Source organism: Myotis myotis, unplaced genomic scaffold, assembly GCF_014108235.1.
Source record: "Myotis myotis isolate mMyoMyo1 unplaced genomic scaffold, mMyoMyo1.p scaffold_m19_p_22, whole genome shotgun sequence".
In the NCBI taxonomy this organism is placed as follows: Eukaryota; Metazoa; Chordata; class Mammalia; order Chiroptera; family Vespertilionidae; genus Myotis; species Myotis myotis.
Genome location: NW_023416327.1, coordinates 1406379 through 1510925, shown reverse-complemented (window position 1 = coordinate 1510925; position 104547 = coordinate 1406379). Strand labels below are relative to the sequence as shown.

Genomic DNA, 104547 nt, shown 5'->3' with positions numbered 1-104547 from the left:
TCAGATTGTTTCCCGTTTCGTGTAAGGTTTTGTCAGCTTGTAGGACTTTGTGTCTGGAGAGGAGAGGGGAGGGGAGAAGGAGGGGCTGCTTTTTGATGCTGCTATAAACTAACGGCCCAGTGAGCGCACAGAACCATGCTCAGGGTGAGGGGGAGTGTCCCTCAGCCCGGCCTGCGCCCTTTCGCAATCCGGGACCCCTCGGGTAGGGTCCCTTGGCTGGGCCAGCGATCAGGGTCTATCACGGCTTTCCTTCCCCCGGCTGCTGGCAGCTGGCCCCACCCTGCCACTGCTGCTGCCACTGCCACTGCTTGACATCTGTGTGGCGCTGCCCCCCCCTCCCCCGCCACCGGTCACCTCCCTCTGCAGGCGACAGGCATGAGTGCGATCGCTTGACTGGCCTGGGCCTCCCTCTTTGGGGCAATCGATCACCGGGCTTCACCGGGCTTCACCAGGCTCCACGATCGCAATCGGGCTCCAAGATTGATTGCCCAGCAGAGGGAGGCCCCGCCCACCTGGCCAGGGCTTCACGATCAATGGTGGCCTGGGCCTCCCTCTGCATGGCAATCAGGGGGCGATGGTGGGCCCCCCGACCCATCGCATCACACCCGCCTTGGCTGGCCTGGCGCCAGTGTGTGTCAGCGTGGTCGTCCAGTCCAGACGGTCATTCGGTCGATTTGCGAATTATGCTTGTTATTATGGAATACGTTTAAAATCACATGCAGAGAATGCTCTGTTTATCCCCGTGGCCTCCTGTGAGCTCTCAGAAAGCAGCGGCGGGTGAACAGATGTGGTTCGCACGCGGCTGCCCCAGGCGTGGCTGAGGTCGAGTGTCACAAAGAGCCGGACGCTGTGCGAGTGCAGCCCCCGAACAGGCCGTCCACTGCAGGACGGTGTGGACAGGTGTCTAGGGCCGTAGGCGGTGGAGTTGTGACAGAGCTGCCACCTTGACGCAGGTGTGCAGCAGTTAGGGGTTAACAGGACACGGGGAAGAGCACGGAAGTGACCGGCGATACGTGTGTGTGTGTGTGTGTGTGTGTGTGTGTGTGTGTGTGTGCGCACACGCGCGCGCGGGGCAGGGGGGGGGCGGGGGGAGGTGAAGGGGCCCGCCTAGAGCTGTGAGTTGAACCTTTTCGATTTGTGTCATGATCACTCGCTGCGAGACACTTTAGACGGTAAATGTCTCTGGTATTTCAGCCTTCTGTTAATGAGGCAGAGGAGTGAGTGAGTGAGTGCTCCGCGAAGAGCTGTGTGCCTCCCTCCTGCAGCCGAGAGCCCTGAGGAAGGCTGTGAGGAAGGCCCGCGACCTGACCCAGGAGGAACCGAACCGGGGGAGTGTGCAGGGTCAGAGGGAGGAGGGGAAGTGGCTGGGAGGCTGTGGCAGGAACCCTGTGGCTTGTGCCTGGATGGGTTTGGCTGAAAGCTCTTTGGCTACAGAATGGGTCCCGCGAGGCCAGAAACGGTCCAGAGCTGTGGGCGAGGCTGGCAGAGGGGGGCCCTTCCCCCGAGGCTCGGAGCGTGTGCTGGGGCGGAACCCCAGCTGTAAGTGCCCTTTCTCTTCCTGGGAGGGAGGGCCGGCTGCTTCAGTGCACTCCCTCCGGAAGGGCTGTTTGATCTGCACACAAGTGTGCTGAGAGGCTGGGAACCCAGAGGACCAGATTGTAACAGATGGATCTGGCTCGCTCAAGGTGACTTGCCTGAGAATCTTCTAGAAAGCCGCTCGGGTGAAATACTGCCACAACTTGGTATATGCCAAGGTTTTAAAAAGATACTTTGTGGGAAACCCAAATGAAGAAGAGTTGCTGATAGTCCTTGGCTTATAAGGTCATTTTGTTTAAAGTACGTCGGAGGTGGAAAGGGTAGAACCCGTGAGAAACCAGCCTTTCGGGAGAGTTGATTTGCCTCCGTCCCAAAGCAAGTGGTAGAACTAGAACACAAACCACAACTTCTGGCCAGTGTTCCTGATGGAGACCTACTGGGTGCGTCCCATCCTCTGCTGCAGCGGTCCCCAAAGCGTGTGTCATCGCCCCGACTTTCCGGATGAAGGGACTGGCTGAGCGGTGACCGACCAGGATGCAGCCAGGGAGCAGGTGTGGAACCTGCCTGGACTCCAGGTCTGGGGAGCAGGGCCTTTCCCCTGCACCAGGCTGCCCCCCGCCCTCCACCCCCACCCCGTCTTCCAGCTTCTGCAGGACTCCATCCTCTGGTTGTCATGAGAGCACGGGGCAGTGATCAAGGAGGGGCTTATTGGGAGGGAAGCTGGCGCTGCCTTTCTGTGGGGCTTGGATTGGGGTGCAGTCAGGCCCTGGTGAGCCTCACTTGTCCACACTTCACCGGCTTTGCCTCCTCCCCTGGTGCCGCGGTGACAGGCAGGTGCTGGGCTGGGCCTGGATCCAAGAGGGCTGAGCGCGGAGCAGGCTGGTCACCAGGACACGTGGGCTCTGGTCCTGGTGCTCTTACTGCTGCAGATGCAGCCCGTTGTCCTGTTGGTCTCCTTTCACACACGTTGTCATCACGTGTAAACGGCTATTGCACTGGGTTATCTTTCAGGGTGTCTCCTAGCTTCTGCCTGTGGACAGTGCTGGCAGGTCGATGTGATGGTGATCCTTTCTGAGAGCTTCTATGCCCAGGGTCTGTGCTGGGCCTTTACATACACTGTCCCGTTTCCCCACGTCCAGCCGTGCTGCCCGTAGGCCAGTCTGCTCTCACCCACCCTCCAGGCCCCAAGTCCCTCTTGGGGAGAACAGGGGAGGCACCTCGTCTGGCCTGGCTGGGCCCGGCGAGTGGAGGGAGCGAGAGGAGAAGCTGAGCTGACTCAGGAGGGGCAGCAGAGCCAGCCGGGAGGACGTGTGTCCCGGGCAGCAGGCAGGTGGACAAGGTCCAGAGGCACCAGGACCATGGGGGTGGGGGTCTCCCCAGTCCTGGCCTGGCCTCCCTGTTCTGGGCCACGCTGCCCAGGGAAGACACTGGTCTGGTCTGCACACCGGCTGTCCCTGGTGGCCCCGCACCCACCCCTTCTCTATACAGTGGAGGGGGAGGGGCCCTACCTCGTCCTGAGGCTCCCGAGCACCTGTGGAAGGTGCGTCATCACAGGCACTGGGGCGTCTGCCACCTTCATCCCGGGGTCAGCATCCTGCCTGATCCTGGGGGCGGGGGGGGGGGCGGCCATAGAGCCAGCCAGGAGCAGGGCTGGCCCAGCGTCAGGTGCCTGGGCACCGACACCCTCTAGGCACAGCAGCAGCTGAGGCGGAGGCCCCACCCCTTTCGAGACCCGGGCTCGTCTGTGCCACCCGAGCTGCTGTCAGTGCCCGTGTAAAGGCGAGGCCCTTCCTTCCCCTTGTGCAGTGAGCGCCCACAGCCCTGCTCTCGGCCTTCTCGTCAGATGAAGAGGCACCACGTGGCCCGGGAGCAGCACCGGGCCTCCCTGAGCGGCACGGCCCGTGGAAGCCCCGCCCGTGGGACTTGGTCTGAAGGCCAGGGTTCGGGTTAGAGGCCTGGGCCTGGCGTCGTTAGGGGAGGCAGACAGGGCCAGGCCCAGCTCCCTTGGGGGCTGGCCACCAGCACTGCTGGCTCTGAGCCTGGCCCCTGCTGCCCGGGTCGGCCTGTCAGGGGGCACCCTGGCCACAGGAGTGGCTCCCGTCCAGTTTGGGGCTGCGGCTGGGCAGGGAGGGGCCCTGCTGGAGGGTCCACAGGGAGGGCAGCTGCCTGGGCTGGAGGCCGACTTCTGTCTGGGCTGTGCCACTGGCTCCATCCCAGCTGCCCACTCCTCCACGTGCCGTGTGACGTCTAGCAGCCTGACAGACCTGGGTTTGATGCCCCCGCCCCCTCCCCGCCAGGTCAGTAATTAACCATCTGCACTGTTTCCCTCTAGAGCAGGGAAAGCAGCACCCCCTCTGCAGAGCCCATCACCCAGGAAGTGAAGGACTGGGAGCTGTTGCTGTCCTCTCCCTCCTGCTGGCTGCCGGGAGACAGCTGTGTTCCCAGGCCCTCCCCCTCTGGGGGCACCGGAGGGGCCCTGAAAGGCGGGCCCCAGGGGCACCATGAAAGCCACACGCTTTTACTCTCACCTCCAGGCTCCACACCACACCTGTGCCCTGGCATGTACGTGCGCACCCGCTAAGCTGCGACCGTGGACTGTTGGGGGCGGGCGGGGGCGGGGGGGGCACCTCTCGTTATCCTTCTCCCGTCCTGGTCTGGCCCTGCCGTTCTCACCAGGGGCTGCTCGGCAGAATGCACCGCACGGCCATGTGTCACCCTGAGAAACCAGCTTCCAAACGAAGCTCTTCTGCCGTCCCCATGTCTAGGTGGGGAAACTGAGGCAGGGAGCAGGAGACACTTGCCTAGCAGCGTCCCCAGGGCTGTCCTTCGAGGCCTCTGGTTTCTCCGGAGAAGACGCCCACAGCAGGGGCGAGTACTGGCTGGCGGCTGGGTCTCACCTCTGGCTCAGGACAGGCCCCTCGACCACGGGCAGCGGCACTAGGCAGCCGGGCTCTTGCCCGAGAGACTCAGTCATGCCGTGCCCTCCGCCCTTCATGTGGCAAAAGCTGTGACTTTTGCTTCCAAAGCTCTGCAGCCTGGCGCACGCGGCGGGGGTGGGGCTGGGACCCAGGGTGGGCGCCTCACTGGGGTGTGTGTGTCCTTAGGAGTTTCGGAGGCGCTGAGCCTGGGGCTCGCTCTCTAAAACGGAGGTCGTGACACCATCTCACAGGGCGCCGGGGACTAAAGCCCATGTGTAGCGGCCTTAGGGCGCTTAGTGGGAGCTGTAATTTTGCTGTCGAGGACCCAGAATGCCTCACGTGACACCCCAAAACTGGCGGACATGTGCCCCCCCTCCAGTTCAGCCGTCTGGTCTGCCCCAGTGCTGGCCCCGCCTGTGGCCTGTGCAGGGTTCGGGGCTCAGGGCGCCGGGAGGCAGGTGCCACAGCCTGGGATCGGGATTTCCTGGGGCCACAGGAGCCTGTGGACACCCTGACTGCCTAGGGGGGGGGGGGGGGGTAAGGGGGGTGCGTGAGAGTCACTGAGAACAACCTGGACAGGGACGGAGGGAGAAAGGGCGGCCACAGGGACAGGTAAGCCAGTTCACAAAGGGGCTGGAGGGCGATGGGGTCTGGAGGGCAGAATGGCCAGGGCTGGCGGCTGCTTGTGGAGGAAGAGGAGGGAGCCCCGATGGGGGCGTCAGGGTGGAGCTCAGCTTTTCACCTGCTGAGTTCGAGATCCCAGGGAGGGAGCTGGGTCAGGCAGTTGTCGGTGAAAAGGGGGGATTCTGGCCTCCTGGGGGGCGATGAGGGAAGGGACTCGTCCAATCACAGGCCGGCAGGGTGAGCGTCCTGCCTGGCCCAGGTGCCCTCCTCTGGAGATGCCTCGGGGGCTGCCGGAGAGGGTGGGGTCCCTGGGTGGGGTCCCAGCAGCCAACCCCAACCCCAACCCCAGAGAGGACTGCAGGCTTCACCGAGGCCAGCGACCCAAGAACGCCTGCCAACCTGGGCTCAGTGCAGCTGCTTTTATTACAAAGCTGAGTGTGCAAAATGGCGTCCCTCCCCAGGACACGCCCACCCACCTCCAAACTCATCCCTTACGTCCTGTGAGGGTGGAAACTAGGGTTCGTCTTAAAAATACTCAGAAAGGCTCATGCGGAAATGAGAGAATGAGGAGCCACGTGGGCTCAGGGGTCGTCTGAGACGGCTCCACCCAGGTGCCTGGACGAGAGGGCGTGGGTGGGGCTGGGCCCCTGCTCACAGTGCTGCTCCCGAGGGGCCGGGAGCGAAGGCGACGGCAGAGGCTGGGCCACAGGCTGGTTCCGGTAAAAATGGTTTAAAACCCCAGCCGAGCACCCCCGTCCCCTGATCGGCCAGAGGAGGCACCAGCTCTGGGCGGTGAGGTCTGAGGCCTGTGTCCTCCTGGCCTGGCGTCCCCTCCCTGGAGGCAGGCGGCACCCGAGCGGCCAGGTGGGCTCCTGGGTCCCTCGTGTGGCCCTGGGTGGCCTCTGGGCCCCGGGCTGTCTGCCCGTCACCCCCAGCCCGGCGGGGCGCTAGGCTTCCGGGACCCTGTGCAGCGTCTGCTCTTTGGATTCCAACGAGGAGAACCTGTGCAGCGTCGGGGCCTGGAAGTGGAGGGTGGGCTTGAGCTGCAGGACGGGGAAGCCCTCCTGGTTCTTGCGGTTGAGCAGACTGACCCTGTGCGCCAGCTCGGGGCTGGTCTGGGGGGAGCCCGCGGGGCTGGGCTGGGCAAAGGGGGCTGGGTCCCAGGCCCCCTGGGACGGGCAGGGGTCGTCTGACAGGGAGGACAGCAGGTCCTGGACGGTGGTCTCCGCCACGGGCGGCTGGGGTGGCGGTGACAGGGGCAGGGGCGCGGGGCGGGCCGTGCTGCAGGCGCGGGAGGAGCACAGGGTCTGGCTGCTGTCGCTCTGGGCCCCGGTGACGGAGCTGCCAGTGGAGCAGGACGCGCTCTCGGAGGCGGAGGCGGAGCTCACCCAGCCGCCCTTGCTGCTGAGCTTCAGGGGCGCGTCCACCGAGAAGAGGTCCGAGGAGACGTCCGGCCGGTGGATGTCTATGGCAGCCGTGGTGACCACACACACGGCCGGATCCGGGACGCCGCTGTCTGCGAAACAGGAGGATGCTGTGACGTCGCCTCTATAGACTGTGGGTCCACACGCGGCAGGGCTGAGCCCCACCAGCCCTGGGAGTGGACGGTGGTGTGACCGTCAGAGAGCTCCAGACCCAATGCACACGTACGTCACATGCACAGCAACACTGACAACACAGGATCGCCAAGCACAAGTCATGGGAGCGGTGGGGCAAAGGGGAGGACGGGGACACTGCCCTCTAGATGCCGCCCTGGTCCCCCCTCAGCTTCCCTCACTCACAGCTCGCCCCCAGCACCCTACTGCAACTCGCCAAGAGCTGCCACCCTGTCTCCATCCAGCTCCCCACTCTAGCTCGTCCCCCTAGATTGGCCCCTAACACCCCTGGTACCTACCTAGTCCCCTATAGCTCCCCACGCTCCATCCCCACTCCGGTTCCCCATTCTAGGCCCCCCCCCCCCCCCAGCACACATCACCCTGGGTCACCCTCTAAGGCCCACCCTGGGTCACCACCTTCAACTCCTCTACTTTGAGCCCACAACCCGGGCCTGTGCCCTGACCGGGACTCGAACTGTGATCTGGTTCATAGGTCGATGCTCAACCACTGAGCCACGTTTTAACGCACGTGAGAGAGGGGAGGGGAGCAGGGAGCAAGAGACGGAGATGAGAGGTAGCAGAGAAACAGGAAGAGAGGAGGGGAGAGGAGTAAATGAGGCCCCTAGCGCCGGACACGAGCTCACCCCACGAAATAGCTCAACCCGTACTCCCCCTCCAGCTCACTAACCTAGGTCCCCACTGGCTTGAACCCTAGCATCCCACTCATGCTGGCCCCCCTAGCTCGCCCGACTAGCTCACCCCTAGATCCACGCTAATGCTCCCCCTCTATTTCTCCCCCCCACCCCACTCTACCTCACCCCTTAATTCACTCCTCCAGCCAGCCCCCATAGCGGCCCAGCATAGCTCACCCCATACATGCCCTCGCGCTCCCCACACCAGCTGCCCACCCGGCACCCAGCTCACTCTACTAGCTCCCCCTGTGGGGTGCCCCTCTGACATCCCAGTCAAGCTGGGACCATAACTCCCCACTTTAGCGCCCTCTTTAGTTCCTCCCTCTCGTTCAAACCCCAGCTCCCCACACGCGCTCCCCACTCGCTAAAAACCCCTAACTCACCTCACTAGCTCCCCACTTTAGCTCCATGTAGCCCAGCTCCCAGGAGCCCCATATTTGTTCCCCACTCTGCCACCTGCCAGCTGCCTAGACCAGCTCCCGCCTAGCTTGTAACTCGGTTCCCCACTCAAGTTCACCCCTAGCCTGACCCCTAGGTCCCCACTCTCTCCCTGCTCTCAATCACCCCCTAGAGCCCAGTCAAGCGCACACCCTAACTGCCCACTCTAGCCCCTTGCACCCCTGCAGTCTCCATTTACCCACTGGCTTAGTCCTCGCCCACCCCCCTCAATGCCCACTCTGGATCACCCCACCCTCTAGCTCCCCACTGCACCTCCTCACTGTAGCTCCTCTAGTTCACACCACTAGCTCCCCAGTCTCGCTCCCCACTCTGGATCACAGCCCCAGATCCAACTACAGCAAACTGCTCCAGCTCACCCCTCCAGCCCTAGCCCACAGCACGAACCCTCACTGCCCCCTCTAAGTTACCTCACCCCACTTGCTCCCCATGTGCCGCACCACCCTCGTACGCTCCCCTTGGGCACCCTCTTGCTGCCCACTCTAGGTCAGCCACCCACCTCCCCTCTGAGCTCCCCACAGGGACTTACTAGCTCCACAATCTCGATCACCCCTCCAGCTCACTGCCTAGCTGTGACCCCGACTGCACACACTAGCTCACTCCTGAGGCTCACTCCCTAGTCCCCCCACTAGAGCTCACCAATCTAGTTCACCCCCTAGACAGCCACTCCAGCTATCCCCGCAGCTCAACCAGCTCCCCACCCCCCCAGCTCAAACACCTGGCTGCCCCTCTAGCTCCACCTGTAATTTGCCATCCTAGCTGCCCACTCTAGCTCACCCCCCTTGATCTCCCTAGCACCCCACTCTGTCCCCGCCCCTAGCTAGTCCTGCTAGCTCCCCCTGAAAGCTCACCCCTCTAGTTCACCCCTGTGAGTCCCCACACTAGAACCCCACTCTAGCTTGACCCCTAGCTGGACCATCTGGCTACCTCTCCAGATCTCCCCCCTCGTTCCTTATTCCAGCTCACCCCTCTAGCTCCCCACCCTCCTCCCTAGTTCCCGCCTTCAGCTCCCTGCTTCAGCTCACCCCCACTCTAGCTTGACCCCCAGTTCCTCACTCTATACTGGCCCCTCTAACTCCCCACTAGCTCACCCCTCACCTCTCGCTTTTAGCTGCCTCCTACAGCTTGCTCCCCATCCTAGCTCAACCCCCTAGCCTGCCCCATACCTCCCTGTCCCCCCACTCTGGCTGCCCCTCTGCTCGCCACCAGCTTGCACCCCTCTCTTGGCCCCCTAGCTCCTTCCCTGTCTCCCTGCTCTGCCTCCTCATGGAGCCCCTCACTCTAGCTCACCCCACTCCAGCTCTCATCCCTCCAGACCATCTGCCTAGTTCTGCCCCTAGCTCCCCCTCCAGCTGGCCGCCCAGCACACCCCGTTTTCCTACCTAGCTGCCTACTCAGGCTGCCACACTCGCTCACCCCGCGTTTGCCCCCTAGCTCCCCACTCTGGCCCCACCCATAACCCATCTCCCTTGCTCCTACTTTATCTCAACTGTAGCTCCCACTCTAGCTCGCACCCCCACTTGCCCCTCTAGCTTACCCTTATAACTCGTTGTGGACTGACCCCCTAACTTGCTCTCTAGCACCTCACTCTAGCTTGACCCCTAGATCCAGACTCTAGCTCCCACCCTTTACTGACACCTTATTCTGCCCCCATAGCACCCCTCTAGCTGGACCCTCTAGCTCACCCCCTCGTCTGTCCATCACCCCACTCTCTCTTCTGACTTGGTCCCCCCTTTACTTCTAGCTCCCACGCCAGCCCACCCTTCCAGATCAACCTCCCAGTCCCACACTCGAACTGCCCACTCTAGTTCAGCCCCCATAACTCAACCCGAGTTCCACTGACTCCCCCACCTCACCCCTTGCTCCCCACCCAGCTCCCAGCCTTAAAGAGCCCCCAGCTCGCCTTCCTCGCTCCCCAGTTACGCATGCCCCTAGCTGCTGCTCTAGCTGCTGCCCCAGCTCACCCCACTCCCCACCCTGGCACCCCACTTCCCACCCTAGCACCCCACTCCCCACCCTGGCACCCCACTCCCCACCCTAGCACCCCACTGCCCACCCTGGCACTCCACTCCCCACCCTAGCACCCCACTCCCCACCCTAGCTCCCCACTCCCCACCCTGGCACCCCACTGCCTACCCTGGCACCCCACTGCCCACCCTGGCACCCCACTGCCCACCCTAGCTCCCCACTTAGCTGAACTCACTAGCTCAGTTTCCCATTTCCCCATCTACCTCGCTCCTTAGCTCCCGTTTAGCCTGCCCCCCAAGATCACCTCTCTGGGTCACCCTTCAGCTCCCCCTCCAGCTTGCACCCCTAACTGCCCACTCCAGCTCCCTCCCCACTGTAGCTCCCCCTTCTTGCCCCTCTAGCTCACCCACCAGCTACTCTGGTTTAGCTCCTACCAGAGGCCATCCCTTCAGCTCCCCACTCTAACTCACCTCTCTAGCTCTGCCCATAGATCCCCTCACTAGCACCCCACTCTAGCTTGCCCCCTCACCCCGAGACCCCCTTTCCTTACCCCTCTAGCTCACCCCTCAGTTTGCCCTCATTGCTCCCCCTTCTACATCACCGCTTAGCTCACCCCCCTGGCTGCCCTCAGAACTCCCCACTCTGCCTTCCCCCTTTGGTTCCCCCTCGTCTCCGTCTCCCTGCTCTAGAGTCTCAGTGTTTCCAAACACCCGGCTCTCCGTTCTAGCTCCCCACTCCGGTCAGCCACCAGGTGGCTCCCTATTTCCCCAAATTGGCCCCCCGCCCCCCGCCCCTGCTCAATGCTCTTGGTTGCTCCCAGATCCCCCTCGAGCTCACCCTCCAAACCTCCCTCTGAACTGCCCGGCTGACTCCCCACTCTGACTCGACCACTGATCTCACCCCCCCCCCCCAGCTGGGCCCATGCTCCCCACACTTGCTCCACAATCTCACTCCACACCCTGGTTTGCCCCAGTACCTTGCCCCCTGGGTCCCCCTCTAACGCGGCAACATAGCTCCCCACTCAGCTCGCCTCCAGAACTCTCCCCTGTAGCCCCCCCGTCTCCCAGCCCCCCTCCAGCCAGACCATCCTCCCTTCCCAGCAGCTCTGGTGGCACAGGGCAGGCCAGTCCTGCGGGCTGGGCAGGGGTGGGGGGCTGAGGGCGCTGTGATGTGTGGTGAGGACGCGGCAGGCCCACCAGGGGCTGGAAGGTGAGTGACGGGGAAGCTTCGAGACCAAGACATTCGGAGGAGAGTTTCACTGACTCCACAGGCTCTCAGATGATTTGTGCCAGAGACGCTCAGCACAGCTGGCGGGCGTGGGTGTGGCCGTGACCACAGCTGCTGAGAGGCCGGCACCCCACCTCGGGCACCCTCCCCCTGCTCCTGTGACGCCCTCGAGTCTGCAGGTGAACCCCTAGGGGGGGGGTGCACCCTCGCTGGCCTCTGGGTCACCGTCAGCAGCACGCGCTGCCCTGTCCCATCTCCAGAGGGGCCCGGGCCCCCAGCGTGTCCAGCCATCATTTCTCACGTCACGTCGATCTCTGCCGCGACACAGCTCCTGGGCAGAGAGGGGCAGCTGGGCACCCTTCTCCCTCGAGGATGGGAGCCCTGCATCCGTGCAGCCTCCTGCTCCTGCCTAGGGAGTGCGAGGAAGTGGTGGAAGGGGAGCTGAGGGAAGCAGGGGTGAGGCTCCAGGGCTGGCCGGGAGGGGCATTTCCAGCTGCCTCCAGGGGTGCGTGTTTGGCGCATCTGTGGGAGCCCCACGCCTCAGGCACCCCTCGTCTCCAGGACAGCAGCACAGACCCATCGCCCCCAGCTGGTGACAGCCGAGTAAGCTTCACGCCTGACCCAGCTTCGTCCCTTCCCGTTCCGCCTCCTTCCTTGTCCTGGAAGTGCCCACCATGGGGCTGAGGGAGGCGCAGGACAGACGGCCAGGACGCACAGCGTCTCCGGGCTCCTAGGAACACGGGGTTAAAGCCGTGGCTGCTTCGCAGGCTCTCCACCCCAGACCTTGGCCCCGGGCCCAATCGGGCATCAGGGGCCAAGGGCCTAGAGGCGACCGGCTGAGGGACAATAATGGCCAAGCTGTTGCCTCCAGAGCTCCGATCCGGGGAGGCAGAGCGTGCCTGTGCCGGGAATGCTCGCCTGCGTCCAGGCGGCTAACCGTGGCTCCCGGGGCTCCCGGTCAAGGTGCCCGCGTAGGCCAAGGCTGTAGCTCCCCCCCCCAGGCCCCCGCCAGCACCTCCGGCCTCCGGCCACCACATCAGGATGACAGCCCAGCGACAGAACGACCGTCGTTGAGCACCGCCTGAAGCCCTGGCCCGTCTGCTCCACGCCCAGAGCACCGCGACTGAAGGACCGGGTTCGATTCCAGTCAACAGCACGTACCTGCAACGAAGGTCCAGGTGCGTGTGGGAGGCACCAATGGCTGTGTCTCACTTTCTCTCCCAGTTCCTTCCACTGTTGCTTTGCCGAGCCCTCCCCGTGCAGGGCATTCCGAGACCCTGTCCCCCCCAACGGCTTCCTGGCTTTTCCCTACGAACGGCCTGTCGTGCTCACGCTGCAGACCCTCCTACAGCCTCTCAGCCCCAAACAGCTCTGGCCTCGGCGTGTCCCAGACGTCTGAACAGCCCGAGCTCGGCAGAGGAGCCGCAGCCTCAGTTTGCAGCTCAGGCTCCCCAGGCCCCTCCCAGCCCAGCACGAGGAGCCGCCGTCTGCAGACCACAGACCCCTCCGCAGCTCACACCCCGGGGCCAGGCAGGGCCCAGGCAGCAGCTGACCTTGGCCTCTACCTGCCAAGAGACCTCAGAACAGACACGCCTGGTGCCCAGCTTCCGACCAGAGCACAACCCAACCACGAACACACGCACGACCAACGCGTCAGGCACCAGCCCGCTCGCCATCCTGCTCCGTGGGCTCAGCCCCTGCACCACAGCTCCTCACGGCCGTCACGCCAGCCTCACCAGCAGTCGCCGAGGGTCGCCCTCCCACGGATGTGCCAGAGCCACAGGAGGGCACCTACGCCCACACGAGGGACACCTGGCTGCCCGCTCGGGTGCCACCGGGCACCTACGACATGAGGCCACTCGACCAAGACCCGCAGACACGGCAGCTCTACCTCACGCACAGACACACAGAAAGGCAGCCAAGAGGAGACAAGCATGTCCCAGAGGAAGGAACAAAACTCCAGACCCCGGGGAGGCGGAGGCGAGGGGCTCCCCACGCGGGCAGCCTACCTGGCGAGGGCTGCAGCGGCTCCGCGTCGCCCTCAGTCGCCGTGTCCTCCACCACGTGGTAGCGGCTGCGCGGCCGCAGCACCTGTGGCGCCCTCAGCGCCTCCTCCCGCTCCGCGGCCAGGTCCAGGTCCTGCTGGGCCAGGTGCGCCCGCAGCTGCCGGATCTCAAACTGCAAGAGGAGAGGGTTGTGGGTCTGGGGGGCGAAGGTGGGGTTTGTGGAGAGGCAGGCGGGTACAGACCAGCGGTCTGGGGCCCTGTGCTCACGGGGGTTCTGAGCACCCAAAGGCTGGACTGCACCACAGAGCCGCCTCCAGGTAGTAAGTGTGTCCGGCCTCACCCGCGGGCCCTGCTGAGGCGGAACCGGAAACAGCTGTGCTTTGTGGGAAGCACCTGGAGGCCGCGGGGAGCCTGGGTTTGAAGCCCCGTCCGGTGTCTGTGCTGATGATCTGCAGCGGGGACCACCCAGGGCACTGACTAGCTGGCGTCCTCCCCCCAGCGCTGCACCCCGACCCCACTCACAGGCTGCACCCCAACCCCACGCTGTTCCCCACCCCGCTCACAGGCTGCACCCCGCTCCCATGCTGTTCCCCACCCCGCTCACAGGCTGCACCCCGCTCCCATGCTGTTCCCCACCCCGCTCACAGGCTGCCCCGACCCTGGTCTCAGGTGAGGCTGACTCTGGGCCTCAACAGCCCAGCACTAAAATGGGGCCGTTGGCCTCAAAGGGTGAGAAATCGGCTGACATGTGCCAGGGTGGCCTCGGCCCGGGAAAGGGTTCCAGCGGCCCCTCAGGCAGAGACTCTGAGGTCACAGAGGCCCAGAGGCAGCCCCCTGACCTCTGGGGGGAGGGGAGCCTCCTGCCAGGCCGATGGGAACTCCCGTGGGCACACCCAGCCCTTCTCCAAGGCTGCTCCTCGGGCGGCAGGCCCAGCTAATGGCCTCCGGGCCGTTTGGAACAGATGCATTATTGATAACTTGTAATCGACAGCACGCTGCCCGCGAGTGTCCCACTGGACTTCAGGCCAGACAGCCGGAGGCCGGGGCCTGCCCAGCCCAAGGCCACGTGGTAGACAGAGATCGTGGCATCTGAGGCAGAGCCTGGCAGTGAGGGGGCCGGGAGGTGGGCCTGAGAACACCCACTGCAGGGCCCCTGGGCAGGCCTCTGGGAGGGACGGGGCCTGCGGTGGAGACAACATGAAGCGAGTTTTCGTGCAAACTGGCCCAATGGGGGACAGCCTGTCCTGGACTCAGGGAAAAAGGAGGTGCAGGCACCGCCCTCCTTAATGCACGTCGTTAGCTGAGCATCGCTGACCAGAGAACCAGGTCCCCGGGGAAGCCGCACGCATTACTGGAGTGAGGGGGCCCCGCAGGGCTGGGCTGTAATGTGCTGGGGGGGGGGGGGTGGCCCCTGTGCGATGGGACTCCCAGCGCATCTCTGCCTTCGATGGTCTGGGCTGAGTGCAGTGGACACGCCTTGGCCGATCGATGCGCACTCTGGCCGGAGCGTGAGGGCATCTAATGCAGCAGCAGCCATGTCCTCCCGTCCTGTTAGTGCTGCCGGCACAGACCGCCGGCCTGCACGCCCGTCTGCTCCTGGGACGCAGCCAGTGTTGATTCCCGTTAGGGCTGCCGTTGTTGGGGACAATAAACACCAGGAGACAGCGGCAAACTTATGATTTAGGAGCAGGGGAGCCGAGTGCAAACTTGGCCCCTTGCCATCCACTGTGAAATGACGGGTAGTTGGCCATAAATTTAAATTATGGCAAAAGGATAACATCAGTTATTCTTCTGATGGCTAATTTTATCAGCTAAATAGGTTTGTCATTAAAGCTATCGGCTGTTTTACAAATCACTTCCCATGTTTTTTTAAAACACACTTGACATCCCGCAGCGGAGACCTTGAACAATCCAGGTAGCGAAGGCTATTGTGCTGAGGGGGGGCTCCCTGGAAGGAGCCAGCGCCAGGCGCCCCCAGAGTCCGGACAGAGCCCTTTCCTGCTGCTTCTGGCCACGGAGGGCACTGCGGCCTCAGGGCCGAGGCCCAGCGAGCGATCGGCCATCAGCATTGTCTCGGGGCCCCGGGCATCCACAACCAGGCGCAAGGCTGGCGCAGGCGCCCCGGCTCCCTGACGGGGGGCATGACCTGCCCGTGAGGGGCCAGAGTGGGTGGAGGGAGGGGAGCAGGACAGCTGACAGGTCTTGGCCTGATGGATGCGCCCCCACCTGCCTCCCCGAGATGCCTGTGCGTGGGGTCAAGATGATCACCTGCTTCTTAAGGGAAAAGGCGGGGGCGGGCACTGGGGCAGGGGGCGTCACCAAGCGAGATGACGCCTTTGGCTCCATGGAAAGGGAGAGAGGGGGCCCGTCATGAGGACGGGACTGGTGACTGTGCAGGGGCCGGCTTCCTCCTCAGCTCCTTAGGTGTGACTGCAACTGAGCTCCGCCCACGGGTGGTGGCAGAAGCGACGTCGCCACCTTCAGGCCCAGCCAGTAAGAACCTGTGCACATCCCTCTGTCCCCTGGGCTAAGGGAGAAATGCCAGGACCTGGAATTGGGAGGCGCCTGGAGGCAGTGAGGGACACAGGGCCCTTGGCTCCCAGCCTCAGCCTGCCCCGTCCAGGTGGCCATTCCTGCAGGAGGAAGGCGGCCCACAGCCCCGAGGCCACTCCCGCTTCCCTGATGAGCGCGAGGCACTGGACTCGATACCACGGAGCTACCAGCTCTGACCAACTCGACATGAGCAACAATCCCTGACCGTGCACTTGTCGGTGGTTACCCAGTGATTCAGCATCTCTCTCTCTCGGTTTACATTTTCTGAGGCTCCAATGAGCCAGACTGTATAGAGAGATAGAGAGAGAGAGAGAGAGAGACAGAGATAGAGAGAGAGACAGAGAGAGAGACAGAGAGAGAGAGATAAGGTACAGGTACAGATAGGTATGGATATGGATACAGATACAGATATAGATAATGTCCTGTGGGACATTCCACAGGCTTCCCACCCTCCGGCGCCTCCTCCAGCCGGGAGAGCCGCCCAGGGAGCAGGGACCCAGGTTCCCCTCCTGGCCGGCCGGCCCTCTGTGCGCTCCCAGCCTGCTCGCTGGTGCCAGGTGTCCTGCAGAGCACGCAGCCTTGCTGCCCGCCCGCCCCCAGCCCCGCCTGCGGACACTGCCATCCCCACCCCTGAACTCCCACAGACAAGGACATGAGGGCAAAGGGGGGCACGACCTGGCTACAGTCCTGGGGACGGAGGGTCCCCGAGTCTTCACCACAGTCCCCAGAGAGCAAAGCACGGCTGGCACTCAGGACTGTCTGGGCCCAGCAGACAGGCTTCCCCTGCGACAGAGACGCTGTGCCCAGAAGACGAGGGCTGAGCTGCCGGCTCGGCTGGTGCAGTCTGGAGAGCGGAGTGGGTGCCAAGGGCCAGTGCAAAGAACCTGGGCCTGGCTGGGCCTTCCAGACGCACCCCGCCCCCCCATCTCTGATCTCAGCCCTGCACAGACCAAACAGAACCCCTGTGCCCACAGTTACCCCCTGCTCCTGGCAGATCTGCGTCAGCCTCTCCAGCTGCTCGTCCTGGACGACCTTGGCCTTCTCGTACTGCTGGATGACCAGCTCCAGCTCCACCTTCACGGGCAGGACGTAAGCTGTGGCAGAGACGGCCGTGAGGACCAAGGCCAGCCAGCAGGTCGGGCCGAGGCGCATCCCTGAGGGCCCGGGGCCGCGGGATGCCAGGGCCCAACAGCAACCAGAGGGGGGGGGGGGGGGGGCGGCCCTGCCCTGTGGGCTGAGATCTGTCCTCCTAGTGGCAGCACCTCCACTGGGCCAAGGGCTCCACCCTCCTGGTCAGGACAGGGGAGCCAGCGTGTGTGTGTGTGTGTGTGTGTGTGTGTGTGTGCGCGCGCCCCCTCCCACCCAGGCCCCTCCTCTGGGGGCACATGCTGGTCTATCACCACCTTCTGGAAACAGGGGAGCCACCGGGTCAGGACCCAGCATCTGGGGGACAGGCTCAGAGCAGGGCAGCCAGGCCCCGGGAGGGGGAGGCAGAGGAGGGCAGCCAGGCCCCAGGAAGGGGGAGGCAGAGGAGGGCAGCCAGGCCCCGGGAAGGGGGAGGCAGAGGAGGGCAGCCAGGCCCCGGGAAGGGGGAGGCAGAGGAGGGCAGCCAGGCCCCGCGAAGGGGGAGGCAGAGGAGGGCAGCCAGGCCCCGGGAGGGGGAGGCAGAGGAGGGCAGCCAGGCCCCGGGAGGGGGAGGCAGAGGAGGGCAGCCAGGCCCTGGGAGGGGGAGGCAGAGGAGGGCAGGGAGGGGGCCCAGAGACGGAGCGTGAGTCACGAGGGCTGAGGGAGCTGGGGCTGAACCCACCAGCCAGCAGCTCCCAGACACACTGGCTGTTGGCGAGCAGACAGGCCTGGGGGCACCCGGCTGGGCCTTGATGGACACAGAGCAGCACCTCAACCAGGGACCCGAACAGCCGGTGGCAGCTGCAGGGGCACTGGCTTGTGAGGAGCTAGTCTTTCCAGGGCAGGCCCGGCTGTCGGCTCTCAGGTGAGGGGCGACCACCCAAGCCAACGAGAAAGCCATGTCGAGTGCATGAGTGACCTCTGACCTCTGAACTCAGTGTCTGTGTGGGACAGCGGGCAGCATGTGAGCAGTTCCTGAACTGACCCTGAGGGAGCAGCGACAGGCTGGGCTCTCCCGCGAGTCCCCGCCCACCACCCTGAGCCGGGGACCCCAGCCCGCCCCGTGGAGCCCTCCGGACACTCACCATCGATGACCCTCTTCACCCGCCAGATGCGGAGCAGGATGATGAGGCTGATGGCGTCCCAGGGGCTCCGGGGCCCGTTGGCCACAGTGGACGCCACCATCGGGGCCAAGGACAGGACGATCACGGCCCCGTCAAACACCTGGGGAGGGGGTTCCAGTGCTGGGCATCCTCGCTGCCCCAACCAGAGCGCCGGCCAGCCCGCCCCTGCCCCGGCCCCGCTCCTGTCCCCACAGTGAAAGGCCCCACCCCGGGCAGTCTCCCCTGACGCGCTCAGCATTTCGGGACTCCCCCTGCCCCCCCTCCCCCGTCCGGTGCTCCTGCGCACGCTCCACGCTCCGTCCAGTGACCCCCGCCGCCCCCCAGCTGGTCCTCCGCTCAGAGGGGCTGGGCTGCTCCAGCCTCCCCCCCCTCTGGGCTGGGCCTGCAGCCCCACGGCCCGTCCCTTCCCCTGGGCAGCTGGAGCCCAGAGTCTGCCCCGCGTCTCTGTTCTCGAATCTCTGCTCTCTGTTCTCAGGAGGCAGGGCCAGGACAGGCAGGTCCCAGCCTTGTGACCCTGCAGCTCCAGCCTTCCTGAGACCTCAAGGCAAGTCCGTCTGCTCAGAGAAAGAAGCTAAAAATGGGTGGGAGGCAAGGCAGGTGGGCAGTAGGCAGCCAGGCCTCCCGCCTCCCGACCCAGCACATCCCAGTCTCGGCTCGGGGGGCAGGCCCAACCCAGAGCCCGGCCCGCTCAGCTCCCCACCTCAGGGCCATCAGACGGCACCCACTGGTTTTAAAATACATTTCAAAACGATTCAAGAATAAGTTAAAGTTCTGCAGGACTGTGTGGGGACTGTTTAGACCCCTTTCCTGGGAACTCTCTCCTGTTCCCTCGCGGGGACCCGCGTCCAGGGTGGGGGAGCAGCGTGTGACCGGCCCTGGCCCCGGGGGCGGCTTCGGGGACCCTGGCCTCACCTCGATCTTGTTCTCGATGTAGTCCCAGATCCCCAGCACCACAATGCGGAGGACGGTCTGAGGGAGACACAGGAGGGGTGGGTGACGGCCCGGCCCCACGGAGGCTCCGGACCTGGAGTCCTGTCCAGCACGGGAAGCTGTCCCCTCCACCCAGTGCCCTCTCCACCCGACCCGAGTGCCCATGAGGGTGCCAGCCCCTCGCTCATGTCCTCAGGGCTCCCCGGCCCACAGCACAGGCTCCGAAGCCCCCTCTCCAGGGGCAGCTCGGGCACCGTGATGCCACCTGCCAAGGGACAAATGTGCAAGCTCCTCCCCCTTCGGCCCGTGGCTCCCTCCCCGTCTCCCTCTCCTTCGTGCACAGTCACTGCAGCTTCTGCTGGAGACACTGCCCAGTCAGCCGTGCCCACGCGACCACGTTCTGTGTACAAGTTCCGGGCTGTGCCCGTCAGGGGTCGGGGTCAGGCTCTTCCCCCTTTCCCTCTCCCCCAACACTAGGCTGTGGTGCTGGGGCGTCTCCCGTGGGGCGGGGCAGCCGGGGGTGTGGGTCCCCCCAGCTCCCAGCCGTCCTCCCCGGGGAGGCAGAGGCCCTCCGCCGCCTGGTGACGGGCTGTCCGCCCCTCGGGCCTTGGCTCCAGGTCACCTCTGTGAGGCCGCTCCACACCCAGGCTCCGTGCTCCCCTCAGCATCTGGGAGCCCTGGGAACATCACCCCTCCCCCAGCACCTGCCCAGGCCCGTCTCACCAGAGGGGCCCCGTCCCTGTGAGCAGGACAACACCCTCGGGGGAGCACGTGGTCCTCGTGCACCAGCCCCTCTGCTCATGCAGGACGGGGTGCATGGGGGAGGTGGGGCTCCCGTTATTCTCTGTTATCCTGTTACCCCGTTACTGCTGCACCCCACCCTGTCTTCTACCAGGTCCAAGGTCAGGGGGCCCCCCATCCTCCTCACTTTGCCCCTGGAAGCCGGGGCCTGGCCCAGCCGGGTGTGGGGGGAGGGGTGGGCTTGTCTGAGGCAGGGACGGAGGCAATAAACGCTGCAGACAATAAACCACAGCAGGGGGACTGCAGGGAACCTCAGAAACTGATCACACGTTTCTGTTGGCAGCACAGACACATGGCACAGTCTCCAAGGTTTGCATGGAGCTGGTGGGCAGGACGCCGTGGGGGAGGGGAGGGCCAGGAAGGGCAGGGCACTCGGGGGCAGCAGCTGGGAGCCGCACTCCTTTGAGGCTGAGGCACCTCCAGGACAATGACCTCGGAGGGCTGCCGGGACCCCGGGGATCTGCCCCCAAGTCTGACCCTTAGCCCTGGGTTCACCTGTCGATTCCACAGGCTGCAGGAGAGTGATCTGTGATTCACTGATGCTGCCCACATACCCCACACCCAACCCACACCCAGGATTCTGGACGCCAGAGAGACAGGGAGAGAGAGAGAGAGAGGGAGAGAGACAGGAAGAGACAGGGAGAGAGAGACAGAGAGGTGAGCAGACTTGCTAGCTAGGAGAACTGCATTTCCATGTGTAACGCCCCAGGCCTTCAGACCGCCACGCCCCCAGCAGGAAGCCAGTCTTGTCACTTTCCTGGGAGACCCTGCCTGCAGCCCCTCCTCAAACACAGGCAGGATGCCCTGTGACAGCCTGGGAGCTGCCGGAATGTGTGCAGGCAGAGGGAGGGCTGGGGTCCTGCTCCCACAGGTCAGCGCCCTGGGCCGTCCGCTCCCACAGCCCCCTCCCGGGAGGAAGAGGAGCCACAGGGCCTACCTCGGAGAAGAACACGGACAGGATGGCCAGGCTGATCCAGTGAATGACGCCGGCGAACTGGAAGGCGCTGGAAACTGCAACAAACAGAGGAACAGGCAGTGTCGGGAGCGAGGACGTGGATGCATCAGGAGTCCAGCCGCCGGGAGGCTCAGGTCTGGACGGAGTCAGGTGGTGTCCAAGGTGGTGGAGGGGTGGGCCGGCAGGCCATGCTTTCCTCTACATGCCCCCCCCCCCCCAGCCCGCCTCTTGGGGTTCCAGCTGAGCCCTGCCGTCTCCAGGGGCTTCGGGAAACATGGGGCTTTCGGACCCGGGGCGGCTTGTCAGTCTAGATGAGCTGCCGGGACGGCCCACAATCAGCCCCAGAGCCACACGTGAGTGGGGACTGAGGCCCCTCACTGTGACTTTTCTCTCTGCAGGCGGAGGTGGTGGTGTCGGCCAGGCTGTTTCAGGGAACAGCTGGAAGGAGAACTGGAGGAGGGAGCCGGGGGCCGGGGGAGGCCAGACCCCCAAAGTGGCAGAGCATGTGGCTGGGTCTGCCACGTTGCCCAGTGGCTCCAGCAGCCAGGGTGCCAGCGAGGAACAGCCGCCATGCCAGCTCCCACCCCTGCCACCGGCACCAGCTCCAGAGGCACCAGCTCCAGAGGCCCTTTATATACAGGAGCCAGGTCAGCCTCCGACCGTGCAGGCACATTCACCAGGTGGCGGACCCGAAGCAGGTGCCAGGGCCCAGGGCAGGGCCAGGGGGGCTCTGATGGAGACTGGGCTGCGGGGTGCTCCCTGGGGCCCAGGGCAGGGCCAGGGGGCTCCGATGGAGACTGGGGTGCAGGGTGCTCCCTGGGGGACAGGGCAGGGCCAGGGGGGCTCCGATGGAGACTGGGCTGCGGGGTGCTCCCTGGGGCCCAGGGCAGGGCCAGGGGGCTCCGATGGAGACTGGGGTGCGGGGTGCTCCCTGGGGGACAAGGCAGGGCCAGGGGGGCTCTGATGGAGACTGGGCTGCGGGGTGCTCCCTGGGGGACAGGGCAGGGCCAGGGGGGCTCTGATGGAGACTGGGGTGCGGGGTGCTCCCTGGGGGACAGGGCAGGGCCAGGGGGGCTCTGATGGAGACTGGGGTGCGGGGTGCTCCCTGGGGGGCATGGCAGGGCCAGGGGGGCTCCGATGGAGACTGGGGTGCGGGGTGCTCCCAGGGGCCAGGCGTAGGAGGTGCTGGCAGGACACCCTGGCAGTGGGGCCTAAGGGGGCACAGGATGCCGCTGGAACAGGTGCTGCTTCCCGACTGGGCCACAGCGGGGCCCGCACTCAGCTCAGGGTCCCCTGGGCTGAAGGACGATGCCAGGGTCACCACAGGGGCAGGTGGACCCCACACCCTCCCCCAGAGCTCTGAGGCTGGGGAACCCTGGGGTGGCAGACCCCGGGTCTGGAGTGGGGGTGGGGTGGGGGACTCGGGCTCCCCGGGCGTTGGGCCAACATGACCCTTAAAAAGGAGCCCGGAGACGCCAGTCTTCCGTCTCGGCCACCGGAAGACTCGTGGGAAGAGGCGAGGCCTGGGCTCCGATGACTCCGAAAACAGAAACCCTCTCCCTGTTGTCTCTCCAATGAATTCCTGGGCCTTTTTACGGCTGCTTCAGAAGAGCTCTAAGTCTCTGTGTTTTATGGGATTTAAGATGCCTTTTATGAGCCGCTTTGGATCTCCCACCAAAGCCGATCTCCGGGAGATTTCATTTTAAGCCACGTTCCAGGGTGGGCCAGGCCCTCAGCCCCTCGGTGCCTGTCAGCCCACCCCAGGGAGAGAGACTCGCTGTGGACAGGCCTCGTAAAAAGCAGGTGGGGGGGGGGGAGGTGGGGGGGGGGCCCCCCACCACGTGGTGTAACTGAAGACAGGGCGAGGGTACCGTGCTGGCCACCTTGCGCCTGAAGATTCTCTGACGGGAACCCAGGGAGCTGACGGGGCCCCTCCCTGTCGGGGCGGCTGTGGGCCTGGGAAGGAGCCTGAACCCGAGGCGCTAGGGCAGGGCCTGGAGGCGCCTGAGAAACAAGTCCCGGCTCTGGGGTGACTGGTCCACGGTCCTGGGTGTGGCCAAGGGCAGGAAAGGAAACCCTGGGGGGAATGATCTCATCTTTTGTCTGTGGCCTTGAACGACCCACCTTCTGAACTGGGGCCTGTGGGCACCAGGAGTCCCAGCCCCTCCCCAGGGCGCCTACTGGGGGCCCCTGCTCTAGCAGCCCTGCAGCAGGACGTCCAGCAGACGCGCTGTGGGCCCCCACGCACCCGGAACCGGGACCAACAGCTGGGACGACGGTGGGAGGCCCCTGGCTCTGCCCGTAACCGGCCTGGGGCCTGAAGTCCCAGCTGGAGGACTTCTCGCCTGGGGCTGATTTTCCGGGTCTTCGCTCCCTGTCTGTGAACGGGGTGCCTTCAGGCTCGCCCCCTCACGGGGTCACTGACGTGGGCTACACAAGGAAGTGCACTGCCCGTGGCGGCTGCTGTCAGGTACAAGGGGCGATGCCTCCACACGTGGGAGCTCTCTTCAGGCTACAGAAGCTCCCACCCAGGAAACTCCCCATGGGAATAGAAGAAAGTGCATGCAGGGTCCCACCATGTCCTGATCGGTCTCGGGCGGTGGAATGCTGGGAGGACACCGGTGAGGGGGCCACACTCCCTGGCGGTGGCGGGGTCGCTGCTGGTGGGGACCCCGGTGGACGCACAGGGAATGACAGCGTATGTATGGGGGGCACACTCCCTGGCGATGGCGGGGACCCCGGTGGATGCACAGGGAATGACAATGTACGTATGGGGGGCACACTCCCTGGCGGTGGCGGGGTCGCTGCTGGCGGGGACCCCGGTGGACGCACAGGGAATGACAGCGTACGTATGTGCGCGGGCCCTCTGGCTACTCACACTGGAGGAGCTTTATGTCTATTAGCAGCTCCAGAGTCAGGAGAGTCACCACCAACACTACACAGGCTACCAGGACACAGTTGAGACGGGCACTGAGCAAAAATACCTGCCACACGGCCGCCCTCTTCCCGCAGCACGGCCTCAGCCAGGTGGACCTGCGGGGACAAGAGTGGGAGGAGGCGCTGAGGGGGGACCCCAAAGGCCCTGCCCGCAACCCCCCGTGTCCCTCTTCCCGCAGAAACACAATCTGTCAGGAGGCTGCGGAGCAGAATGACGAAGAGGGGTCTTCGGGCATCTGATCCACTCCCGTCAGAAACCCAGGATGCGGGGCAAAGGGGGTGCCTGTGAGGGCCTGGAACGCGGAGGTCAGAGGCCGGAAGGAGGCAGGGAGCCCTGCCTGCAGCTCCTCAGCCCGTCACGGAGGCTCAATGAGGGCGTCGCTGGTCTAAGCACCGCGCAGCCAGCACGAGCTGAGGACGACAACAGTGATGTTGATAGAAGGTCTCGGCCACACACTGGGCCACCCCCTCCTTCCTGTCCAAAGGGAGCAGACAGCCCGTGCCCAGCCCCCGAGGCCCCGAGGGCATCCCCGGACGGGGCTCCTGGAGGAGGTTTCCTCCTCAGTCGGCCCAGCGGAGCCTGCGGAGCCCCCAGCAGTGGCACAAAGCTCACGGCTCAAGAAGCCCGGCGGGAAATGGGCTCAGCCACATCTTTCTGGATCTTTCTACATCTCTGGGAATGAAAGGCACAGTCCCGGGCTCTGGGGAACGCAGACTGGGGTTCAGTCCCCAGCGCGGGACGCTGGCCCCAGGAAGGCAGCACTAACCTGGGAACAGAGGGGGAGAGGCCACCAGGGGACGGGTCAGGCGTGTCTGTCCAGGGGCAGGAAGGACGAGGCATGAAGCCTCCGCCTCCAGCTCAGAGGGGCAGAGGCGCAGGGAAGCCAGGCGCGCCCGCCCACGGGTGCCGTCAGCTGAGTTGCTTTTGTGCACGGAAGACCCTGAACTGTGAGAAGTTGGCTGTCACTGCTCAGCTGACCTGCTCTGCTGACCCATCCGTGTCTCACCTACCCCCCTTCCTCATCCCACAAAGTGACATTCCTGCCCCTTCCTGGGCCTATGTTAATCCTTCACACCTCTCTCACCCAGGCCCCGGCTCAGCACTTCCCTGGCTTCCTGTCAACTCCTCCCCCGGCCACAGGCACTGCAGGTCTCCAAGGCGACCCAGCTCCAACTCCACACCCTCTCACCCCAGGCTGATGGTCCGTGGCCCCTAAAACTGATGCAGATTCGCTGCCACCTGAAGGGTGAGCCCAGCACCGCTGCAGGGACCAGTAAAAGGGCCCTGTGAGGTCGCGTTCCAGGGCGGCAGCGCATGGAGCAGCCAGGCTGAGTTGGGTGCTGAGGCCTCCCTGGCCGCAGCGGCTTGGAGCGCAGGACCGACCGCGGGCACTGAGGCTCCAGCAGAGCCGAGCGGAAGGAGCAGACGTCTGCTGGCCGGGTGTTTGCAAACTGCAAACTGCTAACGAAGTGTCCTCTGAGACGCAGAAGAGTCCGACACTCCGAGGAGACGGGGTTTTAGCAGAAAAACAGGATGTGTCTCGTTCCCCAACATCCAAGTGGTTAAACAGCGACCCAAGGAGCTTAGTGGCCCAAAGGGAAGGCGGCACTGACTGCAGTTTGTTCTTAATCCTCACGCGAGGATTTGTTCTTATTTTTGCTTTTTCCTTTTTAGAGGGAGAGGAAGGGAGGAAGAGAAACATCAGTGTACATTGGTGTGCGGGACGATGCTCCAACCAAATGCACACCATCACACACTGCCCAACGCTCCAGCCACGGGCAGGCTGACTTCCCTTTTGCTGCTGTTGTTGTTGATTTCCGAGAGGAAGGGAGAGGGAGAGGGAAACATCCACGATGAGAGAACGACGGGTCGCGGCCTCCCGCACGCCCCACACGGACGGACGGACGGACGGAGCCCACAGCCTGGGCCTGTGCCGGCTTCATTCCTGAAGACATGCTCTTCCACCGCGTCAGCACCAGCCCAGCCAACCCCGAGCTCGGTGCTCAGGTGGCGCGGCCCTGAGCGGCCACCAGAGGGCAGCGTGTCCCCGTCTCTATCTCCTGTAGCAGGAGGGCAGCGCCAGGAGGGCAGCGCCAGGAGGCCACTGGGACTGCCAAGGCCGAAACACCAGGAGCAGATGGCATGTCCGGCAGGTGGGCCGTGGTCCATGTGCGGTTCCCCCGGTCGCTCCTGCGGCCGCAGAGAGATCCTGGGGGGAGGGGCCGCGGGCCGTGACCGCCTCAGCTTTAAATACTTAGGAGTCTTGGTAAACGCTTGAAAGAATGGCTCTAGAATATTACAGTGAACGCTGGCAAACGTCTGATGGCTCCTTCGTGTGAGGCAAGGCCACGGGAGTGGCTCTGAAGGGGTGGCTCCAGGTCACTGCTCTGTCAGGCAGCGTCCCACACCCGGTGCTGAACGAGCCCTTTCTGAGGGGGCAGGGCTGGTGCCTGGACGGCAGGGCTGCGGGATCCGGCTCTTACACGGCAGGGCTGCGGGATCCGGCTCTTACACGGCAGGGCTGCGGGATCCGGCTCTCACACGGCAGGGCTGCGGGATCCGGCTCTTACACGGCAGGGCTGCGGGATCCGGCTCTTACACTGCAGGGCTGCGGGATCCGGCTCTCACACTGCAGGGCTGCGGGATCCGGCTCTTACACGCAGAGCTGCGGGATCCGGCTCTTACACGCAGAGCTGCGGGATCTGGCTCTTACACTGCAGGGCTGCGGGATCCGGCTCTTACACGGCAGGGCTGCGGGATCCGGCTCTTACACTGCAGGGCTGCGGGATCCGGCTCTCACACGGCAGGGCTGCGGGATCCGGCTCTCACACGGCAGGGCTGCGGGATCCGGCTCTTACACGGCAGGGCTGCGGGATCCGGCTCTTACACTGCAGGGCTGCGGGATCCGGCTCTTACACGCAGAGCTGCGGGATCCGGCTCTTACACGGCAGGGCTGCGGGATCCGGCTCTTACACTGCAGGGCTGCGGGATCCGGCTCTTACACGGCAGGGCTGCGGGATCCGGCTCTTACACGCAGAGCTGCGGGATCCGGCTCTTACACGGCAGGGCTGCCTGATCCGGTTCGGTGGCTGCCAGGCCATCCAAGGGGAAGGGGGAGCGGTGGGGGGAGCAGGAGCTGGGGGGACTGTGGAGACCCTCAAGTCGTCCCAGCAAGTGCCCACAGGCAGTGCAGCCATGGGTCCCCAGGGGCCACAGCAAAGCCCACTGCCCTGTAGGCAGCCAGGCCAGGCAGCCCTGTCAGCCCTGCACTGAGATGCTCGCCCCTCAAGTCCCCAAAGGAACGAGGGAGGGTCCCAGGGAGTCGGAGCCGTCTGGCCGCAGGCATGGAATGAGGTCCAGAGCACCGCTGGCCTCGTGCCTGGCGCTGACCGTGGCGGCACTGCCGGGCCAGAGGCTAGGACCCTTATGGTTGCAAAGCTCTCCCACAGGGACGGAAACTACAGCCCTGCACCCGCCCCCCAAAATGCACACCATCACAGCACTGTGCCCAACGCCCCGAGGAGTGTGTGGGCGCCTGGCCTCACTGATGGGTCAGCTGAGCACACCGGGACCCAAGTGCAAACCTGGGACGGAGTCGAGACCCCACGTCCCCAAATGCTCCGCTTCTGTGATGCTGACGGGGCCGGACACACAGGCTCGGTGGTCTCCCCTGTGAGCAGAACACCCCGAGGGCCCCTGACTGCCCGTTGCTGTGTTTATGCCACAGGATTAGAGCTGCCCGAGGAGGCCATGGCGCTGACTGGAAACCAGCGTCTGCCCTGACCTGGGCCTCACTTCTGCTGGTGACCGACGCTGTCCAGCACTTGGGATGGGCCCCGAGCTGCCCCGAGCACTTCACAAACGTCACCGCATCGAGCTGCTAGAAAAGCAACTCCTTCCTGTTGACAAACACCCTGGGGAACAGCTTGCCTTTCCCATCTGCTCCCCATCTTTCCCATCTGGTGGCAACTGGTGTCTCCAAACAGCAGCCCCGTGGCTGAGCCCTCCAAGCGCAGCCCCCGAGCCTGTTTCCTGACCCCCCACTGGGAGCAGCATCACCCACCCTTGGGCTGCTGTTCCAGAATATTACCAACGGCTGCGAACCAGAGCACGGTGCTTACTGAGCACCTACCACAGACACCTCCGTGAGGATGGGGGTGGGGTACAGGGCCTCAGAAAAGGGCGAATGAGCTACATAGGGGAGGTGTCGGTAGTCCCTCCATCCGCATACGGTCAGTTACGGCTAAGTGCCCACTAGACGCCCCGCTGTGCTGGGTGCTGAGCGCCTTCCCTCACGGAGCCTGCGGCCTTGCGAGTGGGTTCTGGCTGTGCAATGAGCCCCGGGCCCAGCCCACTCGTGAAAAGCACAGAAATAAAGGGGAAGCAGGAGAGGGAATGAGCTCGCACGTAGGACTTCTCCAAACAGACAAGTATCCACCTGTGAGGACCATCGGCCCAGCGCCCACAGGGCCCCTGCGCTGAGTGTCTGCATGGGGGCGGGCTTCTTTCGCGTTCTCCTGGGGAGCCATCACCACAGCAGAAGTCCTGTCCGGCATCCTCTGTCCCTGTACCCACGTCCAGGAGGGAGGCCCAGCAGCACATCCAGGCCCAGGAATCCGGCACACGCGCCTAACAGGAACCCACCAGCTGGAGGTGAGAGGTGACTGTCACAGCCCTGGGGGGAACTGGAGAAACCAAGTTTCCACAGGAGCAGCTTCTTCGGTTCTGCAATCAGAGCTATAGGTCAGCCCTGCCCCAGGGGAGGAGGGAGGGAGGGGGGAGGAGAGAGGGGGGGGGGAAGCAAAGCCGGTGCTGCTGGGTCACGGAGTCTGACATTCGCTTGTCCCAGAATCAGGCTTCTTGCACCCTCAGAAATGACGAGCTCCGGCCAGGAGGTAGGAGCTGCCACCCCACTCAGGGGGTGAGCCCCCAAACCCCTTCTGGGGGCGCAATGGCCGACACGCACCGTGTGGGGGTTCAGGGCATTGCCCACACAGCTCTGTAAAGCTGCCTCGGGTTCAAGCCTGACCCAGGAGGTAATGGTGCTGCTGGACCAAGTTGGCCATGAGGCCAACTCCCACCTCTCGAGTCCTGTGTTGGGAACTGGTCCCGTCTGAGGCTCCCTGTGCCTGGCAGGGCTGCCTGGAGGAAGTGGGTGGGTGGCTGGGGAGGGAGCCAGTGGCTAGGTTCCAGGCACATGCGCTTCTCTGCCCAGCTCTCTCTGTTCTCAGCTGTAGTTCCGCAAATCCGGGGTTGGCCACGCTCCCCCTTCCTGTTTAGCCAAAGTCCAGATCCAAGGTGCCTCCGAAGATGACTGGGGCTCTAGAACCCCGTAAATTCAGCTCACTTTCCTTGGGGACCTGACCCTAAGTTTAAATTGCTCTCCCTCCCTCCGCCAGGCAGCGCTCAGAGGGGCTCTGCTGCCACCCAGTGGTGGCCCGGGTGTACACCCCGTCCTGGGAGAAGTGGGGCCATGGAGTTTATTGTGCTGAAAAATAATGTATCTGCAAATTTACTGCCTTCTTAGTCAGTGAAAAGTCTTTGCAGTTCTTGGACTCCGAGAAAGAGGCTAACCTGTGCTTATCAGAAAGGAACTTGTGATCTGAATTGAATCTTTATTTCCTCTGTGAGGCGTCAAGAACCCCCTGGAAGCCTGCATCTCCTGAAAATACACAGGGTGGAGGTCCCAGGGTCAGCCCAGAGCCCAGGGCACCGGATGCCAGAGGAAGGGCTGTGCTTTTACAGATGGGTCCTGATGACATCGAGAGAATGGGCTAATAAAGCTCATTTTTAACTTTTTCTCCTTTGAGGGAAAACGACGCAAAGATTTCACGAGGCAGGAAGGTCCAGGCTTAACACTGCAAAAGGTCATGGCAGGGACGAACCTGCCTTTTAACCCTGACCCACAAAAGGCTTTTCCTTCTCCTAAAAAGATGCTAAAGCTGTACCGAGTCCCGAGGCAAAGTGACTCCTCCCTTTAGGATGACTGCGGAGGGTGTGGCGTTAGCTCAGCGACGGGTCAGCCAGGACCAAGGCCTTGAGTTCTGCCCAGAGCTGGGTCCCCCGTGGCTCTCCCTGGACTCCACGCAGGTCTGGGGCCAGCCCCCGCCTTCCCCAAAGGAACTGGCTTCCCCTCTTCTAATCCTCATCGTAGCATGGCTCCCCCACCCACTCACTCCTGCAAGTCCTTCCTTCCCTCACAAACACCCGTCCCGGGCTCGCAGGCGCTGACCCCTGCCCTCGGGAGCCCCTGATGTCCCAGCAGAGCGCCCCCTGCCTCACCCCCAGGGACAGCTGCCCTTGTCCACGCGGCCTCCTCCCAGCTTCCCCGCGTGGGGCCTCGCGGTCAGACCTCTCAGAACCCTAAACTGTAACTGATGTCAAAGGCCGATCATCTTTCACTCCTGGCTTTCCTTATGCATTTGGCACAGACCGCCCCCCACCCCCCTGACTCGCATGAACCCCTGGAGCTCGCCACCCCGGCCTGGCCGTCCTCTCTCCCGCTGTGCGGCTCCCCGGCAGACTCGGCGTCTCTGGCCTTCCCCTCGGGTGGCCACCCGCCCAGCCCAGACCCGCACGCCGACCAGGCGGAGAGAAGGTGCAGCTTCCAGTCTGCACCAGGAGGCGGCTCCCGCAACCCGTGTCCCTCTTCCCAGGTGGTGGCGGGTCTCTGAGGAGAGCCCTGTGCCTCAGTTTCCCCGGTGAATGGGGTGATGTCCAACGCCAAAGAACGAGGACGAGAGCCCGGTTACGTGAAAGCACAAAGCCAGGTCAAGACGGGACACAAGTCAAACTGCATTGAGTGCACGAATCAGGTCAACTGAGCTCCTGGCCTTTCCCGATTAGAACGAGGCTCCAAAGGCAGACGGATCTGCTTCTGGATGGAGACTGGCTCTCTCAGAGGGCAACCCGGGGCCCTACACCACCAGGCTGATGGCGGCAGGAGAGGCCTCCCACGGGTGGACGAGGCTGAAGCTAGACGGCAGGGACTGAGGGCGAAGGGGAGGGGCCGGGGGACATGGCCCGTGTCCGAGAGGCTGTGGGGTTTAGCTGCAGAGGAAGAGCGAGGTGGTGGCAGCTACCTGGACCAGGGCGGGGACAGGGAGAATGTGGGAGGCCGGCCATGAAGGAGGCGGTGCGGCTGCACTGGTGAGAGCTCGTGGAGGTGGGAGGGGACTCACCCTCAGGCGGTGAGGAGCGCCCTGAAAGGGGCCTGGTGGTGGGGCGCAGCCCACCCATGACTGTGTCTGCCTCAGAGGAGAGGAGGTCGTCTGTGGGGGAACGGGGGCTCAGGACAGTGGAGCGGGCCTGAAACAGACCCCTTGGACCAGGAGGGAACGTGAACCAGGACCGCCGAGGACTGAGAAGCAGACCTGAGTGTGGGAGGTGCTGTTCTGGACTGAATGTTTGTGCCTCTGCCCCCCCCCCCCCCGAATATTCACAGGCTGAAGCCCCGACACCTGGATGGGATGGCTTTGGAGGCGGGGCCCTGGGAGGTAACAGGTTCAGATGAGCTCAGAGCGGCCGTGCTGGGACGAGTGCCCTGGTAAGAAGGGGAAGACACGCGGCTGGGCCTCACTCCGTCCCACGCGTGCAGCCACGGACAGAGCCCTCACCACCCCCGTCAGCACCTGCTCTCACTCCCCATCTCCAGACTTGGGAGAAACAAGCTTCTGTTGTTTAAGCCACTGGGTCTGTGCTCTTTGTTATGGCAGCTGGAGCCCCATGGCTGTCTCTCTTTTCCTCCCCGAGCCCCGCAGCCTGACCCAGGTGGTGCCCCGCCCCCCCGCCCCCGCCAGTGCCTGCCTGTCACGGGTTTGGGTGGACACAAGGGGGCAGGCACTGGACGGTGTGGCCAGCAGTGGCATTCCACACTCGGTGCATGTTAACCACGGTCTCAACGTGAGGCGCTGGAAAGGGACTGGTGACAAGGGAGCCCGTGGCGTGGCCTGCACCAGGGGCCAGCGGGTGGGGCTCTGCCTGTCTCTGTCACGGTGTGACCTTGGGCAAGTTCCTCCCACACCGGACTCTGCTGTCCTAGCAGAATATTGAGACCAGACACTTCGGAGCTGTGTTCCAGCTCCAACGTCCTGAGGTTCTAGGAAACTTTAAAACACTGAAGGGAAGTGAATGGTGGGGCGCCGGGTCCCCGAAGTCCTTCGTTTCCTGCGGGAAAGATCCAGCAGGAAGAGGGGTGTCTGACAAGACTTCACTGAAGCTTTTCAGAGACGAGCAGAACTGCGCGCCCTGTGCTCTGCATCAGGAAGGCAGGTGGGGATGTGGGGAAGCCCGGGAGATGCAGCCGAGCCCAGAGCCTGGTGCGTGCGGAGAGGCACTCCCCACCCCGCGCAGCGAGCTTCTGCTCACTTCCTCCTCCCTGGCTCCCTCCTGCGCCTGCTCCTCCTTCCTCTGGGAAGCTCTCAGGCTGCCAGGTGAGCCCCACAGAGCCCGCAGCAAGACAAGTCCCTTCACCACTGACTCCCGCTGTGGTGGCAGCCATGAGCAGAACAAGGATGATGTGAGAAGCTAAAAAAGGGCTAATTCCAATGTAACCCCGATATTTGGGGGTTAGCAATTGGAATCCATGCCAGCAAGCTCAGTGTACATTCTTGATAATTTATAATGAAGTCACCACCTCCTTCCCAGATACTGGTCTTGCCGAACCTGTTACAGAGGCCATAACAGTGTGCGCTGCCCCGGAGGGAGGGATGTTAACGCTGGGGCCAGGCCAGACCATCAGATATGGCCTGGAGAACCCCAACACCTGGAGGCCTTCTTGCAAGGCCTGCAAAAAGGACCGGAAGCATAATCCATGTTTGCAGGACAAAGGCCACAGGGAGATATAAAGAGAAGCCCTGCCTGTGCCTTTACTCAGATTTGGAAAGTTATTCCCTGAGTCCGCCGGCGTATTAAACAGTGGCCTTCCTTTTCTCTAAAGTGTCGCTTGGTTTTTCTTTGGTCTCTGCAACAGATGGGCCAGGTACAGAGTCACAGGGGAAAGCCAGGTGCCCAGCCATGGACAATCCATTGTAGGGACTCTTCCCCCCAGCACAGCCTGGCGGGTGGTGTGGGCCCCCTGACCTCCCTCCGAGAGGGAACATCTGTGCCTCCAGTTGTATTTCAGCTCCTGGCCGACAGAGAAGCCCAAGACCAGCCACCACTACGGTCAGGGCCCGCTGTACCGAACACTGACCCCGCCCTGGTGCCAGCCAGCCAGTGGAGACCACCACCCCGAGAGGACACACCTGGGAAACTGCAGACCATTCTACTGAGATCTTTCCCTGGGGCCCCCACCATCTCCACCCTTAGAGCCCTCAGGACGGGACCCAGAGCACTCTCCCGCCTGCCCATGCCGTTCCCTTCCCCCCTCCCTCCCACCCCAGGCAGTGACCATGAGCGCCCTCGCTCCCAAGCTCCAAGGGCCCTTCCTTTACCTCTACAACTGGTTCCTAAGCCCATCTCTCCCAGGAATTGCTTCTAGAACTGGGAGATCTACCAAGTAAATGTTCTCTCACAGGTGGGGCCTGCTCTGAATGCTCTCCGAGCCAGAACCCAGAACCAAGGGTGCTGAACCCAGGTTTGGTCTGACCACCGGTGAGGTCAGACACCTGGTGCCGTTCCGCTGCCTACAGCACTGCCACCGCCAGAAGCAGCTTTCCTGGCACACCTGGACACGCTGCCACCGCCAGGAGCAGCTTTCCTGACACACCTGGACGCGCCGCCACCGCCAGGAGCAGCTTTCCTGGCACACCTGGACGCGCTGCCACCGCCAGGAGCAGCTTTCCTGGCACACCTGGACGCGCTGCCACCGCCAGGAGCAGCTTTCCTGACACACCTGGACGCTCAGGTCAAACCAAGAGCCGCTGCCCTGTGGCCCCTCATCTGTACTCTCCTGATGGAAGAGCCAATCCAGAAGCAAAAGCAGTGATGCTAAGGCTGGGCCTCTGCCTCCTCCCGACCCCACGCCCACAGGCTGCAGGGTGGGCCTTGCCCAACCAGCACCCTTCAAGGCCTTCCTGTTGGGAGGTACTTGGACCCTGAAGGCTTGAGGCTGCACTACCGCTTGTGACCACCAGAGGGCAGCACCCCTCGCTCTCGCACCTGCCTGGCCCTTTTCCTGCGGAATCTGCCCAGCACTCGAGCAAATCGTATCTTCAGAGACAGCCACTGGGTGGCGTTTTTATGAGGTTTCACAACTGCTGGGCAATTTCTCTCGGGAAAACATTTTTTTTTGTTTGGAAAACAAACAGAGGGGACCCAAGCTGTAAAAATGTGACTCTAACCAATACTTTTCACCAGCTCCTAAGACAGCCCAGAACCTTCATTTTAGATCAAAGCAGAGCTGGCTGGCCAAGGGCAGTGCAGCCCAAGTCCACTCCTCAGGGGCTCGGTGACCCCCAGAGCGCGGTTGGGTGGGGCTCAGGGAGAATGTCAATCCTTAAACTTCACCCAGGGGCTTTCTCCGACTTCCGAGCCAAAGCAACCTGAGACACTGGTCTAGCGACGGCAGGTATTTCTAAGCCCAGAGCCTTTTTCCAGGGGAAAGGGCCTGCGTGGTCCCCCCACCCCACCCCACTCGGCAGCTCGGCCCTCTGCGTGCCCAGGGAGGTAGCCAGAGGCGGCCCCAGCACCTACCCTTCTCTTTGGTAATCTTCGTCCAGATTTGACAGGAGCTGCGAGCCCGCCGCGGAGAGGTCGACGGGGGCCAGGGGCAAGTCCCGATACGCAAAGCTCGCCAGCTGCCCCGCAGTGATGCTCTTGGTCTCCTCGTCCCCTTGCTGGGAGATGATCTCCACCTCCGACAGTCCTCCTCGGGCGGCCGGCCTGGGGGCGACAGGCAGTCCCCTCCGTGCAGGCCCTGCCCACCCGCGAAGGGGGGCCGCGGAGGATGACAGGGCCGACACTGGGGAGCTCTGCCGCTCAGGTCTCTTCCCAACACTGAACTCACCAGCCACGCTCAGCGGCAGGTACCCAGGAGCTGAGAGCCGAACCCGCCTGCTTCTCTTCTGCTGAATTGTCCGGGTAACCGAGGGAACAGTGGGGTTTCCATCTGAACACCACAGGGGAGCTGCCCGAACCGCCGGGTTCACCAGGCCCGACTCTGGTTGTGGGTCTGTTTCAAGCCCTGCTTTTGCTCCCCGTCAGGCACAGACAGCCGCGCTCCTCACCGCGGGGCATTTACAAACAATCCCAGGCCCTCAGACGGCACAGCCACGGGCGGCCAGTAGATGTTTATGGGGGACCCAGCTCTTCCAGATGTTTTCAAATAAGGAGTTCTGGGTTGAACCTGATCTTCTCTGCGGGTCTCAAGAAAACTAAGGATAATGAACTAAACACACAGCGCTTTCTGACCAGTGGGGTATTCCTGGGGGACTGAGTTTCTGAGACTAATAATATTTAGCTCTGCTTGGCTGGCGTGGCTCAATGGTTGAGCGCTGACCTAGGAACCAGGAGGTCAAGGTTCAATTCCCAGTCAGGGCACATGCCCAGGTTGGGGGCTCGATCCCTGGTGCGGGGTGTGCAGGAGGCAGCCAATCAATGATTCTCTCTCATCGTAATGTTTCTATCTCTCTCTTCCTCTCTGAAAGCAATAAAAATAAGCAATAATGTCGGGTAATGCAGCTGGCCACCTGGAGTCCTCCGTCCCCAAAGGGCCGGAAGGAGCCGCGGTTGCCCCGCAGCTGACTGAGTGCCAGGAAGGGAGCAGTTCCGTGCGACTTACTGTGGGCTGCTCATGTTGAGGCGCAGCCAGAGCCACGGTTTCCGTGGGGTCTAGTGGGGCTCGGCTGCCTGGAAGCCTGTGGTCAGCATGTCCCAGCGTGAGTTCTCCCAGGCCCACACGCACGGCACCCTGAAAACAGACAATTGGAGAGGAATTATTACGCTCGGGCCATTTAAAAATGGAAGTCCCTCACCATAATGCCGAACAGATTCCCAGATTATCTCCTGGGGGACAACAGGCAGGAGTGACAGCAATTTCCTGTCACACACAGAGGGCAGACGAGCCAGGATGGGCCCAGGCTCTCCGATGTTTAATCCGCAGCTCTTCCCACCACCCGCGCCTCAGGAAACCGGGTAATTTTATGTTTCGTTCTCCATTCGTTTCCACCTAGTGACGCTGCCTCCCCTCTCTTCCGGCCCCCTCTCCTCCTCTGGGGGTCTCAGTGAGGAAGGCCGGAGCCCCTCCCTCCGTTCCCAGGGGTCAGCTCTGCCTGCTCCCAAACTGTGTGTAAGCGGAATCACACATGTGGCTTATGTGTGTCTGGATTCTGCAGCTCGCACGTGGCCTGTGAGCTTCATCAGGCGTCTGCACTGATCAGTGCTTGCTCCTCCCTAGCATGTGGCTGCGCAGCACCCGATTCTATGGAAATTCCACAACGTACATGCTCATTCACCTGTTCATGGGAACTTGAGTTGCTTCCAGCTTTGGCTCTTATGGAAAAGTTGTCAGAACATTTTTGTGTAAGTCTTCTATATACATACTAGGGCCCGGTGCACGAAATTCGTGCAGGGGGCGGGGAAGTCCCCTCAGCCTGACGTGCACCCTCTCACGTTCCGGGACCCCAGCAGCTCCGGGCTTAGGCGCCGGCCTACAGGCTCAGGGTGGCCTGGCTCCCGAGGACGCCTGTCCCGGGGACACAGGCCTTTTGGTGCTGGTGCGCGCACAAGCGGCCACAGGACGAGGACCTTCACCGGCACCCGCGCCATGGCGATGTGGGGGGAAGCTCTAGGCCCCGACCCCAGCTCCCCAGCGCCAGTGCGTGTGCAAGCGGCCACGGGGCCAGAACTTCCCCAGCATCACCAGGGCGACGCGGGGGAAGTACCTGCCCCGCCCCAGCTGCCCGGTGCCTGTGTATGCAAATTAACCTGCCATCTTTGTCAGGTTAATTTGCATGTCCACTCTGATTGGCTGGTGAGCGTAGCAGAGGGATGGTTAATTTACATGTTTCTCTTTTATCATATAGGAATATATATATATATATATTTTTTTTTCCTCCCAATTTCAGGTAAGTAACTGGGAGTAGAATTGCCAGTTCACGGGACAGGTGTATGTTTAACTTTGTAAGAAACTGCCAACAGTTTTTCAGAGGGAGCTCCAGTTGTTAAGTCTTTTTAAAAATGCAAGCCCACCTCTGGCTCCTTCCAGACACGCTCGATTCCACAGGAAGCGGAAGCCTCAGGACCAGTGTGCCCGCTGTCAGCCCGTCCACATGCCCCCCCACCCGTCACACCCGCCTCCCTCACGGCACTGGTTCTTTCACAGCTTCGCAGAAGCCCTTCCCCCCACTCGGCCTGAATCCCACTTCCTTCCTCATCTGCATAGCGAGTGCCAGCTCCTCCTTCCGGAGGTGCTGGCTGATGACTTCACACCTGCACCCACCCCTGTGAGCTAACTGCTGGACTGCGCCCTCTTCGACACGGGTATAACTCCACTATCCTGCTCCGCTCCACGCAGGAGACACACACAGTTTACTTCATCTGAGCGGCTCCTGCAGACACTCCCTCCCTCTCAGACGGGCCTGAGAAGCGGGGGCTGAGGGAAGGCAGCCAACAGAGATGCGGAGATGGAGCGTGTCAGTAAGTTCTGGCACAGGCGGGAAGGGACAGAGCAGAGACGATCAACTTTGAAAAGGATAATTCTCCCTCCAAGGCGGAGAAAGAGCAGGAAAGCGAGGAACGCTCTAGAAAAGCACTCCGCCTGGTGGGAGAGGCATTGTTATGGCCGCGTGGCTTAGGGCCCATTTCCCCGAATCTTCACGGTGCATGACCGCCACGTGTTGTCCACGTGCCGTGGATTCTGCCCACGATCACAGCGAACCGGCCTGGCGCTGGAATTCCCACTAAGTTTCTACAATAACTTCAAAGTATATGGTTTTAGGTCCAATTACAGACACTTTACAATTCACAGAGCAAGGGCTCAGGAAATGAGAACACGGAACCCCAGTCCATCTGACGCCCCCGCCAGGCACCCAGGCAACGTGGCTCCCTTCTGCTCCCGATGCTCTGCTCCTGTGCAGCCCGAGCACCCAGGGCCTGGCCCCGTGGAGGGGGGACAGGCAGTGTCTGCCCAGGGGGTGGGCTTACTCTGCACAATGTGCCGCCGGGGCTGGTATGAGTGAACGGGGACCAGGAAGGGACATGACTGTCCTCCGACTGAGAAGGGAGGACAGAAAGAAACCGACACAGGCTGCGTCACAGGTTAACTCAACTGAAGACGGTTCAGTGGCCTGTCCAGTCAGGGGTGCCAGGAGAGTGCTGTGTCCCCACTGGGGAGGCCTGCTCTCCTGGCACCTTCTGAGCTCGGTGTACAAACGCCAAGATGGCGGTGACTTGGGGGCTGACTGGAATGATGGTGGAGCAGCCCACAGGATAGAACCGGAGAAAAGCAGCCTTTGGAATCATCACCGGTGTCCATGGGAAGCTCCTAAGCTGTGAGGGCCCTGGGCCAGGGGACAGGTGGCCACACAGCAGGGACAGCAGGGACAGCAGGGGCTGGGGGACCAGGCCCATCTGCAAGCAGTGCTGTGGGGTGATCTCAGCTAGGAGGCAGGCGATCCGCGGGCGGGCGGGGCGGGCAGGGCGGGGCGCTGCTCCGGTTTGGAACCGTGCCTTCGGGATCGGACCAGCAGACAGCGCTGTGAGCCCTGCTGCCACCAGGTGGCCCCTGACGATAACCAAGCTCCTCTAAGCTCTCAGCTCGCGCACTTGCACCAGGGCCTCCGTGGTCTGTGCTGCAGGTGACTCCTTTTATCAGGGCTCTGCCACCCGAGCTTTCTCCAATTTCAGGGGGCACCGTGGCTGAGGAGTGTTTACCCAAAGTCACAGAACCTCAGAGCGTGGCTTTACTTGGAAGCAGGTCTGTAGTTAGATAAGGTCATCCTGGATCGGGGTGGACCCTAAGCCCCAGGACAGTGTCCTCCTGAGGCAGAAGGACTGCTGAGAGCCACCAGGAGGGCTCCCCTAGGCTCTAGAGGGCGTGTGGCCGGCTGCCACCCTGATCGTGCCCCTCTGGCCTCCAAAACTGCAAGGCAATAAACGTCTACTTTTTAAAGGGCCCAGTTGGGGGTTCTCTGCCACAGGAGCCCCAGGGTCCCACACAGGCGCTGAGGTCCTTCCCCTAATCAGCACGTCAGGAGCCCTCCAGCCCGAGTCCACCCCCACGTCTAAGGGCCGAGAAAAGAATGCCTGTTGAACAAGTGCATTCCCAGACTTTAAACGGAGGGAGAAGCATGATGCCCCTGAGGCTGTTTACAGGAAGGCTCACCAGGGCTTGAGCTGGCAAACGTACCACGTGCCAGGAAGCGGCCTCGAGTTCTCACTCCCGACGGTGAGTCAACCTTAGCATGATCAGCTACGTCACGCTCATCAAGCTCACAGGAAATAAAAATCAGGCCGGAAACGTATTCACCAGCGCACGTGTGAGACGGAGAGAAAGCTTCTCCTCCACCATCCCAAACGCCAGGGTCGAGAATTAGCAGCGGTCAGTTATACGGGGTCCCAGCAGGGAGTCGGGGTGCCTCCCAGCCAGCAAAGGGGAGGGCCCGTCCCAGCCCCAGAGAAGCCCCGTGACCGTCCCTGCACCACCACCGCTGTCTCCAGCTCCACGAGGTCAGGCCAGGCAGCCTGAGCAAAATGGAGTGTTTGTTTTAAGTCACTGTGTTTTGGGATAATTTGTTAGGCAGCAATAGTAACCATGACATGCCCAGCAAGTGTGGCTCAGTGGTTGAGCATCAACCTATGAACCAGGAAGTCACAGTTCGATTCCTGGTCAGGGCACATGCCCGGGTTGCAGACTCGAACCCCAGCAGGGCAAGTGCAGGAGGCAGCCGACCCATGATTCTCTTTCATCATTGATGTTTCTATCTCTCTTTCCCACTTCCTTCCTCTGAAATCAATGAAAATATATTTTAAAAAAATAGTAACCATAACATCCCAACTGAGAAATGTTAGCCTGAGATATTAAAATGAGGAATGAAAAAACAAAACAAAACCTAGTATATGGTGCCAGTGTGTCTACATAAAATTGGGGGGGTGGGGGGGGTGGCCACCGTATGTGTCCCTAGTCAAGGCCCGACTTCCCCCGGAGCGTCCTCCATCTCAGTGACCTCATACCCACAGGAGCTGGACACCAGCCTTTCTCCGATATCGGCCCAGGAGCTGAGGGTCCAACGCAGACACCTGGCTGGCCCAGGCCAGTCGTGCCACAGATGAACAGCTGTCGCAAACACTGCATACGTCTACGGTGTGGCACCCGATAACGCTGCGTCTTCGGATGCAGGCCCAGCTAGAGCTGCCGGCAGCGCCTAATTAAGGGTTTCGGCTGCACGAAGCTTTTGCCCTGCCAAGTGCCATTCACCTACGCGTGACTTTTCCAGCAAACACCACCGAGGTACAATGTGTGCAGCAAGCCTGCGTGTGAGTTATCTGCCCTGCTGGTTTAAGGCGTCGCCTGGTTTGCAGAAGAGAAGTGATTCTGAGACCCCCAAACCACAAAGCCCAGTCCGGTCCTGAACACGAGAGGATGTCAGGGTCCAGGAGAGAGAAGGGCCTTGTCCAGGGCAGGACTCCCACTTTGTGCAACAGCTGGGGCCGGACTCCAGGAATCGGATCCTTAGTGCGAGGCTTCTTTTCAGAAGCCGGGATGTGAGCTTTGAAAAAGGAGAGTAACGAGAAACAGCCTCCATGTTTCTCAGCAAGTGTTCAATGACATGGTGGCTTTCAGTCTACTGGAATGCTCCTGCCTTTACAAAGAACAAAGGCTGTCCACTGGAGGTGGGGTTTCTGTTTGTCTGTTTTAATCCTCACCCGAGGATATTTTTCCATTGATTTTTAGAGAGTGAAAGAGAGAGGGAAAGAGAGACAGAGAGAAATTTTGATGTGAGAGAAACGCATCGATCGGTTGCCTCCTGCACATGCCCGGACCAGGGTGTGGGCCGGGGAGGAGCCTGCAAGCAAGGTACATGCCCTTGACCAGAATCGAACCCGTGACCCTTCAGTCCGCAGGCTGATGCTCTATCCACTGAGCCACACCAGCTAGGGCTGGAGGTGGGTTTTAAATCACAAGCCCACAGACAAACGTCCTAACAGCCACAAAGACCCTGAGCAATGGCGGCCCCTTACAAAGCGCGGAGCACCTGCGTTCCTGCTTCACACCTGAAGCGCCTGCCAGTCATGTCCTAGAGCAGCTGGGTCGGGAGCAGCCTTGGGGGGCACAGCCGGCCCACCTCCAACGGTAACCAGCTAAGCTTTCTCCAGAAACGTCATTTGTGGAATAACCCACGTATCGGCGAAGCCACTGTGAGAGTACCTGGGCACTTAACCACAACCCCAGCAAAAATACCCCAAGGGGGACTGTACAGCCCCAGCGCGAGCTGCTGCGTTCAGACTGAGAACTTCGGGGGTAACATGGTCTAGCTTCTGTAACTCTTTTATCTGTGTCCATCTCCTGATTTCTGATGTCACCTTCAACTGATCAGAGACACTGAATTTTAGAAAAGCAGGCAGTCCCTCCTTCGATCTTCATTCAACGTCAGGGTCCTCTACGCAGGTGGAGGAAAGAAGGCAGGCCTAGAACCTAGCGGCTCGGGGCCAGGCCTGTGACAGGCCTGAAGAGTTTAACATTTCCCGCGTACATCCTCAGAGCTCATTTTACTGGAGAAACGTCATGAGAACAAGGGGAAAGCTCCGAACACTATAAAATCCTACCAGCTTCACAGGTTGGTAGGCTCTCAAACTCCTTCCTAAAGCCTTCAGTTACTCCCTGTGCTCCTGTTTTTACATGATTTCTATAGATCCCTCCTCGTTCCAAAATTTGTTCTGAGGCGGTCGGCTCTCCCTGGGGCCGACTCAGTTTTCCCACATAAGCTCACGGGGCCTGCGGACTGGCCAATACTGAGGAGGCAGTAGGTTATGAAAGGGCCAAGAAACACAGCGTTTGGCAGCTAAAAGATGCGAGCTACATTCCTACTGCGTGTAGATACAGTGTTAAGCTTGGCTCAGTAGATGGAGCATCAGCCTGCGGACTGAAGGGTCCCAGGTTCGATTCCGGCCGAGGACACAGGCCCGGGTTGCGGGCTCATTCCCCGGTGGGGGGTGTGCAGGAGGCAGCCAATCCATGATTCTCTCTCATCATCGATGTTTCTATCTCTCTCTCCTTCTCCCTTCCTCTCTGAAATCAATAAAGAAAAATGTTTTTTTTTTAAAAAGTACAGTGTTAAATGCTGAGGAGGCTGCTCTTAAACGTGGGAATCACAGCTGGCGTCCTGAGGTCACTTACTGACAATCTTTCCACAGACAGGCTCATTGCACGTCCTCACTGGGTGTCTCCTGCGGGAAGGGGGCAGGGCAGGACGGGGTGGAGGTGGTCCGAGAGGGGGCTGCACGGACACAGGCTCAGAGGGGGCACACACTGGGAAGGGCCAGGGAAGGAAGATAACTGAGAGCGGACATAGGGCTTCAGCCGCGGACGGACGGTATCTGAGGAGGACGCTGACAGGTGACACTTCCGAGGGCCTCCTCTGCACTGGGCACCCCAGTCCCCTGCCGACAGCCACCCTTCTGTCCACTGCGCTGATGAGGGCACTGAGGCACGGGGGGTGGTGAGTCACTCAGAGTCACACCCTCAGCCAGCGCTCCAGTCAGGATTCCAACCCTGGGGAGGGCCCGGCCATGATGGCTCCGGGTGGAGTGTCAGCCCATGAACTAAGAGGTTCTGGTTTGATTCCCTTCCCGCTCAGGGCACAGGCCTGGGTTGCTGACTGGATCCCCAGTGGGGGGTGTGCAGCAGACAGCTGATCCACGATTCTCTCATCACTGATGTTTCTCTCTCTCTCCCCGTCTCCCTTCCTTCTGAAATCAATAAGATATATAGATATACATGCATGTACACATACACAAACGTATACACATATATACATACATATACACATATACACAGCTACACACATACACCAGCCACCCTGGGGACCGCCGCGCACAGCCTCTTCTGCAGACGCCTCCCCACAGCGCAGGGAGGAAGCCAACAGACCAGGCGCCTCGGGAAGGAGCTGCGACAGGCGCATTTCAAGGAGCAGGAGTCAACGGGGTCAGGCTTGGAGCTGTCAGCAGCGAAATCTGAGAAACAGCCATGGACGGGTTAGGCAGCCCCAGGGGACCTCCAGGAGTGCGTTTCAGCAGTCGGGTGGGACAGGGGCTCCTTGTAGGACATCAAGGAGGCGGTGACAGCAGAGAGAGCCCAGGGCAGAGACAGTGAAAGGACAGAGAGACCGGAGAGCAATTTCCAAGCCTTTCCCCTGAGGCCAGGCCCCGAAGCAACGGAACGTGTTCCTACTGGAGAGATTACACGGTTCTCTCTTGTTTCGAAGGACAAGGCCAGCACATTGCAGTAGTCATGTTTAAGTGAGAATTAGCAAGTGTCATGGAACTTATCTGTAAAGCTGCGTCTAATTCGGTAAAATACGAGCCCTAACTATTGTAAGGGAAGCCACAGCAGGGAAGGCTGCTACTTCGCCTTATGTGGCACTGGCTGGACGAAATGGCAATTCGGGAATTAGGTGGGAGGCTGAGGGAACAGGATGGGAGAACTTGTTTTTTTGAGCCTGAGAGCAGCCCCAAGTCTGTGTTATTACTTGAGACTGAACCCCAGAGAACAGCTGCCCAGTCGCAGCCCAGACTCCCAGGTACCTGGTCTGCAGAGGGCAGAAATACGGGTTAAATTCTCTGTTCTAATGAGCTGTGGACACTCAGCTGCAAGCCCGTCCTAGCTACTGAGTGATTTCTGTAACAAATCCAAAGCGGTGTTGGGAGGCTGTGTGCTTTGAAGGGGAGCTCTCTCCGGCTGGGTAACTCAGGTCGTCCAGAGCAGCATGAACGCGGCAGGAAGAGAGGAGGGGGAGAAGGAGGCCTCCCCGTGGCTGAACAGCAGTTTCGGGGAGACTTCATCCCAGAACCGTTCCTCCCTCCAGCATCCAGGTGACGAATCTGGCAGTGCCGCACGAGCCCACAGATGCCATCGTGTGCTGCATTCTCTCTCATCACTGATGTTTCTCTCAAGGACCACGGCAAAGAGCAGGTGCACGGGGACCCGAGTCCAGGCCCTCAGCTGGGACACCTGGGCACCGGATCTCACACCCAGGCTGACGCAGGGGACACCACGTGTCTCACCCCTGAAGCAGCCGTGGCTGACCCGCCTGAGCGAGTGTCCACGCACGCCTCTTCCTCCCCAGGACGCGGCCACGAGGGAAAGGGGTGGGATCTTTGGAAGTCCTCAAGCATCCTGCTCTCCCACAGAGGGACCCGCAGGTCTCCGCTCCCCACAGACCTGGCTGGGGCTGCCACCGAGGGGGAAAAAGACACGGATGAAAACCACGTCTTTCACTTACGCTGACCGTGAACTTCCTCTGTGACTCAAGATTGCTGATACTGAAAAAAAACAAAACCCCACTTAAAGAACACTACATTAAGAAGGAGGAAAAACTACTTCACAACTGAGTGTCTCACAGGCCAGACAAGGAAAGACAGCTGTGGCGGTTCCCGTGTCTCTCTCGGCAACGAATTAAAGCGTGCATTACAGCAGGCACCGCAACGCGTGCTGGTCATCGAGCCGGGAAAACCATTAGTTTCTCCCCTACCGCCACAAAAAACAAAAAGACACTGGTGAGGGGGATTAGAAAGTAATGCTGAAGCATCTACAGTTTCCCTACGGCTTCTCCTGTTTAAATATGTTCCAAGAAAAAAAGAATAAGGTAGTTCAGAAACATTTTACTTTCCTCGAATTGACCACCGCACCAAAAGGGTGCTCAGCTCTGCATTAAATAAAATTCTGCTTGAATGGGAGAGAGTAGGCTGGTCCACTTCTTGGGTGCGTTTTTTATACACACACACACACACACACACACACACACACACACGCACACACACATATCCTATATAATAAAAGGGTAATATGCAAATTGACCAAACAGTGGAACAACCGGTCACTATGACATGCACTGACCACCAGGGGCAGATGCTCAACGTGAGAGCTGCCCCCTGGTGGTCAGTGTGCTCCCACAGGGAGAGTACCACTCAGCCACAAGTGGGGCTCGCTGCTCCCCAAGGAGAGCGGGCCTAAGCCAGCAGGCAGACATCCCCCGAGGGGTCCCGGACTGCGAGAGGGCACAGGCCTGGCTGAGGGAACCCCTACCTCTAGTGTGTGTGTGTGTGAGTGTGTGTGTGTGTGTGTGTGTGTGTACATTTCAGAGAGGAAGAGAGAAAGATAGAAGCATCAATGACGAGAGAGAATCACTGATTGGCTGCCTCCTGCACGCCCCACACTGGGGATCGAGCCCGCAACCAGGGCATGTGCCCTTGACCAGAGTCGAACCCAGAACCTTCCGTCTGCAGGCCGACACTATGCACTGAGCCAAACCAGGTAGGGCCTTGGGTGCTTTTTAATTATGAGATTTCTGACCGGAGACAGTGATGCTCCCATGGGAAACCCCATTTCCTCCCCACAAATCAAGCAGCACCTCTCTTGGCTTCTGCTTCTTCCCAGCGACATCAGGGCTCAACGTGAGTTATTCGGACCGCAGGCTGGCGATCCCCAGGGCAGAGGACTCCAGCACTTCCATCAGCACTAGGGGATGTGCTTTTCCAAAACCAAGTGTTCTCCGGGGCAAAGCCAGCCGTGCACACTGCTCTCCTGTCAACGGAACAGTGTAAGGAGCAGGCACGTCGGGACGGTCTAAAACCAGTCACACTGCCCAAGTTAGGGCAGAGCTTACGGAACTTACCAGAGTCTCATATTCCCTACCTGAGAGGTCTCACCAGTTTAGCACTGAGAGCTGTAACTTCCGTGGAAAATAATTTTCAAATACACAATCCATGCACCTGTCTCACTACCATCTCAAACATGTAACCTGAGATTGACGCTGGTTAGATCTGCCATTGCCATAACTACACCAAACCTGCTAGGGCTGCTGTTTTAACTTAAACTGCGTTTGGGAGAGTCAAATGGAAGCATTCTTGGACCCCCCCCTTTTTTTTAGAGACTCAGTGCCCCCTCAAAAAACTCCACACGGACCCACTGTACACCAACAGTTTCTCTCAGCGGAAGCCACAAGGCCGGTGTGGAACCTACGAACGGAAACTCGGAGACGGTGGGCTCATGCACGAGCCCGATCTCAATGAGGGTGTGGATGGAGCAGCAGCACCGGGTAACGGCGTCTCCGGGGGCCGCGCCCAACACCCCCAGCCACCCCGTGCACCCGAGTCTGCAGCCTCCTCCCGCCCTGACCGTGACCTTGGGCAAGTTCCCTGACCTTCCTAAGTCTCAGCTCCCTCCTGCAGATCACAGGCGGGTCGCGGGGATGACATGAGAGCGTGCAGCACGGCACCCACGCGAGTTTACTAGTGAGAAACGTGTCCTAGGCATGAGGACCTGGGGGGCACCGTGCTGAGTGACACAAGCCAGGCAGAGAAAGACACGCATCCCACGACCGCACTCATGTGTGGGACCTAAGGGACACAACAGACAGATGGACGGAGTGGATCCAGAGACATGGAAGCGGGGAGCAGAGTGCGGAACCTCAGAGGGAAGGCAGGGCCTTGTGTGCCTATATGCAAGCCCACGGCACAGACCATAGGGGGTGATGGGGGGAGGGGGCGCCTTGTGTGCCTATATGCAAGCCCACGGCACAGACCATAGGGGGTGACGGGGGGGGGGGGGCCTTGTGTGCATATATGCAAGCCCGCAGCACAGACCATAGGGGGTGATGGGGGGAGGGGGGCGCCTTGTGTGCCTATATGCAAGCCCACGGCACAGACCATAGGGGATGAGGGGAGCGCCTTGTGTGCCTATATGCAAGCCCGCAGGCACAGACCATAGGGGGTGGGGGGGGGGGGCTCGTGTGCCTATATGCAAGCCCGCAGGCACAGACCATAGGGGGTGACGGCAGGGGGTGGCAGGGGATTAATGGGGGGAAGGAAAAGGACGTAGGTAATATTTCAAAAATAAATAACTATAAAAAAGAAGGAAAAAAAGGGAAACGAAATGTGCCCTTGACCCAGTGGTTGAGCGTGACCTCTGACCTGGAGGTCAGGGCACAGGCCGGGGTTGCGGGCTCGATGCCCAGCAGGGGGCGCGCAGGAGGCGGCCGGTCCATGATCCTCTCTCACCACGGACGTCTCCCTCTCCCTCTCCCTTCTTCTCTGAAATCAATTTAAAAAAGAAATGTATCCTTGGGGGAAATAAAATTTAAAAAATGAAAATAAAACGGAAAGGAAGGCGTCCCCTCCGTGTTCCGGGGCCCTGGCCGCCCTGCTCCCTCGGTGGCCACGTCCCCGCGGCGCCCCGGCTTCTCCGACGCCAGAGGATTTGGGGGGAAACGACGCCAACCCCCGCGTCTCGGGGGACACGGCCCCTCCTCCCGAGGGCACACCCGTCCCGGGGCCGCGGCGCTGACCAGCCGCTTCCACCCGCCTCGGCGCCCAGAAACCCGCGGGCTCAGGGAGGCGAAGACACGGACGGACGGGCGGACGGACGCGGCGGCTCCCGGCTCCCGGCTCCCGGGCTCCGGCTGCCAACAGGTGGCGACACCGCGCCGAGCGGAGCGGCCGAGCCCGGGACGCCGCGCCAGGCCCCGCAGCCGGTCCCTCGGCCTCGCGCTGCAGCGACACGCGAGGTGCCGGGAGGCGGGGCCGCGCCACGCTCCGCGGCCGGACAGACCCGGCGGCTGCAGAGACGGACGGGGACGCGGGGCGACCGGCGGGTCCCCGCTGCCTCCAGGCCGGGCGGCGCACGCACCCGCCGCGGGGTGAAGGTCAGCGGTCAGCCCGGCCCCCGGCCCCGCGTGAGGAGGCCTCCCAGCCCCCGCCGGCCCCCGGCCCCGGCCCCCCGGCCCCGCGTGAGGAGGCCTCCCGGCCCGCCAGCTGCGGGGACACGTACCTGCCGGGCTCCGCGTCGCGCGCCTCTGCAGCGGCGGCCGCCACCGCTCGCGCACCGGGCTCTCCTCACGCCTCGCGCCGCCCGCTCTCCGGGGCCCGCGCCTGCGCCGTGGCGCCTGCGCGCTGGCCGCGCGGCCCCCGCACTCCCTCCCCCCCCGTGTGCCCCCCCATCCCGACGCGCACGCAGGCGCCCACCCATCCCCGGCCGCGGCGCCCCCCGCGCACGCGCACGCGCACAACCCCCGCGCACGCGCACGACCCCGCCCCCTCCCGCGCACGCGCACGCCCCCCTCCCGTCGCTTGGCCGAGGCGCCGTCCAGAACCTCGCGCGGACACCCGGGGCGTCGGCTGCGTTCGCGGACGCAGGAGGGTCGTGAGCCGCGGTCCGAGGGGAGCGGGCGGGCCGGGCGGCAGCAGGTGCGAGGCCCTCGGGGACTCTGTGGCCCCCGCGCGGCGTCCTGAGGTCCGAGGCGCAAGCGCCCCCGTGGCCCGGGTGCGGGGTACCTGTCAGTCCCGGGGGCGCACTGTCTCCGCGCTTCCTCTCGGGCCGCCCGCAAGGAGCCCGTTAGACATTGTGTCTACTGGTTGCCCCGCACCCCCGCCGCCGCTACGACCTCCATGCAGCGCGGGTGCCGCTGCGTGATGCGCAGGAGGGTGTCCCGGCGGCGGGGGGCGGCCGGGCGGGGACTCCGTGCGCCGATGCCCGATGCCCGATGCCCGCCGGCGGCAGGTGGCGGCCTCGGATCCGTGGCAGCTTTGGGGGGATGATGTGTAGCCTCCATGAAGTCACCCTAAAATCATTCGCTCCTGGCCTTTTCCCTTGGGCTCCGCGGACAGACAGCGACCATGGCCCGTTCTCACGCCTCCTCTAAAGCCGGGTTTTGTTTGTTGGGGGGGGGGGGGGGTTATTCGGGGGTCTGTCTGGTCCACTTGGCCTCCCAGGAATATCTGCCATCCTGGCCTCCTCCAGCATCTTTAAAATATATATATATATATATATATATATATATATATATATATATATATATATATAATCTCCCAGTGCATGAATTCATGCACCAGGTCCCCCCCCCCTCTCTATATATATACATACTAGAGGCCTGGTGTGTGTGTGTGTGTGTGTATATATATATATATATATATATATATATATATATATAATGTATATACTAGAGGCCTGGTGCATGAAATTCTTGCACTGGGCAGCGGGAGTGGGGGGTGGCCCCTCAGCCTGGCCTGCGCCCTCTCACAGTCTGGGACCCCTCACTCCTTACCGCCTGCCTGCTCACTGCTCCTTAGCGCTCCCACAGAGGTGGGAGAGGCTCCCACCACCACCACTGCGCTTGCCAGTTGTGAGCCCAGCTTCTGGCTGAGCAGCGCTCCCCCTGCGGGTGCAGACTGACCACCAGGGGGCAGCTCCTGCATTGAGTGTCTGCCCCCTGGTGATCAGTGCCCATCATAGCAACCGGTTGTTCTGATCGTTCTGCCATAACAGTTGCTGGGCTTTTATTATATATATATATATATATATATATATATATATATATATATATATATATATTGATTTCAGAGAGGAAGGGAGAGATAGAAACATCAATGATCGGCTGCTTCCTGCACGCCCCCTACTGGGGATCGAGCCCGCAACCTGGGCATGTGCCCTTGGCTGGAATCGAACCCAGAACCCTTGAGTCCGCAGACCGACGCTCTGTCCACTGAGCCACACCAGCCAGGGCTCCTTCAGCCTTTCCAGCTAAAGGAAACTAGAGTTGGAAGCTTTCCAAACTCAGGCTTGGGTCACACCTTCCTTAGACACAGGAATACCTGTCTCCACATCTCATCGTGGGGCATCTAACTGTGCAGAGCTGAGAAATAAGCCCCCCCCTCCCCATCTTCCAATGTTTCGTACGCAAATCTAATGGTGGAATTTCAAAGGGGGGTAAAAAGGCCTTGGTGGTGATATTTGTAGAAGCTACTTGGGTTGCCAGAGGGATATTTTTCTAGTTTTCTACAAGAAATGTGGACTGGCCCGGCTGGCGTGGCTCAGTGGTTGAGCATCGACCTATGAACCAGGAGGTCAGGGTTCGATTCCCGGTCAGGGCACATGCCCGGGTTGCAGGCTCGATCCCCAGTGTGGGGCATGCAGGAGGCAGCCGATCCATGGTTCTCTCTCTTCATTGTGGTTTCTATCTCTCTCTCCCTCTCCCTTCCTCTCTGAAATCAATAAAAATATTTTTTAAAAAGAAAAAGAAATGTGGACTGGAAAAAGTGGCGGTGGGCCAAGACAACTTGGGAAGACAGATGGTGCTGGGGAAGGAGGTATCATTTTCTGACAGGTGGTGACAACATTTCAACCACCCTTGAAAAATTGTAAAAAAAAAAAAAAGGCTTTGGCATCACTTGCCCAAATTGTCCAACTAGAACACTGAGGATTTGATCAAAACCACTGAAAACCACCCAGGTACAATGCTGGTTAAGAGAGTGGGACAAGCCCTGGCCAGTGTGGCTCAGTGGATAGAGCACCGGCCTGCAGACTGAAGGGTCCCAGGTTCAATTCCGGTCAAGGGCACGTGCCTGGGTTTCCGACTCGGTCCAACATGCAGGAGGCAGCCAATCAATGATTCCCTCTCATCGTTGATGTTTCTACCTCTCTCTTCCTCTCTGAAATTAATAAAAATATATATCCTATATAATAAAAGGGTTATATGCAAATTGACCCTAACAGCAGAACGACTGGGAATGACTGGTCACTATGACACACACTGACCACCAGGGTGCAGATGCTCAATGCAGGAGCTGCCCTCTGGTGGTCAGTGCGCTCCCACATGGGGGAGCCCCACTCAGCCACAAGCCAGGCAGATGGCCTCCAGCACAGTGGTGGTGGTGGGAGCCTCTCCACCTCCTCAGCAGCGCTAAGGATGTCCGACTGCAGCTTAGGCCTGCTCCCCGCTGGCAAGTGGACATCCCCCGAGGTCTGCCGGGCTGCTAGAGGGATGTCTTACTGCCAGCTTAGGCCTGATCCCTGGGGAGTGGGCCTAAGCCAGCAGGTGGACATCCCCCGAGGGGTCCCAGACTGCCAGAGGGATGTCTTACTGCCAGCTTAGGCCTGATCCCTGGGGAGTGGGCCTAAGCCAGCAGGTGGACATCCCCCGAGGGGTCCCAGACTGCGAGAGGGCACAGGTTGGGACCCCCCCGAGTGCACAAATTTTTGTGCACCGGGCCTGTAGTTTTTTTTTAAAGAGTGGGACAAGCATTTTGAAAGTTGCAGACAGAGAATTTGGAACACTTCTGTTTCCCTGGAATCTTTGTCGTCTAATACAATTTTTTGATTCAGTGCAATGCTACTGTAAGGGAACTTCTTTTTCTTTCTTTATTAAGGTATTACATGTGTCCTTATCTCCCTATTGTCCCCCCCACCCCACCCCCGCTCATGCCCTCACCCCCCTGGTGACTGTGTCCATTGGTTAGGCTTATGTGCATGCATACAAGTCCTTTGGTTGATCTCTCCCCCTTACCCCACCCTCCCCTACCTTCCCGCTGAGGTTTGAGCATCTGATCGATGTTTCTCTGTCTCTGGATCTGTTTTTGTTCATCAGCTTATGTTGTTCATTAGGGAACTTTTTTCTACGATCGCTGTCTATAAGAACCCTAAGACTGGGAAGCATATGCTAACATCGTTAACACGTGCCTTTCAAGTGCTTTTTTTTTTTTAATCTGAGTTTGTAAAAAATGTAGGTGCCACCGTTGTATGCGTCACGAGAAATCAAAAATATCCCCAAACATGTTTGTCAGCTCTGTGCTGCCCCCTGGTGGCGTCCCACTTCACAGCAGGTATCCAAACTCAAATCTTCCCCTCTCTTGGCCAGTCTGCTTTCCCCAAACTGGTCCTGCTCTTCTTTTCAAACCCCCAGGGGAGGATTAGCCCTCGAGGCTGATCGGTTGCAGGGGTGGGGACCTCTTTTCTGCCTGGGGCCAGTAGGGAATTTAGAACATTATTCGAGGCCCATACAGAATCATCAGCTGGAAAATTAGCCTGCTCTGTTTGGTCCAACGTTTAATTAGCTCAGCCCTAACGCCTTGGCAGGCCAGACCGAATGAATGATGTCTCGGGCCTTACTTGGCCCACGGGTCCGACGTTCCCCGATGTACAGGAGCTGTGAAGATCTGTGGCTGGCCTCTTCTGCTTGTTCTTAAACTTGTCTTGTCAGAATTACTTGGGGCCCTAGCAGGTTTGGCTCGGTGGATAGAGCGTCAGCCTGTGGACTGAGGGTCCCAGGTTCCATTCTGGTCAAGGGCACACGCCTAGGTTGCGGGCTCGATCCCCAGTAGGGGGCGTGCAGGAGGCAGCCAATCAATGATTCTCTCTGATCATGGATGTTTCTCTCTCTCTTTCCCTCTCCCTTCCTTTCTGAAATCAATAAAGATATATTTAAAAAAAAAAAAAAGAATTACTTGGGGACACGTGTTTAAAATCTGATTCCGGCCCTAGCCGGTTTGGCTCAGTGGATAGAGCGTTGGCCTGCGGACTGAAGGGTCCCAGGTTCAATTGTGGTCAAGGTTGTGGGCACATGCCCAGTAGGGGACGTGCAGGAGACAGCTGATCGCTGTTTCTCTCTCATCGATGTTTCTAATTCTCTATCCTTCTCCCTTCCTCTCTGTAAAAAAATCAATAAAATTAATTAAGTTGTGTGTGTGTGTATCATACCACTGGAGGCTTCCCACAGAGGTTCTCTGGCTTAATTGGGAAAAGAGTTTGGAACTCAAATATTAAGTTGCAACTTTTAAAAAAATGTAGGGTAAAAAAGATGTCACAACAAAGGTCAGAAATCCTTCACTTTCCACTGTTGCCTTATGAGTTACTGGTCTCCGCTGCTCATATTAATTACCTGCTTATTTGTCTCTCCCAAGGACGAGGTATTTTAGCTCATGTGTAACTTAGGAAAATCACAGCATCATGGTATGTGCTGCACCAGGACACGCCCTTGGCCACACCAGAAAGCCTGCCGCTCCCTCCCCTCTGAGAGGTCTGCTCACGTCTCGTGTGCTCTGAATATAGACCCACAGCCCACAGTCCTGGATTACATCTATACTAATAATAGAGGAATATGCAAATTGTCTGGGATGCCATCACAGTAACAACTGAACAGCAGGCTGTGTGGGGCGACCAGGCCGGCAGGGGTGGCAGTTGGGGGTTACTAGGCCAGCAGGGGGGGCAGTTAGGGGTGATCAGGCAGGCAGGTGATCAGTTAGGAGCCAGCAGTCCCAGATTGTGAGAGGGATGTCTGAATGCTGGTTTAGGCCCGATCCCTGCGATTGGGCCTAAACCGGCAGTTGGACATCCCCTGAGGGGTCCCGGATTGGAGAGGGTGCAGAATGGGCTGAGGGGAACCACCCCCCCCCCCCGTGTATAAATTTCGTGCACCAGGCTTCTGGTTTAGATTATAATTACTTATCAGCCATCTTTTCGTGCAAACAGAAGGAAATCAGCGTCACGGTATCATCCCGACCTCAGCTGCCCCTGCCGCCAGGCCCCGCGGCTCATGTTTCACACGTGCTCACTCTGACCAGCGCTCACACCCGCCGTGAGGCAGCTGGCCTTGTTCTCACTCCACGAAGGAGGACCCGAAGCTCAGAGCACGATCACACATCTGAGGGCGTCACGCGGGCAGAATCCACCCGTCAGAGGAAGACGGGCGTCCCCTGGTCTCCCTCACATGTGGGCCCATGAGCCAGACGAACGGACGACCCACCACAGACCCAGAGATGCAGGAGCAGGAGCAGACGGCTGAGCCTCAGAGGGAAGGCAGGGGCGGGGGTGGGGAGAGATCGACCAGAAGCCTCGTGTGCAGAGGGCACGGACAGTGGGGGGGGGGGGAGGGCCTGGGGGAGGGGGGGAAGACAGGGGCAGATGGAAGAGGTTAATGGGGGACACGGGGGCCTGTGTAATACTTTCATAGACTTATCACAAAGCCCTAACTGGTGTGGCTCAATGGATAGAGCGTCAGCCTGCGGACTGAAGGGTCCCGGGTTCGATTCCAGTCAAGAGCATGTACCTTGGTTGCGGGCTCGATCCCCAGTGGGGGGCGTGCAGGAGGCAGCTGATCGATGTTTCTCTCTCATCAATGTTTCTAACTCTCTATCCCTCTCCCTTCCTCTCTGTAAAAATCAATAAAAAATATATTTAAAAAAAAGATTACAAATAAAAATCACGCATCTGGGTCTCAGATTTAAACCCAGTGGAGTCCAGCTCCCAGACCCGGGTTCTCGTCCGCACTTCCACTCCCGCGGGCACGGGGGGCTGGGGGGGGGGGGGCGGCCTCGCGGCCACCGGCTGAGGGGGACTCGCCTGCACCCCAAGCCCTCACTAGCTCCCGGCCCTTCAGTCCTGTGTTTCTCCTGTTCTCTCGCCATCTGTTATTCTCGTGGCTGAGACTCACTCGCCCCAGCAGCCCTCTCCCCTTACCCTCTGCTTTGTCCTTTGCAATAAATGGAAGGGGGAAAAAAAAAAAAAAGGTCCGCAGGCCTGTTAGCACTTTGGATAACAGAGAAAACAGAAAACGGCCAAGGAAAGGCAGGGGCACTTCCTTGCGCGACCTGAAGGGGGCGCTGACACCCCTGCCAGGTTCTGACGGGCGGGGCGGGGCGGGCACAACAGGCCGCGGGCTTGGCTGGAGGCGCTGCTGGTCCGCCTGGACTGCGTCACCGCACAGCCAGCAGGGGGCGCGCACGGAACGAGGTAAGAGGCCTGTGGGGGGGCTGCATAGAAAGAAAACATGGGAGAACCTCTTCCCTCTTAGTCTCTAGACCGGCGCTTCTCAACCTGTGGGTCGCCACCCCTTTGCGGGTCGAACGGCCCTTTCACAGGGGTCGCCCGAGACCATCGGGAAGCGCACATATCATTACAGATTGTCTTTGTGACGAGTCCCGATGCTTTCATGGCGCTCAGTTGGTCACCATGACATCGGGGTCGCCACAGCCCGAGGAGCGGCATTAAGGGTCGCGCGTGCGGAAGGTCGCGAACCGCCGCTCCAGGCCACGGAAGACGCGGAAGGAGGGACTGTCCGAGCGCAGCTGGTCATGCTGGTCCAGAAGCCGGCAGCCGGCCGGAGGCAAAGGAAACACGGACTCCGTCCTTCCCCGCTCCCCCGGACAGGCCGCCCTGCTACAGGGCGAGGCCACGGCTCCCGCCCGGCCAGTGTGGCTCAGGGGTTGGGCGTCGCCCGATGACCCAGGAGGTCGGGGTTCGACTCCCGGTCAGCGTTTCGGGCTCCATGCCCAGTGGGGGGGGCAGGAGGCAGCCGATCCGTGATTCTCGTCATGGACGTTGCTCTCTCACTCCCCCCCTTTTCCTCTGAAATCAATAAAAATGTTGTTGAAAACACACACGCACACACACGTCACTTAAAAAAAATCACCCACCTTTGGCCGAAACCGGTGTGGCTCAGTGGATAGAGCGTGGGCCTGCGGACTGAAAGGTCCCGGGTTCGATTCCGGTCAAGGGCAGGTACCTTGGCTGTGAGCACATCCCCGGTGGGAGTGTGCAGGAGGCGGCTGATCGATGTTTCTCTCTCATCGATGTTTGTAACTACCTCTCTCCCTTCCTCTCTGTAAAAAATCAATAAAATATATTTAAAAAAAAAAATCACCCACCTTTTCACTGTGAGGCTGAGTGCGGGTGAGCCATGAAGCCGTTTCGCCTGGTGAGGAGACAGACAACGCCGGCTGCTGAGGGAGACACCGCTACGTCCTTTTAATGTTGACGGAAACGGTTGCTATTAAAAGCAGTTGGTTTCACGGATCTACAGCTCAGAAGAAACGGCGCCCCCAAAAGCTGACGGCTGCTGTGACCGACCCGCTAATTCTCAAGGCGGCTGCTGGTAGACATTTAGGATCCTTGTTCTCATTCCTGCTCAGGTTTCAAAGTTCCAAACTCATTCCCCCCCTCCCCCCATGAGGCTTCTAATTTTTAGGGCACGATTGTGCAGAATCAAGGATTTTCATCGTATTAGGTGGCAGATAAAGAATCCATGAGGCCGGAATAGTGTCCCGTTTTGTCCAACTGTCAAGTTACCCTGAAACTTAATAGAAAGCAGAAGCAACAGTGACTTTCAGGAAAACGGGGCGGCCCTGGCCAGTGTGGCTCCGCTGGTTGGGGCGTCATCCCGCGCACTGAAGGGTCTCGGGTTCGATTCCAGCCAAGGGCACGTACCTGGGTTTGCAGGTTGAAGGCAACCAACTGATGTCTCTCTCTCACATTCATTCTCTCTCTCTCTCTGCCCCCCTCCCCGCCCTTCCACTCTCTCTAAAAAGCAATGGGAAAATATCCTTGAGTGAGGATTAAAAAAGAAAGTTGTCTCAAAATTCTGCATCTGATCATTTGCGTCTAAAAGCCCATTTAGAGGTTTTCTTCCAGTTTCTGGGAATTACGAATCTCGCCTTTTCTGCAGGCTGTGACGACAGTCACTGGAGAACTTTTTCTTTTTACATTGTTTTTTAAAATTGTTTAAAGTATGACAATATCTCCTTTTCCTCCGATTGCCCCCCCCCCAAGAACAATAACTTTTATACAAACTGTTTATAAATGGAAACGCTCCTCCACACTTTGTGCCGAAACCTGAAATGACGTTTACCGGCCTCGGCCGCTTTCCTTCTAGTCGCGCATATTCTTGTCGCCCGTCTCGGCTGTGCTGTAGGGCAAAAGCGGCGCGTGTCTAAGACAAAAACACTGAAAACCAACTCGGGGACACGCTCTTCGCGTGAAACCGGCATTGATTTTGTTCATTTCACAGGGACGTTGTCACTGATGCTCCGTCCTGGGATTTTAGGATTTTTAGGAAGCAGACCCTCGCCCAGTCTCTACGAAGGAAAATCCGGCCAGTCGTCTGAAAACCGCGCCGTCTCCGATCCAGAGGAGCTCTCGGCCCACGAACACGTGCTGTGCGGTGGGGCTCACCTCGGTCGTGTGGGGTGGGCGTCAAGTGACAAAGGAGATTTATTTTTTCTTCTCGACAATTCCTACGTGGACTCGTAGAATTTATTTACATTCTCCACACAGTCCCCGCGCTGAACGTGCACAGTATTAGTGAACGGCAGAGCTGTTGCTCTCCGGCCTCTGACTTGCTGGGAAGGTGCTGTGTCTGCCCGGCGTCCGGGCTCAGGCCTGTGGGAGGGACCTGCAAGGTGACCTGGCCGCCGACAGGACCCTGGTGGGAAGAGGTCCCGGATGATCCCTCGCGTCGACGAGCAAGGCCTGCCTTCCCTGTCCCTCCCGGGGTGGCCACGGGCCCAGGAGGAGTTCACGTCCACTTGGGAAAGGGGCTGGGAATCGATTCCCTTCGCCGCCGCCCGCGGCTGCGGGAAGATGGTGCTTGGGGAGCACATGGGGGGGGGTGGTGAATGTTCTTTAACGTCCCGATTAAACAAACCACCCACCCGTCTGCCCTCACTCAAGGGAAGGCCGGCCGGTGTGGGAGACACTGCCAGCACACCGGGGGCACCTTCTCTCCTCGCGTCCACGGTTCACGGGACCCTCCTCCTTTTTCACAAGCGGCTGCAACAGTGGCTGCTTCTAGGGGCGTTTACTTATGTTTTTAGCTGAAACGGTAACTATTCCTGTCATGACGGCTTTGCTTTAGGACCAGCCTTGATTCACAATTGTCCACGTTATTTCCTTCTAACTTTGGTGCCATGACGACTCCCTTCACTCCCTCCCCATGCGACCTCAGGCCTCTGCGAGGCGGGAAAGCTACGAGTAACATCGCAGCACTTAGAGCCACACTGAGCATTCAGGGTCATTTTGTTACACGGCAATGAGACGCCACGGGAACTTAACTCGCCACCAGGTTGCCTGTGGCAAAACCGGCTTCACCGTATGTCATGTCACCACAGTGCCACACCATCCACAGCCACGCTCAGCGAGGACTTGCTGTACGTCTGCGGCTTCTGCGGGCTCAGCTTTGCCTTCTGCCCCCGACCAAGGGAACGATCGCCCTGTCGCCTAAGGAATCTTCCGTCCAAAACCGGCCCAAAGGCTCGGCATAACAGGAACCCACGTGCACCCCACAGAGTACAGCAAAGGGCCCCGCACCGGGCTCCCCTCTGAGGAGGAACAAAACACTTTATATATTAATCTGGAAAAAAAACGTCATTCATTCACACACACACCCCCCCCCCCCCGCCTGCCCCGGCTCATATTTTAAAAATTTCTCAGTTTTCAACTTCTTTTTCCTGTGCTATCTATCCCGGAACAAAGATCCACACGGCATTTCCGTAAATGCCGTGTGGTCACCCCCAAGGACTCAGACTCTGCCGCCCCGTCTCCTTGGTAACGGCACCAATGTGACATGACAATGAGTCCATCGCGATTCAGAGACCAGAGGTTCTGACCGTCACTTTTCTCTGTACTTCAGGAGCTGGGATGGAGGGAACTGTCAACCGGAGGAAACTTCCAGTAACTTTATCACAAACGTCGCGGGAAGAGGACAATCGCTCGAGGTAAAAACGGGGGCAGAGCGACTGAGGACAGACCGGCGGGAAAGGCAGCACCGGATTCCACCTCCCGGACGCGCTGCCGCCGCCCTGTGGGGCCGCTGAGCCTTGGCAACGAAAGTGTCGATCAGTCGTTAGTGACGGGACATCAGGCGGGACATGCAGGTGGAAGTCATCCTGCAGTGAAGACCTGGGGGCGGGGGGGAGGGGTTGGGGGGCAGAAAACCTTTTCCTCGTCGGAGAATAAAATACTGCCCACGCGCCTTGGCCGTGTACCCGCTGAGCCACGTGGGAGCAGGAAGACAAAAAAGCTCCTTCGTGTTTATCGAAGGCGTGACAAGTCCGTCACCCTTCTGTTGTCGCTGCTGGAAAACCTGGTCGAGCTGTGACGCGGAGGAAGATCTCGGGCCGTCCGAACCGTTTCCGCCTTTATTCAGGGAGAAAAGTGTCTTCGTGACTCTGCTCAACGACCGGCTCGCCCTGCAGAGGGAGCCACGGACGCCCACCGGTCACGGCCCTTCCCGTCTGGTTACAGGACGCGCCCGGCAGCCGCGGGACCTGGGCCAGCGCCACGATCGGCGGCGGGTGCGCGCCCGATCCGATGCCACAGCCCTCCTTCCTCTGACGTGTGGGAAACCACCCGAGAACCCCTTAGGGCATCCGAGCCACAGAACACATGCATGGAGCTATGTTCGTTTCAAAGACATATATTCCCCGGTCCCATGTTCCCGAGGCCGCGCCCGCAGGCGGGGGGCACCGCGGCCTCACCGGGAGGCGCCCAGGTGCACCAGCGCCAGGACGGTGGTGTAGCTGTGGAACAGGTCCTCGGCCCGCACCTCGCTGCAGCGCCGCAGCACGAAGCTCCCCGCGACCACGCGGTCGCACCCGATCTCGCCGTTGCCGAAGAAGCCGAACAGGGGCACGCCGGGGAAGGCCTTCCGGAACGCGTCGGCCTCCACGTTGCCCTGGGCCCGGTAGAACTGGGCGCCGCGGCCCACGCAGGCGAACATGAAGCCCACCGTGTCCCGCTCGGGGATGCCGGCTGCCTTGAGGCGCTGCACGGCGGCCTCCACGGCCTTCTCGTCGCTGACGTCCTCGCTGAGCAGCACCGTGGCGCTCTGCACGCGCTGGCCGCTCACCGACAGCCCGACCACGCCGGTGCCATCGACGTCCAGGGGGCACCTGGGGAACGCAAAGCAGAACAGGGCCCGCTCAGCACGAGACAACACGGAACGTGCCACGTGTTCGCAGGAGAGATCAGCCTGGCCCGTGTGGCTCAGTGGTCGAGCGCCCACCTATGAACCAGGAGGTCACAGCTCGATCCCCAGTGGGGGGCGTGCAGGAGGCAGCCGGTCAGTGATTCTCTCTCTTCATTGATGTTTCTCTCTCTCTTTCTCTCTGAAATCAATAAAATTTACACAGGTATAATAGCATCGGCCTGTGGACTGAAAGGTCCTGGGTTCGATTCCCGGTCAAGAGCACAGGCCGGGGTTACGGGCTCGATCCCCAGTGGGGGGCGTGCAGGAGGCAACCGGTCAGTGATTCTCTCTCTTCATTGATGTTTCCATCTCTCTCCCTCTCCCTTCCTCTCTGAAATCAATAAAAATATATTTTTAAAAAGTGTTATATATATATATATATATATATATATATATATATATATATATATTTTAAAACAAGTACAAAAGGGCAAAGGTACCTCCACCCAGATTCCTGACCCACGCCTGCGTGTGTAGGGGGGACCCCGACCTTCCTCGCTGCCTTAACAGTCGCCTTGCCCTTCTATCCCTGCACATAGTGAGGCCTCGTAAGTGCAGCTTTTCGGTATTATTTACATCTTTGGGGTCTTTTCCCCCCGAATACTCAGCTATAAATATTCAATCATGGAGGGCGTTTTTAGCTTTATTTTTTTTTTTAATATATATATTTTTATTAGTTTCAGAGAGGGAGGGAGAGGGAGAGAGACAGAGAAACATCCGTGATGAGAGAGAATCCTGGATCGGCTGCCTCCTGCAAGCACCACATTGGGGATCCAGCCCACAACCTGGGCATGTGCCCTTGACCAGGAATCAAACCTGGGACCCTTCAGTCTGCCGGCCGACGCTCTATCCACTGAGCCACACCAGTTAGGGCCATTTTTAGCTTTATGTTGCTCGGTCCATAAAGTTTCTGGAACCTCTCCCTTTCTTGCTGTGTTTTTTTTTCCCAAGAGGACCCCTGCTGTCTGCTGTGCTGTGTTCGTACAGCGTGTCTGACAATAAAGCCGGAGGAAGAAATCAAATAAAAAACAAACCCAAAAGACCCGCGGCAACAAAACCCCTGGAACGCGCCCCGGCGCGGGGAAAGCCGGACGTACGTGTCAGAGGTCAGCGACACCAGGTTGTCCACCTGGCCCCCGGCCACCACGACGTTGGTGTCGCTGAAGGTGCGGACGACGCGCTGCAGGTAGCTGCTGGCCCCCACCTTGCAGCAGTTGTAGCCGAACACCAGCACCACGCGGAGCTCGGGGTTGTCCAGGAGGCCTGTGGGGGGAAGGGCAGCCGTGAGGGACGCCTGCGGACGGGACGGCACCGGCACTCGAAGGAAACTCCGTTTTCATCGCGTTGAGTGACATGCTCTCCGAGTTACTAGCATATACAAGTCCCCTGACTGTTACAAACTGTAACACGACTCAACATCTGGGCAACAATTTTCCCATTAAAAAATCTAAGACCCACCCTAACCGGTGTGGCTCAGTGGATAGAGCGTCGGCCCGTGGACTGAAGGGTCCCGGGTTCGATTCTGGTCAAGGGTCACATTCTCATCATGGACATTTCTCTCTCTCCCTTCCTCTCTGACATCAATAAAAATACATTAAAAAATAAAAACTAAATGGCGGAAGAGAAGGGGGAGAGACGGAGAGAGAAGGAAGCATCGATGTGAGAGACGCATCGATCGGTTGCCTCCCAAACACCTCGTCCCAACCAGGGCTGGCGATCGAGTCTGCAACCGAGGTACGTGCCCTTGACCGGAATCGAACCCGAGACCCTTTAGTCCTGAGGCCGAGGCTCTATCCATCGAGCCACACCGGCCAGGGCTCCTTTCCTCTTCTGATTAGCAAGCCATTCACAGAGGTTCCCCTTGGCGGCTGCACAATCTTTTACCCCCACGGGCCTCAGAGCCATTTCCAGTAACGGGGGCTCATCTCCACGGGCGGCTGGCACGCACACCGGGGGGCACCACTGAATAGTTTCTATGCCAACAGAGGTTTTTTTTAACCAGTTAGTGCCGATCGATCTATCGATTCATTTGCAGATGTAGATAAAAGGCCACACTTCGCTGAGTAGCTAGCGTGTCGCTTCATGGAAAATTACGCTTTCGCATCAGAGCTGAGACGCTAAGCCCGTTCTCTAACGTCTCGCGGTGGCCTTTCGGGACCCGCCTGCGTCCTCTGCCTGGTGTGTCCTCGCACGACAGTCTGCCCGAACTCACACTTTTTCCTTCTTTTCTAAACGTATTTTTATTGATCTCAGAGGGGAAGGGAGAGAGAGAGAAACATCCACGATGAGAGAGAATCGTGGACCGGCTGCCTCCTGCACACCCCACTGGGGATCAAGCCCACCACCCGGGCGTGTGACTTGACCGGGAATCGAACCCTGACCTCCTGGTTCCTAGGTCGACGCTCAACCCCTGAGCCACACCGGCCGGGCTGAACTCACACTTTTTCTAAAACTCAGAATGCACCGCACCAGCCTCGTTCATGGCCAGTCCGACTCGCCCACGCCTCCGGGGGCGTGAGCTTCATTCGGACCCTCCCAGAATCCACCACCGAGACGGGAACCGACCGTCACGACAGCGACTTACCGGCTTCAGTGAAGCGACGTCTTTCTAGCGATAAATTCTTTGGATTCTTGACAAAACGGAAGGGCTGTATTTTTATTCCTTCCACCTGAGGGAACAGCAGGGCAAACCCGGACTCTCCAATCTCTATCTCCTGCGGCCGACTGCTCCCGGGGCCCATGGGCGTCACTAGGAGAAAGGGAAGCAGCTTCGTCCACAGTCAGTAAAAACGGGGGATTCGTCCCGTCCCCGCGCACGTGGCCAGCCCCACCCGGACCACCAGCCAGCAGGCTCCCAGGCCACTATCTGAGAACGCGTTCAGCTCTGACATTCTTAGAGGCACAGAGTCGTGATGTCTGCGATTCCCTTGCAAATGGTTCGCAAAGAAACGTGTTTATGAGCAGAGACAGAACAAGCTAGTGCTGCAACATTCCTTCAGATGGTGACTCGAGATGGAGAGTGGGGGGTGTGTACTGTCCTATGATTCTCCCAACTCTTCTATAGGTTGGAGGTTTTTCTAAATAAAAAGTTGTGTCTGGGGCGGAGGGGAATGAATACTTCTTCACAGCAATTCCGCTTTAAAAATGTATCCTGGGCTAAAATATTTGGCCATTATGGAAAGTACACACACACACACACAGACACACACACACACACACACACACACACACACACACACACAGACACACACACACACACACACAGACACACACACACAGACACACACACACAGACACACACACACACAGACACACAGACACACAGAGACACACACACAGACACACACACACACACACACACCCAGACACACACACAGAGACACACACACACACACACACAGACACACACAGACACACACACACACACACACACAGACACACACACACACAGACACACACAGACACACACACACACAGACACACACAGACACACACACACACAGACACACACACACAGAGACACACACACAGAGACACACACACAGACACACACACAGACACACACACACAGACACACACACACAGACACACACAGACACAGACACACACAGAGACACACACACACACACACAGACACACACACACACACACACACAGACACACACACACAGACACACACACACACACACAGAAATACTTCTATCAGAGAGTTTATAGTCACAGAAAAGAAAACCTGAAATGCTCTACACTGGCATTAAGATTAAAACTTACGTTACATATCAAAGATCGTTTTTCTTGAAATATTAAAAAAAAAGTTACATTATATAATGAAATGTAGCCATTAGGAATGACAGACATCCTAACTGACATGGAAATATGTTTGTAATACGTTGTGAATTTTAAAGGTGGGGGTGAGGGACAAAATTGTGTCTCCCCCAAAAGTCATCTGAAGTCCTAACCTCCAATGGGACTGTATATGGAGAGAAGGCCTTAAAGAGGAAAGTAAGGTTACATGAGATCCTAAGGGCGAGGCCCTAATTAAAAACAGGACCGGTGCCCGGCCGGCGTGGCTCAGTGGTTAGCATCGACCTAGGAACCAGGAGGTCACAGTTCGATTCCCAGTCAGGGCACAGGCCTGGGTTGCGGGCTCCATCCCCAGTGGGGGGCGTGCAGGAGGCAGCCGATCCACGATTCCCTCTCACATTGATGTTTCTCTCTCTCCCTCTCCCTCTCTGAAATCAATGAAAACATAGCTTAAAAAAAAGAAGAGCGGCCCTGGCCGGTGTGGCTCAGTGGATGGAGCGTCGGCCTGCGGACTAAAGGGTCAGGGTTCGATCCCTGGTCGGGGCACATGCCCGGGTTGCGGGCTCCATCCCCAGTGGGGGGCGTGCAGGAGGCAGCCGGTCCATGGTTCTCTCTCGTCATTGATGTTTCTCTCTCTCTCTGAAATCAATACAAATATATTAAAAAAAAAAAAAAAAAAGAAGGCAGACGTGCAGTACAGCTGGTTTGTACACACAGCCCTGAGATGTGCCAATGAGCCACCTTCTACGTATCCTGGGCTTTAAGCTACAAGGAGCCCCCCCAGGACAGGACCCGCAGGAACTCGAGGTGGAGACCGCCCGGGGGCACCGCTCTCACCGACGATCCCCGGGGCCACGACCCCCAGGATCTGGCACTGTCTCGGGAACAGCTTCTCCAGGGCCATGGCGGTCTCCGTGGTCGCTCTCTTCCTGGCTGCACAACAGGGAGCACAAGGAGCAAAGGTCACATCTGACGGCACCGAGGGAAAGAAAGGCCAACACTGAATAAAGCTGAAGCCATTTCACACCAGAGCGCGGCGTAAGGAAGTCTCAGAACGCTGATAGAGCCCGGCCGGCGTGGCTCCGTGGCTGAGCGTCGACCTATGAACCAGGAGGTCACGGTGCGATTCCCGGTCACGGCACGTGCAGGAGGCAGCTGATCCATGATTCTCTCTCATCACTGATGTTTCTCTCTCTCCCTCTCCTTTCCTCTATGAAATTAATAAATATATTTAAAATATATATATATTTTAAAAATAAAACAATTAAAATGCTGATGAAAACACGTGTTTCCTGGGCGGGGCCTGTTTTATATTCTAACTCCGAACGTGACCTTTAGCGTCACCAGTTTGCCCACGTACAGCTTTTGCTCCAAAGACGTTAAACTTTGCAGCGGCGGCGGCTGGATTGTAGACGTGCTGCTGTACCTTTCCGCTCAGCACAGACGCTGCACACACAGGCCCCTGCATTCCAAGGGCAGGTAACCCGCAGCCCAGGCTAACGGGGGTCTCAGGGCGCCCCTCCTGGGACACAGGCTACCGCCTCTCGCTGCGAGCGAAGGTCGCACTGCGTCTATCCATCCCTTTGGTAAATGGCTCCCCATCATCTAACACCATGAAAGGCTTGAATAAAATCAACAAACGACAAGTGCTGGAGAGGATGCGGAGAAAAGGGAACACTGGTGCACTGCTGGTGGGAATGCAGACTGGGGCAGCCACTATGGAAGACAGTATGGAGTTTCTTCTAATGGTTAAAAACGGAACTCCCATTGGACCCAGTGACCCCACTTCTAGGAATAGATCCCAAGAAACCAGAAACACCAATCAGAAAGGAGATATGCACCCCTATGTTCATAGCAGCACAATTCACCATAGCTAAGATTTGGAAACAGCCTAAGTGCCCATCAGCAGATGAGTGGATTAAAAAACGGGTCCACCTACACAATGGAATACTATGCTGCTGTAAAAAAGAAGGAACTCTTACCATTTGCAACAGCATGGATGGAACTGGAGAGCATTATGCTTAAGTGAAATAAGCCAGTCAGAGAAAGATAAATATCATATGATCTCACTCATATGTGGGATATAATGATCAACATAATTTGATGAACAACAATAGACCCAGAGACAAATGGGGGGGGGGGTGGTTAGAGAGCAACCAAAGGACTTGTATGCATGCATATGAGCAGAACCGATGGACACAGGCACTGGGGCGGTGGGGGCTTGCCTGGGGCGGTGGGGGCTTGCCCAGGGTAGAAATGGTTGGGGGGGGGGTGTCAATTGGGGAAAAAGGAGACATATGTAAAACTTACGACAATAAAAAAAAAAAAAAAAAGAAAAACAACAAAAAGGCTTGAATAGCCACAGACACACATCCTGTTTCAGTAATAAAAAGAAGTGCCTGGCGGATGGGAGTATTTCAAAACGAGGAAAACACTTTTCTATTGAAAGAACTTGTTTCCAGCGTCCCACCAGGTTCAGAAACCAATCTCTGAAGCAGAAACAGCCCTTCACAGGCAACGCTGTCCCGCCTTCCACGGGGAGCAGGCCAGAGCCTCGGGCACTAAAGTCACTCTCGGGGCAGAGACAACAACGAACTGCAGATGTTATTCTGTAAATCAGAAGACGCCTTGATCAATAAGCCAAATTTATTGGGAGTCCTGTTCGTTTTCGCTAGCGCTAGCGGGCCCAGGGGAACTCTTGCCTCTCAGATTCTGGCGCCCAATATGGTGGAAATCTTCCCAATTTATACGTTTTCCAGCTCTTTGTTTTCCAAATTTGGAATGAGAGCTCCGGACCTTCTTGAGAACAAGTCGTGTTTGCTGAGACAGGGCCGTGAGACCGTCTCTCAAGGCCTGGCCCGGCGTCAGCACTGACAGCTCTGTCTGGGGCAGGGTTTATGGCCTCTCCGGAGTGGGGAAGTCGTCTTATTTTCCTTGTTATTTAAGCAAGAAAATGTTTTCAGAAGCCAGAATAGCAGGGTTAACATTTTAAACGGCAGTTTTTGCCGAAACCGCTTTGGCTCAGTGGATGGAGCGTCGGCCTGCGGACTGAGGGGTCCCGGGTTCAATTCCGGTCAAGGGCATGTACCTGGGTTGCGGGCACATCCCCAGTAGGAGGTGTGCAGGGGGCAGCGGATCGATGTTTCTCTCTTATCAATGTTTCTAACTCTCTCTCTCCCTTCCTCTCCATAAAAATCAATAAAAAATAAAAAAAATTTAAACAGCAGTTTTTACCCCAGATGGAGTCACTATACTTCACAAACAGAGCACACGGGAGGAAACAGAAACACCCACCTCGCTTGTGACCCCGGCACTCCTCCAGGCTGATGAACGTGTCCGAATCGGCCATGTACAGGACGGTCTGCGGCAAGATGTGGACGTTCTGCAGAGAGGAAATTAACTGGGATTAGAGCTCAGGAACCCGAGAGTGCTTCTGGGGTTAAAGTCTCACCCCTGGCTGCCCCGCCTCGTCCCCCCCACCCCCTCCCCCCTCCGGTCAGTGCTGGCATTCTGAGTCCCTCCACTTCTCATTCATTTTTTCACTCATGCGCTCGCATCTTCAGCTCAGTCATTTGTGAAACATCGATTGTTTCTTCCAGGCAGACTCATCCCCGACTTGCTCAAGACGTTCATTTTCACGGTGATTTAAGCTCTTAAACGAAAACATTAAATACCAGCAAAAACACAAACAAAAGAAACCAAAGGCCACTTGCTCTATCTGAGCAGGCACTGCAGGAACAGAAGCTGCTCGGCAAGAGGGAAGGCTCGCCTGCATCACACTCTTATCCCATTAAATGCTCCAGGCCTCACTTCCACCAGAGCGACCAGTGTGCGTACCATCTCCCGACACACACACGGCCTTGTATATTCTCTGCAGCTCGCTTCCTTTCCCACTTGATTTAAGACTGTTTCCCCCAAGAGATAGTTCGTTATTATTGTTAAATACATCTTTATTGATTTCAGAGACGGAGAGGGCAAGGGCGAGGGCGAGGGCGAGAAACATCAATGATGAGAGCTGATCATTCATCGGCTGCCTCCCGCACGCCCCATACTGGGAATCGAGCCTGCAACCCAGGTGTGTGCCCTTGACCGGAATCGAACCCGGGACCTTTCAGTCTGCAGGCCGACGCTCTATGCACTGAGCCACACCGGCCAGGGCTCCCCCAAGTGCCACTGAATAAAAGGGACGAAGAGTCTATACAGACCTAAATAAATGAACACTTTGAAACAAGATATAAACATACAGGTTCAAAGTATCTCCCCACCAAACACTCGTTGCAGTGGAAAGAGTTAAGTTTATAGAAGCAACATCTGGCTGACACCATGTTACTAAAAAAAATAATAATGATAAAAAAATCAAAGGTGCCAAAACCGGTTTGGCTCAGTGGATAGAGCATCGGCCTGCGGACTGAAGGGTCCCGGGTTCGATTCCGGTCAAGGGCATGTACCTGGGTTGCGGGCACATCCCCAGTGGGGGGTGTGCAGGAGGCAGCTGATCGATGTTTCTCTCTCATCGATGTTTCTAACTTTCTATCTCTCTCCCTTCCTCTCTGTGAAAAATCAATAAAATATACATAAAAAAAAAAATCAAAGGTAACCTCAGCAATGATGACAGCACAGCATCAGCCAACAATACAGTGTCAACCTAAGCAACATCGGAAGCTTATAGCAAAACCCGCCCACCATGTACACGTGTGCCCGAGCTGTGAGAGTCCAGGAAAAGCCTGGAGAAAAGGCTCCAGGACAAAGAATCAAAAATCAGGACAAGCCCGGCCAGCGTGGCTCCGTGGCTGAGCACCGACCTAGGAACCAGGAGGTCAGGGTTCGATTCCCGGGTTGCGGCTCCATCCCCAGTGTGGGGCGTGCAGGAGGCAGCCGATCCATGATTCTCCCTCATCACTGATGTTTCTCTCTCTCTCACTCCCTCTCCTTTCCTCCCTGAAGTTAATTTAAAAACATATATATTTTTAAAAAGAATCAGGACAAATAAATGCAACATAAAACTCTATAAACTGAATTCTTTGGCTTTGACGGCCGTCCCCAGGACAAGTGGCAAAAGGGGAAACGGAAGACGAGGGTGAGGCGGTAGGAAGGTGTGAGCCGCACACCCTGACCCTGACCCTGACGGTGGTCGCGCTGCGTCCGGGTTTGCGGGTAACACGCACCCAAGAACCAGGGGGGCCGGAGCAATCACCCCCGACGGCTCCTCCCCTCCCCGAGCGCGCAGCCTCCGCCACCTGCGCTCAGAGGCGGCCTCGGGCTCCCAGCCGTTGCCCATCAGCTGAAACCGGGTCCCAGAAACACACCAGAGAGGACGCGGGGTCGGGGCTTAAGGAAATATTTGGGTTTCGGGCCAGCTCTTGGCTGTGTTCACGCCGCCTTTTCTGCACAAACGGTGACAGCGACACTCGCTCCCGGGGAGGGAGGCCGGGCAGGAGGGGTCCGCGCCGCGCGCGCCTCGCAGGAAAGCTCCGGGTGCGGGCGGGTCCAGCGCAACCGCGGCACCTCCTTCGGGAGGTGCGGCCACTAAGCCTGAGGGTCCAGAATGTTCCCAGGCCACGAGCAAACGATCCCCAAACTCTAAAAACAACCCCGTGAGGGAAACGGGGGCACAACCAGAGTTCGCGCTCACAGACCGGCCGGACCAGCACCCGCACCGCCCGTGCAACACCCCGCCCCCCGCACCCCCTCCCAATGCACCGGCCCGTGCACCGCCCCGCCCCCCGCGCCCCCACTTGCCTGCAGCTCCGCGGCCGCCGCGCGGACCAGGCAGTGCTCCTGCGGGGGGCCAGCGTCCGCCGGGCCCGCCGAGATCCAGGCCACCCCGCGCTGGGCTCGCAGCACCCGGCGCACGCTCTCCCTCCACAGGCGGCTCACGCTGCGGGCGCGACCACAAAGGCGGTGAGCTGAGCGGGCGTCCTTCCCGCCCCCGCCCCGCCCCGCCCCGCCCGGACCCGCCCGCCGCCCCGCCGCTCACCCGGCCACCCGCAGCAGCGCCCGGGCGGGCAGGAAGGAGAGCACCCGCTCCACCACCTCCGCCAGGTTGCTCAGCACGAAGGCGCCCGGGGGGTCCGCGGGGAAACCGCCGCCGCCGCCGCCCGCCGGCTCCATCCCGCCCCGCAGTTTCCCGCGGCGGGACCGCTGCGCCGAGGAGTCAGGAAGCTGCACCAGCTCCAGCTCCGGCTCCTGCTCCGGCCGGTGCACACTGCGCAGGCGCGCGCCACTTCCGGATGGGGCGGGACTTCCGGCAGCGGACTTCCGCCGGGTCGGTGAGAACTAGCCTTCGAGCTGTCAGTCCCGCAGGCACAGCAAGGCCTCCGCCGCCCTCGACCCCAGCGTCCCCGGAGGCAGAGTCTGGCTCGTCCTCAGCCCAGAGCCTGTTGGCACCACAAGCTCAGCTTTCCCACGGGCGGTGTCTGCTTTAGAAGCCGCCCTCGTGCGTGGCAACGGGCGCTGCACCGCGGTCCCCGCCTGCACCGCGATCCCCCACCTGCACCGCTGTCCCCCACCTGCACCGCGGTCCCCCACCTGCACCGCGATCCCCCCACCTGCACCGCGATCCCCCCACCTGCACCGGGATCACCTACCTGCACCGCTACCCCCCACCTGCACCGCGATCCCCCCACCTGCACCGGGACCCCCCCACCTGCACCGGGATCCCCCCACCTGCACCGGGATCCCCCCACCTGCACCGCTGTCCCCCACCTGCACCGCGGTCCCCCACCTGCACCGCGATCCCCCCACCTGCACCGCGATCCCCCCACCTGCACCGGGATCCCCCCACCTGCACCGGGATCCCCCCACCTGCACCGCGATCCCCCCACCTGCACCGGGATCCCCCCACCTGCACCGCGATCCCCCCACCTGCACCGCGATCCCCCCACCTGCACCGCTGTCCCCCACCTGCACCGCGGTCCCCCCCCTGCACCGCGATCCCCCCACCTGCACCGCGATCCCCCCACCTGCACCGGGATCCCCCCACCTGCACCGGGATCCCCCCACCTGCACCGCGATCCCCCACCTGCACCGCGATCCCCCACCTGCACCGCGGACCTCGTGCTCAGCGGGCCTGTTGCATGGGACTGGAGCGGCTGATTCCGATGCAACCAGCGGCGCAGGGAAAGCGAGCACAGCAGGTGCAGCTGCCTGTCCCCCGCCCCCCGCCCCCCACCTCTACTCCCGCCGCTGCCCGGCTGGCCCAGCCCCGGCTCCTCCCCAGTAACTGGTCTCACTAGTGTGTTTCAAACTTCCTGGCCTCGGGACTCCCACGCGCTCCTTTGCTGCTGCTATTAATCCTCCCCCTAGGGTATGTGTCCATTGACTTAGAGAGTGGGAGGGAGGGGAAGAGACGAGAGAGATGCACAGATGGGTTGCCTCCCGCCAGCAGCGCACACAACAGAGGCGGTGCCCTTGACCGGAATGGAACCCGGACCCTTCCTCCCTGGGCCCACGCTCTGCCCACTGAGCCACACCCGCCAGGGCAGGGCTCCTCCGCACCTGTTCGTGTGGGGTATGCCTGTTGATATTGGCCATATTAAAACACTGTAATATTAAAGTAACAAATCCACTTCACATTAACAGAGAACATTTTTATGAAAAAAAGAACGCCCGCCCTCCCACCCCCCGGTAGTGAAAACCTCTGTCTGGCTTAAGAGAAGGCACTGGATTGGCCCGGAAACTCGGGCTGTGGCCCCCGGAAAACTCCTGTGTGCGCTTGAGAGAGAGCGAGACTTAAAAGGGCAAATGATGTTTTATCAGGAAAATCATTTTTGACCTTCAACGCCTCCTAAAAGGGCCTCGCGGGGTCTCCAGGGTTCCCCAAATGACATACTGAGAACGGGTCCAAGGAGATCCAGACACTGGTTTGGGACAGGAAGGCGGAGGGCGCTGGGCGGGGGCAGGGGAAGGGGGAGGGGTCGCCTGAAGACCCCCCAGGAGCCCCAGAGACAGGACTCTGCCTGGGAGGAGGGAGCAGGACCGCATCCATCCACAGCTTCCATCCGAGGTGAAACCAACACAACAAACCTCAGAGCCTCCGGCCGAGCCCAGAGGAGCTGCTCCTGCGCTGGGCTTCCTGTTGTGCGAACTTGACCTCGTGTGTGGCCGCCCCGGGGACCCTCGAGGGGGAGCGGATGACTGACAGGGGGAACTAGGGGCAGCCACCAGACGTTTCTACTGAGGAACGAGTGTGGGGGAGCGAAGATTGAGGGAGACCTGGGCGGCCACATCGGCCGGCACACACCGTCCTGGTCTGTCGCTCTCATCTAACCAACCTGCCCTCCCAGCGTTTCTCCTGCTCCAGACTCCACAGAACTCCGGACCCCTGAGCAAAGGGCACCTCTAATGAGGGTAAAGGACAGCGTTATTTCTTAAATGATTCTTTATTCATAAACTTGATGCAAGTTTACAAAATTTACTGTACATTGCCAAATAAATCTGCAATGAAAAATAAACTCCAAATAAAAACAAAGCATGCCAAATGTGCAGCTGTCAACCTGCTAGCCATCAGGATATTAAAGAATTCAATAATGTATTCAAGATCCAGCCTTAGGTTTAAGGAACTGTAATGCTTTAAAGAATTCTGCCTTGTCGCTTGTCTGAGCCACTGTATCAGAACTGAGCACAAGTGTAGCCACGTGAGCAAACCCAGGACAGCCTCTCCCACGGCCCCGCACGCTGCGGGCCTGCAGCCGTGCGGGTCTCTCTCCCAGGCGGCTTACAAAGTTGAAAACTGACTCTCAGAGCAGGTGCCTAAGAAACACTTTTGAACTTTGTAAGTGATTTGTGCAGAAAATGTGCTTCTGGATTTCATTTTAAAAGTGCTTAATAACTAGACCTTACTTTTAAATCAAACATGGGTATATAAAAATCTACTTCCAATCAAACAGGACTGATTCAGGTAAGGCAAGAGAATGGAGAGGGTACTGATTTGAGTCAGGTTTTATAAAAGAATTAATATGTGTAGAGTTCCTATTAGTCTTTAAGTAAAAGCCATTGTTATGACTGTAGCAAAAATTTTAGGTCTCCAAATGAGGGATCTGTGTGTCCTTAGCTGTGCAGCTTTTGCTCAAGGAGTCTGTCTGTGTGCCAATCACTTTATAAGCTTATTAGTTTACAAACGATTGCAACATCCCGTTAATAAAATGGAAATGTAAAATGACTTAGTATTTTAAATAACTTCAAGATCTAGACTGCAGATCTTCATAAGACATATTGAACCAGTAACAGCTTCAGCCAGCAAGACTGATGCCCAGTGGAATCACTACGACAGCTGACGTGCTTGCGGGGCCCCACCTTGCAATCCGGTTAAGGGCATGTCTGCGGGAAATGGCCCCAGAGAGGCCATAAAAAGTGTGACAATTCCTGGAGCCTGCTTTCTGCCGTTCTTTTGGCAACCGGAAAAGGCTACGGTGACCGAGAAGACCTTGAACTTCCTAAACCGACAGGAACCCCAATCACCTCTATCGGCTCTGAGGGGACCACACACTGCGAGTCCTCGCAGCGCGCGAGCTCAGAGGGAGACGGCACCTACAGCGGCAACTCCAGGAACCGGGTGCTGACTTGCCTGCTTAACAGATTTCATTTTTCAAGAAAAAGAGATGATAAGGAGTGGCCAGTGTGTGTATTTATCAAGAAAAATACAGGAAAGGCCCCCCTGCTGAGTCCAAGATACCTACAATGAGCAAATGAGAGGCTGTAACTTATGCAGGATGTCAGGTGACAGAGTATCCACTAAAGTGTCTATCAGCTAACGTCGTCGGGGCTGCTGTTATGGGCACTCGAAGCTGGTCTGCACGGTGGGAAGGTTTCTTTAAAGCAACGTTGGTCCGAGCCTGGGACAGTCCATCCACTTAGCCGTCTTCCTTCGGAGGGGTGTACCAGCCTGAAACAGGTGGGGGAGACACTTTAGTTCTGAAACGGACATGTTATTACGGTTGGCTACGTCCTCGACTCGTCCTTTTCATGGTTAAACCTATTGCAAAGTTAAACTCACACGGGCTGGTAACAGCACTTCCACGTTTACATACAGACGCTCGATTGCCAGAGGGTCCCTGCCCGCCGATGCGTGCCTGAGCCCACAGTGGGCAGCGCGCGCTCACCCGGGAGCACACGAGCAGCACCGGGCGACTCGCGGTCCCTGCCCGGCGGGAGCTGTGGCTCCAGGCCGCTGTCCGGCATCTCGAGACCATCATACCACGTTCACCGCTGCCCCGGAAAGATCCGGATTCAAATCCAAAATATGGTTCCTCTGAATCGTATCACTGCCACACCCTCATGAAGTCAAAACTCCTGAGTCCAACCAGTGTCAGCTGGAGACCGTCTGTATAGAGTCATTTTCTATGAATAAACTACATGAGCTTTCAACATCTGATCTCCAATTACTGGCTTTTGCTGAATAAGTGTGGAATATTGGACTAAAGCTAGGTTTCGTATTCCACTCAGACTCCGTGGTTAACAGTAACCCTCCCTGAGAACACTCTCCCCAACCAAGTCCTGGCGCCAGAGCCAGAGCACGGGCTGTGGCCGGAGGCGGAGACGCTGCGACCAGCAGCCAGGAAGCCATGGGCAGGGACCCAGCGACGGGACCCGAGACCCCCAGCAGGAGCCAGACAGAGGCGCCTCCTGGTCCTGCCCTCACAGCCCACACCCCTGACTCGGGGCTGGAGAGGACGGTCAGGGAGCCCAGACTTGCCAAGCTTGAGCCTTTCCCGCTTCAGAACCTGAACAGGGTTTGGATACAGGAAACCTCGCTTCATGCCTCACAGGTTTGCTTCTCTACACCCCGAAGGCGACCCCCCACCAGAGGGAGCATCAGGCCGCTGTCCTGTGGGCTCCCCTCGGCCTGGTCTGCGCCCAGACCCAGTACCTCCGCGCAGGCCCGTGCTAGCCTCTCAGAATCAAACCGTCAACGCAAGTGACAAGTTCCCGTTGTCACTAAAATGACAGTGAGCACAAAACACAGCTCCCAGGCCACAAGCTGGCACAGGTCCAGCAAAGCAGAGAAGAGTTATTGTCAATCTCCTAAAGGAAGACGACTTGGCGTTTCTTTTCCCTAGCTCCTCTGCACACAGAGCGCACCTGTCCACCAGCACGACTGCGACGACGATCTCCCCAGCCCTGAGCTACGAAGGCCGCGCGCACACACTGCCCTTTTTTCCTCTCAAGTTTGGAAGACAGACCTCGTGCCAATTTGAGACGAGGAGACTGAGGCAGAGGGCACAGGACTGTTCAAGGCCGCAGAGCCAGCGAGTGACAGAAATGGCACGGAAAACAGGTCTGATTCCAAGTCAGCTCTATTCCCTCAGTTAGAGACAAGACGCAAACATGCGTGGAGAATACAGCAAGTTTAGGTGAGGTCAGTGAAGCTTATGAAATATCCTCGATATCAGAATTAGCGTGAGTGACAAGCGCGCAGGATCGGCGAGGAGCACCCACCACCGGGAGGGGTGGCCCCGGTCCTGCTGATTCATCGCCGTTAAAGCACCTGCGCTGGCCCTGGCCCCGCCACAGGTAGACACTGAGCTCCTGCCCTGACTCCACACATGTCAGAGGAACCAGAGGACCCTTCTGCTCAGGGATCTACTCAGGGATCTACTCAGGGATCCTGACTCTGACTCAGAGGCTCTCGGGCCAAGTACTGTAACCACGACTTCGAAGGAAGCACAGGGTGTGGGTCCCCAAGTGGAGTTTTCTCAGGGATGACTGTACTTGACAAGATACTAAAGCAAAACCAACAATAAAACAGGATAAATATCAGCAGTACATGATGCAAAACAAATGGCAATAAATACATATGGAACTGAACATACCGTTTTTCTCGTGTATCTGTACAATGGAATTATAAGACTGCTGGGCTCTTGCTAGATTATATTGATTCTGAAAGAGAAATATACATTTTAAATCAAAACTCTAAGCAGATGAAAATCATGGCAAATAATTTAAGGATGTGTCACACTGTGCTTAAAAGAACACGGGAACCCATTATATTTCCATTTCAAAACAGTTTTTAACTGAAGACCCTCCTTGCTCAAGTTCATGATCCCTTAACATTTGAGAATAACAAGTCCAGTTGTGGTCCAACAGGAACGGACACGCCTCGCAGTTCACGTGTAAGTCCCGCCACAGGGTGAAGCGAGTCACTGGCGGCTACGGACCCAGGGGGAACCCAAGCTCTTTTCCTCCTAAACTGTATCCAAAACAAATGCTCAACTATTACCTTCAGACAAGGAAACACTGGGCTTTAAGGACCACACACGTAAGTGACATTCGGACTTTAAAGTCTAAAGAATGCCCGTGAGTGGCACCAAACAAAATAACGTATAAAAACGTGAGACTCTCCTTCCTGCCGATCCATTTGGGGTGGAGGTGGGGTGAGGAGGGGGTGGGGTGAGGAGGGGGGGGGTGGGGGTGGGGGAGGAGACAGGGAGGAAGCGGGGTGGGGAGAGTTCAGGTCCACGTACTTTTAAATTTTCGTGTGACTTTTTAAAAACCATGATTTAGAGTGTGTTTAATTCCCAGATTTACGTAGATGGGTGTTTGTCTTTTCATTACTCTCTTCTAACCTTAGTTGCAGCATATTTAACATATATGATCTGTATGGCACCAGTTAGCTTTAAAAATATTCTTACTTGGTTTATGAATTCATTTATAAATATAGTAAATATAGTCTCCCTCCCATCTCTAGCCAGCCCACCCCAATATTTCAACACCTGTCAGCACTTTCCTGAACACTCTATATACTCTCTATATACTACATTCTCTATATACTATATTCTCTATATACCATAGCCCCCCCCCCCTCTCTCTCTCTCACACTCACACACACACACACACACACACACACACACACGACAGCATATTTTTAAATGCCATGTAGCACCTTACTTTTTGGATAGCAGCATTTTTAAAGCGAACAGACTATTCCCTGCTGACTTTAGAATCCTGGAAGGTAAAACTTATATCATCAAGTTTCCATATTCTTAACTGGCAAACGTTTCTCAAGAAAAAAAATGGAAGAGTAATGTTTCATCATAACAATTCATTTAAAAAATTTACCTGCCAAGAAAGACTTTAATATGCAAACATTTCTTAGCTGCCTGATACCATTCTATGCAAAATGGTTTTATTTATTTGCTAACAAAACTATAAACCATGGAAATGTAAAAGTGTAAAGCAATTACATTGACATTGACTGGTTCCAGGACCATAGCACTAAACAAAGACAGAATACTGGATTTGTAGGGTTAAAAGCTGGGAGAGGCTTAAACCATCCAAACAGTCGTATTTCACATCAAAATACAGAAGCCCAGAGAGCTGAGCTTACATGGCGGGTTATTGGTGAGATGTTCTTTCAGTCACTCAGAAAGATCACTGCTCTAAGCCCTCTGTATTTTCTCTGTAAGGAAATACCAACAGTATTTCTAGACAGTCAACTTACAGAGGACGTTTTAGGTTTTTGCATGTGTCCTACTTTAGACACTATACAGTGAGCATCAATCTTGTCATTAGAAAAATGAAATTTTGGTATTATATACTTATTCTGTTGGTACATTTAAAGCATCTGAAATATAAACACTGTTAAAAAAAAAACTAGCTAAAAGTAGTTAAGCAATTCATTGGTGTTCAATAAATAACTTCTAGGTTTTATACAAAATGGTATCAAAATGGTATTTTGTTCCAGTGTAAAGAAATAGCTGATAAAAGAGCTAAAAGTAAAAATGAGTTATTTTATAATATTATCCCAAATAAATGGTTTTTTAAAAATAGCCTTTGCAATGTTTTGCTTCCTCTGAGTTAGGGTTCCAGTGGACGCGTGATGGGCCTGTGCTACGGTTATAAACACACGTTCAGGTTTAATGCTGCCGGCGCTGAACACACAGTTCACACAGACCTTCAGGAACAGCTGAGTGTTTAACAAATGCCAGGCCGGGCTGATTTCCATCACACAAATATTTCCCCATACACACTGACTCCAGAGTCCATCCTTGGCCCGTGCCTGCGTTTACAGTAACTCAACCGGCCATGGAAAGATGATTCTGATAGTCAGTGACAAAGAACAGAACTCAGTGGTTAAAAGCAGCGACTGACGGCCGACTGTCTGGCTCCCGTCCTGGCTCCGCCCCCATCACCTGAGACGAGGTACCTGCCTCTGGGCACTTCAAGCTCCTCACCCACACGATGGGGACAAGAGAGTGAACCTGCTCGTCGGTCATGAGGAGGATGAAAGGGTCAACACACACAACGTCTAGATCAGAGCGTAGCACGTAAATGCTCGCTGGGAATTAACTATTACAGCAGGATCTCGCTTTGGGGAAAGTGCATATAACAAAGTACCAATAACAAATAAAGCCAGGCATGTTTATCTAAAAATGACAAAGAAAAGGAACAGGAGACGCCGCGGAAGACGGGGAAGCGGTGGACACCGTCTTCTCTAAAAATGAATAAAGATACATTTTAAAAGAAAGAAAGTTGAATCATTTCTAAAATCTCACACACACAGGAAAAAAAACCTGTTTTACATGCCCAACATGAGCAAATTATAACCTTAAATATAACTCACTTCCTGTCTGCACATGACGTCACTGAGAAAAGTACCTTATTTGCTCCGAACTGCACCCTGGCTTTGCCTTTGACGAGGGTGGCGTTGATCTGCATGATGACGGACTCGATGGAGTAGGCGCTGCTCCAGCCCTGCGGGAGGAAAGCTGCTCTGAACGCGTGGGAAAGCCGACGGCAGCCAGCAACACTCAGCAACCGCAGATGAGCACTGAGATGTTTGTGCTTATGAAGCGAAAGAAAAGCTCAGCCCTGGCCCGTGTGGCTCCGTGGATAGAGCGCCGGCCTGCGGACTGAAGGGTCCCAGGTTCAATTCCTAATCAGGGCACAAGCCCAGGTTAGGGGCTCAATCCTCAGTGCGGGGCGTGCAGGAGGCAGCCGATCCATGATTCTCTCTCATCATGGATGCTTCTCTCTCTCTCTCTCTCTCTCTCTCTCTCTCTCTCTCTCTCTCCCTTCCTCTCTAAAAATCAATAAAAACATATTTTAAAAAAAGAAAGAAAAGTTGAATCATTTCTAAAATCTCACACACACGAAAAAAAAACCTGTTTTAAATGCCCAACATGAGCAAATTATAACCTTAAATATAACTCACTTCCTATCCTAGCACAGATAAGACAACCCAGTGCAATGTCATTTTACTGGTTTATGACGCATAGCTTTTTCACTATTGAAAGTGGCTGCTATTAAAAGAAAGAACTTTAAAACCTTAAAGTAGAGCCTTTCCACTCAGTCTAATTTACATAATCGAACCCGTGTGGAGGGTGAAGCCACGAGCACTTTAAGAAAAGAGCCGCACTGGCCAGTGGCTCAGGGCTAGAGCCTCGGTCCTCACACTGGAGGGTTTCGGGTTCAATTCCTGGTCAAGGACACAGGCCTGGGCTGCAGGCTCCATCCCCGGCCCAGATCAGGGTGTGTGCAGGAGGCAACCAATCAACATGTCTGTCTGTCTGTCTCTCTCTCCCTCCCTCCCTCCCTCCTCCCCTCACTCCCTTCCACTCTCTAAAAATCAATGGAAAAAATATCCTCGGGTGAGGGTTAACAAAAAAGAAAAGAAAAACAGTCACCTGTTTTGTGAGAAGCTCCATACACAACGCGCCGCCACCCAACACGTACCTTAAAAGAAAAGAGGAGTCACACACCATTCTCCAGGTTCCCGTTCCTTCCTAGGTGTGACGTGCGTCACTGAGAAAGCACGCAACATGTGAAGACTAGGAGACAGGCGGGAGCAAACACAGCTGCCGGGTGCCAGGACGGTGGGTGATGCACACTCCCAGCGCCAGCCCGCGGCAGCCCCACTTAGAGTCAGAGCGGGTCTGGGTAACAGGACCCCACAGACGCCTCAGCTACCAGAAAGCAGGACTCAGGCCTCCGTACCCAGGGGCGGGGCGGGAGGCGATGGAGACCCCCTCCTAGGAGGCATCGTGGGCAATTTCTCCGCCGCCACGCTGGACAGCGAGGCTTTCCCCCGAGCACACGTCACGCTCCACCGTATCTGTGACCCTGAGCACCTGCGGTCACGGTCTAACCGTCTCCACCCATCGTGCTCTGAGGGTCGAATGGTGCTGCTCTGTGCCCCCTGCTCCCCCCCTGGCTCTGAGCTGCTCTCTGAGCAGATGACCCTGGGGCTGCCCAGGCTCCACAGGAAAGACCTTCAGATCAAGACCCTTCACCGGCCCCCGCCTTTCGCCAAGATCAAGTGCAGATCGAGATTCTTCTGCCTTTTGACGCTTCCTCAAACAAAAGACCGTCATTCCTCCTTTAATGTTACTTTAAACTCAAAAATACGTGAACTGTCAAGGGAATGATCTCAGACAAGAAAAACTGTAGGAATCTTGGAAACCAGTAGGTAAGACCCTGAGCAGGTCTGTGTGAGGACTCAGTCCACGCGACTGCTTCGTCCTCCGGGCCGGCCTTTCCGTCCCCGCGGCTCCTTCTCCTGCGCCTCTGCCCAGCGCCAGGCCGTCCTCCCCGGTAAGCTTGGCCGAGACCATCCGGCCTGGGCTTGTGATTCCAGCCAACCAAAAGCATCCGAGGTTGAATAAACCAAATGACTTTACAAAGTGAGGAACCTGACAATATTCATTTGAAGAACGGGACAATAGCCCCATTGTGGAAAACAGAATCAGTAAAGAGAAACTATGTCAAAGATCTTAAAACTGAAAATGGCATCACAGTCAGTCTTTGTTCAAACAGCTCCATCATGGCTGCTGTGCACTGGGCAGCGAGGCCCATGGAGTCGGTGGTTGTGTCTGCCGAGACCTGAGGGACAGCTGGGTTCCTAACTGTGTGTCTGTCTCCACAACCAGGTGGTAAACTGTTTACGATCCTAAGTTCTTAACATTCTTGGCATTTCTCACAACAAAAATGTGAAAAATCTATGCCGGTCAAGTTCGTATCAACTTTCAAAACGACCCGATAAAAATATTTTTGTACATTTATCCTAAACGTACAGAATTTTTCCAAATCTTTTCCTTAATCGTTTATAGCTGCCCTTATTTTTTAATCTCAATGGAACGAGATCAACCATAGATGTGATCGAAGTAAGGACTGCGTACTTTTAGACTTAAATCATCAATGGATCCTCTCACAGGTGGAACTGGTCGGCCAGTTCAGAATTCTCCAAGCAGTTCAGCCGCTCCTACTCAGAGGTTCTGCAGGCACCTCACCCCTAACCCCGCACACACTCACCCCCTCCCAGCCTGGATGAAGGCGCCTAACAACTACCACCTGCTCTTCAGCCGTAACCACCCCCAGAAGGCATCCGATGGCCGCCCCACAGGCCCGAGAGGCCTGCCCTCCTTCCTGCGGCCACAGGCACGTGGGACTCACTCTCTAATCTCACTTTCTCTGGACACTCCATCACAATTCATATTTTAAAAACATCTGGTTTTTAATGGTGAAATGGTTTCAAACAGGGGCCATTAAAAGCTCTACCCGTGCACCACGCAGTGGTTGGTACCAGTGGTTCCCAAACTGTGGTCCCCAGACGAGCAGCAGGAGCTGCGCCTGAGCCGGCTGAGAAATGCCGCTTCTCAGGCCCCCGGCCCCGCGCCTCCAGAAGCCCCGGGCGAGCTGGTGTCCGGCCGCGGAAGCTCCAGTGCCCACGTCACAGAAAGGCCAGACACTTACCCTCCGGAGAGAACCGGCAACACCACGCGGACAAACGGAGGGTCAAACGGGAAGTTATCCTGAAAGCAAATGAGCCAGTTAACGGATTTGCAGACCCTCCATCCACATTGCTTAGAAGGTTTCAGTCCAGAGACACCGGTTACCTGATGGCGAGTGAGGGTCCTGACATTGGAAATAGCACCAACAGAGAACGGAATAAAAGCCAAACAATCCACACAAGGCTGAGATCACTCCCAACAGAGCCGTGTGCGGGAAGGGTGTGACTGTGAGCCGCGCCTCCCACAGAACCGGATAAAGGAACAGTCCAGTAAGAGGATCGGTCGTTTGGATCAAGCCTCTGACTGGGAACTCGAGAGGGTGGACAAAATGTAAATCACTGCGTACTCAGGCCACGAAGACAAAGGGCCCCAGAGAGCAGGGCTTCTTTCCACCGCACAGAGGAGGCCGGAGGGGAAGACGCTGCAGGCCCGACTGACATCCCTGGGCCGGGAGGGGAAGCCGGGGCTCAGGGTTCCCAGGAGGCCTTCCCTGGCCCCGCACGGAGCTAGGACCCGCGGAGCTGGGACCCACAAGGACAAACTGCCGAGCTCCCTGCTGACAAGGAGGGGCCTCCGCTCTGGTCATCTCAGCCCGAAACGCCTGCAGGGCCTGGGCTGCTGGAGGCCGCGCTGGAGAAGAGCAGCACCAGGGCTCCAGCCAGCTCCCCAGCCTGTCGAACGTAAGGTGGTCGCTGCAGGTAAGTTACCCGAGGCCCAGAGGCGACAAGATTAGAGAGCGAGAAGCAAACAACAGACGCCAGGACTCAGTATTTATCAGACACAGATTTTAAAGTAACGATGCTGCATATTTGCAAGCAAAGCAAAGACAAACCCTGGCAGAGAACTGCAATAGAAAGACAAACTACACAGAAACACTGAACCTTAGAAATGCAGCAACTTAAACTAATCACTTCACGGGTGAGTTCAGCCACAGTGAAGATTTATGGAAGAAAAAGTCAGTTACTGGGAAATAGACTTAAAAATATCCACCATGAAGCCAAGAGAGATAAGAAGGCAGAAAACGGGACACAGGGTCATGGACCATCTGCAGAGCGCCCCAGGAGAGAGGAGGGGGGACAGAGCGGCGTCTGAAGAGATAACGTCTGAAAACTTTACAAAACGAGAAAGGGCTCCGCAAGATGTGAGCACTCCCCGTCCTTGGAGAGGGCACCCCCGGAGCTGGGAGGAAGGAGCTTCCGACTGGAACCCTAAGCGTGACAACGCTCCCCAAATGCAGTCCAAGTGCAGATGTTTCCTCCCGAGGCCCCGGAAGGGACAGCAAAGGCCGGTCCTCGGGGAGGAGACGGGAACCTGGAGAACGAGGCCACGAGAAGCCAACGTGCACGCAGACCTCAGTGAGCACCACGGCTGCGAGCACGACCTGCAGCTCTCGGTCAGACCACGCAGACACAGCCACGCTCGGGGCCGGACACGGAAAGGGGACCCGAACCGACAACTGCCTGTTCGCCTCCGACGAGCTAAGGACACGCATGGTCACTGCCAGGCGGCGAAGGAGCGAACGGGAGCGGGAACGGGAATAAACGTAAAAAAACAAGAACAGGAAACAGAGCCCGAGCGAGAAGCACAGACAGAAAGCACCTCCGAGAAGGGGGATCCGAGCCCAGAGACCAGAACATGACACGCTGACCAGCTGCTCCAATTAGACCAGGCCAGCCCTGGCAGAACCAGAGTCGGTGAGGAGACACCCAGCCGAGCCCGGAGACAGCGACACGCGCTCCCCCAGGGGCTGCAGCTGAAGCGAAACAGCACTGACCCCTAAGAGCAAGGTCAGGGAGGCCAAGAGAAAACCTCCACGCTGTGCAGCTCCTGTGACCAAACAGAAGGGGACAGGCAACCACCAACACCTCTTGGAGAACCGACCGGAGGGAAGGGAGCTACTCCCCAAGCATTCGTCTCACCCAGCGGTTCCCAAACAGAAACACAGTGTCACTGAGAGAACGCAGCCCAATTCCAGGCACTCCCTCCGTCCCCCACCTCCGCCGGCCTTACGTAGGTCCGGGAGGAGCTATAAACTACGGAAACTCGGTCCCCACGGAGGGAAGAGAAGGGCACCGTTCTCACGCGCACCGAGCATCTCAGGTGTTCACACGAACACACCTGGAAGACAGCTGCTGCGTGAACGTTTCCTCTCAACGTGAAAAACAGGCAGGCATCCCTCCTTAAAAACACGTGCTATTTTTTTTAAACAAAAGATTTAAAACCACCACTGTCATCTCTAAGACTATTTCACTCCGAGGACCAATTTCCACCCCCTGGAGGGTGAGAATGCCTCCACGAGGTTGCATGGCCGACACGTCGCTGGTCTTACCTATTTCGAGCTCCATAGGAATGACCTGTGCGGGGGGGGGGGGGGGGGGGGGGGGGGGCCTTTTGCTCCACATTCTGTAAGAGCCACCATCTGTGGGACGTCGCTCTGCTCGCTCACGGAAACCTTCCCGTGGGGGCCCCGTGCCCAGGGCCGCCCTCAACAGGCCCCCGCGCACCGAGCACGCGTCTGGGCAGGGCACACGCCCGGGATCCCCGAACGCAGGCACCGCTCCCAGACATCCCAACTGTTTTCCAGAGCAATTGTACAAACACGCATTCCCACGAGCAGCGCACGGAGTGCGGCCACGATGTTCTTACCTTAAAAGAGAAGTTAAGCAAAATATATTCTATGCCTTCTTTTTCTTTTAAGATCTGAAGATCGCTGTGCAAAGGACTATCAGGATCGACCCTAAGAATTAAAAAAACACACAAAAAAGTCAGATTCTGTACTCACCAGCAGCCCGAGGGCACGTCTAAGCAGACGAGGGCGACAGCTGTTCTGTGGAAAAACACACCCTACAACCCCAACTCCTGGGGAGTAAAGTTCAAAAAGAGGCCTCAGCCCGGCCGGTGTGCTCGGTGGCTGAGCGTCGACCGATGAACCAGGAGGTCAGAGTTGCATTCCGGGTCGGGGCACAGGCCCAGGTTGCGGGCTCAGCTCCCGCTGGGGGGCGTGCAGGAGGCAGCCAATCGATGATTCTCTCATCACGGATGTTTCTCTCTCTCTCTCTGTCCCTCTCCCTTCCTCTCTGAAATCAATAAACATATATTTAAAGAAAAAAAAGAGAGAGAGAGCGAGTGAGCACGGGATTCTAGCCCTGGTGGTGGTGTTCAGTGTAGAGCGTCGGCCGAACACTGAAGGTCCCGGTTCCATTCCCAGCCACAGGCACGCAGCTGGTTGCAGGTTTGATCCCTGGTCGAGGCTCAGAGGGGAGGCACCAATCCACGTGTTTCTCTCATGTGAATGTCTCCCTCTCTCCCTCTCTCTCTCTCTCTTCCCCTCTCCCTCCCTCCCTCCTTTCCACTCTCTCGAAAAATTAGTGGAAACAATATCTCAGGTGAGGATTAAAACAACAAAAAACGTACCACAATATTCTCAATCTATTCTCCTTTGGTGACTCAGGGTTAGCAGTCGTTCCCGAGGAGATGGCCATGTCATGTACATAATTTCCTCAAGGACTCAAAACAAATGCAATCTCCTTTCCTAAAACTGCACCATCAGACACGGGGTCATGGAGGTCCATCACCATGGACGAGACCAGAAAAAATGAAACCACCGACAAAATCTAAACCTGTGTGATGACGGCCTATATATTCAGGTCTTACACAAACCCTTCCTTCAAAGACAAGCTGCTACCACAGCCAACCTCGCCGGTCAGTCAATCCACTTGTGTCCACCCACCTCCAGGAGACACTATCCCACAGCCGCCCCCTCCCCTCCTCCTTCCTTCCTCACCTTACTTGTCACTAAGCCCAAGAAGCAGCTCATCTTAACACCCTAGAACGACTGCAGGAACAGGTCTAAAGCCCAAGTAGAAGCCGTTCTAATGGTTTCAAATGGAGGAGGGAAATCTCCATGCGGCAGCTGCCCTTAAGCCAATACCGGAGGCCGGCAGGAAAAGTCACTTACTTCTGAAGCTTCACATGCCAGTCGTACAAACTGTCATTTATGAGTTCCACTGAGTAAAACCCTGCAAAGACACAGTGTGTTAGTTACTCCTCATTTGATCGTGTAACCATTACTCTAGTGTAAGTAGACCCTGAACAGCCCCCCAAAGCTAGAAATGGTGCCACTGAAAGAGGAACAAAGCTACATGGTAACTTCTGCCACCAGAGCTGAGCACCTCACGCCCTTCCCAGATCGTGAGAGGCGCTAACGAAGAGGCTTCTCTAACGAGCTGAGAAACTATGCACCATCAACTGTGAGTGGGAGAAGAAACCCTGTAAAATCCCACGCACACGCAAACGTTTCTATAAAAATGGGGGACCCCCCCCCATGTATAGTTTCATCTCCTTTCGTCAACTTTCTGAGCATCTTTCCAACTTGGTATATAGAAACCTACTGTCAATGTTCATACTGTTTCCGCAGTCACTTATTTTATGGACGCAGCATAATCTAACCGATGCCACCCTTTATCTGATTAGCTTTTATTTTTTGCTACTACGAACAGTGCTGTGGGAACAAGTTACTTAACATTTAAAGAGAAGCCATTATTCAGATATTTAACTGTATGCTAATAGGTTTCTACAGATGAACTTCTAGCCACGCTGCTCAGAACGGTGTGCAATGTAAAGCTCATGGATCAGCCCTGGCCGGTACCTCAGCTGCTGAAGGCAGCCCGATGTGCTAAGGCTGTGGGTTCGAGCCCCAGTCAGGGCACATGAACGCATCAGTAAGTGTCATAACAAGTTGATGTTTGCTTCTCTCTCTCAATAAATAACCCTTATGAATTGTTTACTTCTGGAATTTTCCATGTAATATTTTCGGACCCCCATTGACTGTGGGTAACTGAAACCCTGGATAAGGGTGGGGGGTCCTGTACTCTCGCCCCATCTCACCCACATCTTTTGATAACTTGGTCACATTTACGTTTCACACCCCTCACAGGAAGTCAGTACATAGTTCTGGTTCTGTCCAGTTACGAGAAGCAAACTTGACTCTCGGACCCTGAACCGGCGCGGACAAGCCGGAGGCGTGTGCTCACCTGCCTTGTAGCTCTGCGAGCGGTAGATGTCCCTGAGCTCCTTCATGAGCCTGTCTGAGGCCTGCACCGACCCGGACACCGCGCCCTGGAACACAGAGACGCTGACCAGGACCTTCCAGTCCGACAACTGAAGACCCTGGTGTCTGAGCCGAAACGAACGTTTCCAACGGCAGTTAAAAGGGATCCCCACTGAACGCGTTAAGCAGCCAAGAAAGTTAATTAAATTAAATCCAAGATCATGAAGCTTCAACAGGACATAAACCTGGGGACAAGCCTGGCTCACTCACTGTTCCTTCTCATCTGCAAGGAAGTCCCCCTGCATCTGTCTATTCCAAATCCCACCCATTTTCCATTTCATGTCTTTTAAGAATTTATTTTGTAAAGTAGTTTTTATTCACAGAAAAATTAAAAGAGAGACACAGACTTTTCCCACAAGCACAGTCTCCCTCATCACCAGCTGCCCTCACCCCAGGGTACATGTCCTGCGACTGATGAGCCTACAGTAAGGGATTACCCACAGCCCACGCCACCTCCCTCCGCCCACGTGACCTCCCACCGCCCACGCGACCTCCCTCCGCCCACGTGACCTCCCACCGCCCGCGCGACCTCCCTCCGCCCACAGCCCACGCGACCTCCCACCGCCCACACCACCTCCTACCGCCCACAACCCACGCGACCTCCCACAGCCCACGCGACCTCCCACAGCCCACGCGACCTCCCACAGCCCACACGACATCCCTCAGCCCACGTGACCTCGCAACCTCCCACAGCCCACGTGACCTCCAGGCCATCGGGTGGCATGCTCTATGCCTTAAACACATGTATGATGACACGCATCCCTCGTTAGGGCATAGAATGGCTTAATCTCATTGCTCTAAAAAAGATTTGCCGATTGAACTGACATCGTAGGTAAGGCTGAAGGAGGGAGAGCGATCCACCCGTTTACACCAGCTGGCATCTCCTCGCATGTTAATCCACCTCATCATGTCCGAGACACTGCCCCAGACAGCACAGGGGCCCTCAGGTTCATGGGGCTAAGAAGTAGCTCGAATTCAAGGCAGTAGGGAGGAGGCGTTCAAACAGAAACCTGACTCTCACTTGATGTTTTCCTGCTCTGCCTGGGCCTTTTATGGACAGGACTCTCATTTCTTCCTCAGAGCAATCACCCAGAAGGTCCACAGCGCCCACATGAACTGTAGAGTCGAGGAAACGGAAGCCATGAGGTGTGCCTGCCACCAGAGTGTTCATGTCACACCATCAGAGACGTGACAGCAAAGAGAACATTATGTTTGGTCCAGCCAGGGCAGCACTTCCTGGAGGACTGAGCTGCTCCGTTAGGAGACGGGATTAAAACACAGAGCCCGTAAGAAGAGGGCAGAGGGGAAAGGCAGATGACAGGGTGAGAGTGGCTATCAACAGCTGAGAAACGTCAATCAACCAATAACAACACTACGGGAACTAAACCCGTGCCTGAGCCACAAGGCGGCTGGAGAGGGCAGCTGGGGCGGCGCCTAAATGAACGCTATCACCTACAACGACGTTACTTAGCCGCGTAAGCCCAGGTTCTAGGGTTTTACACATACATTTAGATGGTCTTGCCTTTGAGTCTTCCTGATTTTCTCTAATATCGCCAGGTTTTCCTTTTCGATTCCTTCATCTTCTGACTTCTTCCCGCTGATAGGCTCCTCCTCCTTCATCTCGTAGTGGTCCAGGTCTTCAATGTCCTACAGACGTTAGAAACATATGAGTGTGTTCAAGCGTATGCCAAAGTGTCACTATTCCTGACTCGAGAGGGAGCAGAAGAGAGAGAATCCATGTATTCTACGGGAAGGGGCATACAAGCCTTCACATTCCATTAAAAGGTTCCCTGTCCATAGCTTGTATTTTGTTATAAAACTAGAATCTGAGTAAAGCATATTTAATAGCTATTATCAAATAAGCCATCTTTTCAACCTCCTATGAAGGGAGAGATATGAAGAGCTTAGCATCCAGGCCTCAAGAATCCTGTGTTCGTACTTAGTTCTGGTAGCTCGACTATCTCCATTCTCCAAGCAGACTCGTTCACTGTGACCTACACCGGGTGAGTGACCACGCCCATCCTTGGCCCGACCGAGTCCCTTCTCATGCAGTCCTGTCCGTGCACAGGCCTCACGGAGCCCTTCCTGGGCTGGCCCTGCCCCTGAGCTCCTCCGAACACCAGTCGTCAGCTCCCACAAGTGCCCTGAGCTGAGTCTCCTCCACCTTCAGCCTCGGCCACAGTCCCATCCACACGTCTTCTCCACTTGAGTGCTAACAGCACAGAACAAACTCACCATCAGCACCTTGTTAAGCAACAACCCAGCCCACTACTCTCCATGTGAAGCCTTCCTATCAACAATCGCACCAAACAGAAACAGTCTGACTCAGAGTCAAGGCTTTTGGCCACCTGCCCTTTCTAGCCAATCACCTGGCTTTTTCCTGACTCCATGCATCAGTCCGTCTTTCTCCCCCAAAGGACAGCATCCAGCGCCCCCACACACGCCCAGGCCCAGGGCCGTTGGGGCCTTTAAACACCTTCTCTCAATCGCCTGGATACCTTCTCCTCCTCCCTAACCTGACCCTCCACGGCCGGTTCCCCCCTTTCCAGGTTCCCTAGATGTGCTGTCCCTTCTTGACGTCACCTTGTGAGGGAAGAGGAAGGCACACAAGCTCTTTGAGGACAATGTCTGCCTCACCGCACAGGACCCAGGGGGTTACTGTTCCACCCAAGTTAACTTGCATGAAACACTAAGGACAAACTATCAAAAAAGTCTCATTCTAATTAGACAAGGTTAAGAATGATCTTCTCTCAGACTCACAAAACAAAACAAACCCACAACTAGGTCTTTAGTCTCAGACACTCTAAGCAGTCTATTTTAAATTTAAAGTTTTCCAAACCAAGAATATAAGGTAATAATTCAATTAATTCTAAGATGCAACACCAAAACAGGTTTTAAAACCAAGACCACGAAACCAAAGACCTTTTTATCCAATCAGTGTAGACACGCAGAGCTTCACTCTGGAGTTTGACTTTAAACGCAAAGCTTCAGAGCCTGGACACGGCTGACATCGCATCGGTGACAGGCAACTATACCAGCCTCCGCTCAATGCCTTGGGAATCTGCTCTACAAAATTCCCAGATGATTTTTCAACATGAGGTAGTTTTATTATCTCTAATGAGTAGTCCCTGAAATTGCTCTCTAATTCTTTATTCAAACACAGAACTTCTGAAACTTAGCAGTTCTCAAAAATAACCAATTATAGCCCCGCCAGTGTGGCTCAGCGATTGAGCTTCAACCTATGAACCAGGAGGTCGGGGTTCGATTACCAGCCAGGGTACTGGTCCGGGTTGTGGGCTCGATCTCCGTGCAGGAGGCAGTTGACCAATGTTTCTCTCTCATCTATGTTTCTATCTCTCTATTCCTCTCCCTTCCTCTCTCTCTAAAAATCAATAAAAACATTTAAAACAACTACAGGTTAAGTAGTGATTACTATTCAATGTAAACATAATTTTAGTGCTAAATGTTAAGAGTCCTTATTTTCCAGAAAATCAGATCTGAGACATAAGAGGAGCAATTTATTCAAAAGCATACATTAGAGGTAAAGCCAGATTTTATATTCAACTAAAGCCGTCAATTACATTCAATTCCAAGAACAATGTGCTTTTCATTGTTCCACACTAACACTGGTCCATTAAGAGGCTAGAGAAATTGCTGAAACATCCCCCAGTGGAGACACCCACCTCCGCCATCTCCTCCTCGTCCTCCTCTTCTGACGTCACTTCCTCCGTGGTCCCATTCTGCAAGGAAAGAGGAACATGCAGGCCACGCGGCCACACACACTGGGCATCCGGGAGGCGGCGGGCCCGGCGGCCACTCTCCTGCACGGACCCCACAGGGAACTCATTACAGTGAAGCATCTACTGACCCAGCTCTGATGACAAACACTTGTCAGCTTTTTAAAAGAAACATTTTTAAACAATTCAAGGTTAACAGGTGCATTAGGAATAACACAGGCAATTAATCAAATATAAAGCAACTCTAAAGAAGTTAGAGACATTGTTATTTAAAATTAAAAAACGTTTTACACTTAAATAAATGGCTTCCTTCATTTAAATAATTATCCTAAACCACGAATTAGCTTAAATTCCTCCTACAAGCTGTCAGCAGCAAGCACTCCCCTCGACCCTCAGTATCTCTCTAAAACATGAATGAGGAAAGAGGAAGGACAAACTATACATGAATGAGCAGCACAGACTAGATGGATACTTGAGAAAAGTCTTCAAAAAGAACAAGACCGAAATAAACTATTTTCAACCATAAGTTTAAAGAGACAACTGAGGTGCTAGGGAGGGCGAGGACTAGAGTGTCAGAGACGCCTGCACAGAAACTACGGGTAAAGCCCAGAAACAGAACGAACGCCGTGAGTGGGAATCATCATCTTAGATGCACAGGTCCCCTTTGGAGAGACCCCGTGAGTCCCAGTCCCAGCACTCACCCTCCCTCGCCCCCTCCCACAATCCACTGGCCTCTGACTTGAACCACTAACGTGGTGGACAAGACGCGGGGCCAGTTCCCAATGTAATCCTCTAAGAGGCCTGGCAGCTCCCACTTTTGTGCTCTTGGAAGACAACACTAAGGATTCTATGGCCTTCCTGAAGAGGAGCCCGAGGAGAGCAGGGCCCCGTGGAGAGCAGGGCCCGGGGGGAAACGGCGAGGCAGCGGGCGTAAGGGAGAAGCCTTGCGGACACCCCCTGGGCAGTGTGTCCACAGGGCCACAGCCCAGCCCGGTCTGACCACACAGCCAGGCCAGCAGCAGCTCTGTGCAGCCAACCCACCCACCGCGAGGCATGGAGTCAGTTGTTTTAGGCCATCAAGTCCGGGGTAACTGGTTCAGCAGCAGTAAATACCCAAAACAACACTTAACATGGTGGCTGACCTCATAACATTGCTAAACACTGAAAGATAAGAAAATGTCCTAGAATTTGAAATGAAAAGACAGAGAGAGAGAATAGAGACATAGCATCCACAATACAAAGACTCAAGCAAAGAGGTCTACAATCCCACGAGCAGGCATTTCCAAACGAACAAAGAAAGACAATGGAAGAAGAGGAACCACAGGGAAAAACACACACATTCACCCACGGAGAAGACGCCAGAGTCCGACTTGAAAGGCCCGTCCGTGCCGAGCGCAGGAACAGTGAGAAGATCTAACTACGCCCGCGGCTGATGCCTCGGAAGAGACAGGCCTCGAGCTCCCGCGGAGACGGGTGAGGCTCAGAGGGCGTCCGGCTCCCAGCGCCGCTGGCTGCGCAGCCCAACACCCAAGGACAGTTATTTCCCACCCGAATTCCACATTCGGCCGAACCGCCAGTCAAGCCTGAGGGCCGACTAAGCCGTTCACTGATTGGGCATTTCCTGCACACCCCAGGCACCCGTGTCACCTTCAGAGCCCCCAAAACACAGGCACCACCTCTACCCCCCATTTCGGATGGGAAGTTGCTGCACACAGTGATGGGTAATGAGCAGCAGAACCGAGAGTGAAGCCGATGTGCGGCCACCCCCTGCGAAGGGAGAGCTCGGAAGTGTGCCAGCCTTCCGTCCTCCCCGGGGCTGTGCCTGAGGGTGCACTTGGGTAAAATGTGAACGGTGAGCCCAGAAAGGTGCCAGGTCAGCGAACAACAGACCACGTGGGCAGAGCAGACAGAGCAGTTCAAGGTGGCAGCTGTACTGCCAGCTCAGAGAGCCGCCGCGAGACGGGGCAGAACCACAGGCTCCAGGGCGAGGGGCTCTCACAGACTCGGGAGAGAACACGAGAATTCTCGGCACAGGAGAGACATTCCCACATCCTAATGGCTCCTAGGACACTGCGTGGAGGAGACGCCATCTGGGGGCGCCTGCCAGACGGCCTTGCAGGCGAAGGACGCAAGAGCAGGTATGGAACCGGGACACTAGCCACGAAGGTGAGCGCGGGCGGGCGGTTCTGTCTGTCACAGGGAATGCCAGCAGCTCCAAAAGGGAGAGGTGTGGTGCCTCCAGCAAAGCAGACAAACATCCAACAGCAGAAACGACCTCCCAATGAGCCGCACAGTCAGTGAGGGAAGCGTCCTGCTCCTTCCCCTGAGGCCATGAGGCCGTGACTCCGGCTCCGATGGGATGGGAGGAGCTTACGTACCTGGCCCGTGGGCAGCGGCTGATCCAGCAGCTCCACATCCAGGTGCTTGGGAAGGTCGTGCAATCGGCAGAGCTCGCAGATCAACCACTTCAGCTGCTGACGAAGCTGCAAAACAGTCAGTGAAGAGGCGTGGGTTAGAGGCCCTGGAGGCACAGCAACACTACACCTGGAACCCCCCCAGCAGGAGCGGAAGAAGTTAGCGACCGCCACTTGCAGCCCCGAGAGAATGACGCGGAGGGCCCGCGGGGCGGGCAGCCCTACAGTGGGTGCAGCAGCACGCGGCAAGCGGAGAGGAAGGGCTGCCGGCACTGTCCGCTTCCAGCTGCTCACTTCTTGTCCGGAAACCCGTCACTTCAGACGAGCACATTCATCGTGATTTAGGCCACAAAACAAAGGCGGTGGCTGCACAGGGTCACAGCTGTGCCTTCCCCGGTCACAGTCATTTACAAGCAGAGGCACGTGTGGTCACGACAGTCCTGGGCACTGGTGACAGGGACATGGTGTCGAACCACCTTGGCTTGAGCCTCCCGTTTGTGAAATGAAAACCAAACCTCTCACTGGTGACGGTGAAGTGGAATCTTCTGCGGAAACTCTCAGCATTTGAGCGTCTAAAACTACAAAAATACGCCTCAGTTCTCCATTTACACCCACACTGTTGGTGAGCACATTCCCTGCAGGCAGGTGAGCACTGTGCACACACCTTCCATGTCCACACGTTTAGCAGCGACAGTTTCAGGGTCGATGCCCCGCAGATATGACCAGGACGAGCCGGGCAACCCCCTTCCCTCGGTCAGGAGACTCTCCTGGGTGTGTCTGACCCAGAAGAGAGAGGAGAAAAGGAAGCAGGTTTCTGAAGGACGAAGGAAGCAGGCGCAGGACCAGATAGGGTTAAACAAAGCAAAGAACAAGCCTTTCCCACATGGACCAGGAGCAAGAGAGAGAAACGCTGAGCTGGACATCGGGATTAAAAGCCCTCAGGCGTGGAAGGCAGACCCCGTGGATGTGCATCACCCAGTCCATCTGTGCGTGCTCGTGACCGTGACGACGGGGTGGGGTCTGAGAGCCACGGAGTTAAGGGGGGGCTGGCAGCCCGTGGTGGAGTCTTACCCAGCAAGAAAAACGGGGGTACATGTTGCAGGAATTTCAACTTTATGCTCCCCCAAAGCGTCTCAGGGATGGGGAAAGCTAAGGCCTTGGGGATAAACTTAGGAAGTTTTAGACGGTAGATGGACAGGCCTGAGACTTCCTCGAGAGCTGGGGCTGGGGGGGGAGGGAGAGGGCGGGAACACTGGGCTCACACAGACTCTAAGCCGGTTCCCAGGCCCCGTCAGGCAGCAGTGATGAGCTTCATCGGTTCATCTCCCCCCCACCCCTGCACAACCAGACAGAATCCCTGGGCAGCCTGCCGGGCGGTGGACCGCCGGGAGGCAGGTGCGCCTCGATTTAGATGTGTCGTTGGACAAGGAGGTGCACCAAGTGCGGGTCCCTGGGTCTACAGACACACAGCGCGGACGGGCTGGAAGCTCTGGAAGTCGTTTTAGCTCAGATGCAGGTGCCTGGAGGCACGGCTTAAGGAGTAAGAGGCTGCCCAGCGAAGGCACAACACGAGGGGGAAGAGGCGGACCGGGGAGACGCGGCAGAGAAACAAGGGACTAGCCCGGAGGCAGGGCCCTGGCGGAAGTCCTCACCGACGCCCAGTTCCCCGCGGACAGACCTGCCTGTGTTCTGCACTCATCACTTACTACGGAGCCTCACACAGAAACCAGTCAATAAAAACCACACACTTTCCTGTGTCCTACGACTAACAGCTTCCTGTGTCCACCCAGGGAAAGTGCATAAGCCAGCGGAGAGCCGCACTTCTCACCCAACAGCGGCCAGGCCAGGCTACAGACAGTACCGTGCGCCTGGCTTCTTCACGCAGAACGGCTCGGAAAGTTGTCTGTGCCCCTGCGAGAAGACGGGCTGCAGGCTTTGTAACTACAACGTAACATTCTAGCACAAAACCGCACGCAGGCGTGTTCATCTAACCAGGTCTTCCTTGTGGCCACTAAGTAATCAATGCTGAATGGAGGCGCGTTTCAGTAAGGGAACCACCGACGTCTCATGCTGCAGTCGGGTCAAGTGCAGAACGGGAAAAGGAGCCCTGATTCAGCGACTAAAGGGAAGAATGTTAACGCCACGAGAAGCAGACCCCACTGTCATGCACGAGGTGAACGGAAGGTGCGGAAAGACAGCTCACTCTGTCGATAGACTGGGCTCTGCGGTGACCAGAATACATTCTTCTTTATAAAAGCAGACCCCGTTTTATACCCTGTGTCACTTCATTATATGAGCATTTCTGATGGGATCTCTTAGACACGGAACATAACCCCATCATTTCTGTCACAACACACACACCCTCAGGTCTAGAAAAGGTGGCCGCAGGAGCTGACCCTGCCCGTCCTGCGGCCCCTGCCCGTCCTGCGGCCCCTGCCCCTGCCCGTCCTGTGGCCCCTGCGGCAGGTGCGGACGCGGCCTCCTGCTTTAGCCTTTTACCTCCACCCTCAGGCCCCTCCAGACCAGCCTTCACTTCCAAAATCCTTTTCAAACTGACGTTCTTATGTTCTTAATTTTAGGTATAATCATGTTTAAAGCAAAAGTAACCTCTTTTGACAATAATCTAAGACTCTAACTTCCCCAAAATGGTCATTTCTCCCAATACTATTAATAGGATAATCGATCCTTTCCTATTTGAGCGCTTTAACTCAGTTTCACTTACTCTAAATTCTCAATGACCTGAATCTTTCTAAATTCCCACTGCCTTTATCCATCCAGCCCAGTGTCAGTGCACAGTATTTTATGTAAAACCGAGTTGAACAAGTCTCATTTCATTACTTTTCCTTCAACTTCATTATTATTTTTACTCTTCAAAACAGACTTTAGATTCATTTTGTCAAGTTCCAAAAATAAGCCTGTTTGATTTTTTTATTTTTACTGGAATTGTATTCAATTTATAAATTAACATGAAGCTATGGAGATAATTAACATGTTTATAAAATGAAGTCTGCCCATCTGGGAACACACTACCTTTCATTCCACTCAGCAAATTATTAGAGTTTTCTTGATACACCTAAGTTTATTCCTAGGTAGTTCATTTTTTTAATAATTTAATTGTAATCGCCAACAAAATGCTTTTCTAAGTGACTAAAGCTGATATTTGGGGGAACCACTGATTTTCATGTAACAGCACTTTAACCAGTCACCTCAAAACTGTCTTCTCAGTTGGTTCCTTTGGATTTTTTCCAGGTAAATAATCATGTCACCTGTGAAGAGTGACTGATATTTTCTATAAGGACTTTATAACATCATGGGAAAATACAGTAATAATATTAACTTTAAAAAATGATATAAAACTATGTAGAATATGACCTCAACTACTTAAACATATGTATGAGTATATGTACTTTACTACAAGGGAGAAAAACTGAAAGGAAAAACACACCATGTCAACAATGGTTATTTATAGCAGGCAGAGAAACTACGGGAGATTTTTATGTTCCCCTTCTTTTACTAGTTCTCTCACAAATGTTACTCATCAGTTTTATAAAAAGGAAAATAGGTTTTAATTTCTTTGTGAAATGGAAAGTTGCATTTCTCTCTATATAAAACACTTTTCATTTGTATCCCTCTGGAATTTCTGCAGTTATAGACTCTTGACGGGAAAAGCAGTTCCCTAATGGTCACGAAGAAAAAGAGAGAGGAGCGGGACTGATTTTCTTACCGAACTGTTGTTCTTAGAATCTTCTAGACGTTCCAGAACTGACGTCAGGTTTGGGTCATCAGAGTCCACGAACCATATTGGTGAGGAAGCTGGGTACGACTCCTGTAACAGAGACCTAGTTACACACCAGAACAGACCAACCTGGGCATGCAGCTCAGCCAGACCACTCAGTGGTCAGGTGACCACAGACTTCAGTGAAGCACACCCGGGGAAGCCGTCAGGGCACAAGCCGGTTCCGGGCTCAGGCCCCAGTGGGGGGGGGGGGGGGGGGGGGGGGGTGAGCGCGCAGGAGGCAGCCAATCAATGATTCTCTCATCATTGTTTTTAATTCTCTCTCCCTTTTCCTTCCTCTCTGAAATCAATTAAATATATATATATGGGGAGGAAAAGCAATATATTAAAATCCATGTGTGGAAAAATTAATTTCTTTTAATGGATTTTTTAATTAATATTTTTATTCTTCTGGAGACCAGTTATGGGACCGTTACTGTCACACTTTGCTGTCCAATCAGTGTGGCGTGGAGAAGGAAATAAACTCACAGAACCATACAGAACCTTCATAAAATTCCAAATGCTTTGACAACATAAAAAGAAAGTTACAAGAAGATAAGAAGGAATTGCTCCCTGCTCATGATTTTGCAGGTAAGCAGCTGAGCATCTCCATGACCGGAACCCACAGACGCAGTGACACCAAAGGAAGTGAAAACGCCCGTGATGGGGGACGCGTCAGTGCTCCGAGCAGCGTCAGTGCTCCGAGCAGCACATGTGGCCGAGTCAGAGCCTTCTAGAGCATTCCACGCGGCACGGAGGCTGGAAGGCCAACCCGGACGCTCAGGACCCACGGGCTCCCCGGCTCAGCCTCCCGTCCTCCAGGACTCCGAGGGGACGGCGCGGACCCCGCGCCCACAGCCTGGGGAGGGGCTGCGTCACTCTGGCTCAGGCGGTGCCTTACCTTCGCGGTGGGGATCCCACTCACCTCCCCAGCCCTCGACCTGCTGACCCTTGTCTCACACCGTCCTTCCCCAGGTCGAAGGAAGCTTAACAAGAGGCCACGTTGCTAAGGGCCACGCATTCACCACACGGACACCCAGGTCTCCTCTTTGTGGACCTGTTCCTTCCGAGGAGGGGCATGGGGGGCGGGGGGGGGGACTAGGAATCCGACTCGACGTTACAAACTGGTCCGATGCATGAACACAGGTCTCCTTGGCCTGAAGGACACTCAGCTGCCGTCATGCCCAGCATTTCTCCGCGCTTCCTTTAGAAAGGTGGCCGGCCAGGAGGGCAGGCCCGAAACAAGGCCGTGGGCTCTTGGTCAGGTTTCGTTCGTTTGTCCTCCTGTGACCTGCCTGGGCTACTTCCTATCGGTGTCAGACTAGAAACACATAAAACTGACAGCCCCGATTTACTTCCCGTGAAAAATTACTGTAAAGCATTTTCAAAATGAAGTGCTCGTCAGCCGCCGAGGACACCACCACTTCCGTATTTGAGAGAACAGTCATCACACAGAGCTTTCCTATGTGCGCTCATGGGGGCAAAAACAGTGATCTAAGCCACAGAAAAGCAAGACGCGCTCTGCTCACGGTCCCAGCTACTGAGAATAAGCCTTTCTCTCTCCCATGAACCCGAAGCTCTAACATTTTAAAACTTAGTATCTTGCTCCTGGGGGAAGGGAGGCTTTGGGCAATGAGGAACAGAAGTTTAATTAAGGGAAAGGGTTGCACCACAAGTAGCCGGGCGAACAGCCACTCATGCAGAAGAGAGTGATGACTTATCAACAAATAACGAGGGTTTTTTGTTTACTGGCTAGTTTACGTCCGGGGGGAGGGTCTCTCTAAACCCGTGGTTCTCAACCTTCCTCACGCCGCGACCCTTTAATACAGTTCCTCATGGCGTGGTGACCCCCAATTTCATGGTGACACATTGAACATAATGAAAGCACAGTGATTCATCACAAAAACAGTATGTAATTATAGATGTTTTCCGATGGTCTTAGGCGACCCCTGTGAAAGGGTCGCGACCCACAGGTTGAGAACCGCTGCCCTAACCCAATCCCTGCCAGCAGTTCCCAGACACAAGCACTCAGTCCACAGGGAGAATGAGCTCCCACAGGGCTGCCCAGGTGAGTCAAACGCTGCTGGGCCTCCGGGTGTGATCGTAACCGGAGGTTGGCACCGACTGGCAATGGGATGTAGGTTTGCACGACCGACCGCCTTGCATACCTCGACGTCCTACTTTATTAGGAAAGACTCCCCGAGGTTGAAACAGCCCTCTTTGCCCGTCATATTTAAGATCAGGGCACGTTTACAAAACAGAAAACATTTCAGCTCAATTCCCTTTGCCTAGAGAACAACACGTCTGGTCTTTCACTTCGTAAAGGCATCTTTCATACGAACTTGAGGTCAAGTCACAGGTTTCCTCTCCAGCCCCACGCGGCCCCTCACATGTGCGCGTGCCCATGACAGACTCGTGGCGGTTAACATACAGGACAGGCAAGTCTTCTGTTCAAACTGCACAGCCAGACTGACCATGTAGGCAACAGACCAAGGTGTCCCCGAAAGCATGTGTGCACTGACCACTGTCAATGCCCTTAATTTTCGCTCTTTTTCTCGTTTAACTGATTTGAAATTAATGGGTGGAGCCGGGCTAAGCTTGAAGAAAGAAGATTTATCCTAAAGTGCCACCAGACCGTCTTGATGGGGACACATGAGAGGGGGACACGGGACAAAGCCGGCCACAGCCTGCGGGCCGAGGGCACACACATATGGTGCGGAAGCTTCTTCACGTCTGCGATCCCACAGCTTCGCGGCGGCAGCAGGGCCGGGCCAGAACGGTCCTCGATCTGGCAAACAGGCACTGACCAAACTAATGACTCATTTCTGCCGGGTCTCCTAACTGTTGGAAATGACCTGTACGTCAATAACCACTGACTTATCATCATTCAGGGTGGGTGTGCGTTTTTTGGGAAACCCTGTATTTACTGAACGTTTGCCGAGTGGAAGATGAAAAGGGTAATTATAGGACATTCCCCCTGCCATCGTAAAAAAAAAAAAAAAAAAAAAAGACTAAGAAAGGCAAAGGGAAGCACCGCTGCCTAACACCGTTCTCTGTGCAGAGCCGCCCCCCCCGGCCCCCCATTCCGGGATCCGGCGCGGGGAGAAGTCGGAGGGAAGTGAGAAACTGTAGGTGCCAGAGGACCTCCGACCCCCAGGAAGCAGAACTCGCTGGTCCTTCAGTGTCTGACTCCAGGAGCTGAGGCCCAGCCCAGGACGGGAGGAGGGGCCTCCCCTGAGGAGGAGGGGCCAGGAGCGGGCGGGCTGAGCAGAGACCTGATGACCATGTGAGCGGCTCTGCCGAACTGGACTGGGAATCACCATGAACAGAAACAGAAAGAGAAGCGAGAGGCCCTAGGGGCTGAGGGGGAAGGGAATGAGCAGCTTCAGGAGGAGATTACAGCCCGAGCCCGTGTGGCTCAGTGGCTAGAGCGCTGGCCCTCCCCGGGACTAAAGGTCCCGGGTTCGATTCCGGTCGGGGGCACGTACCTCGGTTGCAGCCTTAACCCCTGGCCTTGGTCGGGTGTGTCCAGGAGGCAACCCATCGATGTGTCTCTCACAGGGTCTCTCTCTCTCTCTCCCCCCCTCCCTCCCACTCTCTCTAAAAATCAATGGAGAAAAAAGTATCCTTGGGTGAGGATTAAAAAAAAAGAAAAAGCAATAAAAACATACTGTTTTAAAAAGAAATTTTAAATTTTCCTAATGACCCAGGTGACATGGAAGCTGAAAGTTCTCACAGCAGAGCCCCTCGATGTGCCCACCCTGCTCCCACAAGACACGTCCGCTCTGTCTTCGAACCAAGGTGCTGCCAGGATGAAACGGGACCTGAGAGAGGTGGTCCCCGTGAGAGAGGTGGTCCCCCGGAGAGAGAGGTGGGCCCCGTGAGAGAGGTGGTCCCCCGGAGAGAGAGGTGGTCCCCGTGAGAGAGGTGGTCCCCGTGAGAGAGGTGGCCCCCAGGAGAGAGAGGTGGCCCCCCATGAGAGAGGTGGCCCCCAGGAGAGAGAGGGGGCCCCCAGGAGAGGTGGCCCCCCGGAGAGAGAGGTGGTCCCCCGGAGAGAGAGGTGGCCCCCCATGAGAGAGGTGGCCCCCCGGAGAGAGAGGGGGCCCCCATGACGGCAGCTACCCCAGCCACGCGGGCCCTGCTGAGGAGGGGGGCCGTAGGAGCACTGACGAGCTCCAGGAGGCCCGGCCCCGGAGACTCAAACCCATCCTAGAAAGAGAGCCCTCGGGGCACCAGCCAGGGCAGCTGGCAGGACATCCCCTGGGCAAACTGAGGACCGAGATGAGGGAATAAAGAGAGGTCAGGCCCACGAAGAGACCTTGGGCACGCGGTGCTCCGGCCGCTGAGGGCTCCTCCCCCAGAACATGTCCAGGCCACACGGGATTCCCATGGTGGCTCCTACGCCATCATTGTTGTTCCAAAGCCAGATAACAGACAACAAAGACGACAGTAACTTAAAAAAAAGGCAAGCGCCCCAACTATTACAACAGAAAACATACCCAAGGCGCAGGTCGCAAGGACTAGGACACACGTCGGCATGAGCTGACTCTGCCCCATTTCCGAGCCCTTGGGGGCGGTCAGACTGGAAAGGCCGATGGGGTGGGGGTGGGGGGGTGAATGGCGCACACGCCACACGGGACAGACGGCGTGCAGAAGCCTGAAGGAGAGGGTGCGGCACCCTGGGAGGGTTCTTCAGAAACTGGCGTGTGCGTGCGTGTGAGAAACAACCCGTGAGGCGCCGTCCACGCACACGTCACAGGAGCTGCACACGCTGCTTCTTGGTCAACATGAAGACAGGCCCAGCATCGCGACTCGAACGGCGTCTCCCTGTGGTGCCGCTGCCCTAGTCCCCACCAAGCCCTCCTCCCGGTGTGTCATCCACTTCTTCTTTTCGAATATATTTTTATTGATCTCAGAGAGGAAGGGAGAGAGAGAGAGACATCCATGTTGAGGGAATCACTGATCGGCCGCCTCCTGCACGCCCCCCACTGGGGAGGGAGCCCGCCACCCGGGCCTGTGCCCCGACCGGGAATCAAGCCGCGACCTCCTGGTTCTTAAGTCGACGCTCAGCCAGGGAGCCGCGCCAGCCGGCCGGGCTCCCATTCCCTTCGTGCTCCACTTCCTAACCCAGGCCATCAGTCGCCGTCCTTGCGCGTGTGGTCTATGGGCACTGAGGCCCGGAGGTGAGACAATGCCTCGGGTGGCAGCCTGACTGACAATCAGTCACTGGGAATCCCTGTGCCCCGGGCGCTCAGTGCCAGCCCAGCACCACACACTCCTCTCCTAAAGCCCCTGCTGTCGCCAGCCGGCCGGCACGGCTCAGGGGCTGAGCATCAACCTGTGAACCAGGAGGTCAGGGTCCGATTCCCGGTCGGGGCACGTGCCAGGGTTGCGGGCTCCATCCCCAGGGGGGGCGTGCAGGAGGCAGCCGGTCCATGATTCTCTCTCATCATGGATGTTTCTCTCTCTCACTCTCTCTCTCTGAAATCAATAAAAACACATTTAACAATAAATAAATAAGCACACACACACACACACACACCCCCGTGGAGACCCACTCCCGCTCCTGGATGGCGAACGCCTTTCCCAAGTTCCCTGGGCAACTCGGTGGCTCCCCACGGCCTACCCGTCCGGCTCCTGTCCTTCAAACCAGCCCTGCCTTTCCCTGGGCATCACCCCACACTCTCCCGAGACGGTCACCCTGAGGCCAGCGCTCCTACTTCCTGTTCCCGCTGCTGGAAAAGCGCTCTCCTTCTTGCTGGGCTTCTCGGCCACACTTTCCTCAAGCTTTGGTGGGTGGTTTTGTGTGTGTTTTCTTTAAAATCAATGTTTTTATCGATTTCAGAGAGGAAGGGAGAGGGACCGAGAGAGAGACATCAACGATGAGAATCACGCCCTCATATATGGAATCTAAGTAACAAGATAAACGGGAGGAAGGAGTGGATCCAGAGCCATGGAAGCGGGGACAGAGTCCAGGGTCTCGGAGGGAAGCAGGGGGGGGAGGGAGGGAGGGAGGTGACCAACCGAAGACCCTCCGTGCATGTATATATGCACGGCCCACGGACACACACAGTGGGAGGTGAGCCGGGGGCGGGTGGCCTGGAGGGGGTCGATGGGGAAAAAGGGGACATGGAGGCCCTGACTGGGTAGCTCCGTTGGTTAGAGTGTCCTTCCCGTTTATCAAGGTCGTGGGTTCGACCCCTAGTCAGGTCACAAACAAGAATCAACCAACGGCCCAGCCACAGTGGCTCAGAGGTTGAGCGTCAACCTATGAACCAAGAGGCCGATGACTGAAGGGTCGCGGGTTCTTCGATTCCGGTCAGGGCACAGGCCCGGGTTGCGGGCTCGATCCCCAGAAGGGGGCGTGCAGGAGGCAGCTGGTCCATGGTTCTCTCTCATCATTGATGTATCTATCTCTCTCTTCCTCTCTGAAATCAATAAAAATATATATATTTTTAAAAAAGAATCAACCAATGAATGTATAAATAAGTGGAACAACAAATCAATGTCTCTCTCTCTCCCCCCTTTCCTCTCTCTCTCTCTCTATAAAAATCAATCAAGCCCTAGCTGGTGTGGCTCAGTGGGTAGAGCGTCAACTTGAGGCCTGAAGGGTCCGGGGTTTGATTCCCGGTCAAGGGCACATGCCTGGGTTGTGGGCTCCATCCCCAGAGTGGGGCGTGCAGGAGGCAGCCGGTCCATGATTCTCTCTCATCATGGATGTTTCTCTCTCTCTCCCTCTCCCTTTTTCTCTGAAATCAATAAAAGTATATTTAAAAATAAGTAAATAAATAAATAAATAAAATAATTCTTAAAAATAAAGGGGGGGGGGGCCCACATGTAATACTTTCAATAAAGATTTTAAGAAGCCCTGGCCGGGTAGCTCAGTTGGTTAGAGCATCATCCCAACACCCCAAGGTTGCAGGTTCAATTCCCGGTCAGGACACATACAAGAATCAATCAATGAATGCATAAATAAGCGAATAACACATTATGGCACTCTCTCACTCCCTTCTCCCCCATCCTCTCTCTCTAAAATCAATCAATAAATAAAAAATTTTTAAAAAAAGATTTTAAAAAATGACGAGAATCACAGGTCGGCTGCCCGCTGCACGGAGGCCCCTCCTGGGGATCGAGCCAGCCACTGGGGCACGTGGTGCGCTGACCTGCAGCCAACCACTGAGCCACACCGGCCGGGCTGGTTTTCGGGTTTTTGTTTGTGTGTTTATTTTTTCAGATAAATTTTTCTCTGCGGGGTGGGGAGGGGGGGAAACCGGGCTCATCTGCGTGAAAGCCCAACCACCACCACCAGGCTCCCCTCGGGGGCGTCCCCACTCCCCCCCCCCCCCCCAAAAAAAAACCAGAGTGAGTGCTGCCTGGGGCTTTTTCCTCCCGATGATATCACGGCCCTGAGTCACACCTTTTGCTGTGGAAACCTCTTCTTTCCCCGCCAACCCCCCTCCCGACACCCCCCCCCAAAAAAACAATAATAACAACACGGCGCTCGGCCCGATTCTGCAGAACCGAACCGGGAACCGCACGCTGGATGCTCAATAAACCCTCCCTCCCCCCCTCGCAGCGCTCCCCGGACTGGTTTTTCCGGAAACACACACCTGCCCCCCCAACCCCCCACCCTCACCCCGCAACCCGGGAACCCCATTTTCAGGGGAACCTGGTCGCTCCCCGGCCTCGGCCCCCGGCTCCAGGGAGGGACCCCGAGCTGGGTGGGTGCTCGGAGGAGGAGGAGGAGGAGGAGGAGGAGGAGGAAGAGGAGGAGGAGGAAGAGGAGGTCGCCCCCCCCCCGGCCGGTTCCCCCAGCCCCGGGCTCTCAGGGGCGCCCCGCGTCCCCCAAAGTGCGCGCGAGGGTCCCCCGGCCTGTGGCCGGAAGTGGCCGGTCCGCGCTCGGGCACCTGCGCGCCGCCCTTCCCTCCCCCCGCCCCGTCCCTCCCCCGGCGCCTCGGGCTCTCGGGTCGGCTCCTCCCGAAACGCGGACGTGCCGAGGCGGCCGGGGCTGCGCGGCCTGAGCCCGGAGGCGGCCCCGGCCTCCCGCCCGCCCGTCCCCTCCGCCCGCCCGCGGCGACCCGGCGGCCCCTCAGCGCCCGGACCCCCGTCGCCTCCCCCAGCCCCGCGGCGACGCGGCGGCGAACCGGCAGCGGCCCAGCCCGGGGCGCCCAGACCGCGCCGCCTCCACCCCCGGCCTCGCGGGGCGGCGGTGGCCGGGCCCCGGGCGGGCGTCTTTGTCCGCCGCCCCCGGCCTGCCCCCGGCCCCGGCCCGGCCCGGCCCGCACCGTGATGTTGCAGTGCAGCGTGAGCGCCGAGGCCGCGCTGCCCGGCGGCCGCACCAGGAACTGGCAGTGCAGCTCGTCCAGCTTCCAGCTGACGATGCGGAACCGCTCGTGGTTCTTGTCGAAGATGGACGCCAGGAACTTGAGCTCAGCCTTCAGCCCCGACACCGACATCCTCCCTCATCTCCGGCGGGGAGCCCGGCCCGCGCCGCCGTCACGGCCGGAAGACGCTGAGGGCGGCCGGCCCGGCAGCGGCCTTTGTAACCGACGCGGCCGGCAGGAGGCGGCAGCCCGCGGCTGAGGAGGGCGACGCGACACCGCCCCGCCGCCGGCAGAGGCCGCCCGCCCCGCCCTCGCCCCGCCCCCCGCCGCCCGCCCGGCTCCGCCCACACCTCAGGCCCCGCCCACGCCACCAGCAGAGGCCACTCGTCGCGCGCCCCCACCGTCGCTCCGCCCCCCGCCGCAAGCCCGGCTCCGCCCACGCCACCAGCAGAGGCCTTTCGCCCCGCCCCTCTCCCCGCCTCTGACGCAAGCTAGGCTCCGCCCACGTCTCGAGCCCCGCCTACGCCACCAGCAGAGGCT

The 104547-nt window shown here is 57.5% G+C and overlaps 3 protein-coding genes and 1 long non-coding RNA gene across 12 annotated transcripts; 1 reads left to right on the top strand and 3 right to left on the bottom strand.

The window, feature by feature from the left end:
- Positions 1 to 5485: 5485 nt before the first annotated feature.
- TMEM266 (transmembrane protein 266) lies at positions 5486 to 57921 on the bottom strand. Of its 6 annotated transcripts, none has more exons than XM_036355501.1 (10): positions 55021 to 57921; positions 35171 to 35299; positions 34084 to 34272; positions 23389 to 23543; positions 20493 to 20566; positions 18737 to 18793; positions 17786 to 17924; positions 16554 to 16669; positions 13026 to 13194; positions 5486 to 6594 (listed from the first exon to the last, which is right to left on the bottom strand). In XM_036355501.1, the coding sequence occupies exons 2-10, from the start codon at positions 35182 to 35184 to the stop codon at positions 6026 to 6028; spliced, it is 1482 nt and encodes a 493-aa protein (XP_036211394.1). In that variant the 5' UTR covers positions 35185 to 35299; positions 55021 to 57921; the 3' UTR covers positions 5486 to 6025. The 6 variants fall into 6 exon arrangements, with proteins under 6 accessions (XP_036211394.1, XP_036211393.1, XP_036211396.1 ...); XM_036355500.1 differs by lacking the exon at positions 55021 to 57921 and adding an exon at positions 47375 to 47499; XM_036355503.1 differs by lacking the exons at positions 18737 to 18793; positions 55021 to 57921 and adding an exon at positions 47375 to 47499.
- LOC118679123 lies at positions 22369 to 26051 on the top strand. Its single transcript, XR_004975130.1, has 3 exons — positions 22369 to 22980; positions 23414 to 23537; positions 23627 to 26051. It is a non-coding gene; the product is annotated as an uncharacterized LOC118679123 (long non-coding RNA).
- Positions 57922 to 58269: 348 nt separating the features above from the next.
- Positions 58270 to 69144, bottom strand: FBXO22 (F-box protein 22). Of its 2 annotated transcripts, none has more exons than XM_036355506.1 (7): positions 68899 to 69142; positions 68661 to 68799; positions 66216 to 66303; positions 63759 to 63854; positions 61702 to 61866; positions 60215 to 60380; positions 58270 to 59040 (listed from the first exon to the last, which is right to left on the bottom strand). In XM_036355506.1, the coding sequence occupies exons 1-7, from the start codon at positions 69030 to 69032 to the stop codon at positions 58623 to 58625; spliced, it is 1206 nt and encodes a 401-aa protein (XP_036211399.1). In that variant the 5' UTR covers positions 69033 to 69142; the 3' UTR covers positions 58270 to 58622. The 2 variants fall into 2 exon arrangements, with proteins under 2 accessions (XP_036211399.1, XP_036211400.1); XM_036355507.1 differs by lacking the exon at positions 58270 to 59040 and adding an exon at positions 59870 to 60109 and having other exon boundaries at positions 68899 to 69144.
- A 2142-nt stretch (positions 69145 to 71286) lies between these two features.
- Positions 71287 to 104308, bottom strand: UBE2Q2 (ubiquitin conjugating enzyme E2 Q2). Of its 3 annotated transcripts, XM_036355508.1 has the most exons (13): positions 103969 to 104306; positions 95633 to 95734; positions 91873 to 91977; positions 89441 to 89497; positions 87264 to 87404; positions 85681 to 85765; positions 84606 to 84666; positions 83294 to 83384; positions 80610 to 80668; positions 78545 to 78593; positions 77517 to 77612; positions 74732 to 74798; positions 71287 to 72804 (listed from the first exon to the last, which is right to left on the bottom strand). In XM_036355508.1, exons 1-13 carry the CDS (start codon positions 104137 to 104139, stop codon positions 72773 to 72775), a joined length of 1116 nt encoding a protein of 371 aa, XP_036211401.1. In that variant the 5' UTR covers positions 104140 to 104306; the 3' UTR covers positions 71287 to 72772. The 3 variants fall into 3 exon arrangements, 2 of the variants coding, with proteins under 2 accessions (XP_036211401.1, XP_036211402.1); XR_004975129.1 differs by lacking the exon at positions 80610 to 80668 and having other exon boundaries at positions 103969 to 104308; XM_036355509.1 differs by lacking the exon at positions 95633 to 95734 and having other exon boundaries at positions 103969 to 104307.
- Between the last annotated feature and the right edge of the window lie 239 nt (positions 104309 to 104547).

What these genes read in the sequence shown, in the direction of transcription:
- UBE2Q2 (XM_036355508.1), bottom strand. Translation starts at nt 104,139, where the DNA reads ATGTCGGTGTCGGGGCTGAAGGCTGAGCTCAAGTTCCTGGCGTCCATC. An exon ending in TGGCATGTGAAGCTTCAGAA is followed by an intron (nt 83,385 to 84,605) that starts GTAAGTGACTTT and finishes TTTAATTCTTAG; the next exon opens with GGTCGATCCTGATAGTCCTT. An exon ending in TGGAGCTTCTCACAAAACAG is followed by an intron (nt 77,613 to 78,544) that starts GTGACTGTTTTT and finishes TTCCTCCCGCAG; the next exon opens with GGCTGGAGCAGCGCCTACTC.
- FBXO22 (XM_036355506.1), bottom strand. Translation starts at nt 69,032, where the DNA reads ATGGAGCCGGCGGGCGGCGGCGGCGGCGGTTTCCCCGCGGACCCCCCG. An exon ending in GCGCTGCTGCGGGTGGCCGG is followed by an intron (nt 68,800 to 68,898) that starts GTGAGCGGCGGG and finishes TCGCGCCCGCAG; the next exon opens with CGTGAGCCGCCTGTGGAGGG. An exon ending in GTGCCGGGGTCACAAGCGAG is followed by an intron (nt 63,855 to 66,215) that starts GTGGGTGTTTCT and finishes CCTGTTGTGCAG; the next exon opens with CCAGGAAGAGAGCGACCACG.
- TMEM266 (XM_036355501.1), bottom strand. An exon ending in AGACATAAAGCTCCTCCAGT is followed by an intron (nt 20,567 to 23,388) that starts GTGAGTAGCCAG and finishes TGTTTGTTGCAG; the next exon opens with TTTCCAGCGCCTTCCAGTTC. An exon ending in ACATCGAGAACAAGATCGAG is followed by an intron (nt 17,925 to 18,736) that starts GTGAGGCCAGGG and finishes CCCCCTCCCCAG; the next exon opens with GTGTTTGACGGGGCCGTGAT.